The following is a 144,179-nucleotide window of genomic DNA, read 5'->3' on the forward strand; positions in this document are numbered from 1 at the left end:
CCAAACCATTTATTTTGCATAAGTATAATACATTTGCTCAATATTCCAATTTAAATGTTCTTAAATTATCTTATTTCTTATATTATCGACATTTTGTTGAAATGAAAAAAAAATATTTTTAAAGTGAATATTTTTAATGAATTTCAACTTCTTGAAGAATTAACAATAAATAAATTAATTCTAAAATAATTCCAAGGTTTTTATTTTTATGAAAGTTGTTCAAAGAATTTGTGTAAAAAATAGATGAAGTTTTATATTTAATGACATACTCAAAGCGAATAGGAGGATTTTACCCTAAATTCCACAAAATTATAATCTAAATATTTCATTAAAAATAGAGGCATGGAATTGAACAAAAATTTGAAACTAATCAGTAAAACATTTTTTAAATGTTAGAGAATTTTGCTATGATTTCTAGAAAAGTTTCGAAAATTCGAACTGTTATCAGTCAGTTTGAAGCATTGGTTTGGAGAAACTTAAAAGAATGATTGTTGTTACGAATAATAATCAACTTTATGTTTTTTCAATGGTAAACAATTCTCTGAGAATTATATTTACGATTCATTTATAATTGTGCTCAGTATTTCATCTAAATTTTGGCTAAGACTCTATGAGAATGTTATACAAGTTCCATGAGAACATCGTCCAGTAGGCAATACTAAAGCATCCTGTTTGATTTTTTTTATTAGGGTTATGGATTATTTGACATGACTTCCAATGGGAATTGCGTCTAAGATTGTGTGAAATTCAAGCCAAGACTTCTGTGGCGTCCGCTGTATTAGCTTCGATTTGCCTAATTTTTGACACAGGCACCATGCGTAAACTGATTCACAAATAATTGTCATGAAGAAATATTTTAGGCAATCTTTAACAAATTTGACATTATTCGAATATGCATTTTAATTAAAGAATCTTCCGCACCTTGTGGGATGCTTACAATATATTTTGTTATAATTGATTCAGAAATTTCAGAACTTGTAATGTTCATGTATTCAAACATTGAATTTAAAGATGCCGTTACTTTATATGTATTTCCAAAACATTGACCAAAGCGTCATGCATTTTGGCGCCCCCCCTGATCGCTTGCGCCCTTGGCGGGCGCCAACCTGGCCAACCGCACGCTACGGCACTGCTCAGAGTATGCGAGAATTCTACATGAACCATACCATCAACACTGTTTTTTGTTGTTGTAGGATTGTACCCCAACTATAGCTCCTATTCTAACGTAGTGCAATTGTTTACTAGATATGTTTCCGTTATATTTGTTGTTTCAAATTTGTATGAGAAAAAAAGAATTTTGAAATGGTAACCATTCTTAACAACCCATTGATTATATGGTCGAATCTTCGAAAACCATAGCTACTGCAGTCGAAACATTACCCAGCTATAGTAGGCATACGGTGGAATGTACCATTCTTGAAATGGTTGAATCTGAACCATACACCATATTCAGTGCAGTTCTGTTGTGGTTTGGAGCTATGCGGGATCTGTTGGCCTGTCGGCCAAACAAACCGATTTTAGCGTTGGGCGTACATGTACTCGTGACTATGATTTTGATCGAGATTTGTTCTAATTGTTACGTATGTTTGTCTGTGGATTAGGGTTCGATTTTTTATACTTACATATTTAGCTTAGAATGGGGGGAAAATAGAAAATAAACAACAACGGACTAGCCTCCTACAGTTCATGGGCCCTGGAACATGTTTTTAGGGCCCATTCACAAATTTCTAACGCTGAAGGGGGTGGGTGTGTGTCTAGAAGATATTACGGCTCATACGAAATTTGAAAAATGGTCATACAAAATGCGTTACGAGGGGGTGGGTGGGTGTCAAAAATGACCATTTTTAGCGTTATGGAATATATGAATAAACCCTTACTGTGCATTTGTTTTTATTTAATTTTTTTTTTGTATATTTTTATTGTATAAATTATTTTTACTATAGCGCATTGCGTACATCATAAGTGCGGTGAGATTGTGAATAAAAGTGCGGGATTACGTCGGATCGATCTGGTGTCTTCATCGCACTTATTCAGCATGAGATGACAAATAAGTGCGACGAAGACACCAAACCGATCCGACGTAATCCCGAACCTTCATTCTTGATTCCGCACTTGTAGACTTATCCACGGTCTTCTTTTATTGTCGATTTTCTTTTCCGCTCTAGATGACATAATTTATTTATTTATTTATTTGTTCATACCTCAACTGATCGATGTCCTAATGAGGATTAAGATGGGGAAAAGCCCTTTTGCATGAACTGTAGTCCAATAAAAAGGGCGTAAAAACCCTATATCTTTTCGAAAACAAAATACAATGGTTTACGTACAGATTAAAAATAATACATAAAACATATAAAATACAAATCGACATTTCTACGCAATAAATACTTATACAGAGCTATGAGAGAAATAATCATTTGTCAAGTTCATACGCAGCAGTATTCGTCATGCGTTGTATTGAAGAAAGATGACCGAGAACAAAAAAAAAAGAACACTCAACAAGAAGCATCATTTAAAACTTTTAAAATTATTGGACTGGGACTCACCTAATTGCGACACAATTTTGCACACTCAGATTCCGGATGTAGAGAGAAACGTCTAAGCCTGCTTTCGAATACTGAAGCTGAGATGGAATAATCGAATAGATGATAGACTTTGTTGAATTCCCGGCACAAAGCAGTGATGGGTTCGTTGTTTCCGTAATGCGTTCTACGAAAATCCGGTCTGAGAGGATCTCTGGAACGCAGAGACAGTCTTCCCAAACGAACACCGAACACGTTGGTTCAGGCGGTTTCGGTACTCTCCTTGTACTCTGCTTTCGTGTGCAAACCTAAACGCTCGAAACTGAACTTAAACCCAAACATGTGTAAAGTGAACATCGGTGCGAACGCCGGTTCGAAAACCGGTTCATTTGTACCTCGATTGCAACCGCGGTTCAAATTTTGGTGCAAATCTTCGGAAAATTGTTGATATCCACGCTTATCAATTTCTACTTATCGTGTCTTGTTGTTTGATATAAAGTGAGATTCCGTTTTTGGCATGCTCCGATTTTGGCAACAAAATGGATCCGTTTTTGGCAACATTTTTCAATACCATTAAAATTTGTAAATTTTTGTAAATATTATCGTGTCTGTTGCTTTAGTCATTTAAAAAGCATGTCAACTCCACACCGATTACATTCCAGAGCTCCATTTTCGTCAATATTTCCTCATATCTCACCAACTACTAAGGACTCGCGTACGCCACTTGAGTCTGCCAGTAGGTGCTAATATTAAAAACTCTGTTCTTCAGATTTGGAACAGCTTGTTTGAACAAAGCACCAGCACCGACATAAGAGAAACAAAAAATCTAAGACTCACGCAGAGTTACAATCATAAATTTTGTCTCATCTATTTGGCTTACTGTCTTTATTATTATGGTTTTACATACATTGCGCATGTAAAAACACACCGCAATAATAGATACAAATATGTACAGCAAAATGTCGTGTATCATAACTTTTAATAAATTTCATTAAATAACATGACAAATGCGAATACAGTCCAAACTACAATTTATTCTCAATAATATCATTGAATCGTGCGATAAATATGACTGAGAGTGTTTTAACTTTTTGTCTGTGGTATTGGTGTGTATATTGATCTTTCTGCGTCAACAATTTAAAGCTACGTTCCTTCTTTTCTATAGACTCTGTAAGGCGTTAGATTTGTTAAGAGACGATCCAGAATTCTGTACAAGATTGTTGATCAAGGATACGGGTCTCATTATCATCAAAATTTTCCTTACGAGCTGAGTCTATGAGTATCCTAACTGTAACCAGGAGAATCCTTATAGGATTCTTGGTTCTTGTGGGACTTTTCAGAAATTTTAACGAATTCATGAGGATATCTGCAGATTCCAAGTGGACACTAAGGGCTTGTTGAGGGATCCTTAGAGTGTATAATTGGTTATTGAGGATTATATCCAAAATCTGGTGATTCTTAATAAACTCTAGGGCGTCCTGAAAATTTTAAGCGGGATAATGAGGGGGCCCAGATAGCCGTAGCGTCATCATCATCATCATCATCATCATCATCATCATCATCATCATCATCATCATCATCATCATCATCATCATCATCATCATCATCATCATCATCATCGGGGACTTATTCTTCATAAATCAACACAAACACTTGAGTGGAGTAGTGTTGGATCCGTTGAAACTATTGCATGTTCCTTTGTGGACGAGCGACGGAATCCGGATCCATTGTGTCCGGTTCGCGTTGGGTGGAAGAAAAAACGAAGTGTGTCGGTGAAAAAAAAAACGCATCAGTAGAGTTTGATACGTTGAACCAGTTGCATGCTACTGTCGAGCGAGCAACGAAATCAGTATCGTGTCCGGTTTGCGTAGTAACCGGACTATCAGTGTCGGTCATTCGTGTATATGCTCACGTATTCATTTCGAATTATATATTTATCGTTTACCAAAACGAATCCTTTCCCATATCCAAACTCCCAGTGTTTTCTTGTGGAAGTGCAGAGAACTCCTCGGCTTCTGTAAAGCAAGTAACACGTCAACATTTCCCTCCCATTCCCAAATTGGCCTGCATTCGGACGCAGCCGGCGCCGGTATTGTTTATTATAATAATGAGAGCACCGGTACTTACACATTGAGGATGCTATTGATCCCGAGTAGTGTCTGTTGGTTCCCTGTGTAAGTACAGCTGTTCTTGCAATAACGGAGTAGCAACTGCGGGCGGTCAATCATGCTCATGCTCATGCTCATAAATCAACACAAACACTTGAAAACAAGAAGGTACGAACAATTTTATTCCATACGTTTTTATCGATTGAACAATTATGCTCACTCCCCAGTTCATTGGACTCGAACCCTAAAAGTGGTTCGCTTCCTCGGCGAGATATTTTGACACTTCTTTATTTACTTTTTGGCAGGCGCACAACCGGCGCGCAACTTGTTGGACAGTCTGCGGATACAATATCTAAGAAGTAATCACACATCCTTGTTATCTATCATATTTTAAGTAACTGCAGGCATCCATAATCATTTCAACTTATTTCACGTGAGAATTCTTAAGGGGGCAGGATCCGTCATTGATTTTGGAATTTTCAAAACCAGTTTTTTCGTTCAAAATCAAGAAAATTTTCAGGAAAATGTGTTCACTGTATTGTATTCTCACATTGAAACACAGTGAACACATTTTCATCGAATACTTTTCAGTTTTGAACAGAAAAACTGCTTTTGAAGTTTCGATGATGACAATGATCATGATGACGGAGCGTTGAGCGTTAACACAACGTATAGTAAAGCATAATAAGCGATGGTTATGTCACGCTAAATTTCAATTCCCCCACCTTTGTCACGTTTTTTGTATGAGTCCTCCGAAAATTTTGTAAGGCTTGGCTTGACCACCTCCCCTCCCCTGAAGCGTGACGTAATTTGTGCATGACCCCTAAAAAAACTATGGAAACGCAATAGAAAAACAAACAACTTTAGTGTTTTTCGTGAAAAATGTTTCGACCTAAATATATAAACTTTATTATTCTCTATGCAATTATTGCAAATAAAAGATCATTTAGTACTCATCTTTAGTATGGCGTACAAAAAACTAGTCATTTGTATAAAAATACAGAGCATATTAGGCACAAAAATAGGTATTTTTAAAATCTGTTAAGTTATCTTTTGTTTTAATATAAAAAAAAATATTTATATAAATAATCAATTTGCCTTGACAACTCTAGGAATGGCAAAACTCCATGCATACTCGATAATCTATTAATATCATTCATATAATTTAATATACTGATAGTGGATCAAGTGTCCTACCCCATGAAATAGCTTGATAAGATATTTCAAACAAATAACTCCCCAAGTACCCAAATGAAGCTTCAATTAGCCCTCCGTGCTAATATAATATTATTATAGAGCTGACGCGCCCCATATTAAGGAGTGTATCGAAAACTAGTCGCAAACATTCAAAACAGTCTCATAAATATTGGGTAAACATATTTTCCGATAGAATAAGCTTTTCATCCTATTGTGTTTGATATAAATTTTGTTCAATACAAATCATCGAATCTTCATAAGACACTTAAAAAAAGTAATTTTCTGCAAGATTTTATTTTCCTTGCTTTATAAACCTTGTTGTATTTATATTAATATTTATATTAAGACTGCATACAGTACTGACCCGATTTTGTCAGCCCCCGATTTTGTCTGCCCCCGATTTTGTCTACCCCCGATTTTGTCAGCTTTTTGACCCGATTTTGTCAGCCTATTTAAAATTTGTCAAAAAATTGTTATTGTCATGTTTTACCACGTTTCCATTCAAATTGACGATGATGTTTGATGTCATGCACGCATGGGCGTAGCCAGAGGGGACAATGAAAATGCCTTTTATTAAGTGTTAAAAATCGATATTACCAATATAAGGGAGGGGGAGCCCCTGATAAAAAAAAACTGGCTACGCCCATTTTCATCGCCCTCTTAAAAGTCAATGTAACCATGTTACACATAAAAAATTGAAAACAGGTACAAAATAAAATGACCCGATTTTGTCAGGTTCCCCATTTTGTCAGCCCAAAATTCACCGAGGGGCTGACAAAATCGGGTCCTTACTGTATTATTTAATATTTGTTTAGTTGCTTCAATACTTGATGACATGATAAAGATTTCCGTGAAAAAATCTCTCAGAAATATAAACTATGCTCTGAGATATACCGTTTTGAATGTTTGCGACTACTTTTCGATACACTCCTTAGCCGTATAATAAGCTCAAAAAGGTGAATTAGCGGGCTAGTGGTTTTTTTTTAATTGTTTTCATATTTTTAAGTGAGCTGATTTTTTTGCAGTTTAATGAATCATGTTTACACGACAATGAAGACAGCTTTTAGTTGCCGTCGAAATACGCGTACCTGTCAAAGGATACAAACTCTTGTGGAATTTAATGGTATAGTATTGAATTCGGTTTTCGTTTAATAAATTAATCGATTAGCAAATTTTCCTAATACCTAATAATTTTCAATTTAAGAGAATCATAATGAAGCATACTCTAAAGTAGCTCAATGTCTTTCAAGATACTCATGAAACTCTGTGCAGAACTGATAAGATACGAATTGGCGTGGTATCAACCATCACTATCATTGAAAATAATTTGATAGTGCGTGGCATATGTATGTCACACCGGTACGCTTGAATCTTCAGCGCACGTTAGTTATTGTTTATCAAACATACATGAATAACGAATGTTAGTGGTTTTCGTAATTTTCATAGGATTCTCTCAAGAGACAACTCGGTATCAATTTATTCTCTTCTTTTTAACACACACTCTGAAATTGATTCACACATTGCGTGTACTACATATCGATCTTCAAAGTGAAGAAGAAATTAGAGCTGATTCACAAATTTCATAACGCTGAAGGGGGTGGGTGGATGTCTTTGAGTTGTTACAGTTCATGCAAAATTTGAAAAATATTCATACAAAATGCATTACGAGGGGGTAGGTGGATGTCAAAAATGGACATTTTTGGTGTTATGACATTTGTGAAAAAACCCTTAGCATATAGACAAGTCCAATAGTAAATTAGGCTGTACAGAAGGCGAGATATTTTGAATCGTAGCGTGAATGTCGGTTTTCCGATTGTGATTTAACGTTCAAGAATCCTTCATCGCAATCATCGTCATCATCGAAACATCAAAAGCAGTTATTTCGGTTCCAACCTGAAACCCATTCGATGAAAATTGTTTTTTTTTGTATATCGGTTGAAGAATAGAAACAATGAACACATTTTTGTGCGAATTTTATTGTTTTTGAACGCGATAGCCTGCGCGATAATTACGACAACGGATTCTTGAACGTTAATCTTAGCGTGCACAAACATTCAAATCTCTTACTCCGGCTCTCACGCTACGCGAGCGCGAGATTAGCAACACGTGCGAATCGACCATGCGCGCGAGGCGCGAGTTTTAGCCATGCCATTGCAATCGTGCGCGGCCGTCTAATCCTTCTAGTACCGATTCAACTTTCAGCATGCGAATCCGATCAATGCATGCGCGAAACGAACTCTTCTGAACTCTCAGTTTCGGTGCAAACTTCGAGGCGTTCGGACGTGATTTTACGAGCGATTAGTGAGCGACAGTTTTGCGGTCTACTTCGATCAGTGTGATTGGGAAGGTTTTTTGTGAGTCCTTATCATTATTTAGGCAGTTCCTGGACAACAGTTTGTCTCGTTTCCGACCCAATACGACACCGAAACTAGATCGGTCAGTTAAGTCTGCGAGTTGCGTCGAAAGAAGTGGGATGATAAGCTAGGAGAGTGTCTATTGGTGGATGGAACAAATTCGAGTTTCTTTTTGTCGGCGCAGAAAAAGAATTCAAACCAATTTGGTTCAGCCCATGAATGGTGGAAGTGTTTCGCAACCAAGTGAACAGTTGCAGAAAGCAAGCTATTGTTATGTAAAACGTTTAGAGGGTGGTGCATGCGGTGATCTCTGATCCCAACGTGGTTCAAATTCAAAGGCGCAGATTTGGTGCTACTGGTTTCTTTTATATGAAATAAGAAAGATTAAGACTCGTTAACTAGATTGAAACCAATGTACTCCTACTAGATTCGCTTACTACATTCCATTCGCGTACTAGATTCCATTCACAAAAATACTAAGTTCAAAGTCAAAGTCAAGCCGTGCATAATACGGGTATCTAGATCGCGAAAGTGAATCTTCGAGCAATAAGTGAATACCCGGCAGTGTTTGTCACGCTGCCAAGTCAAGTGTCAAAATAAACGTTTACATTTTTGTTTTGCGTGTCAGGGAGAGTCTTCGATTTTAAATGCATATCATCGAAAGGTTTTCGTTTCTTCCATAACATGGTTTAAATATTGCATCAACTGCAGAGCACACGAGTTTAACCTTCTACATGGATAGCTAAGAGTTCAACAGCTCAGAATTGTAGTTGATGAATGACATCAATTTTATTAACGGTATCTTGATAGAATTTTGACGCAATCTAGGTACATTAGATATCGAATTTCGAAGCAAGAAGTTCGGCGAATAACATGAATGAATTCAGCAATTCATTTGCAATTTGCAAAGCTACGAAAAAATGGTATATCACCACTAAGTGGATCTTTCGTAGTTATTTGGTTGCACATCTCACACTTTGTGTGCGAGGTAGTAGGCGGTGGATGAACAGTAAGCTATTTGAACCGCACTGACCATGCCGTATCATATTACTAAGCCGGAGTCTTTGTGTTTACTTCCAATACAATTCACAGAACGAAAAAAAAGCCGGTCGGTGGTAATAAACATTGCAACGATTATGGCTAACTATCCTCGCTTGAAAACAGGTGTTGCCGAGTTTTCCATTTTCAAGAGCAAAGTGACGAAAGCATTTATTTGCACGGTTCCTAAGCTTGATGACCACGACTGTGGGCTTTGGGTTAGGGAAAACTGGGTAGATTCCGTTTAAAAAAAAAATGTTCAAAAGATATTTAAGAATGACGTGTTTCTTTTAATATTTTTTCGAAACATACAATTGAACCAAGACTAATGCTATCTTGGACAATGCAACCAATGTCAGATAAGTTTCAGAAATAACAGATAGCTTTTTTATATATATGATACCTAGTTCATTATAGCAATCTGGGAGGCTTATTTTATAAACATATACAGTACTGGACTGAATAAAGTACGCATTGTCCATTTTTCATACAAAATTATCAAGTTTGAGGTTTGGATCTCGGCTTCTAGTGGTCAGATGGATCTGAAATTTTCTTTTCATCGCAGTTCAGAAATAACATGAACTTTACTCAACTTAAAAATAACAGTATTTGAAACAAAAACTTTTGATTTATAAAAATTCTCAAAAAATCAGTTCTACTGAAAATTGTTATTCTACAAACTTGTGTGTCTTATCAAATTGAACATTTTTGCAGTAGGGTAGAATACCATAAATAAGTCAATTAAAGAATTATTTCTAATTCAAAGTTTTACTATTTTTGTCAAAATTGGAAATTTTTGATAACTTGGTTGGTTAAGAAAAATTCTGAATTTCCAGCTTAGTAACTTTCAAGTTGCTGTAAAAAAATCAGGTCAATCGGAGCAATAGAAGTCGAGACCTAAGCCAACAAACTTGACCATTTTGTATGACAAACGGCAGGTGCGACTTTATTCTGTCCAGTATTCTGCCTTACTCTGCACAAAAATCTCCCTTTCTCATTCACCCTTCCATAAAATGTTCATACATTCAACAAGGCTAATAATAGTTGAAATTTCATACAAAATCAAAACAGCGAAGAGCCCTACAGTAATCCAGTCACATCAATTTAAAACTGTTAAAAGTGGTCGACATTGACTTCAGTCGAGTCATTTTGACCGACTCGACTTATAAAATAGGCCCCTAAACAAGTACAGAAAATGTTTTATGTTGAACCCAAAATATCCATCAGATTCTAGCCTTTTTGAGTTAAAAATAGCAATGGTATGCTAAAAATTATTTTATTTTAATCAAAATTTGATTCAAACCGATCAACTACTGTAGATTCCCGTATTCAGACCATTCGTTACTAGCTTATATTTAGGAGTATTCAATTAACTATAATGTTTGCAATTCGTTCGTTTCCGTTCGTTCGGTTCCTACAATGATTTGGGGCGCATAATTGTGAAAATAATTCATTTTACAGATATTTAAAGACTACCAAAAAACCATCAAGTCAATAAAAAATCTAAAATATTTGCATTCCTGAAAATATTTACACATTTATGGGTTGTAATGATAAACTTGATCCTATTTATTTCACTAACTCAGTAAATGCAAGATTTTGTGGAGGTTATGACAATTGCATTTTGATGAAGGCCAAATGACCTATCAGTATCATATTCCAAGTACCATAATCTGGGGTAACATTGGTCAGTTTTATATGAAAACTTATTGAGTTTATGAATTGATTTGTAATTATGAATTGATTTGTAATCTTAAGTGTTAACTGTTGAACTAGTTTTTGAAATCATACAGCAAACCAAATCTCGAAAACAGACTCAAGTAAAAAAGTATACAAGCTTACTTTATCGATTCTATGTGTTTCGCAGACGAAATTCTACACATTTCGTTCTGAACCAACTCGATTTTCCACTTTTAGAACGTTTAATTTCCGGATTTAAAAAACGACGAATGTAAGATTTTCAACATTGGCAAACTAACCACTAGTTTCGCCGCTCCACTGTATGGAGACACAAAGTGACTTCTTCTGAATTATTTTTTTTTAAACCAAATGGAAGTTTCTTACGTTGATTTGAAAAAGTAATCGAGAAATATAGTTGTACAATCATAAAACCGTTTTTTCTCAGAAAGCGTGCTCATTCTAAGGGAAATTCCACACATTTAGGTGTTTTATACTGATTTTCATAGTTCAATATTGCAATTGGTTTATTGACCAACCTTTCAACCGACAAAACTTCTAAAGGACAAAAGGTCGAAAGACTAAAGGTCAAACATGATTTGCTTGGTGGGAAATTTTTACTTCTTTGAGAAAAGGTTTTCGACCTTATGTCCCTTATTTTTTCGTTCTTCGACCTGTTGTCTTTTGACCTTTTGTCACAGATTCATTGCAATTAAATGGTCAAATACACGAGTTGTTAGAATTTTGTCATTTTCTGAATCAGGGACTCAAATTTAGTAGATAAGATTTTTTTAATTCTTAAACTTGTTTTGTTATATGGTGATCCATTTCGCACCAGTGGGTCATTTTAAATTTTTAATATTTAAGCTAGTTTAATGATATGTTTAATGTTATTTCATAAAAAAATCAAATCCATACACTAATAGAGATCAACGAAGTACTGGTTTTGCCGAAAGTTAGTTAAGAATATTTCAATTACTAAAGATAATGTACCAAAAGGTTGTAAAATAGTGGCCAATTTGCCCGCGGTACTTATGGAAGTTTTGACAACGCAATCATTCTCGGAGATATCATTTCAAGTAACAATCGCATTTTCCTTGCTCATATAAGTTCATTCAGAAATTTCATAACGCTGAAAATTACCATTTTGAAATTCATCCCATCGTAAGGCCTTTTACATGAATATTTTACAAATTTTTCCCACCCCTTTTAGCGTTATGAAATTTGTGAATGGGCCCTATAGTTTTCAAAACTCATGTGAGACAATTCTTCGGTAGTGTCATCCATGACGATAGAAATCATTGCTTCGAAAATTTGGCAAATTTACTCATAAACTTAACTCAATTTTCGCAAAAATTTTTGTTTGTATTAACCTATGAATATAAGAAACAGAAGCATCCATTCTTCCATAAAAAAATGTGGATTCAATTTTTTACGATATGAATCATTCCGATCAATGGTACTCCGTATTACTGTGAGTACATTTATTCTACACTGTTCTGGAAGTTATTTTTGCATAAATAAAAAATTCTAAATAATAATATCGTCTATCCATTCCACATTGGGCCAGATCACAAAATTAGGTGGAAACAATTATTTTGACTATGAAGATGATTTTTTTGAACAAGAGTGTCTTCGGCGAAATTGTTACATATGATTAGGACTACATTTTGACATTGAGTGACAGTGGCGTGGTCCAACAAAGTACGAAAATATTTTTGCCAATTTTTTAGCTATTCAAGTGTTCTAGAAAGTTGTTCTTTGTTTAATTTTGAGCAACTTTGCCGAATACGCCAACCTTGTAAATTCAATGTAGCCCTTGCTATGGCGTTTTCAATTATGCAGGATAGGGCAGGTGGCCCATGTTAAACTGATTTTTTACCCATAACTTTTTTATTTAAAATTCTACTAAAATTACGTCCGCTACAAAGTTTTAGAACTCGTTACCGTGATGCATCATTACCCGCACACTTAAGCAATGCCGAAACTTTAAACACTGTTTTGAATATGTTTCTGCAACTTCTGGTATCACTGTTATTGTTATTCACATAGATGCACATTAAAACTTTGAATCTCGAACAAAAATTTTAGTGGAAAAGGCAATTATAACATGTAAAATGTTAAATTGATGAAGCATATCGTGTTTTTAAATCCGGACACATGCATCAAAATGCCGGACGCTTTTGAATCGAAATCCGGACAGGTGCGTTTGGGTTGAAAATACAAATGAAAAACTAATAAAAAGCACTTCACTTTAACTGAAAATCTCCAGTATAATAATATTAGATGCATGTATTTGCATACATGGATCAAAATATTGGGTAAAACTATTTTTGTTTTACCTTCGCCCTGTCAACATCCTGCACTTGAGGTTCACGGAAATGATCTTCAATATAAACACTTTTCTTCCGCAAATCCATTCACAAGAGATTAATAACACTTTTTGTAATGTTATTATCAAACTTTTTGTCAATTCATATTATGTTTGTTTCTCTAAACGCACTAAATATAAGGTTTCCATGAAACGTCCGGGTTAATGATAACTTGCCTATAAATCCGGACAGCATTTGAGGCAGCCTTTTTTCACACTAAAAATGCTTATTTACACAGAATTCCCCACTCTTTCGTGCGCACACTTGAAATATATTATACCATTCACTTCTTAGAGACGTACAGTACCAAATTAATGTAGTTTAGTAAACTAATCGTAAGTCAGAAGTGGCTGATTTTGTTGCCGAAGTTTTGACTGTAGAATTTGGTTCTTTGCAGGAATGACACCGAACTGGTGCACCCAATTTGTTTTTATTTTTAATATTTTATTGCAAAGGATTACTAGATGGAACAATGAATTAAAATGAACAGCAACATTGAAAGTTGAGAATATTAAATACAAACCAAAACTTATTGCTCGATTTCATATTTAATTTGTTAAATACAACCAGAGTGTCCGGATATTGGTACCTTCCGGATTTTGATTCACCACGGTAAAAGCGCATCTTGGTTAAGGCTAAGAAGCCTGTCAATCGTTCTGGAAGCCATGTTGACATTACAGCTTGCAATTTCAAAGTGTTAAAATTCAGTACTCATAGTTCATGATGATACGGAAAATTATCATTATATATGCTGAAAACATGCTGATACTTTTTCAGAAGCGTCAGTGCAAAACAAAATGATTTTCTTCAATTCAAAATTATGATATGATTTAGCAACAACCCAAGTAACAATGAAAGCTGAACAGCAAGAGTATTTGCTGAATATTGGCTGATAAATGGCGTACAAGGCTGAACACCGTGACAGCTGAACAATAATTTAAAGAAAAGCTTATTAAACACTATTATTCAGTAGTATACTCAAAGCTGAATATTGAGTTGAACAAACTATTTTTCATCTACAGTTTTAACTTTTGTTCAGCCAACCTGAATCATATTGATTAAAGGTTATTTAAAGCTTTAATCAAATCAACAGCCATTGTCGAAAAATTGTTCACCTGTATGTTGATAATAATATACATACCGAAATATATACCTACATTGTGTCGAACACTAAATTAATTATTGTAAAACTGTTTCATCGAACAACAAATTTTTCACATCCCGAAGCAGACATGCTATAAACACACACGGGCCTATTATTTGTCGAAAAAAATCCTGAATCCGGCATTGATGACCTTGTGTAACAACAAGATAGAACACTACACTCGATTACGCAGATTTCTTCGTTACATTTTTAATTAACTGTACGAAATCGAAATCATTACCAACGCAACAATTGAATAGCAGAAATTGAAAATTACCAAGGATTCTATTTCGAAACAAAAATCACAACACACTTTGACAGCTAACTCAAGTGTTTTTGCATAGCGCTGCTATCACTTCTTCAGCCTCAATGCAGCCTTTAAAATAGCCTTTATTCAGACAAAATAATATGTTAGTCCCTTGCTGTTGATGATGTTCACACAGTCTCATGTGGAGCAGATGTCAAGGTAAGTGGTTATTAATCAGCGAATCCCAGTTCAAATCTCAATGGCACATATTTACTAATCTTCATCTTTAAATTCCAGCACTTTTCTACACTATGTGTTTGAAATTGTTAGTTGCGTTGATAAAACCCAAAACTATAAACCTGTAAATACTTTTTAATTTTTTTTGGTTAATTGTTGAATAATGGATGAATAAGCGATTGTTAAGCTATCGAAGGTTGCCATCTGTTTTAAAAATAGAATTATGGTCATTCAAAGAGGCCTGAATAAGCGCATGCTAGACCTTTATTCAGCCTTCTATATAGCTTCAATTAAGTTTAAGGCTGAATAAAATCGCCAGAATTAGATGTTTAACAGCTGAACAACAGTGAATGCAGGCTATGAACAGCTTTTGTTCAAACAAAGGCTGAATTGAATTAGCTATAAAAGCGTTTGAGCAGCTTCAAATTGTTACCTGGGAATCATCAATGACGCGTACAAATTTCAATGGCGGCCTACTTCGCCTTAAAGGATGAAGGGATTCTGTTCATTCGTTTATGAAATATGACCATTTTTATTCAAAAAATAATATTTTTCGAAAGTCAATATGCATCTAAAAGAGGGGGAAACACGGGGATGCAATTTGCGCAGGATCTGAAAGGTACAATTAAGAGGTTTATATGAGATATTGTATCTCTGGAGGATTCCCCTTTTTGAGATATTGACGTTTGAAAAATATGATTTTTTTTTTGATAACAATGGTCATTTCTCATAAATGAATAGAATCACTAGAATTAGTAGAATTACAAATAAAAAAAATGAGCAAAATATCAGTTGTTCATGGACCATCCATCCTTGCATCATTGAAAAATCCATAACAACGGCTTCAGTAGACTTACAAGGTTGGTGTATTCGGCAAGGTTGATCAAAATTAAAATAAGAACAACTTCTTCGAACACTTCAGATCGCTAACTTGAACAGCTTAAAGGTTGGCAAAAATATTTCCGTATTTTGTTGGACCACCCTAATGTCATTTAATGGCAAATGTGGTTCGCATCATATGTAACAATTTTGCCGAAGATACTTTTTTACTAAAAATCATTTTCATAGTCAAAATATGTTTTTCCTCCTAATTTTGCGGTCTGGCCCAATGTGCAATGGTCAATTGGGTCCTAAAATGTTTAATGAAATCTTGTTTATATTCAATGACACGAAAGAGCATGTTTCTGCAAGTATTTTAGCAATTTTCCCCGCTCAAATAACGGCTACATCATATTTAAATTTTAATTTAAAAATTGGGTCCATAAATGAACCTTGCCACTTTTGATCATGTTTGACGTTCGCCTAATCGACAAAAACACCACAGGGCTTTTAGTTCAACACTGGGGTTGTTCCTATCTGACATTCTAGAAGTGACACGGAAAGCAAAATACACCCACAATTTGAGTTTAAGCCAAGGAGTGTGACAAAATCTAAAAACATGTTTTTTGGACTTAAACAAAAGAAAAACATTTAAAAATTGAGTAAACATGTGTTTTTAGTCTAAACTTAAGCGTTTGGCATTAAAATTGGGACAGGCCTTCAAGACCCTATTGCCAATGGATGGTCTTCCAAATATATTAAGTAAAGGCTCGTAAACCGGAATGTTAAAGAACCTTGCAAGAATCGTCACGATGTTTTTGTTTTCTCTAGTTCGTTGGCAAGAAACACCATTCTGAGGGTGACTGATATTATCGAGGATCTTTTTTGTTATATAAATATAGCAAAAGTGGTCAAAGAAACCTGTTAGTTACAGGTGCTCATAGAAGCAGTTTCTTATCCTAATTGGGACGTTAGGCCAGAAAGAAAAGTAAAAAAGACGGACATGAAAGGAATCAAAACCCATACACATCCCCGGTCGTTCAACTTTTATAATTTATCCAAGACCGAAAAAATAATCTTTGAAAACAAAATTATATAAGGTGCAGATCCACTTGTGATCCACAATATGAGCTCTATATCTTTCAAGGAAGCCCACTGCCGAAGTGAACCAAAGGTGCCAAGAATAGGATCCGGCTCCCTATTTCATATGGTCAGTGTTCATATATGATATTTTGGCGTTCTAAAGATGCGTTACGAACTCCATTGATTCTGATTATTTTTTCGCTATAATTTTGATACAGATGTATCATCAAATAGATAAGTTCCATTATTACAGCAAATAATGCAAATAATATGATGTTTCGAATGCCTGGAGTACATTTTCTCGAAACCATTGAAACACACTTGGTTCAACCTGTCTGAACATCGACCATATAGCCTCAAAATATTTATATCAATTTCACATGGAGCAACTTTTCGACCCTCGATCGAGAGGAAGTCTAAGCCTGATGTTTCCGGATTTGCTATCGATCTCCTTTGCTACTAGGCCAATTTTCTATCCTTGTAGTATATCATGCATTATAGGGGTGGTCAATAAAAACAAATATTCTTTTAGTCAATATATACTATCCAAATATACAGTAGCTATAGTTGAACAAACATCACCAGCTATAATTTGCACAACCAATAAATACACTTAAAGCTCCAGCTGTTTTCCACTTGTTGCATTTACCTACTGCAACTCTATGCACTTCTCCATATGCACCACGTGCTTCGCTTCGTCGTCGTCGCGCCTCTAAAACAAAACGCGAAACTGCTCGAATCGATTTTGCCTGACGGCGATTCCCAGGTGGAAGCCGCTACTCTGAGTCTGAGTAGTACCTAGCGTTTCGGTATGTGTTTTTAGTAGAAGAAGCATAAATGGAAAAGGTCAGTGCTAACATGTTTCAAGCAATACCCGCCAGCAGCTAATAGCAAAGCCGCGTTGCGCGAACCAATTATACCAATTGCGACAGAAAATCTACAGTTAACTGTAACACTTCCTATCGGCTTGACCGGTCGATGTTTAGCATTAGAATTGACATCACTTTAGATTCCGATTTCCGACTATGGGAACTGGATCTCACTGGTCGACTGATTGAATATGGATGGGGGGCGAAATTGGTACTTCGCCGAGATTTGGAGCCTTATTGATCAATTAGGCGCATGCAGCCTGACGGTTACCTAACAATTGGCGTGTAGTGAGCTGGGTGATTTTTTTCGAGGCCGAAAGCTAAACTGATTCGTGAAAGTTTTAAATGTCGTCGGCTACTAGCATGGTCGAGTACTTATGTACTGTGTACTGTGCTTTATACAGAAGCTGTCAATCTAACATATATATCTATAGACTTCGTGTCGCAATAAACTTGTTTGCTGGAATACCGCATGATTTGGACAATTAATTCGCAGCACGTTTGTTTACTCCTGAGCGCAACATAGATCAGACCGAAACAGATATCGAAGATCATAACAGAATGACTCATTTATTTCCTGTTTATTAACGAAAACCGTCTCGTCATCTCATCTCTTTTGAAGCGGCCCGAAATCAAGACTTCATTGACGAATTAGGTCCTCAATGGGATTTGCTCACGTGATAAGAAATCATCTGAGAGTAAATAGGTCAGTGATAAGAACATATCGACCAATAAGCATGACAGGCAAAAATATTGATAGCACATTTTTGAGCTTGTTTAGTTAAACACCTGTGACTATGCACAAAGAAATCAAAGAAAGTACTCTATCATTTCCGGTTGAAAATTCATATTTTGTGCTCAAAATATATCAAAATTTTAAAATCGATTTTCTCCAGAAACGCAGTTTCGATTTTTTTATTTTTGGATATGTTTTAGGGGACAACTTATGTGGTTTATTGCACAATGTTTCAAAATGGAAGAATTATGGACAAAAAAGTTATGATTTTTTAAAAAATTAAAGATTTTGAAAAATAGAAATAGAGGAAAACAATATTTTTTATGTGATTATTTGAAAGTACAGAAAAAATGCAATCGAAAAGTACTTAAGTAAATTTTTTCTAGGTTGCATCAATTTCGAGATATACTCATATTTATATAAAATTTTTAAATAAAAAAGAATAATAGGCCCTTTTCAAGCATATTTCGTGTTTCTCCATTCCAAAAAAAAATATTTTGATTGAGCGAATCGTAGCTAAATCGTTTATCGTTTGATCAAAAAATTTATGCTTAAGTATTGAAAAAAGCGTGCACGGTAAAAAATATAAACTATATTTTCAAATGAAAATTTGAAGCTAATAGTTCTTAAAAACCGCAAAATTGATGTTTTTAATTTTTGGATATATTTTGCGGTTGTTGTAGGTATTGTTTAGGACTATTTGGAAAACAATATGCACGGTAAAAAATAATGACAGATTTTTTTAATAAAAAAAAAAATGAAATCGATTTTCTATGAAAATGCATCTGTGATTTTTATTATTTTTGGACATGTTTTAGGGGACAACTTATGTGATTTATAGCACAATGTTTCATCATGGAAGAATTATGGACAAAAAAGTTATAATTTTATGAAATATTACAAATTTTGAAAAAAATCGAAATAAAGGAAAACAATATTTTTTTATGTGTTTATTTGATAGTACAGAATTGCACAAATTAAAGATAAATTTTCTAAAGACGGTATCACCAGGAACGAAAAACTTCAACTACTTTCAATATTGCCGAGGTCATGGACGGTTCAGAAAATAATGGATACATTTAATACATCCAGGTTTTTGGCAACACAAGCTAAACAGTCATTAGCAGGAACAAGTAAATCTCGTACATCTTTCGGGCTAAGTAATGTAGCAAAAGAAATTGTAGTAAACTTTTACGAAGATAATGAAACTAGCCGAGTGATGCCTGGCCAACGTGATTATGTTTCTGTAATGAGAGACTGAAAGTGGCAATTCCAAAAATGTTAATGATGACTATATTAAGAGAGTCGTTTAATCGATTTACTGAATTACATAGTGGTGTTCAAATAAGATTTTCATCTTTTGCAAAATGGCGACCGAAGAATTGTAAATTGTTAACTAGCTCTGGAACATATAATGTGTGCGTAAGTACTATTCACGAAAATGTTAATTTGATAATCCATAGTTTAAAGAAATATAAATTACTGCATGATTTAATTTTTTTTACTGATAGTTTATTATGTGAAACAAAAACAGTGGATTGCACCTGACGTTGTTGTGAAAAATGTTCAGATTCTACTGCCTTTGAACGAAGCTTGTTATCAGAAATCGAAGAGAATGGCATTGACGAATTACAATTTGAACAGTGGGTCACAACCGACAGGTGTGATATTGAAACTTTTTTAAAGCAGCCTGATGAATTTGTATCATATTTTACTCGTAAATTGGAGAAACTAATACCTCATGATTTTATCAAAATAGAGCAAGCTACATTTTTAAATAACACAAAAAAACAATTTGATAGAAGGTGAATTTGTGGTAATTTGTGATTTTTCGGAAAACTACACATTTTTTCTTCAATATGAAGTTCAAAGCCATCATTGGAATGCTCAGCAAGCTACTTTGCATCCGTTTGCAATATATTATCGTCAAGATGGCAAAGTCAATCATTTAAGTTTTGTTGTAATTTCAGAAGATTTGCGCCACGATTCTGTATCTGTCAACTTATTCATATCTAAAATGAAAGATTTTTTGCGATTGGATCACAAATTAACTGTCAACAAGATATATTTTATGTCTGACGGAGCTGCATCACAGTATAAAAATAGGAAGAACTTTTCAACTCTTTGGCAATTTAAAATCAAATATGATATAGAAGTTGAATGGCATTTTTTGCAACATCACATGGAAAAGGGCCATGCGATGCCATAGGAGGGACACTAAAACGTATGGCTACCAGAGCCAATTTTCGAGCTGTGACGATAACAAGAAAATAGTTGATATAATTAAGAAATAAAATTGCAGTATATATATATGAAAAAAAAAAATCAAAAAACAATGGTTGTACGATCTTAGCCCTGGGGACCAAAGGTACACCGTTGTAATAGAATCACATTTTTAATGCCACTTTTAGATTTACCGTGTATATTTCGGAAGTGATGCATCTCAGCTAAATTTTACTTGAGTATTTTTCGATAGAAATTTTTCATATTGTACAAGAAACTACAAACAATATGCTGCAAAACATATCCAAAAATTAAAAACATCAATTTTGCGGTTTTAAGAACAATGAACTTCAAATTGTCATTTGAAAATTTCGTTTATATTTTTTTACCGTGCATACTTTTTTAAATACTTTAGAATATAGGTTTTGATCAAACAATAAACAATTCAGCTACGATTCACTCAATCAAAATAAAATATTTCTGTAATGGAGAAACACGAAATATGTTTGAGAAGGGCCTATTTTACTTTTTTATTTGAAAATTTTATATAAATATGAGTATATCTCGAAATTGATGCAAACTAGAAAAAAATTACTTAAGTACTTTTCGATTGCAATTTTTTTGTACTCTCAAATAATCACAAAAAAAAATTGTTTTCCTCTATTTCGATTTTTTTTCAAAATCTGTAATTTTTTTAAAAATCATAACTTTTTTGTCCATAATTCTTCCATTTTGAATCATTGTGCAATAAATCACATAAGTTGTCCCCTAAAACATATCCAAAAATAAAAAAAATCAAAACTGCGTTTCTGGAGAAAATCGATTTGAAAATGTTGTTTTTGAAATAAAAAAAATCTGTAACTTTTTTTTACCGTGCATATTTTTCTCCATATAGTCCTAAGCAATACCTACAACTTTGTAGAAGATCTCAAATCGATCGGACAAACCGTTTTCAAGTTACAATTTTTTAAAGATTTGCTATGCATTTTCCGATACGCCCTTCTCAAAAATAAGGCGAGGTTCAAAATGGCGGTCTGAAGGTGCAAAATGGCATTTTTGGTCATAAAGAATCTGTATGCAAATTTTCAGGCGATTCAAAACATACAAAAATTAAATTTAAAAAAAAATTCGTCATGTTCGGTGGAATTGCTCATATGTGTTTGTAAATTACACGTTTAAAATGCGGAATATTGTCGCCGAATATCGCAACATCCTAGAAAAATTTCAGAATAGTAGTGTGAATGCATGTGGTTGTAAACTTTTTGCAATGCTACAGAACACTGCAGGATGAGCATTTCGAAAAAAATACAGTTGACACAATTTAAAACGTGTACGTTCCACATAATGAAGATTTGGCATAATGAGAAATATATACCTTCTTTAAAATGCTACTTGTTCTTATATGAAATTACTGAATGCTGAAAGTGTCTGGGTAGTCCCAGTCGGTCGAGGAACATTTCGTAATGGAAATTTCCTTGACTTCTCTGACTATAGAGTATCATCGTGCCCGCCATACGATAAACGAATGCTACAAATGGAAAATCTCGCAAATAAATCTCTCAGTTAAGAACTGTGAGTGCAGACTCTGTCCCAGTGAGGACGTAATAGTATTACGGTAATACAAAGAAGATGAAAAAAAAAGAACCAAAATTTATTCAAGGGGATATTTATAGATTTCTCTCGAAATTTCTGTTGAGGTTCTTTAAGAAATTCCTTCAAGTTTATCACCTGTACATAATATTAGAGACATATCGCCAAAATAATACTTGAAGGAATTGTACCATTATATACTTGTATAATTCACATTTTTCGTCTTGACACACACTGGGGCAGATCACTGATTTAAACGGTCATAAACTCAAGAACTCTGGGTATGCATCCTAGAGGTACGACTCCTTCGGATTTCGTCTAGATAAGTTATAACTGATCTGGTGTCCGGGTGTTTGGCCGAATGCCGTTTGGCCGAACGCCATTTGGCCGAATTACGAACAAAAAAAATCAAATTGCTTCAATGCCGATGAGTAGGATTCATAAATGTGACACAATAACTGATCAGTTAGTTAATTTGTGCTAGGGTTCAAAGTGATTTTCATCAGAAATTTTTCCTTCATATAAACATAGGCTATTCTTTCGATTTGTACTGGTTCCATAACTATTGGTAATATTTAACCTTTAGGAATTTTACCTTCTATAAATCATCGGTAGATCTTAGAGTTATACTGATATAATCATTATTTGCATTACACTTGCTTAAATTTTTATAAGTGGTTTTTCCTTCTTTTGATCATAGGCTTTCATTTTGAAAATTTTAAATAGTGTATTGGAATCATGGCTTATAATATGCTCATAAAGAGTCTTATCAAAAATACAAGGGTTAACTTAGGTGAGATGTCATTCTCCTCCAAGATTTACTCTGCACCGTTGCTTGCGTATATTAGTAATTTAAACGACTTACGTACTTACGGGGCCTAGATAGCCGTAGCGGTAAACGCGCAGCTATTCAGCAAGACCAAGTTGAGGGTCGTGGGTTCGAATTCCACCGGTCGAGGATCTTTTCGGGTTGGAAATTTTCTCGACTTCCCAGGGCATAGAGTATCTTCGTACCTGCCACACGATATACACATGCAAAAATTGTCATTGGCATAGTAAGCTCTCAGTTAATAACTGTGGAAGTGCTCATTAGAACACTAAGCTGAGAAGCAGGCTCAGTCCCAGTGGGGACGTAACGCCAGAAAAAGAAAGAAGAAGACTTACGTCAAAAAGGCTCACTGCATTGTGAAAAGAAGAAGCCAAAATTCGTGGTTGATGGAATTATAAATTAATTTACTTAGTAAGATTCGAAGCATGCTTAAGAAGCACGAATAAGTCGTAAACCGTATCAGTAACTGTCAAAAGCTCACTACAAACGCAATCTCTGCCTGATGCAATTACCGTTAGCAGAGAAGTGAATAATTGCTTTCATTTAGGATGTTCTTCTTTCAGCACTGAGTGTTCCTTGATCTAATACTAAAGGGCTGCATTCAGTGAATGGAATAAACCATTAATGTACAATATAACGTATTGGATACAATACAGCGTATTGTAATTGAATGTCGAAGCAATATTATTTATGTTTTGATATACAATTCAAAAACAATATAATATATTGTAACAGAACATTGTATTGTTTTTAATTGGTTTTATACCTTACAATTTTGGTCAAATTCCTATTTTCGCGTAAAACAACTGTTGCTTTTTTCTATGTAGCTTTGCTGAAAGAAATAAACAAAACAAGTTCAAAAAGCAAGAAATGTTGGGGGGAAAATATTTAAAAAATAAAAATAAGTAGTTTTTTAGAGGACACGTGACATTAGCTGTAACGACGAATGCAACCATGATACAGTTTGTTGAATTGTTTTTGTATTGTACAACAATAATCGAATTGCTTATCAAGACAATACATAAACAATATATCGTATTGTATTTTCAAAAAGTTTGTATGAGAAAATATCTATATTTGTATTGTTACGATACTTAACCACCCATACATTATATTGCAAAAATCTCATACACCATACAGTGAACTGTTCAAAACAATATATTGTACTGTAATTGTATTGTCATTTTCCAATATACTGTATTGTATTTCCAATATATTGAATGGTACTGTTTCAATACGTTATATTGTTTTTGTATTGTATTTTTTATCCGGGTGTCGCTGTATAACAAAAATGTTAAACAATATTTTGTCTTCAAGTAATTGTAATTGTAATTTATTGGCAAAACGAGAACATGTTAGTATTTAAACTTTAAATCATGTCAAGGAACAAAGTTTTTAATGCTTAGCTATAACATAGTAAATTGACATCATTTACTAACATAATTTTCGGATTTTATGATACTTTTAATAAGAACAGTCAAACAATGTTTTACAAAAAAAAACAATGTTTTACAAAATCCTGTATAACTCATGAAGCGGCAGCTCTTTTTTTGTTTAAGACTAGTCAAGAAGATTAGTTTCATTGTCGCGAAGAAGGAAAAGTGAAGCAAAGCGCCACGTGGGAAATATTTTGAAATAATTATATTCTATAAGATTTTCTTGAATTTATATAATTAAAATGTACAAAAAACATATTGAATGTTGATACAGTGTTTCCAGTGTTATTTAAATAAACATTTAAACGAATTTCAAGATAATGCATTCCATATGTGTATCCACACCCTTCGATTTTTATTAGAAGAATAATGTTGTGTTTAACAAAATTATATTATGCGATGAACATGAAGGCGGACTACACCTGAATTTTAAGAAGTTCATATAGCTTTTCACTGGACCTGGATTAAATGTGAAATCACCCATTTTAAATCACATATTGATTTATATTTTTTCGATCTAAAAATTGTTCTAGCAAAGAAGCCGCACGCAGCCCCACTTTTATTTTAACGACAATGAAGCTAATGTTCTTAACTACTCGTAGGGGGAGATCCCCCAGTACCGGACACTCAAGCCACTAAATTCATAATTCGAAAAATATTGGTTTTATGAGCTCGTGTTTCCCATTTATGATAAATATTATTATTTTTATAGTGTACAAAAATAAATTTGAAAATATAAATATGAATTTTGGCATTGCATTTTGATGATGTATTTTAGTACCAAATTGATCGATCTTAAAAGGTGGCACCCAATACCGGACACAATCTGGAAATGCCTCGAATTCTGTAAATTTGAACATCATTGAATATGTTTACTATAAGAATAGTATATAATTGCCAATTCAATGCATTTGCAACATTTACAAGAACAATTTGAGTTCATCTTAGTTTACAAGATGTCCATCAAAATCTTCTTTCATATATGATGAAAAATACCACATTTTACGATGTTGTTCTGAATGTTCATTCTTCTTAATTATATCGCATGTTTGATACCATGATCGACGGAATCCATGAAAAATTCATGTAAATTGAGACACTGGTACAATAATTGCAAAGATAACATATAACAAATAAAGCTGTCCGAAACTGGGGGACAGGAGGTGCTTAACCAAAATTGTAATTTGTCCGTATTTTGTTCAATTATGGTATAAAATACATTTATACTATCAAATAAGGATTATTTTCGAACATGCTTGCGTGATCCAAAGTATTTTTTCATATTCAAAATAATTACTAAACAGGCTCATTATTGATTTTTTTTAAGATTTTCAATTTTATTTTACTTTTTTAAAAAGGCATGCATATTTCAAGGATGTGTTATTCTACGCAAACATTAGTCTCCATAATAGCTTCCTTTCCTTCTAATATACCATCCTGATTGGACCATGATTTCCCAATTTTTTTACTTTGTCCGGTATTGGGTGCTGTCCGGCACTGGGGGATCTCCCCCTAAACAAAAATTAGCCGCCGGCATTGCCGCTTCATGAGTTTTCCAAGATTTTGTAAAACACTGTTTCTGGACTGGTTTTACTAAAAGTATGGTTGGATTTGAAGATCATGCTAGTAAATGACGTCTATTTACTTTGTTATTGTTAAGCTTCGAAAACTTGATGACAAAATATTCTTTACAATTTTTTTTTGTACGAAACAATAGTAGAAATCGTTTTTTTAGCTGTTTTTAATAAAGTGTCATACAGCGTTCTCCAAGTCAGCGATAGAGTAATAGTGTCTTCGGAAGAAGTGTAAAAAACGCCTTAATGAACAACTTTTAGAAGAAAATGATTTACTAACACGCTACTGTCAGAAAAGAAAACTGATCTAGATCAAATTCGAAGGAGCTAAAATGTCATACAAATTATTCCAAAACACTTTGTCGAAGACACCAAATCTCTAGGAAGCATACCAGAGTACTAGAGGGCGTCGAAAACTGCGATCTGCCCCAGCGATACATCTCCAGTAATTCATCAAAATATTTGTGAAAAAAATTATCCTGTGAACTAAATTAATTAACTCATTACGCTTGATGAAGATGAATAAATTATGGGTGAAATTATGAAAAAAAAAATCCACGTGCTCGGCTTGGATTCGAACCCAGGACTCTTGTTTGCTAGACGAGCGCTTTACTAACTAAGCTACTGAGTCACTTGGTGACTCAATAACTCAGAAGGTTACGAGTTTCGTATTCAAAACCCCACATATCACGCAAACCCTTCTCATAACCCATATCAATCCATCTAATATATACTGATGTTTCTTTTCATTTTGTCGTGGAAGTTAGATAAAAAAAAAATACAATTTTCGCATAAAAACCTACAAAAAGTCACAACTTTTGCAAATTTCAACCGATTTTAATCATTTTTGGAATGAAAGTCTCTTACTTGAATAGCATTTGAATGACCATGACATTTATAGAATTTGTTTTGAATTGAACTCTAAATCATTAAAAGAAACTTTTACCCCACCTTACTTTAACTCATTGAATATGGAGAATTATATCCACATCTGAATGAGCCGTTTAAAAAAATATATATGTTTGTGCTGATTTGTATAGAAAGTAATATAAGAATTCCTCATCAAATTACATCAAAGCATTGCAGGTTTTATGCGCACTAAGAATAAAATAAAATTTTCTCCAAGAATTCTTTTAAAAGTTTTCCCAAAGGCACAATCATGACATAGTAGTCGGGCTCAGAATGAATTCTAGTACTACATTTGTCCCATGTTACTACAAAAGGTAACCAAGTTCGATAGATCTAAGCTTACCAGATGGTATTCTTCAGAACATGTCCTCCTTTCGACAACACGTCCTTCCGTCCTCCTTTGGACTGAAAATGTCTTCCTTTATCAATTCGAGCCAAATTTCGGTTTTCATATATATTCATCCAACTTTACGTCTCTCACATAATTTTGGTTTAGGACAAATTGTGGTGGAAATGTATAACTTTAAATTATTGGGCAAATTGCACCACGTTTTATTGTTTCTAAACGTGTAAAAAGCTATCGAAATACTGTTTGAAGCGCTATTTTCCGTACGAAATCAAATTGCGGTGGAATTCTATTTCGTTCGTTTAATACAATCTAAAACGTGTAACGAACATAAGAAATTTCGTGATTGAGGACCGTTCATAAGCCTCGTGGTTTTAGGTAAAAAGGTCACAATCTATGTAATTTCCATAATTTTATACGAAGAAACCTACAAATTTCATCATAAACACTTCTTTGGTACAGGCTATGAGTTTTAAGGACATATCCCCATGAGTACCAAAATGGCCTCTAATATGGCACCTTACTTCCCCCTTCGCTTTCCGTTCCCTCCTCCCACACTTCTCACAGTGTTTTGGAGAGCGATCACAAAAAATGATTATTTGAAGTTACTAACCTTATTGTAGAGCGGTGGTTTCTTAACTGAAAGCATTCCATAATATGTTTTTCACAAATCACAAGTTTTTGAATGCAAATACGTAGTTATTGCTGTGATTTGTGTTGTAAAATACCATGCACTTTCGAATCACTTCTTCTTCACGCACCGAGATATTGTTTGCTGGCTTTTCGGTGCCCGTTCTAAAACTAACTTTTAATCGTTTTTTACTCACCGTAGCAATGCAAAAATTTAATGCGATACTTGAAACACTCTGATTTTCCACAGACAATACTTCTAGGAGCAATAAATTACGTATATTCGTCAATTTGTGCTCGAAAACAGCACCGGAACGCGAATTCACTGAACCAACATTGTTTATGAGTCGAATGCGCCGCTCTCACTGATTGGAAGTGATGTCAGTTTTTATGTTTGGAATTAAAATTGTTTGGATATTCATATACTTGCTACAACCACGTATTTTACAATTTCACAATACTCAAAAGGTTACAATGTCACAAGTGTTGTAAAACATCTTTATGCGTGAGAAAAAACAATGTACGACGCAATTTAATAGCAAAATTGAATATAAGATATTATACATTATACATATATAAGATATTCATACACTTGCTACAACCACGTATTTTACAATTTCACAATACTCAAAAGGTTACAATGTCACAAGTGTTGTAAAACATCTTTATGCGTGAGAAAAAACAATGTACGACGCAATTTAATAGCAAAATTGAATATAAGATATTATACATTATACATATATAAGATATTCATACACTTGCTACAACCACGTATTTTACAATTTCACAATACTCAAAAGGTTACAATGTCACAAGTGTTGTAAAACATCTTTATGCGTGAGAAAAAACAATGTACGACGCAATTTAATAGCAAAATTGAATATAAGATATTATACAGTTCAATTGACTGTAGAATTCAAATGCATACTGATGGCAACTTTCTCCGTCCGTGAGAAGCGGGAAAAGAGAGGAGAGAACTGCCAAAAAAAAAGTAAACAATACGCGCATGGTGTGAAAAATGCTTATAATTTTGGTCAAAAAACATGTTTTCACCAGCAAATAAAATAAATTGTGATTTTGAGCTTTTATGAAGTTGTTGATGAATTCATATCGACAATAATACCTTTGTATGAAACGTGTGCAAGTAACACTACCTACATAATTTTGTTGGTGGAGGTATACATGAAACATGATTATTTATTTTTGGCCGACGCACATAACATTGTGCTCCGCCTTGTTGGGTGGCTCGAGAGGGTGATTTAGCGGGTGGCTCGAGTGGGTGGCAACATTATGTTTACGTGCTGAATGAACCTTCACCTTAAATATTTAAAGCATGTTGCGTGCATAAAGATGTACTTCAACACAAGTTTGCGAATATTTTGATGTTTGTTTTCCTAGTAAATGTAAGAACTTTGGTCGAATCAAATTATTGTTGATTTTTGAAAAAGTATTTCAATTTGAAACTTTCTGATTTTTAATAAATAATAAAATTTATTTTGTAATAATATGAAAAAAAGGATTCATGAAAATTTCGCTAGGAATAATTTCAATAGAAAAGTATTAGTTCTCAAGCCGTTTTTGTAAAAAATACAAATAAGGGTACCAAAAGCAAAGGGGTGCCAGTGAGGTTTAGTTCAATTTCCTAGCTTTCTAGAGGTACATTGTCCGTTCGATTTTGGCACGGTTCGATTTAGGCAATATGAAAATGATTGTCATGTTGACAAAATCGTACGGGCACTGTATATAATAACAAATCTTATAGCTGTTTTGTGGAATACCTATAAGTAAATGAAAAAAAAACGAATTTAGTACTATACCATTTAGTACCACCTAGTACACGACACTGAAGATGGCCTTACAGTTGAGGTCGAAATACGCGTATCTGTCAAAGGATATAAACTCTAGTGGAATTAAATGGTATAGTACTAAATTCGTTTATTTTTCATTTACTGTATATAAGGTTTCGTCCATTTGAAAATTAGCTAATTTTCTGGCCCCCAGACTAATTGCGTGGAGTTCAGAATTACGAAAAAAAAATTAAGACCACTTTAGATATCTCTCTCTTAGTTTATACTAAAGAATCTATTGGTACATTATGAATCATTACATATTGTTTTCTTTTTAGTTACAATACATAATTTTGAAGATAAACTGGTTGTCGATTTCGTACTGAACATAAATTGTGGATAATTGGTTCTGGTTTATCTTAATCGCCCTGTTGCTATCAACGGTAATCCTCGGTTTAGTACAAGATTTTTTCTGAAACCGGAGACTGTACTGTGTTGTTCATCGGAGGATCAGAAGGTTCCAGGCTATGGAATGGCCTGTGGGAAATGAAGGTCTTGTAGGAAATTTTGGCTTGCAGTCTTCATCCTTAACTAAACAGTCTTTGTCTACTGTTTTAATCAAGGATTGAAGGCTGCAATCCAAAAATTCCTACAATATTCGAGTTGAAGTCGATCCTTAACTGAAATAAGGAACTTTACATGATTAACATGTCACTCTAGTTCAACCTAGTATTTAGTATTCAGTCTTTGGTTCATGTCCTGTATCAAGGTTCCTTAACGTAAGGTGGATTCCTTTTTTTCTTCACCACGATGTGAGGCTGAGAGGATTGAAAGTCGGAGTGAGCTTATTCTGTTTAACCACATTTTCAATCATTTCCAGCAAGTTATAACATGAATTACTGCAAGGATTACAATACGATTTATCTGAGAGACTACTCCAGCAATCACCCTTACAATTTAAATAACAAATACTCCGAATACTTCCTAACATGAAAGTAAAATTTCTCTATGGATGTCGTCATCAATCCATCAGAGATAAATCTAGGAATTCCAAGGATTTGTTTAAAAATGTCTCTAAAATGCTAACCATTATTTTTTTTAAGGAAATCCATTTGTTTTTCTTTTAACGTACCTTCCAAGATTCCAATCGAATAAAAAAATCATTCAAAGATACTTACATGATTTTCTCCAAGAGTTCCAATGTTTCTTCTGGAACTTGATTTAGAACTACTTCGAGGATTACTTCAGAAACGTTTCCAGGAATTTCTCAAGGAATCCAAACAAGGGTTCTAACTAGAATGGGTCTTATTAAAGAAAATAATCCAGTAGGATATTTTGAGAAAAACCTTCCGGAAATTACTGGAGGTTTCCTATAGGAGCTGTTTCGAATATTCGTTAAAATGTTGCTGGAACTCTTGTGGTAATTTCCGTTTCTAGATGATCTACCGAAAACACAACAGTAATTATACAATGATTAGTATAATTAAAAATAATAGCATCAATCACTTAACCAGAAGATAACGCTATGAATGAAGAAGCCTTTAATTTTTTTTTCCTTTTTATAACTTATAGCTTTAATGCAATGTTTGAACGCAGATAGTTCCCGTCAATTTAGACGAAACGTGCCTAAGCTTGATGCCTTACTTTATGACGGTATCATAAAATAAAAGTCATCCACCTAGTCTCATCGATTAGCAGCACGTGAAGTTAACGTCAACAAAACTCATCATGAATGCACAAATCCGGTGAATTTCTGAGAAATAAATCATTTCCATCCCGACTGCGACAGTTACCTACAGTTTTAAATTGCAATGACTTCGCAACAATTTATGTCGTGTCTAGAGTGTGTTTTCCGCACTGTTTTACGACTCTCTCTTGAGTCATCGCGCCACCATTAAGTGTTTTCTAATTTGTCTGTGCGACAGCAGAGATTATCTATCAAACCATACGGGTACTGATCTTACCCAATTCGAGTTTATATGGCCTATTCGTTTATTTATGGTACGAGCTTGATTCGACTGGCGATCTCCCATGGAAGAGTTAGAATGTATAAAACCAAAAAAAACTTCATGAAGGCATAACAGCATGAACAAGGGAGACGCGAAGACCTTGAGTTAGACTTATGCGCCAAATAGCTTCCATCGGCTGTAACAGCTTCCATTCAGAGAGGAACACGAGACGGCTTTTGAATAACAATCAGCTGACGGGTTCCAATCCATCCAATTGCGCTCAGCTGGTTGAGATTTTGATCGTAGGTACCTTCTTTCATGTAGCGTTCTGGCTTGTGCTCTCCTGCTGAAGACTCATGTAGACCTCTCGAGAACGGTGTCGTATTTTGTCGAAACAAGTTCCATTCAGAAAAAAAAATCCGATGAAATTTAAAACCCCATTTCATTATGCATGCAACAGGTTGGATGAGGTGAGACGTCGTCGCCAAGATGAAACCGTTGCTCAACCGAAACTGCTGGGCTGTGATATTGGGGCTGTTTGGCCTGGTGTGCGATCAGGCCTGGTCGTACAGAATTCTGGGACTATTCCCACATCCGGGCGCCAGCCATTTCCACTTCTTCGAACCGGTTCTGAAGGGGTTGGCCGCGGCTGGACACGAGGTGACTGTCGTTAGCCACTTCCCGAAAGACAACCCACCGCCGAACTATGTGGACATACCGCTGGAAGGAATGAAGTTGCTGTCGGACTCGGTTAGCTTTGAGGTGAGTATTGGGAAGTGTAATTTGATAGTTTGCAATAATTGGGAAATTTGATCCAATGGTCGTACAAATCAAGGAAATGAATTTCAATCGCTAGTTTTGTTATCGAGACCATGCTAACAAAGAAGCAGACAGCGTTCATTTTGCAAATTTGATCAATTACTGATGATTAGCAATATATTTTTAGCTGTTTAGATTTATGGTCGTGAACATTTGAGATGTGGTTTCGATTCATCTTTTACTTAACCTAAAACTACTTTGTACTGTGTACTGAGTACGGTGAGTCTGGTGAAAGTACGCTGATTTCACACAGCTCTAGCGTGGTAATGCTGGCTGTAGATCTCTTAGATGCGATTCCCTTCGAGTTAAACCAGTTTCGTTTTAAAATTCTTCGATTCCCAATAACTGTTTTTGATTTTGTGGAATCTTGTTGGGTATCCTGTGATAACCCTTCTCAAAATTTTAATGGATCTTGCTGAAGAAACTGTGCAACTTTTATCCGAACGTCGTTTTCCCGAACTCCAGCTTCCCCAATGCCCAGTTTCCCTGAAACTCCAGTTCCTCGAAAATATTTAGCTACCGTAATCCGGGGTATCATTGATCAGCGGGGTAACATTGATCGGAATGACTCATCTCGTAATAAGTTGGTATCAAAATTTATTGATGAAACATTTCCAAAGCATGAATGTTGCTTCTCTTTCTTATATTTATAAGCTATTAAAAATTAAAGTTTTTGCAAAAATTGCGTTAACTTTATGCGTATATTTGTCAAATTTGCGAAACAATGATTTCAATGGTTAAGGATGACACTACCGAAGATTCATGTCTCACATAAATTCTGCATGCGATATGAACAAGGAGAATGTGGTTCTCACTATAAATGGCATCACCAAAAGCGATTCCGTTGTCCAAACTTTTATAAGTATGTTCAATTAGGCAACATTAACGAATTACTGTTAAGAATGTAGAATTCCCTAAGGAAATTGCCTACCTTTAGGCGTATTCCGCTGTTCGAGGTGTTTTTAATTTTGAAATAACTCAAAAAGTAAATGAGATGTAAGCGTTTGGACGTCAAATTAGGCTTCAGGGGCCATGATTTAAGTAAGTAACGACATTTTCAATATTACCGAACGTTGTTTACATGGATGATCAATGTTACCCCATTTCAGCTAAATGAAAAAATCGCATAAAACATTTTTGTAAATATGTTTAAATCTCTCAAAAAACAAAATACAGTATATAGTCACGAGCTACTTGTTTTATAATATAAAACTCACAGCATTTGCATTTTTGAAAGAAATATTTAAAAAATACTCTAAAAACTGATCAATGTTACCCCGGATTACGGTACGTCATAACTTTATACTTTGAGGGAAAACAAAAACTGATTGCTTCTTTCTCAGCTTAGTGTTCTTCTGAACACTTCCACAGTTATTACCTGAAAGCTTTCTTTGTCAATTGATTATTTTTGTATTTGTATATCTTGTGGCAATCACGAACTCAGCTTGGCTTTCTGAAAAGCTGCGCGTTTACCGCTACGTCTATGTGGCTCCCTAGAAACTGATTGCACCCTTCTTAATACTAGGGATCCTTTTGTAAGAAAGATTAACGGAAGTTAAATGGAATGATTTGGCAACAGCCAGACAGTGCTGAGCTTGCTTAGCGTCGTAGTTAATGTTGTAACACGGACATGATTTCCTCATTGATAATAAATGTATTTTGTTTCGTTATAGAACTTTGACCTACATTTTAAAACTCAATAAACAACAGAAAAAAACGAAAACCTAATATCGCGTTAACAAAAATGTAAAAAGGCGATAACAAAAATGTAAAAGGCGAAAAAACTTTTACCGAAATAATTTCAATTGAATTACAAATCGGATGAATTTCTTGTAATACAGTGAAACCTCCATGAGTCGATATTGAAGGGACCATCGACTCATGGAAATATCGGATCATGGAACAGCAATCCTTTGGAAAGCTGTTTCTAGGGACCATCATAGTAACCATGGAATTGTGTTTTTAGTATGGTTCCATGAGTCGATATCGAGTCATGGAACATCGACTCATGGAGGTATCACTGTAATGCAAAGATAAAATCGACGAAGAGAAATCGATCACTGCAGATACGTCTGTATGATACTCAACGCGAGAAATGATTGCTACTTTCTACTATTAAAATACATTGAAAGCTTCTGTGGGTGTTATTAGTTTTTACACTCATGAGGTCTAGAATGAGAATGAGAATTTTATAAAAAATATATAAATGTTTGATCGGGATTTGAATCCATGTCTAGCGGGTGAGAGTCACGTCCGATACTTCTCGGTCATTTCACCACGCTGAGGGAAGTGAATTCAGTTTGCTACAAGTTTTATTTAACTACTCGAAATTGAATTGTTGGCATTTTCGTCGATCGAATCCGATCACGTTTTGAATGGAATATTATTTTGAGATAGATGTGATCGAATTCATTTACGTTCGATTCTTGATACAAAGTCACAATTTACATCGGCCGAATTTTTTTTTTTTTGTTGTGCGGGAAATCATCCTGAAGTTCCTTCAGCAAAATCTCTAATGATTACTTCAAATATACCTTCCGATATATCTCCAGAAATTTTCTGAGATTTCTTTAAGAATTCCTTCGAAAATTTCTTAAGGAATTTTACTAGAAATTCATCTGAGATAATCTACAGTAATCAATACAGTGATTTCTCCGGAGATTTCACAAGCGTGAATCCTCCAGGTATTCTTCCGAGAAGAGCTTTTGATCACTATGATTATTGAGACCAGCTCCGATTGGGTTCCAAGAATACCTTCAGGAATTCCTTCTGGAATTCCTGCAGGGATGCCTCCAAGGATTATTGGATGGATTTTGCAAGATAATCTCTATAGAATTTTTCCACAGCAATGCCTCCAGTGAATTTTTCATAGATTCCTCATTTTTTTTTACTGGGATTCCTCTAGGAATTTTTTAAGGATTCTTCCAGGATTCCTTCCAGATATTTTTCCAAAAATTCTTCAAGCTATTTATTTTGCTATTTTTTAGAGACTCCTTCAATGATTCATCCAGGAAAAACTCTATAGGGATCCTTGCAGAGATTTCTCCAAGTCTTTCTCCGGAGGTACACTAGAACAATCTCTTCAAGAATCACTCCAGATATTTCATCAAAAAATCCTCCAGGGATTCCTCCAAGGATACAAGTAGGGACATCTTCAGGTAGTCCTGTTCAGGGCTCCATGAATTCCTCAAGGGATTCAATCTGGCAATTCTCCAGGGGTTCCACTAGAAATTCCTCCGATCTTTTTGAGGGATTCCTCCAGGAATTCCTTGAGGAACATCTCCCGGAAAATCGTTACGTGAATGACTCCTAAATTCCTCTAAAAATTCCTTCAAAGATTATCCATGAAATCATTATCCAGGTATTTTATTAGAAAATACCGTTTTGACTCATATTCCAAGCACTTAAGGCCAACAATGACTTCAAATGCATCTGATAGGCATAAATTAGCTGATATTTGTGAAAATTTCAATTTTTCCGCAGAGCCTAACTGTTAGCTGTTGGGTGTGACGATAAAATTGTTGATTTAAACTTGTTTAGCATTGTTTTTACGTAAGAGTGTGAAACAACATTTTGATTCATAAGCCGAACACTGTGTTCATTCTGTCTCATATTCCGAACACCTTGATTCAAATTCCGAACAGCACGAATAAAGCGTATTCAAATGAATAATTTCGCAAATAGGTGTATCTAAGCTAGTTTTACTGGTCTCGAACTAGAAAATCATCACTACTCCCGAGGTATAAAATAGATTGGAAGACATTAAAATTGAATTGCAATTGACTGCCATTTCCTTGAAATTTGATGACATATTTCAGCGAAACATTTCAACCGAATCGCCATACCAAAACGGAGTGTTCGGAATATGAGTCTGTTCGGAATTTGAGACAAAACGGTACTCTAATAATTTCTCCAGGGATTAAGTACAATAAGGAAATATCTACCTAGATTCCTCTAGGAAAATCCCTTTACGGATTCATCCAGATATTTATCCAACGATTTCTCCAGAAAGTTCCCCATGGATTCCTCCAAGGATTATCCAGGGATTTCTCCAGAATGATCTCTGCAGGGATTTTTACAGGGAGTACTCCCACATAATCTTCACAGTGATTCTTCCATGGATTCCTCCAGGAATTTCTCCAGGGATTCCTCCTGAGATGCTTCCAATGAAACCTTCAGCAATTGACCAAGGTAAACCTTCAAAGTTCCTTTCGTCAATTAACTCAGGTATCCTTTCATTGATTCATTCAGCAATTTACCCAGGTACCATAATTCGGGGTGTAATTGATCAGTGGGGAGAAGTTGATCATTCCCGTTCCCGTTCATACTCCATGTATAAACTGTCAAGAGAGCTATGATTCGATTTAAATTATCACAATTTCTGTGATATCGCATTACCTGATAGTTGCTCTTGATGTTTTGAAATTCGTTTGGACATTGAATATAATGGTAATGGTTCCATGGTATAGAAAAAACGGATTTTTAGGAAATGTTTTATGAACTTTTGTAGGATTTTTCTCCAAACATTCGAATACTGCCAAGGCTATATAGACACCATTTAAATAAACTGTGTCATACATTCCAGATATGTGCTGATAATCCAGTTTTAAAATTGCATTGTAAATAAAAATTCTTTTTCAGAGGAATAACATGTTTTTTGTCAGTGAGATGCTTATTTAAAGAAAAAATGCATAACTTTAGGCGTTTAATGTGGTGTATTCTGTAGTTCACAACATTCAACTCTAAAATTGATTGATTTATTAACAGGTTGTAAGATTTTTGAGACTTAATTCGGATTCAGTGACCCCGAATTGAGTGAACTGCATATCGCTTTATTTTAGGAAACTTATTGCAGTAATTGATTAACTTCACCCCGGAATCAAAAACTCCGTTTTTTGATTTCTAAAAAATATTTTTGTAATTGTGATAACATTTCCCCAAAATTACGTTTGTATAATTCGATAAACATTCAACCAATACAGGTTTTGAAATTATTTGGATGGTAATACATGCATCCTACAAGGAATTATTGAACAGATTTGCTCAAAAGTGATCAACTTCACCCCAATTAACTTTCAGAGATTTCTACTGGAAACTCTCCAGAGACTCTTCCAGGGATTCTTCCAGGAAAATTTCTCCAATGATTCCTCCAGAGCCTCCAGATTCCTTTCAGGAATTTCTCCAAGAATTACTCTTCGGGATTTCTTCGGGTATTCATCCAGAGATTCCTGCAAGAATTTTTTAGAAGAATTTCCCTCCTCCTCTGGGATTCTGCCAGATATTCTAAAGATTCCTCCATGTGATACTATATAGATTTTGTCATATTTTTCTAGAGGGGACCAATTTTTTTTCTAGAGGGGATTTAGAGATTTTCCTGGGATCTCTAGAGACTATTCTAGGATTTCTTCATAAAATTTTGATATAAGTTTCTCCAGTATGGCTCAAAGAATTTCTCCAGCGATTCCTCCAGATATTCAGGCAAGGGCTTTTCAAAAACTTCTTCGGTAAAGAAGTTTCTCTAGCATTTCCTGGAGAAAATTCTTGAAGGAATCTCTGGAGACACTCTTAAGGTAATTTCTAAATAAATCCTTTGAGGAATTCATGAGGGAAGCTCAAGAGGAATTTGTACAGAAACTTTCGGAGGCCAATAACGAAACCTGATTTTTTTTTTCGGGGAACTCCTACCTAGGGAAATTTCTGTGCAAGTATGCTTAGAGGAATTTCTACAGATATTACTGGAGAAATAACAGGAGTAATTCTTTGAGATCCCTGGAGGAATTCCAGGGGCCTTTCTTAGCCTAATGGTTGGAGTCCGCGGCTACCTGGGTTTGATTCACGGTCGGTCCAGGATCTTTCCCAGTGAAAACGTAATGCCAAGAAAAATAAGTAGAAGAAGAAAAAGATTAAGAATTCAAGTCAACGTACAATTGGTACATCGAGCAAAAGCTTTGGATCACTTAAACTTATCTAAAACATGAATATCTTGGTAAAATTTAATGGCAATCGTGAAAGCACCCTTAATTACGTTTAAATAAGCCATAGATTATCTGAATTGCTTAACCCTCTAATACCCAACCCCGCCTTTAGACGGGGTACACTTTGGAATTTTGTGTATATTTTGGTGGCTCGGAAATCAAAATAATTTTATTTTTGGTTCAAACCTTGGCTCATAACAAGCATATAAGAGAAGTTTTTTACGACTTTTGAAACTTTGTTTTTTTTTATTGTATTTTTATATAACCTGAGTGTGACCGATTATCCAGAGACTCGACTTGATTTTCCGGGATTCGGTTATCCGGAATTTTAGACTCGATTATCCGGAGTATGTTTTTCGATATTCTTATTTTTTTGTTTTTATGCATATATTTGAGATAATTTAGTATTTTTTTCTCGCGATTCCGCTGGTGGTTCGGCTGGTCCTACGCCACCCGGATAGCTTCTCATTTTATGGGAAGTTCTTTAGTTCAAAGCTTTTTTTAGTGGTTTGTGTTACAAGTATTGAAAAGTATTACATGTATTGAAAGTGATAGTGAAAGAAATAGATGATTTAGTGAATTGGCATATGGAAGTAGTTTTGGTGTTGTAATTGTTATTTGGCTGGATTATGGCAGGCGTACGAGATCGGGAAGAAGCAGACAGCACATAATATCTAAGATTCAATCCAGTGAGTTTGTCCCATTACAAAAGAAACCAGATTACTCTTACTTAGCATGCGGAAGCTTGATTAGCTTGATATTTACGTTAGCATAGAGAAGAGAATAAGTTCTCTACTCTTTGCGGCTCATAGAACCGATTTTTTTTATGTGTTTAACGAGTAGTGTGTTCTTTGTTTTAAAGAATTCAGCAGATCCGTTGCCCCGTCGTGTGCTTTCGTTTTTTAAACGTTAATTGCGATTACAAAGTTCGATATTTTTGTTCGGTTCCGGTACCGGTCGGTCGGTTGCTACGAAGCGAGCAGTGCATCGTGGTTGTTTTGTTTTTTTTTTATATTTTTTTTATTTATTTTTTTTTTTCAAGTATTATGAGCGCAGCATAATTTCATGTATTGTTTCAAAAATCCGATGACCCTGTAGGGATCGGTTCTGCTTATTTTTTGTGAGCAGAAACTCAAATATAAATTATCACAATTCAGAAATGGTACATCGGTCAGTACAAAACGAAACATAATAATCAATATAAGTAATAAACAAATGAATTCACTTTTGATTGCCGGCATTCAAAATATTAAATTAAAAACATTGAAACAATAAATGCTCTGGGTCCATCGCTGGCTTTCCTGGCGAATCCTTGACCATATACCGCTCCTAACCTCCAACTCCGTAGCACTTATAAGGGTGTCGCTGAGTCGGTGGCCTCTCATTAAGTAAGTGCTTCCCCTATCCCAAGTTACGGTAAAGATGGGCGTGGCCGGGAATAGCAATATTCATGATTTTGGTAATATTGTCCAAGACTGGGCCAAGGCTTACTCCCCAGCCTTGTTCCTGAAAGCAGTCTAGATGAGGTTATCAAAGGAAACGTATCCAATCTACGAAGTAAACACGCAAAAAAATAGTGCGGTAAAAACTACCATTTTAGGGGGTTAACTTAAGCGCTCGCACCGGCAATTTTCAGCAGTCCAGAAATGCGCTTGATTTTACCATGTCTGTTGTCGAAACCAGATTGTTGTAAATTATTTCTGTCAAATGTACCCAGTAATGTGGTGGGATGTGCCGTAAACATAGTAAATTGGTCTGAAATTCCATGGTAGTTTCAAGAATGGGCGTAGTCAGCTAAAATAGTATTTTTTACCACCGAATTGTTTCCCGTGTACCGTAACTACGCTAACGCTAACGCTATATATTTGAGATAATTTAGTATTGCAATATACAATATGGAAGGTTAAGCAGTTTTGGACTTGGTAAGAAAAGGGGGGTTGAAAAAATGTTTTTTTGCGTATGCTGGTCAATTTTGTTTCTTCTCAAGACCCCTAATGTTCCTAGAAATAATTTCTGGCTACGCCACTGCATCATATAAATTAAGCAATAAAAAAAAGGTAATATTTAAGTTCTTTTATCGCAGATTTTCTTTTTCCTTTTAGTGATTCGATTATCCGGAGGATTTGATTATCCGGAGTGAAAAAAAAATCTATACTCCGGATAATCGAGTCCGACCTGTACATACTTCACATTCATTCTGATGAATATTTTGTTTTCGAAAATTAAGGTTTTTTTAAAGAAAAAAAAAATGTAAATATATTGCTGGTCTCTGAGAAAAGTGGAACATTTCCTAGACGCATAGTATAGCAAATAAATATTCTAATCAATGTTAAAATGCTACATGAATATTTTACTCAAGATTCTCAATTTTTTTTCTTTAATTAGCTAATTTTTTCCAAATTACACTGTTCTTCCACAAAATCGAGCACTCTGCATCAACCAACATGTGTGTAATTTTGACTCGTCCCAAAAAATCGATGATGTGCTATTTTCTGCTTAATTTTCTCGAAACTTTCTTTATGCAGAAAAGAAGAAGAACTATCCCAGGAGCAGGTTTTCAGCATCCGTTTAAATTTTATACCAGATGTGTTAGTCCAGAAGAGCTCGTTTTTGTGGGAATTGAACTCAATTCTGTGTAATTTTGTTGAACCGTGCAAAAATAAACTAAACTAAAATATAAACGAAATCAGATAAAAATTACGGGAAATATTATTAGATAGTAACTTTAAGATGCACACAATTTTATTTACATTGAAAGGGGTCAACCTGGAAATGACATTTTTATTTACAAGTTGAACTAGAAATGCTATATATACGGCAAGATTTAACATAATTCTTAAATTGATCAATCAATTTTAATTATACACATGCTAACCATCTCCTCATTCATAACTGTCTCCAGCTGTTCGAGTACCGACCCGCCTTTTCTCACTTCATGGAGTTTTTCATGCTGTACGACTGGGGCAAGCAAGCCTGTGATAATGCACTCAATTCGGCTGCCATCAAACAGGTGCTGGAATCCAAAGTCCAGTATGACCTGATATTGGTGGAACAATTCAACAATGATTGTATGCTCGGTGTGGCGCACCTGTTAAACGCTCCCTTCATTGGCCTCAGTAGCTGTCCGCTGATGCCATGGCATTACGACCGAGTTGGCAATCCCATTAACCCATCGTACATCCCAGCACTGTTCATGGGCTATTCGGAGAAGATGAGTTTCTCGCAGCGAACGGCTAACTTCATCACCGCGCAAACTTTCAAGGCCATGTACAGCTGGTTCAACGATAATGCCGCTAATGCCATGATCAAACAGCGATTCGGAGATGGAATGCCCGACATCAAGGACCTCCAGAAGCGGACCAGCATGATGTTCGTCAATCAGCATTACTCGCTAAGTGGGCCAAAACCGTTGACTCCGGCTGTGATCGAAATCGGAGGTGCTCACATTCAGGAGTTCAAGGAACTCGACCCCGAACTGAAGAAACTGCTGGATACGGCCGACCACGGTGTAATCTACATCAGCTGGGGCTCGATGATCCGAGCTGAAACCCTGCCGGAGGACAAGCGGAATGCGATTCTGAGCGCTCTGGGCTCGTTCAAGCAACGGGTCATCTGGAAGTGGGAAAACGAAACCCTACCGAATCAGCCCTCGAACGTGTATATTAGGAAGTGGCTACCACAGAAGGAAATCCTATGTAAGTATGGAAGCTTCTAAAGATTTATTCCTCTAATTAAATTATAGGGTTGTAAATTGCGTTCCGCAATTCCTCATCGTATTAGGCGGTTTTTCGTCACGCCAATCTGTTATGAAACGGCTTACTTTCCTGGCTCCTTCACTGAACTATGCAGTGTCAGAGCAATTATGCAACTGTTTTAAGTTGCGTAATGAATAATTACACAACAATTACACAAAATTTCACTAAAAGACCTAGAGAAGTGTGCGCTAACATAACACTATGGCACAATTTTGTCGCAAGAACCAAAATTCCACTATTATTTAAATTAAGGGTCTGAATTCTTTGATGATTTCAAAAACATCATATCACGTCTAGATTTTGAGATATCGGCTGTTTAAAATGCATTATTTAACTATTTAGGTCAAATTGCATTACAAGCTGGTAGCTTGTATGGCAATGTTAATTCCTAAATTACAACATAACTAAAACTTAATGTGTTAAAGAATACTTATCCTTCTATACCAAACTATATCCTACATGAAAGTTTAAGTTCTGTTCTGGGTGCTTGGTGGATTAGGTTACTCAAACGTTTGATAAATCTTAGTTTAAATTTTATGTGAACAACTTTAGGGGTCATGCACAAATTACGTCACGCTCCAAGGGGGGGGGGAGGTGGTCAAGCCAAGGACTCATACAAATAACGTGACAAAGGGGGGGGGAGGTGGTTTAAAAAGTCTAAATTTAGCGTGACATAATTTGTGTACCATCCCTAGCGGGGACCATAATTTGAAAACCGCTAAATATCTTCTTATTCTTTTTGACATTAACGTCTTCACTGGTATAGGACAGAGCCTGCTTCTCAGTTTAGTGTTCTTATGATCACTTCCACACTTATTAACTGAGAGATTTCTTAGCCAAAGTCGCCATTTTCGCATTCGTATATCTTGTGGCAGGTACGATTATACTCTATGCCCAGGGAAGTCACGGAAATTTCCATAACGAGAACATCCTGGACCAACCGGGAATCGAACCCAGACACCTTCAACATGGCTTTGCTTTGTAGCCGCGGACTCTAATCACTCGGCTAAGGAATATATTATAGTTCTAAACGTAGTTATGGTCACTACGAAGTAATTATCCGAGCATGACTTGCACATATCTCAACGGTCTCAAATCAGCTGTAATATAGTACCAACAAATCTGACCTACATATCCATATCAGCAAAGACACAACAAAACGAAAGACGCTTCCGTTGCAAACAGCATGTACCAAAATCGTATACCTATTTTTCCACTGTCAACGCCATCGGACAGGGAGCAGACATATATTTTTGCTTAATCATCATTGGTCCCAAAATTAGATCACACGGCTACCAAGCGTGGAACCTATTGGTGCAAATGAAACAAAAAGCTAGCCTGCCATATACACTACCGATTAGAAGTTTGCGGTTACAGAGATATGCAATGCAACAAAACTTTTCCCAGCTCAACGCTCTCAATTCTACAAAGCTCCTCTTGAAAAAAAAAAAAACCTTTTTTTTTATTTAATAATAGAATATTTTGTTTGTTTCAACATGTGCTCAAACATCTGATCGGAAATGTGGGTTCTCGATTCCAATGTTGGGTTAGGTCATCATCGATAACGTTCGAGACGTCCATTGAAAGAGAAAAAAATGCAGATAGCCGGGTACCTACCGACCAATGCGGTAGCATTAGTTGAAGAGCTGAGCGCCAGTAGATTATTTTTTTTTCTGCTCCACGATATATACATTTAGACCGAACAACGGACATTGCGCTGTATGGACATGTGGGAGAAGATTTATTGATATATTTTGGGGTAAATTATACCCATGTAGCTAGAGGGTCTATATAGTAGGTATACAGATAGAACACAGAATCTTAAATCTTACTGTTTGGCCTTCAGATCACGTTCGCAGCAATCAATTTGAATTCACGTCACTGGAGTGGTATAATTTTCTTTGTTTCACTTCAGTATTTATTTAGTAATTAATTTCTTTCAATTTAACCGATTAGCATTCTAGAGCTTTATGCATGGATAAATTGGAGCCCACGAAATACTAATTATTTGTTTTAATGAAGTTTGTTACTTAAATTCACCTTCTTCGTCTTTCTTCGTTACCTCCCAACTGGGACAGAGCCTGCTTCTCAGCTTGATGTTTTTATGAGCACTTCCACAATTATTAACTGAGAGCTTTCTTTGTCTATTGATCATTTTTGCATGTGTATATAATATACTCCTATGCCCTGGAAAGTCGAGAAAATTTCCTTTGCGAAAAGATCCTCGACTGGTGGGAATCGAATTCTCGACAGGACTCTCAGCTTGGTCTTGCTAAATAGCTGCGCGTAAAATCTCCATCTTAGTGCTAGGATTATACATAAATAAGGTTCTATTTTCATTCTACGAATATTTGTGCTGAAAATATTGGGAATGTTCCTGTGGTCGGAGTTATCCCAGTGAGTCACTGGATTAGGTCGGGTGAGAAGGGTGGTGTGCTTTTGTGCCTCCAGAAGTAGGCTAATTTCAAGTCACATATATTTTCCGGAATCGACTATAATGTGGTCATTATATCAAGGAATTTTAAGAAAAACGCATCAGCGTAAACCTTTTGAGAAACGGTTGAATTGGATAACCATATGTCCTACATTTGATAACTCCAACAAATGACAATGTTTGGGTCCCCGCAGTGTTTGGATTTCGATCAGAACAAGCCGATCGAACCATATTCGGAGAGTGTAACAGTTCGCGAACCATAACAATTCGTGGCACATCGCAATCGGAGAGCCCTATGAATGTAAACATTCACTCTCACGTTTGATACGTGGCACGAGAGCGTTCAAGAGCAGCAACTCTCACAGGCTGCAACAGTATAGAGCCATTCGAGTGATTTATGTTTTGCATAAAATTGGTAACAACTTTCATATTTTCTGATAATGCAGCCTTTAACAACTTAACTATAATCTATTGGACCATTGAACGCCCCTTTGGTTACACAGAAAATAAAAAATATTCGCCTCTGTTTCTCATTGGCGTAGCTAAGATTTTTTGCTGGAGGGGGCCTAGGGGGGGCCTGGCAAATATTAGTTTTATAGAAGTTATGTCAGTCGCAATAACAAGATTTTCACAAATTTCGTAGCTTTAACAGATTTGTATTGATTTTATTTATTTGTTATTTTGTCTCATTTCGCGGTGTATCAATAATATTTGTAAATTTATATTTTCGCTACGGAAAAGATTCATTCTTTTTGTAATCCAGTGAAAAATTATTGAAGAATTGTTGCAAAAAAACTCACAAGAAATGTCCAACAATTTTTTCTGGTAATCAACCATGTGGTTTGAAGAGATTCCTTTTAGAACTAGTACGGGAATTACTTCATGGCTTATTTTCGTACTTTTCAGTGATTTCTTCAAGAACTCCTTTTCACTGAGTTCGTCCTGGGATTCTCACAGAAAATCATTCCCAAACTTTTTGATCTCACCATAAAATTTCTCGAAAAATCGAATTGTTTAAAAATTCTCAAAGAATTCCACCAGAGAATGCTTTAGAAATTCTTTTGATGATTTCTCCTGGGAGGCCCTGTACGTAATTATCAAATATAAATTGCAATTGTAAGTTTAAAGTATCCTCCAGTTGTTTATAAATAATTTGTTAAGAATGTTCAGAAATTAGCGTTTCTACAAAAATTGGTACTAAAAATTCAAAGAGTCTCGCTAAAAAATGTCTTCAAGATCACCAAGCAAGGATTCATTTCACGAATTCTCCAGAGAGTTCACCAACAGCTGAAGCAAAAAAATCGAAGCAAAATAATTATTCAGACTTTCTGCAAAAAAAAAGATTCTTCCAGGTGTTGCTCTAGGGCTTCCTCGTAATATTCTACAAAAACATCATGAGCAATTAAGAAGAGTTCAATTGGGAAAATGTTATTCATGATTTCTCAAAGAAGTTTTCCGCAGATCTATCTGTATTTTTTCACAAATAATTATTTTTTTAGATTTCTCTAAAGACATCCACAGCAACATCCCACATGCCTTCAAAACTCTCACGAAAATATTTTTTTATGTTTTCAAAAATGCCTAACTAAAAGTGTTTAGAGCAGTGTTCCTCAGCCTAACAGGCTAAGCGGGCCAATCCAATACATTCAAATCATGACGCGGGCCGCAAGTTATGTGAGGATATATTTTAACGACTTTCTTGAGAATCCTTCTCTATAAACATAAAAATAATAGAAAATATTTCTGAATCTTCAAAGCTCTCCCCAAGATACTATCATGATCACAAAGTTTCAGGAAGCGTTTATTACATTAAACAATTGTAGTCTCATGAATTTCAATGATTCTTTAAACTGGGATTAATTCCTGATAAAAAATGAATTCGATTGTTGGACATGTAGAAAAGCAAATCAATTGGCGATGATTTTAATATTGATTTGCAAGATCGGACTCTTTTTAAACATGTTGCACAAAATCGAACTCTTCTGAACCAATACATATGTGAGAAATTTTCAAACGCGTTGAAAACTCAATTTTGTTCTGATTTATGCTTCATTTTCACAATTTACATGTCACATTGAGATGCCTCATATTGCGAATCATTTTCATGTGTCATATACTATGCAAAAAAGTAAAAGAAGTCAACAAAGGAGCATTTTTTTTCTGAACTTGTTGAAATGACACACGAATTAGAAAATGCGAATCGTACTCAATTTATTGTAACTTCGTTTAACCCAAGTAGCCAAATAGCACTCTAGATCGCCCTCCGTCCTAATATAGTGCTATTATAGAGCTGACATGCCCTATATTCGCCGTTTAATAGCCCTATAATCCCAAAAAGGCGAATTAGTGGGCTAGTGGTTACTTGGGAAGCGTGGAAGAATTAACATATTTTTATCAATAATTTACTACTTGCGGGCCACTTGACACTAACATTCAAAATCTGTTCGCGGGCCGCACAAAATGCTTTCAAAGGCCGCATGCGGCCCGCGGGCCGCTGTTTGGTGACCACTGGTTTAGAGAATTCTAACATTCCTTTGAAGTTACTAGCGAAATACGTTCAACTGTTCTTTCAAAAACTCTTCCGCGAAAAAACTCAAAGTTTTCCCGAGTAATTTGTGAAAGGATTTCTTAGAGAACCGTATTATGGTTTTCCTAGGATCCTCCCGAAAAATTTACCAAAAATTAATCTCAGTACTTTACAGAGATTTTTTTTTTCTTTAAACAGCTCTAACGATTAATTTGGGAATTCATTGAGGAAATTTTTCATCAGATTAACTAAGATTTTGCAATTTATTCTTGAAATTCTCGAAGAATTTCTTCAGAAAATTTATCAAGTATTTTTGCAGACTCTAGAAATAGCTCCATTTTTTTCGGAATGGTAATCACAGGATTCTTCCATAAATAACATTTAAAAATTAGCCCAAACTCAACTTTTTTTGGTTTAAAAACTTCTTCAGGAATATCTCAATATATTTAGCGATTGCTTTATAAATTCCTCTACGCATCACTCCATATCAGTTTTCTATACATACAAAAATGTTCGAAGGAACTTTGTTGGTAATTTTTAGAATAATTGCAGCTATAATTCGGAAAAAATAATAAATTCCTGTCGTAGATTCAAGAATTAAACCGTAGAGTTTCTGAAACTTGTTGACAATGTACCTCTGAGAAAAGCTTAAAAGGTCCTTGAAGGATTTACCATAGACATTTTAGTTTCTTTTTTCTTCGGATTTTTTAATAGAACACGATTGGTGTTAAAACGGATGGAATTTATACTGAATGTGTGTAATTAAAATCTTAGATAATTTTTTATATGAACATTAACATTAACATTACTACTGTGAACATATTGATGTAGACAGAATTAATTTTCCCTACCTTTAGAAATTCCAAACAAACTTTTTTATCGATTTTTTTTGTAGTACTGTAGAAGTTTAACGCGAAAATATTGCCGGTATTTTTAAGAACATAATCGAACATGTAGTGTAGTAAAACTCATAATGTAATATTTTAATGAATTTAAAACTTGAGGAAAACTTTTGCATTACTTAAAAAATTGTTGAGTAATTCCTTATGGACTTTCACAAACCACACGCATAATAATTCTGTATTTTTTTAACCTCTTCTATTTTACCTTTTTTAAGAATCTTCAAAATGTTTCTTTTTGAAGTATGGAAAGATTTTTGTACGAAGTTCCTCAAAGCTTCATGCGAAGAAGGAAAAACAACAAAATGGTGAAGCAGGTAGAACAATAGATGGGCAACGGTGCAATGAAAGATAATTTATAATCTAGAAACTATGTAATTTACAGGATAGTTAAAACCTCTCTAATAATTTTTCAAATAAAGCAATTTTTAAGAAGTTTTATCAAAATCTTCTTAAAAAATTATTCTTGAAATATATTCTTCCTTGACCTTCCAGAATTCTTCCAGAAAGCCTCTAGAAATTCTGCCCTTGTATCGCACAAAAATTCAAACCAAGAATATGGATTCTAACAATTCTAACACCGACCAATTGGTGTTTAGATAGACTGGAGCAAGTATTTCTGAATAATTTTTGGAAAACGAACTTCTTCTTCTTTTTTCTGGCATAACGTCCCCACTGGGACAGAGCCTGCTTCTCAGCTTAGCGTTCTTATGAGCGCTTCCACAGTTATTAACTGAGAGCTTACTGTGCCAATGATCATTTTTGCATGCGTATATCGTGTGGCAGGTACGAAGATACTCTATGCCCTGGGAAGTCGAGAAAATTTCCAACCCGAAAAGATCCTCGACCGTTGGGATTCGAACCCACGACCCTCAGCTTGGTCTTGCTGAATAGCTGCGCGTTTACCGCTACGGCTATCTGGGCCTTCAAAACGTACTTCAAGCATTTGGAATAACCAAATATTTGCCTTGTTTGCTGTAATGTTGAAGCTTATGAATTTCGTAACACATCTGTGTCAAAATTTTTAGTCCTCTACTTATCTTTAGAAGGCTAAAATATAATCTAATCCGGTCTGTTTGAACACCGACCAATTGGTGAAATTATTTGTAGAGAAGTGTTTCAAGGAAGATCAATAAAAATTTCTTTATGAATTTCTTAATAAATCTTTTTTTTTTCATGTGGGTTTTCAACAAATTTCCTCTAAAGATTCGAAGGCAAGAGAAATTTCAAAAACAATATTTTCTTTCCATTTCTGGAAGAAAAAAAAACATAGATGATTTTTTGACACAATTTGTGATGTATTTTGGACACATTTTTTAAGGACTTTTGATTAACTTTGAAAGATTTTTTTTTAGGAAAAATCCGGGAACATTCTCCGGAATCAATTTACCAATAAAAAGAAGACATGAGAGGAATGGAGCTTTGAATAAGTCCGACAACATTACTTGACTATTTTCCAAGAAATTTGCAAAAGTCCTAAAGCTACCCTTCAATATTCCTTGAGGAATTTGACTACACTAAAATTCTATGAAGAATATTGTAAAGTTTTCTGAAAAATGTTGTTGAAATCTGTAGAAAATTAGTCAAATTATTCAGTAAATTTATTCATGTGAAAATACCTAAACAGTTGAATCAAAATCAACCAAAGATTTTTTTGATGGATTTGTTTGGATTGGAAACCAGGTTAAATTTCTGGCATTCATCCGAAGAAAACTTGGCCATGCCGAAACTCCTTGAAAGTTCAGCCTTATTTTTCGACAAGAATTCCCGCTATGTATTGTTTGAGAAATTCCTCTAGTAATTTTGTCTATTTTTCCAATTATTTTTTCGAACATTATAGAGTCTCTTTAGTGAATTCTCATTAGGGAAATCATTATTACCTGACACCTCGAGTAGGGTATCCTAAAAACATGAAAAATCAGAAGGCAGTGAATATGCTGCTTTATGGTGAAACAGCATAATTTGGATTATTCATAAAATTATTCAGAAAAGAAACTAATTTTGGGAATAAATTTGACGCTTGTACAACGGTATTTTTTTTTACAATGAGATTTTGAAAAATTGCGCTAATCCCATACAACAAGAAGCTAGTTATAGCAGTAACCAATCGATCGACAGCCGGACGGTTAAGCTTTCATCGAAGTCAGAACCGTCACGCTGATGCTGTGTAAGACAAGCATGGTGTTCTCTAAAATAACGTAACTACTGAAGAGATTTTTGTCAAAAACAAGAGTCAGGTTATTGGTGTTTGATGAGGGGGACTTTAACCTGAAGGTCATTCGTCCCTTACAAGAGCCAAGTACATTGATTGAGAAGATTTTGCTTCGTTTTTATTTTTAATTTTAATTTTTACTATCATCAAAACATCTGGGGGGGGGGCCTGGATGATTCTGGAGGGGGCAGGCCCCCCCGGCCCCCCCTGTTCCTACGCCAATGCTGTTTCTTGATTAGAATGAGTGTGGGTCAGCGAATGCTACAAGTGTTGACACACAGTGATCGGCGCCAAACAGTGGCTGGTGTGTGTCTGTCTTGTTTTAGCTCATGGCACGTTATCTGCCACGAACGATAGATGTCATGCGTGTTGTATGAATGCAGGCGGATAAATGGGCTGAAATTATGGCTCGTGTGTCAATGATCGTTAAATTTTCCAAAGCCTGGGTCCCCGGGACGCCTCAAATTTACGATAAAATGATCAATTTGTATCTAAACATATCTACCAAGCTTATGGGAATGTATTTTAATGAAGTATTATGTTTGATCTCTAGTTATCGAGAATTGAAACGGTTCTTCAGGGTATTAAGTCCGAGTGGCCACATCCGGTACATTCTTAATTATTTATGCAAATTGAAATTAATGTCATTGCATATAACTGACTATAGCTAACTTGGCATGTCCTGCCTTTTTTATCCGACTTGGTCCAGTGATTCACTGGAATAACTTCGGTCACATAAATATTCCCAAGATCCTTTTGCCACTTTTAGTAAGTAAATGAAAAACCGAATTTAGTACTATACCATTTAATTTCTCTAGAGTTTGTATCCTTTTATAGATACCCGTATTTGAAGAGTAGTGTTTGATCTTGCGACCTTGAAGCTTGATCCTGCGGGGGCGAGCGATGAGGGCAAGATCGAGATGAGAGCGCGTAGGGAAATAAAAAAGCGCCGTGGATCTCTTTCGGGGGCGAGTGATGAACACTTGTTTGAAGTACACTTTCTTCTTCTTGGCATTACGTTCCCACTTGGACAGAGACTGCTTCTCAGCTTAGTGTTCGCATGAGCACTTCCACAGTTATTAACTGAGAGCTCTCTTTGCCAAAGTTGCCATTTTCGCATTAGTATATCGTGTGGCAGGTACGATGATACTCTATGCCCAGGGAAGTCAAGGAAATTTCCTTTACGAAAAGATCCTGGACCGACCGGGAATCGAACCCAGACACCTTCAGCATGGCTTTGCTTTGTAGCCGCGGACTCTAACTATTCGGCTAAGGAAGGCGTTGGCGTTTGATTGAATGATAAAATATATAGTATGAAACCCCTCATTGCATTATTTATGCGATTTATTCCAGTCACGTCTAATCGATTGATGATGATGATTTAATCTCTTTCCCATAAAATCGGTCGTGATACAATGGACTATTTATTACTTTTTTGTCATATCTCATATCTCTCTGTTCACAGGTCATCCAAAGGTTCGTGTCTTCATGAGCCACGGTGGACTGCTAGGAAGTTCTGAAACGGCTTACTGCGGCGTTCCGGTGGTCGCTACTCCCATGTACGGCGATCAGGTATGATTGATTAAATACTCTTTGGAAGTACCTGTGATTTCAAATGTATTATTTATTTACGCACAGTACAACAACGCTGCTGCACTGGAACACCGCGGAATGGGCGTGGTCTTGCCGTATGAACAAATCACCCGCGATACGGTCTACGATTCGCTGAAGAAAGCACTCGAACCGGCCACTATGGAGAAGGCCAAGCAAGTTTCGTACTCCTATCGTAACCGCCCGATGAATCCGGTCCAAACGGCGGTTTGGTGGTGCGAGCACGTGGTCGCCACCGGAGGACTCCCGCTGGCCAAATCCTACTCAACCGAACTGCCGTGGTACGTGTACCACCTGTTGGACGTAAACTTTGCCCTGCATGCGTTCAACTTTGTGTACCACCTGTGCTGGTTCTGGCTGGTCAAGCGCGTTTGCTGTCGAGGCGTTTCGGCGTTCAGCGAACCAAAAGTGAAAACCAACTAGTGGGTTGGGCGTCGGATTCGAAGCGTGATATAGACTGTAATAGCAAATATTCTGAAGGCGGTAGAATTATTCACTTAGCCTCTGTGAGTTAAAGCAGTGAAAACTGCAAGCGGAATGTTAAATTCATAGACAACATTTTAGATTATTGTTCCAGTGTATTGCAGAGGTTATGTTTTTCCAACTATTTGCTTTTAGCTATTTTCGAAAAATAGTTTAATAGTAAAAACAACTGCGAACCTTACAACTAGTAGGTAGGTACTTTTTGAAACTGATGGAAACGAGTAGTGTATGTTCTAGAGGAAGTTCGAATGGCCAGAAAAGAGAGTAGTTTTTAGTTAGTTGACTATCACCAGTGTAAATTTTATTTCTTGTAAAAATATCTGAACCTAATGTGTACAATAAATCACCACATTTTCTAAATGCCGCGACGGAACAAAGATAAAGATTATCTGCTTATTAAAACAGCTTTTTTTATACTTAAACTAGATTTGTAGTGTCGACCAAGTAGCTTGGTTTACAGTTTCGCCCGAAGCTCCTCGATGCGCGAATTTGCACTCTTCTGCAAATCCACCAGCTTCATTGCCAGTCCCATGTTGCCTTGCACTTTGACCTTGCCCTGGAAGAAGGCCTTCTGGGGGTTCAGCTTGCCGGAAATCAAATCCACCACGTCGATGTCGTTTATGATGAAGGTGACGTCGGGTTTTTCTAGAAAAAAATAAATAAATATAGATATTTAAAAGTGAAAAAATATTCAATCAAATTCGACCTAACAGTATGAATTTATCGAAAAGTCCAGCCAACGTTTTTGGATGATTTGGAAAAAGTCTGAAGGTATGATTTATGGCGGTGCCATTGACTGGCGATTTTGTTTTCTCCAGTGAGATATCCGAAATAAACCTAAAGAAATCTCTAACAGATATTTCTCCAGCGTTTCTTCCAGTAATCAGGCATCCTGTAGATTCTTCTTCGAAAAATAACCTTCAAAGAATCGTTCAAGAAAAGCCCATGATTTTGTTGATACATTTCTATAGAATCTCTACTACAATTAGGAATTCGAGATTATTTCAGATGTTTATCTAGAAAATAGAGTCTCTTCTAGGTAAAACATCTTTAAGGCATTGCATCACAGATATTTCTTTTGAAAGCACAAGTACTTATTCATAAGTTATTCCTCAAATTTTAGCGAAAGTTTCTCCTAAACTACATCTAGAATTTCTTCATGAATTTTCTGAAATTTCACAAAGTATTCGCCTAAGAATTCCACTAGTTTCTTAGAAGACATCTTCAAGTATTTCCTGCTGAATTGCTTACGGATTTAGACCTGGAATACCTAGAGATTTTATCAAGGATAGCGCCTAATTTCGCCAGAAATCAGTTTGAGGTTTATTTGAGAACGCCTTTCTTCAAACATTAATATAACTTCTGTCTTGATATATCCTCAAGGTACTTCATTGCACATTGCTCCTGATAATTATGTTGAAACTCAACCATTATTCGCTCTATGATTATCTCTCAGCCTCTTTCCTGAAGAATTTCTCAAAATATTATTTCAACAAATTACCCAAAAATCATCCAAAGATACCTCCAAGACCCTAGCACACGACATCGAAGACGGTCTTACACTTGAGGTCAAAATATGTGTATCTTTCAAATGATTTACGTCTTGGATTCTTCCGGAATCAACACTCGCAACTAATCCAGTAATCTATACTTCTCCCACATCACTTATAGTCCTCAAAAGATTCATCAACGAATGTCAATGACAACCTTAGAAACTCATTCAAGAGCACTATCAGTAATTTTTCTCAGAAACTCCTAATCTAAAAAGTTTATCCTATTCGCGATCAAAAGTGAGGTTAGATTGCGAAAGTTTTTCAAATTGAAATGAATATTTACGGTTTCCTGTGCCTTAAACTGCAAACAACTTGCCAGATAAATGAAAGTGGTGATTTTGCTTCTAAAATTATCAAAGTTATCACTATACATTTTGATTAAGATACACTAATCCCTATTCTAGAAGAACGCCATCTACGCATTTCAGCTTTGCGTTAGATCACCAATAGCATACCTAGGAATTACTATCGAAAACATCTCGAAAAAAATTGAAACAAAATGATTTTCTTAAATCTCTGCAAGAAATTCTTGATTAATTTCTTAAAAGTTCCTCAGGTTTAAGGGTTAAATATGATGTAAAATTTCTTGAACGACTTGTAATATACCGAAAAGTTGGAGTCAAAAGACATACCTATAAAATATACTTTGAACTTCCTAGAGTGAAGTTTCTGAAGCCATTCCAAAATATGCTAAAGGTGAATTCATAGAAAAATGCCTGTAGAAATTCCAGAAGAAATTTAATACGAAATACTTGGGAAAATCGCTGATGGTTTTTTGAAGACTCCCAGTCTAGAGAAATGCTTGGAGATGTCCACAGTGAAATAACCGATCTAATCCAGTGAAAGATTTGTTTGAGAATCATCAATCACCTTCGAAGGAATTCGAATTGAGAAGTTCTTTGATTTTTTGGTGTAAAATTTCTCGAAATACCTGGAGAACACGAAAAGGAGCGTCAATCTTCTTGGAGTGCGCTATGGTGACAACATCGGACAAGCCCAAAAACTGAATAGGCAAGCAGTATTGAATGGGTTGCGAACACGGCTATGGTTGCATCACCCAAGAAAGCTAAACTTGATTCAGAAAATTATTTTGCTTAACACCTACATTGATTCCAAAGTATGGTACATGGCGTCTAATATTCCACTCACTAAAGGATTCATCAATAAAATTAGAGCAGAAATCGGGAAATTTGTCTGGCACGGTCAAACGCTTCAACGGATAGCTTTCTCCAATCTGATGCTTCCCAAAAATCGAGGAGGATTAAATCTCCACTGCCCGGAAACTACATCGAAAGCCTTACTTCTTAATCGCATGATTAGTTTGATGCTCCAGCTTCCATTTTTGAGCAGTTTTCTGGATAACCCAAACGACCCGATTCCTCCCATGTTCAATCATATCATTCGATTAAGAGAAGAGTTGCCCAGACTACCGGATCAACTACAACCCGTCCTCTCAAGGCATTTACCATCATTTGCTTGCACAGAAACCGGATCCAGGATTTGTCTCAGCAATTCAACGAAATTTGAAAGCAATTTTCAAAATTCTTCATTGCAACACGTTAAATTCCTCTCAGCGTGCAAACTGGTACACAATAATGAACAAGAAGATTAAACATAGAGAATTGCTCTTTCAACGAGGTGCTGTAGACGATGAAGTTTGTGAAATTTGTCCAGGAGAACCAGAATCTGTTGTGCATAAGCTTTTCTGGTGTCAACGAGTTAGGGATATTTGGCGATACCAGCGAAGTCTTATTTTGAGATGTGAACCTAGCTTGCGTAGGCTAGAACCTGAAGACTTCATATAGCCGCAACAGTAGAGAATATATCATCAAATCCCTGGGAAATTACTTTAGCTATGTAATAAAAACACCTGAAAATAATTTAGGCTTGGATAGTTTTATGTTTCACAACACTGTAAATAACATCTAAACGACAATATAAAATTTTACAAAAAAAAAGAGACATATCTATAAACATATTTTCAACGTCCCAAACTGAAGTTTCCGGGGAAAAACTAAATATGCTTTAGGTGAATTCCTGGAAGAATGCCTGTGTAATTCCGGAAGGAAATAAATGCGTAATAGGGAGCAGGATCCACTTTTGATTCACTTCGCCAAGAGGCTTTTTGAGAACTACTGAGCTCATATTTGGCCACAATATGCGTCGTATTGAAATGCATCTAATTGCAAAGTTTCAGACAAGCCGACCGAGAAAAAAAACCATGCCAAAGTGAATCTTGGAAGTGCCCAAGTAGCTCTGCACAGGCTTGGGAACTGTGACCACTATTCACCACAGTTCATCGATTCTCAGGGCTGTTACAAAAATCTTAAAATCGTATCCGCGAAAATCGCGACTTCAGAAATTTGATCCGCGCCTAGGAACTTCAATCCGCACCTCAAAAAAATCTGTTTCATTGACATATTTATTACTCATTATAAAAAATGCGTAAGCGTGCTTGATCAAAAACTAGTATTTAATTGTTCTAAGTGATTTTTTTCGCCTTAAAGTATCTACAATTGAGCAAGACAAATTGGTATACGGATTTCTGTCAATACTAAGGGTAGAGTTAAATTATGAAATATGTTTAATTTACTTAAGTTGCGCCACTAGGCAGGAAAAAAGGTAAAAAGTGAAAAAATCCAATAATTCAAATTTTTCATGGAGAAAATCGTATTCAACAATATCACTCGAAATTTATTTGTCATCAACATTTCAATATATTTTTATAAAAAATCGTGTAATTTAATAAATGGTAGTGTCACTACAAGCAGAGAGGAAGCCTAGTTTGCAACTATACTTATCACAATTCGATGTGATCTTTGCATACAATAGGAGATGCAAAATATAGTTATTAATGATAACTTAAAAAGAAAAACACACACAGCAATTTTACATTGTCAATTAGAAGCATACCAAACCTTTAATTTCGATTTTTGTCTCATCTAACTTTACACTACATTTTAAGTGGTGATGTTATCGAGAGTGAAAAGATTGCCATTAATGAGATTAGATCGCCAATACTGTATTTTTTATTTTTAATGAAATACATGGATAGGCAAACACCATCATATTATTTAAAAAAAAAGTTGCATTTTTTTTATGAGATGGGTTTAGTTAAACAATAAGTTTGAAATGCATGCCATTTATTGTTTGAAAACTGATTTTATTTTTATAAAACTTCAAGTCTTAAATCGGTGCACCAAATTCCGCTCATTTAAGGGAAGTTATGTTCAAATGTTTATTATAAAATAACTATTGTGTCGATGTATACTATTATTATGTCACAATGTAGCTCCAAGTATTGCTAATCAGCGGCAAAATAAAATTAATTTGAAAAACTTTCATAAAAAATATTAAATTAAATTTGTTACTGCATCTAAGTGTTCCTATTTCCACTCACGGTAAACAACTTTCGTGACGAACTTACTAAAAAATGCATTATTTCGAATTTTGTAATTTATCCTGATATTTTTTATGGTCAAACCATAGCTACTACTGCAATAAAGAAGGCTGTATACTAAAATCGAAATCTCTTCAAAATTTTGTTTAGTATTTTGCATGAGCGGTTATTGGAATACACAAAAATACCTAGTGACGCAATAACCGCTCACGAGGTCTTGTGTTTTCAATATAAAGAATTATTTTAATAAATGAAAATAATGTCAGACGGCTTCATTTGAAGGTTGTTAATATTGCTAGAATATATCCGTGCGAAAAATGTTGTTTTTTTTTACATAAAAAATCAATTTTTACATTAGTGAGTGGAAATAGAGGCATGAGCGGATACTGGTGCACTGATGGTACTCAATCAATTTGAGGTAAAAATACAAGATTTTTGTGATAATTTAATATGTTTAACAAATTTCTGTTTTTATGAAAATTGTTACTTTTTTTTCAGTAATATTCATTAGTCATTGGCAATACATTAGACTATACATTTAAAACTCTCTCGATGTTTGATACAATATGTCCAACTTTACAGGGCAGATCTGAGCCACCTAGAAATCAATTTTGATGAAATGTATACAAGACCTTATTTATATATTAAAACAAATGAAATTCAAAATTTTAACAAAAAAAAAACGCAATAAAATTTTAATAAAATTGGTTTGAAAACTACTCAGTTTAATTATGCGGAGCTTACTATTTTACACAAAAGTATTGAAAATGTATTGTATATACAGTTGTGTTCAGAATAATAGTAGTGAAAGCCGATTTTCATACAAAATTCTCAACTTTGTCATGCTGTTACTTTGTTTTCCTATGAGCAAAACGCATGAAATTTTAACAGAGAACTCTAAATGTCTCTTCAATTTCATTATCCCAAAATTCGTCATAGTACTGCACACTTAGAAAACCCTAATATTACGTACGTAACGTAAATTTGATAGTATTAGAACTTAAAAATACGTCATTCTTGTAAAATTACGTCCAATGTGACTGAACATGTTTGTGATTCAAATAATATTCAGTCCATTGTGACGGAAAATTACGTCATTTGTGGCTTAGATTCACGTCATTTACTTGACATATTGAAGTGTCGGGAACATATGACGTAAATTTCAAAGGTTTTTTCTAAGTGTCTGGTTGAAAAGTTAAGCACCAGGTAAAATCGCTTAAAATAATAGTAGTTTTGATATCATCTGCATTACGCTTTTTTAAATTTTTCTTCACTCATCAGTGTTCAACAGTTTTCTCCAAAGTTACAAATTTATAAATGACCCATTTTTTATTACAAAATTGTAGCTGAACAAAAATTTACCAAGCAAAACTATTATTATTTTGAGCGATTTCACCAGGTACTAACATTTTAACCGGTTTGTTATGGTGGTGATTCAATCGTTGCACTGCTTTTTAACACCAAATATTACATTTATTATACATACAATTTTTAGTGCTGCTTTCCATTAACTTCAAGTAATTTGTATCTTCTAGATTTACAATACTTTTTCTTCACTGACAAAACTGCTAATTTGACTAAGGAGCTATCTATTGTTTTAAACTTTTCTATCGATCCTAAGATTTTATAAGGTAACCAACTATGACTGCAGCGCCAACACTCAGCCAGAGTGTCTGCATATTATCCGTACAAACTTTGAATGCATGTATTTATGTAATCAAGCTGAACAAATTTAGCATTCCTACACGGTTTAATATTTTGACATATTATATCCATGATCAGTAAATTTGACACATTTCTGATTTCAAATATTTTAAAGCCAAGCCAAATCTGCTGAGTGGTTTTAATGAGCGCCATTTTCTATGATTTTTAACGGAAGATAAATGTCCTTCAAACTCACAGGATTTGAACGGTATAATTTTCTATTTTCAGTTTATCTTAAAGTCAAGAACCTATAGATCGCCGTCAATAGAATAGAATTTTAGGTTAGTGTCATTAAGAATTTATGGAGGAGCTATCTCTTGATTGACTAGCTCCCCTCGAGAAAAATGACTCCAAATAAAATGAAAATGATTTACTTATAAAATGTTACTGCTTTTTATATTTCCCTGAACAGTATTTTCGATATACTGAGTGACTATACTAACTGAACTTTACTGCTCTCAAGGAAAAGACTTGGATTTTCTGTTTTAAATAGAAATTTCTTAATTATGAAATCACGATTGTATGTATAAAACTACAATTTTTGGGTAATCCGCGATTTTCGCGACAGAATTTTATCCATCCGCGATTTTCGCGCTTGGCTGGCCAAATCCGCTACAAATCCGCGAAAATCGCGAAATTCGCGTCTGTTGTAACAGCCCTGGATTCTGCCAGTCAACCAAAACACAAAGCAGCAGCAGCATCAATATCATCATGCGTTGCGCTGCCAAAAGTTCACACACTGCTTGACTATTTTTGTCTCTCCACTATGATCGTCTTCGGGCAGCCATGTCGTGTGCCATGTGAAACATGCTGCCTTTATCGAGCAAAAACGCAAAACCCCGAAAACCGGAAAAATCGTGTCACCACTGTGCTCGACTCATTTCGCATTCGGGTTTGAAAAAACGTTGGGAAGAAGAAGATTAAAGTTTTCAAGAGCCGTGACATTTTTTTGTTTTGAACGGTCATGGTTTGCTTTGGATTTTGATGGTCGTGTAGAAAAATGTGAATGTCGAGGTGGTAAATGTTTACTATAGTACATTTTCCATCCCTGGCTCTGCACCCTACGTGGGAAAATCCATGATAGTACTTTTTTAGAGACTCCTTGTCTACAGAAATGCTTGGAGATGTTCTCAGTGAAATAACTGATCGAATCCAGTGAAAGTTTCTTGTAAAAATAGTTCAAATATCTTCGAAGCAAATCCTGATGGAATTTCTAAACATATTTTCGTTAGAAAATTCTTCGATAAATTCGAGACTTGCCTCAAGAGGATACTGGTAAATTATTATAAACTTTATTATATGCAAATGTTTTCTGCCCTAATCAAATGGGAGAATTCTTTTCAGGAATCATTGTAAAATAGCCTAACGAAAGATTTCCAAAAGCAAAAATTAGTGGAATTTATGGAAGAATTTTTGGATTTCTTATAGATGTGTGTGGATTAACTTTTTGATGAGTGGCATATCATTGACAAATTTTCAAGTACGAACTCCAGAAGAATTTTCAAGAGCAATTTAAAAAATATTATTAGAGATTACTGAAGGCATTTTTAGAAAAAAAAATGTATAATTTTCAAAGAATTCCATACCTAAAAACCTCGCGGAATTTTCGAAAAAGAAATCATAAAAATCCCCATGGAAAGTTATGAAATGAAAAAAAATGTGTAAAAGAAAAAAGTTCGTCTAAACTTGCAGAAATCAAATAGTTATTGAACATACCTGTTCCCTTGTAAGTGACGGAACCCTTTCCAGTCTTGGCGTTGATGACCCAGTAGCCTTCAGCTCCGTTGGGTCCGTTGGTCACCTTGAATCCATAGATGCCTCGTACCTTTTCGATCAGATTGTCCTTATCATCTGCCATCGCTTCTTCCAGAAGTTTCATGTACGGTGCTACCAAAAATCCTTCAGGCGTATCCTTCAGTTTACCCGCCGACGTCAAGTTTAGGTTGATCGACTTCTTAGCATACGGGAACCCAAGTCGATACAGACCCACCACAGCCGCACCTCCCAAGCCGATGTTGTGCTGCAACGCCAATTTCGCGCCCTTAACCTGTCGCTTATCGGCTTCACCTCGCAGTTGCCAACACAACTCGCTACACTGGGCCAGCCCAGTAGCACCCAGGGGATGTCCCTTGGAGATCAAACCTCCACTCGGATTCACAACGACGCGACCCCCGTAGGTATTGTCGCCTCGGTCGATGAACTCGGCCGCCTTACCCGGCTGGCAAAGTCCCAGAGCTTCGTATGTGATCAGCTCGTTCGCCGAGAAGCAATCGTGCAGTTCAACCACATCGACGTCCAGGGGTTTGAAGTTCGTCTTGGCAAAGACCTTTTCGGCTGCGTTGCGGGTCATGTCGTAGCCGACGATTTTCATTGCACTGCCCTCCTAAAATTTGGGGAAATTTCGGTTAATTAGTGTTTAATTAAAAAATAACTAAACAGTATAGGGTGAGGATATGCAAGATAGGTCACTAAACGAAAAAATACACGTAACATTCACTTTATATAAAGTTAAATATCATAAAAAAATATAAAAAGTGCTTCGAAATGACACTGACTTATCTTGCCTCTTCTTACCCGATAATACTTACCCCAAACGATGATGGCAAATCGGTGGACATTTCCATGGCTAGAATCTCAACAGCTTGCCCCTCCAAGCCGTGACGCTTGACGAAACTTTCCGAAGCGAGAATACAGCATGCGGCACCGTCACTAGTGGGGCAGCACTGTAGCTTCGTCAGGTATTCGTGCACCTGTGTCGACTTTACGATTTGATCGAACGAATACTCATCTTGGAATTGCGAGTAGCTACGAGAAACGAAATGCGCCTAAATGTAGACAACGGAGCCAGTGGTTCTTCAACCTAATCTAACTAAAACTAGCAGAACTTACGGATTGTTGGTGGAATGTTTGTGATTTTTGTGGGCAATTTTGGCAAAGTGTTCCGGCTTGGTTCCATACTTTTGCATGTGTTCCAACCCGGCATTGCCGAACAGTTGCGCCGAGATGGGAGCACCCGTGATGTCGTGCTTCTCTGCCATGGCCGATACCAGCAACTCCACCGGATTGGTCCGGTCCATGTACTTCGAGGTCAGCGAACCTCGTTCCATCTTTTCGAATCCCAGCGCCAACACGCAGTCATTGTTTCCGGTTTCGATCAGCTGCTTGGCCAGCAGCAGGGCCGTAGACCCAGTTGAGCAATTATTGTTCACGTTGTAGATCGGAATGCCGGTGAACCCAACCTCGTATAGGGCACGCTGGCCACAGGTCGAGTCACCATACACGTATCCCACAGTAGCCTGCTGAACATCCTTGTACTGAATACGGGCATCGTTCAGCGCCTTTGTCACGGCTTCCTTGGCCATCTGTGGATAGTCAAAGTTCTCCCGCCGACCGGGTTTTTCGAACTTTGTTCAGGAATTAACATTGCGAGATCGATTAGTTATGGGTGTAGGGATTAAGAATGCATGCATTAGAAATAGAATGAAAGAGAGTGGATGCTTTCAATGGGTACGTGCTTGGCCGGGTGTTTGGTCAAAACAATCTATAGCAAGCTGATAACGACAAAAATAGCGAATCATCGTATAGATAAAGCCACCCAATGGATGAAAGTTCAAGCGCTTTATCTTGACAAATGGCTGTAAAGTGTGATTAAATTTATTGTGCGAGCAGAGATGAAATGCAGCCCCTAATGCTAGATATCTGAAGTTTGCACTGCTGGTGGTACCTTATTTTTTCTGAAAACATTTAAAATGATTACCGAAAGCAAAGGCCAAAAAATATAGAAATCTGTTAAGGTGACACGGGAGACCGTGTTATTATCCCTATATTTTGTCTCACTCTAACAATTATCATCGAAACTTTGCAGAAGCAAATCTCGAGCTTTAATGAACCGATGAAGCTGAAAATTTTATGAGTTGCGCTCTACATTAAAGAAAAATAGCGATACATTTTTCGCAACGATATATGGAGTAGTACTTGAGATTTGCTTCTTCAAATGGTATCCATCATTCAATCATCAGCAATCATCAAAAAAAAAAAAAAAAAAAAACATTGCAATCCAGATAGCAAGTGTAGCGCAATGATAGATTTTCTTGAACATTGTTTAAATTTTGAGCAAAACAACAGTACACTACACTGAAGACGGCCTTACAGTTGAAGTCGAATTACGCATACCTGTCAAAGGATACCAGGGTGTCGACTCAATTTTGAAAATAAAATTCCCTGACTTTCCCTGACCTTCCAGTCGTTTTCCAGAAAAATTCCAGGTCACTCAACTGGTTAATTTGAACCGAAATTAGTACGATATGTACAAGAAGATACTTATCCGATAATTTTCATGATGTAAAGTTCATGTTATAGGTCGTATGAATAAACTGAACAAAAGCTATTACTTTACTGAAATATATTTGAAAGATAACTTTCTTAGCGTTTATTCAAGTTGATATGATAAAAATGAGCAATTGAACAAAGATGTGCTCGGCTACTGAACTACCTCAAACATAATTTCACAAATTTCAGGCATAAACGACAATTCTGGACCCCTTCCTGATTATACCTGATTACAACTTTTTTTTATATAAGAAGCAACACTATTACGATCATCCACGATGCTTTTTAAGTGTAAGGAATTTATCCTGAAATTTGGCTATTACTTTTTCCAGGTAAAATTCCAGCCATTGCTGAAGAACTTTTTTGGAGTATGGCTTCAAGAAATTCCACACAGATTTCTCAGAAATTCCTCCTGAAATTCTTAAACATATTTTTACAGATATTCCTTCAATACTTCTCCATGACGATTTCCCCTAGAAGCTCCTTATCTCCAGGGTTTTGTAAAAATGGTTAGAGTATTTCTTTCAATCTTGAATTTCCCCAAGAACATAATTTGGATTTTTTAGGATTATTTGACTTCGTTTTATAATCACCTTAACGGAATTCATTCACTGATTGAATTATGCGCTAATAATAAGAATTCTCCTTTTGAACTTGTGTCAAGAGCTAATTGAATAGATTATTTCAAACAATATTTCTGAAATTTCTGCTTTTCAATATTGAAATAAATCGAGAAATTATGAAAGACATCATCAGAAATTCTGTAGAATGTCCTGGGTATATTCTAAGAAAAAAAACTGGCCATATCTATAAGAAAGCTTCTGATAAAAATCCTGAAGAAAGGCGGTATTATCTGAACAAACTTTTTTCAGAAACAATTTGAAGAAATATCCTGTCCATATCCTGATATCCGAAACATACGTATTTTCGACGAAATTTTACTTTTTTTTATTTATTTTCTCATGATGTAATTTTACATCAAATATAATAAAGGTGAAACTGTTCAGAACATTAAACCGAAAAATTGTACCATCATCAGGAGCACAAATCTAGAAAACCAAACAGTGTTAAAAGCTGAACAATTGATCGATTGATCACCACCAGCCAATAACCATTTTTTTAATAAATTATTGTTTGATTCATCAGATTTATGCTCTTGAAATTTTGAGATTATAGGCTTTTATTCATCATCACTTAAATACGAGAATCCTCATTAGTTTTTCTCTATACTTTATTCCATTTCACCAGTTCCACTTGGATATTTTGAGCAAACTTGTAAAGATTGACATAATTTGATGGAGTTGACTCCATTTTTCCAAGATTTTGAGCAAAATGCGAGATCTAGGAAACTTAACAACAAAATATTTTTAAGCAATCCACGTCAATTTGGAAGACGTTGTTCGGAGAGTACTAATGATGCTTTTTAATTTAAAAAATATTAATTCTGAGGATAAATACAAGCAGTAATGTACAGTTTATTATGCATAAGAGCATTTCCTCAATGGTTAACTGCTATTTCGAAAGATTGATTACCCTTTTTATTCCATATATCGTATTGCTGACTTGGCCTTAACAATAACTTTCCAGATAATCAACTTGTTTGATGTTGTAGTATTGATATTTTTTCCCTGACCTCAAGTGAAATTCCATGACTTTCCCTGACTTTCCAGGTCAAACATTAAATTCCCTGACATTCCCTGACTTTCCAGGTTTTTCCAGGTAGTCGACACCCTGGATACGAATTCTAGTGGAATTAAATGGTAGAGTACTTAGTTCAGTTTTCATTTACTTAAGGCTAAGTAGCCCGTCATTCGTTTTGGCAACAATGATGACTTTTCAGCTTGCATTTCAATGTGATAAAACTCAGTCTTTATAGTTTATATTGACTTGAAAAAGTATCATTGTACACGCTAACATGCATAAAGTATGCTGATACTTTTTCAGCTGTGTCAGTGCAAAACCAACTGATTTTCTTTGATTCTAAATCGTGAGATGAATTAGCAACAATCATCAACGACGCGTACAAATTTCAATGACGGCCTACTTCGCCTTAAATGAAGACATTTGGATCAATTTATTTACTTCGCTTAGCTTAGCTTAGACTGACTACACATATCAATGGTTGCTATTCCGTTATTGACCGAAGTCAGTGAAAATGCATAAAGAATCAACTAGAAGTTTAGCTGAGATTGGCCTTAAGGTGATTATAAAAGGAAGCCAAACTTCGAATTTTCAGGAGCACAAGACTGGAGAATCTGACAACAGTTCGCGTTGAAAACCAATCAAATTACTTGCTTGCTTGTGGTGACCAATGGGATAAATTTTCTACGCGAAGCGCTGTTTGGTTCTCAAGTCTTGTGCTCATGGAAATTTGAGGTGTGGCTTCGTTCTATAACCACCTTAATCTTCTTCGGTATCACGTCCTTGCAGTCAGGTGGGATTGGGGGAATGTTAGTATGTAACCACAGACAAACAGACGTAACACTCTAATTGTTTTCATCGTACAGCAGAATAGCGCCCAATGGGTTACATGCATGCCCTGATTCGCTACTCGCTACACCGTAACGCACATGCGCTAGTGTTTATCGCTAAAAGGTAACCCGAAAAATATTTGTATGGCGAAATGCATCTAACGAATTATTTCTCAAAATTGGGAACTATTTTCGAAAAAATATTTGGTACCGGTTGTGCGTGATGATGATGGTTATCACGACTACCAAATATCTTTTCGATTAAAGCTTTCATTCACAAGATATCGTCCCCTTAATGCTACAACTAGATAACTCGAAAATCAAAATTTTGAGATGTGCAACTTTGAAAGTATGACCGTTTAACAAGGTGATGGTTAATCGCAGAGATTATGATTGAAAAATAATCTTTAACTTGTGTATTTTGAATCACACGCTTATGACCTGTGGATATTTTGCAGATCTAATTAAGAAAAATGTTTTGACATATTGAAGTCAAAAATTTCAAATTTCGAGTTATCTAGTTGTAGCATCAAGGGGACGATATTTGAAGTTAGATGCCTTTCCCCATACAAAATAAAACGAAAAAAACTTCTGCTGATCAACTGTAGGCAAGAGCAAAGCAGGTAATCCATTCTAATATTTGGTAGTAGCGCTCACATCACTTTTGTTCGAGTTTGACGTTAGCCACCTAATTCACAGTTGGCCAAATGAAGTATTTTTAGCATTGGGCGTAATTGTTCACGTGACTGATTGATAATTGTTCTAGCTGTTACGGCTGTTTGTCTGTGGTGTAACATTTGTTATTTGGAGACCGTGTTTACCTCTGGATCTCCCCAAAGGCCACTGGGATGGATGTTTGTTAATGCGGAGGATCGTTGGGTCACAGGATTCACTTTGATAAGCGATTAGATCATGATAAACAATTGTTTGTGAGATATAAACATGCTTATAAATAAAATATTTTCAATCAATATGAAAAATTTCCAAGTAGAAGAAAATAATCTCGACACTTAAGCTGACGAACCATTCAAAGTTTGTTGTACAAATAGATAAATGCAACATTCCTACAGCTATCAGGACGAAAGTATTTGTTATCATATTTTACTCATATGAAAAGGAAAAAAACTCGATTGGCTAGACTTTCAAGGGCGAATCTTTCAAAGTTTGTTGAATAAAGTGAACTTTTTGCAAGTCTACACTTATAGTGTCGAACCATTCAAAGTTTTTTTTTTTTTTATTACATAAAAAAGTAAAAGGTAAAGGGGTGTTTTAAAAATATATATGTAAAATATAAAAAAATTATGAATAAGAGTTTATGCCGACACTCTCAGTGACAAACCATTCATAGTCAAATGTGCATTCATAATTTGTTGAAAAATCATACTAAATCCCACCGTTGTTACGATTAAATGTGCAGTCATACATATTTAACAGATTTGAAATGAAAGCATGAATCGAGCTCACCAACTGATCCTTCATCCCATCCCTGACTGAGCAGCCATAATCCACTTTCAGCTTCACTTACAGCTTACAGACTCCGCTCGGAAACGAACGAAGCGCAAACTGAGAAGAGAGAAAAAAAAAACAAAATCATTCCGGACGCGCGAAAGCAAACTCGAGCGCTTGGGCCTTCGTTTCGCATTCAATTTGGATCAATTAATTTTTCACGAAAAAGATAGACATAATGAGCACGTTTCAATCCTTGTTAAAGCTTATGTTTTGTACCTATCTGTTTGACGCTAGTAAACCGCGCGTTCAGGTTATAAATTCGTAATCCAAACATGGCTGTCACAATAACGATCGGTTCGCGCCTCTATTCACTATTTCAGGCACTAAGGCCGGAATTTTTTTTCTCATAGTGATATTGAAAACAATTTCACTAAAAATTGCCGTGTAACCTTTCAATATTTAAGAGATTTTCTATGAATCAAGTAATCCTCAAGCAAAATTCTATCGCAAAGGAACTATGTATCCAAATGTTTGTTATCTTGTATTCTTAATATTTCCTTTGTTGAAAAATGTTGATTCTATTTTTATTTGATGAAAAGAGTTTTATATGAGAAAAAAGTTCAACAAACATGACAATCTGTATTTTAGGAACAAACAAAAATCACTCTTTGAAGTTACTTCAAATTTTGTAGGTTCAGAGAAAACAAACTTAAACTTCATTTAACACCGGACTATTTCTTTTAACGGAACCTATAATACATAAATTAACCCGTATAGGCCTGAGTGAAAGCAAAAATACTAAAACCCTCACCGCTCTGCGAATACTAAACGGATTCAAATAATATTTTGTCAGTATACTGGCCCACATATCTAATTTCTAAAAGTGGCCAGAAGAACTCTGGAATATTCATGTTATTCCAGTGGGTTACTGGGTCAAGTCGGGTAAGAAAGTACGATTTTTTTTTGGGACATGCTAAGGTAGCTTCTTTTATTTGTAATGGCAATCATTTTAATTTGCATAAATCATCAAGATCTGTTATTCAACATTACATATGAAGAGTTTTTCACCGTTTAGAATGTACCGGTGTGGCTACTCGGACTTAATGCCCGGACGAATTGGCTATAGATTTGTTGGATATCAAACCGTTTCAATTATCTTAAATAGACTTAATCAGAAAGATTTTAACCGTATGTTAGTTAGACAATATTTTAGAACAGTTGTACAAAACGTATGCATAATTTGGACCATGCACAACTTTTCTTTAACCCGTATAGGCCTGAGCGAAAGCAACAAATTTAAAACCCTCATCGCTCAGCGAATTCTTAACACACCGAGGACGAAGCCTCAAAATCAGTTGGAACGCTAAATTCAACCCACTATATCTCAGCTGTCCTAAGTCCGATTTGTAAAATTTTGGCACCTACAGAAATGTATGGGCTTCTAGATTCATGTCAGGTCTTTGAAATATTTTTGGGAACTACGGTTTGATTTGTAGTACTTAAAACACCGGAGCAAGTCCTAAAAAAAATTCTAACCGGCAGTAATTTGTAGATAACTTAGAATTTATCGCGATAACCTATAGATTTTTTTATTGTATGATGATCGTATTAGTGTAATCGAACAATTGGCATTGAATTTTTCACTGATAGCCCTTCAAAGAACTACAATATATTCACAAAACTGCGTAGAATACAGAAAAAATGCATTTTCAACTATAACTTGAAATTTATCGCGATGACCCAAACATTTTATGATCTTAAAATATACTCATATTTAAGGCCATCAAATTTGCAGAACACTGATGATAAATTTCTGTTGGAAAAGCTACAATATTTTCACAAAATACTGAAAAATACAGGGAAATACAGGTTTTCTATAGTAATTTCTTATTTATCGCAATGACTCATCAGTTTTATAATTTTAAACACTTTGTATGTTCGTGAAAAACAAATTTGCTGAACATTGTTGATCGCTGTTTGTTCAAAGAACTACAATATATTCACAAAACTGCGTAGAATACAGAAAAAATGCATTTTCAACTATAACTTGAAATTTATCGCGATGGCCCAAACATTTTATGATCTTAAAATATACTCATATATAAGGTCATCAAATTTGCAGAACACTGATAATAAATTTCGGTACGGAAAACTACAATATTTTCACAAAATAGTGAAAAATACAGAAAAATATAGGTTTTCTACAGTAATTTCTTATTTATCGCAATGACTCATCAGTTTTATAATTTTAAACTCTTTGTGTGTTCATGAGAAACAAATTTGCTGAACATTGTTGATCGCTGTTTGTTCAAAGAACTACAATATATTCACCCCAAGGAATTTTGGAATATCTTCAAAATCAGATGACTTATGATCAATATCGACACAGATTCTAAAACTAGATGAATTTTTTGAGAGCTTGTGAAAAAATGGTGCAAAAATATTGAAAAACAAAAAAGTTATAACGATTTGAATTTGAATTTTGCGGTGAAAAATGAAGCTGCCGGTAGAGGAGTTAAATGTTTGGGTCACCGCGATAAATTTCAAGTTATAGTTGAAACTGTATTTTTTCTGTATTCTACGCAGTTTTGTGAAGATATTGTAGTTCTTTGAACAAACAATGATCAACGATGTTCAGCAAATTTGTTTCTCATGAACATACAAAGAGTTTAAAATTATAAAACTGATGAGTCATTGCGATAAATAAGAAATTACTGTAGAAAACCTATATTTTTCTGTGTTTTTCACTATTTTGTGAAAATATTGTATCTTTTCCAACAGAAATTTATTATCAGTGTTCTGTAAATTTGATGGCCTTAAATATGAGTATATTTTAAGATCATAAAATGTTTGGGTCATCGCGATAAACTTCAAGTTATAGTTGAAAATGTATTTTTTTCTGTATTCTACGCAGTTTTGTGAATATATTGTAGTTCTTTGAACAAACAGCGATCACAGATGTTCAGCAAATTTGTTTCTCATGAACATACAAAGAGTTTAAAATTATAAAACTGATGAGTTATTGCGATATATAAGAAATTACTGTAGAAACCCTGTATTTTCCTGTATTTTTCTGTAATTTGTGAAAATATTGTAGCTTTTCCAACAAAAATTTATTATCAGTGTTCTGCAAATTTGATGGCCTTAAATATGAGTATATTTTAAGATCATAAAATGTTTGGACCATCGCGATTAATTTTAAGTTATAGTTGAAAATGTATTTTTTCTGTGTTCTACGCAGTTTTGTGAATATATTGTAGTTCTTTGAACAAACAGCGATCAACAATGTTCAGCAAATTTGTTTCTCGTGAACATACAAAGAGTTCAAAATTATAAAACTGATGAGTCGATATATAAGAATTTACTGTAGAAAACCTGTATTTTCCTGTATTTTTCAGTATTTTGTGAAAATATTGTAGTTTTTCCAACAAAAATTCATTATCAGTGTTCTGCAAATTTGATGGCCTTAAATATGAGTATATTTTAAGATCATGAAATGTTTGGGTCATCGCGATTAATTTTAAGTTATAGTTGAAAATGTATTTTTTCTGTGTTCTACGCAGTTTTGTGAATATATTGTAGTTCGTTGAACAAACAGCGATCACAGATGTTCAGCAAATTTGTTTCTCATGAACATAAAAAGTGTTTAAAATTGTAAAACTGATGAGTCATTGCGATATATAAGAAATTACTGTAGAAAACCTATATTTTTCTGTATTTTTCAGTATTTTGTGAAAATATTGTAGTTTTCCGTACAGAAATTTATTATCAGTGTTCTGTAAATTTGATGGCCTTAAATATGAGTTTATTTTAAGATCATGAAATGTTTGGGTCATCGCGATAAATTTCAAGTTATAGTTGAAAATGCATTTTTTCTGTATTCTACGCAGTTTTGTGAATATATTGTAGTTCTTTGAAGGGCTATCAGTGAAAAATTCAATGCCAATTGTTCGATTACACTAATACGATCATCATACAATAAAAAAATCTATAGGTTATCGCGATAAATTTCAAGTTGTGTACAGGCATTGGCAAAATTTCGTTTTTTTTAGGGACTTGCTCCGATGTTTTAAGTACTACAAATCAAACAGTAGTTCCCAAAAATATTTCAAAAATCTATCATGAATCTAGAAGCCCATACATTTCTGTAGGTGCCAAAATTTTGTAAATCGGGCTTAGGACAGCCGAGATATAGTGGATGGAATTTAGCGTTCCAACTGATTTTGAGGCTTCGTCGTCCGTGTAAGTGAAGAATATCTTAGGCGGACAAGTGTTAATGGATTCAAATGATTTTTCGTCAATATACTGGCACACATATCTAGTTTCTAGAAGTGGACAGAAGAACGCGGAAATATTCCTGTGGTCGGAGTTATTTCGGTGGATCACTAGGTCAGGTCGGGTGAGAAGGGTACTGTGCATTTGTGCCCCTGGAGGTAGGCAAATTTAAGTCACAGATTTTTGCCAGAATCGGTTATAATGTGGCAACTACATGACGGAATTTAAAGAAAATTGCATCAGTGTAAACCTTTTGAGAAACGTTTGAATTGGATAACTATAAGTATTGCATTTGATTAATCCTACAAATGACCATTTTCGGGTCCCGGGATTTACGATCAAGTGGCCAATTTGTATCTGAACATCTGTGCCATGCTTATGGGAATGCATTTTAGTGCACAATTATGTTTGATTTCTACTTTTCGAGAATTGAAACGAATTAGTATCCAACAAATCTATAGCCGGTTCTTGCAAGCATTACGTCCGAATGGCCACAGCTGGTATATTTTTAACGGTGCAAAACTCGTCATTTATAATGTTGAATGTCAGATCTTAATGATTTATGCAAATTAAAACGATTGTCATTGCAAATAAATAAAAGTTACTTGGCATGTCCCAAAAAATAGCCCTTTTTTACTCGACTTGACCCAGTGACCCACCGGAAAAACTCCGGCCACAGGAATATTTCCGAGTTCCTTTGGCCACTTCTAGAAACTAGATATGTGGGCCAGTGAACTGACAAATAATCATTTGAATCCGTTGAGAATTCTCTGAGCGGTGAGGGTTTCCGAATTTTTGCTTTCACTCAGGCCTATACGGATTAAAAGTTGACAATTTGTGTGTTACATAAAATGCATAACAATTTGTAGCGTGACGAAATCATGGCCATACGTTTCTAAGCATTCTCAGATCATTTTTAAGAAAGTTTTAGTTTGACAGCAGCCTGGCTGCTTGTTCGTAGCTGGGAGGGGGGGGCACCGATACTACACACGAAATATGACACAAAGTTATTTCAAACTGCAAGAAAAATCCAGCTTGCCAATCAAGGCAGACTTGATGAAAATCGCTAGTTTACTTTTGTTGTGTACCTTCGATCGTTCTACACAAACATGGAAAAAGGGCCAAAGTTTTCTATGCATTTAATTTTCGTTTTTATTGGAAATAGCAAAATGATGCGTATTTGAATACTTTATACTCAATCAGAATAGAAGGTGCTATTGTGACATTTTTTTTGAATAAGCATGAATAGGTTTTTAATCCATTTTTGTCACATTTGATAAAATTCAAAAATGTGTTTTGATTTATTACGTGCTTTTACCATGTTTGTCCATTGTTCAAGATCTGGGCTCACAATGACAGTTCGTGACAGCAGAATTTCGGCTCACCTTGACGTACATAAATTTCGTATCGGTTTCTCCCTCCCAGGTTCGTAGTATTGGTCGTAGGTATCTACGAGGGAGGGATACTCTGACAAGGGTGTGCGTCGTCAAGGTACGCCTTGTGTACTGCCTTTCTTTCTTGTTGATGATAGCTTTTATCGTCCTTTACTTGTATCCATTGATCCTTGCCGCCTCGAAAATATATTCCAGTTCATAATCAAGCTTATTTTAGCTCGATAATTCTTAAATACTTAATTTATGAATTATTTAAAATCCTACCTTATTTTTAAAATTTCTAGATCATTTCGGGTAAAATAGTTCTACACATAAATCTTATTTAAGAAGATCGATCTGAGGTTCATTATGCAAGACACACACACAGGTTCATTATGAAAGAGACACAAAGTTTGTAAGTCGCAGACGAAATTTGTCTATCTGTATTTGTTCACTTTACTGATGATTTTTAGTGTTTTGCTTTTTGTTTTGTAAAGTTAAGTGAAGTGTTAAAAATTCAATTGTTTTTTTTTTTTTAATATTAAGAACAAGTTTATACGATTAACCTTGTTAGGATTACAACATTTTTTTTTACCATGCCCAGGTAAACAAATAATGCGCCCTGCCAGCTACCTATAAAAAAGACTACTTATCACAAATCTTGGACACTCAAAGAATTGTGGACACGACTTTCACAGATACCATGGTCAACATTTTCACAGAATCTTCAATATAATTCCATAGACTTTTAGTCACGATTTTTTTCGAATTCGATGCTTAATTTCTAAAATCCTGAAAAAGGTTACAAAATTACTAAGTAAGATTTGGATAGAGTCTTAGTTGAATTTATAATTCAGTTATGAGTAGCTTACTTTTGAAATGCTGGACAAAATTCTTTAACATTTCAAGGCAGGGTTTTGAAATTAATATCGGGTGAGATTCTGAAGGAATCCTAGATAAAATTCTTGAAAAATCCTGGACAGAACTCTCACTTAATTCTGATCAAGATTTTTGTATATGCTCAGGGCTGGTAGCAAGAATTGGTACCGAAAAAAGTTATTTTAGTGACCAAATTTGAGAAATAAGTGACTAAAAAGTGACTTTCTATTCTCGAAAAAGTGACTAAAAGTGACTTGAAAAGCAAGCCGTAATCAATTTTATTTCGATTCTAGTATACTGTTTTACGATCAATATCAATAATGATAGGGAATATTCCATATGATCTTCTGCAGGTAGTAGGTCTAGTTGAGTACCATATTTGGACATTTTTATTGTGCTTCCAAATTTACGAGATATCGCCTAGAATTTTTTCAAACAGGATAGTTTATATTTACGTAAATAATCCTTTTTTAGTAGATTTTCAATATTTTCAAAATTTTGTATCTTTTATATTACCAAAGTATTTTATATTGAACATTTTAATAAGAATTTGGAACATTTGTAAAATTAATTTTTTTATCATTTCACATTTCCATATAAACTCCAGCTCTTCAACCTAATAAGGTCAATATTTTTACGCATTAATCGATATTTCAAATAAAAAATAATGACAGAAGATCGCGTCCTTTAAACGCCGACTAAGGAAGAAATTTTCCATCAGTAAGTTTAATGGGAATACCTTCCATTAAACATTCTAAGACTTCCTCGTAAAATTACGACAAGTAACTTTTCGTTTTTCCGTAAATTATATACCTTCATGTATTCAATCTGTTTTTTTTTAAAGAAAAACCACGAACGAAAAAAACTCAAACTTAAAAAAAATTCATATTTTTTGTGAAAAATTTTGAAAAATCCACGAGGAATTTCTAAAAAAAATCCTAGTGTAATTTCTGATGAAACTTGTGTGAGTTATAATGATGAATACCTACAAGGATAACTGAAAGATCTCTCGAATTCTTGATGAATATATGTATTGATAAATTGCTATGATAATAAAAGCATATTAATCCATCAATGGTCGGAGCAATGACTGTAATAATTGCTGTAGTATTAACTAGTGTGGAACCTTGAATGAAATTTTAAAGCATCTATGCAGGTCTGGAAACTGTATTTGAAAAAATATCAGTGAAGTGTTTAAGCCGTAGTAATAAAATTTTAAAGAAATGCTAGAGAAATTTCTAGTGGAATCTAATGAGGAATCCCAGATGCAATTAATCGAGCAATTCTTGGAAAAGATTTTATCCAATAATAGCTTAAGTAAGTTTTGAGAAATTCCGGAGAGTAATTATGGATGAATTTTTGAGAGAATCCTTATAAAAATGCCTGGAATAAATGAAAAATGCGTAGGAATTATTGTAGGGTTTCTTGTAAAAATGTCGATTTTTCTCGAAAACTCTATAATAAACCTTTGGGGAAAAACTTCTGTAGGGCTTGCGGGAAGAATCATAGAAGTTGAAGTTGAAGAAATCTGTGAAAGAATCAGCCCAAGTAACCACAAGCATTATCAGGGTGTCTACTCATTTACAGAAATGAAATTCCCTAAGATTTCCAGGTTTTTAAAAACAATTCCAGGATGAGCAAATCCCTCAAAATATACAAATAGTACACTAAACACTTTTTTTCAAATGAAAGGTATCCTTGAAAATATTTTTTTAATAATAAATTTCAAAGTATTTTTCGCCTTCATAAAAGAAATTATCTAGGTAAAGTGTTAACATATAAAAAAATGATGTTTTTTATTTAACTGCCGCGAAAATCAAGAATGTTTATCAAATGATCTGGAAGTGCCTTAAATCATCAGTCAGATTTGAAAAAATAGACTATTCGATCTTAAAAAAAAATATCCTTTCCCTTAAAATGGGATCCAAGATTTCTGGAAAGTGTTTCGGTATTTTTTTTTCTTCGGGGAAATCAGGGCTGGTAGTTTGGAGAAAAAATAAAAATAAATCTGCGGTGAATTTTGAAAGAAAATCCTAGTGTAACCTCAGATGAAGCTTATGTAAGTTCTAAGTACTCCTTAAAGAGCTCCTAAATTAGAATCTTCAAATAATGTCCTACATGATGTTTTGAAGAAATTACTTGGACCAATTCGGACCGAATCCCTGAATTTTGAATAATCCATGGATATTTTATTTGAAAAATTATTAGAGAAGTGTTTGAACCGCAGCAACAATATTTTGATGATATATTGGATACATTCCAAGATAAGTTTCTGGAGCAACTTAATGAGGAATCCTATGTCAAATTTATCGAGGAATTCTTCGAGAATTCCATCGAATAAAGCCTGATGAACTTTTGGAGCAATTCCTGAGAGTAACAGTGGGTGAATATTTGAAAAAATCCTTATGAAAATGCCTGGAATAAATGAAAACATTGGCTTAGGGATTATTATAGGATTTTGTAGGAAAATGTCGAAACATTTTTTTTCCAAAATCTCTAGAATAAACTTTTGAGGAAGCGTTGGAATGCTTTAGGATTTTTGGACCAAATTCTGAAGAAATGCCTATAAGCATCCATTGAAATCGCTGTTAGTATCTGGGGAGACATTTCTGAAAGTATTCAAGAAGAAATTACTAGAATGACTAAAGCATTCCTCGCGAGATCTAAGAAATATCATCAAGAACTTGTGGAACAGTCGCCTAATAAGGTGGAATAGTCACCTCAAAGCCTAATAGTTATTGTTAGCAAAACTGTAATGTGTAGCGAAACCATAATTTACAAATAGACAGAGTTTTTACATGCCGTCATTGAACATCAATAGGAAGTTTTCGTTTTGACGCACCGCAGGATAATAGGCTTTATGGCAAAGGAGCTTTTTTGTGTAGAATGTTTGCGCGCCTAGATCGAAAGTTTGTTCGCTCGTATGGAGAGGAAAAGGTACAGTCCAGTAAAAAACAAAGAGGAAAGTTATCGAAAGACATGAATGAACAGGCAACAGTCCATTGATAGATTTTGAAGAGTAGTGTTCTCGCGGAAATTACAGTGAAATGAAGTTTGAAGTTATTCGGAAAATTAATCCCATGCGTTGTCAGTGAAATTTAGACCAATCCGGAGAAAACCCCAATCCCCTGAGCTGTCGTCGGAACAGTTATAGTATAATTTTGTATCAGAATTCACTGCAAGCAGATTCAAAAAGGGACTTTAGAGATAATTTTCATTAAACTAGACTTTAGGGACCATAACCAAAAATAGAGACTTGCATTAAAATAGTGATCAAGTATCTTGAAGAAAATTTGCTAACTTGAAAAATATACTATTTTTCGTGTCTGTTGTAATTTTTGCTCTTTTCTTACAAAGTTTATTATTTTGATATAATAGATGAAAAAACATTTCTGTAATTTTTTTTAATGTTTTCAACTTATCAGCTGCTTATGAACGACACCTAATTGGAGCTGTACTTGCCTTTACCAATTTGGTAATCTTAAGTGTCTTTGTCTAAACATGTTTTATGCTGAATTATTAAAAATCGTTGTCAACTAGCGTTTTGATAGCGGCGCAGCCGAAATTTTTTTATATTGAGGAGATTTGTTGTCACAAAAAACGACATATTATACCATCTATTACTGTTTCAAAATAATTTCCCTGAGTGGAGCCGAAATTCCCTCAGAATTCCAGGTTTTTCCAGGTTGAATAAAATTCCCTGATAATTCCAGGTTTTTCCAGGTAGTCGACACCCTGATTATAACAGTGCACGTATTCTACTGCATTTCAACAACATTGATGTAACATTGCCTTTTTTATTTTTTTTTATTTTTTTTATTTTTTTAGTATCATTCTAAACATTACATTCATTATTTCTTATATCTAGGTGTTCTGTGTTATTAGGCAACACTATCATCCTAATTTAATAAAACAGAGCTTGAGCTTGAGCTTGAGCTTGATTGGCCGCCCGTGGATGCTACTCCAGTATCGCCAGATCAGCTGCACTTACACAAGGAACCAACCGAATGACTGCTTGGGACTAACAGGCATCCTCAGTGTATAAGTGCTGGTGATCGTCTATTTTTAGGCAACAATGGCACCTGCCACGTCAGAATGCAGACCAATGAGGGGAAGGGGGAGGAATTGATGATGCATTGAACTGACTCCCACGTAGACCGTATATTCCACTGCATCCACGTCAGTTCATGCGGGAGTGTATGGATTGGGGGAAAGGCATGGCAGAGAGGTTTGCTTTTGTGGTTAGCAGACTGCCTATGTATCAGGCGTAAGAAAGGCGTGCGCGTGGAAGTAGGAAGCGTTAGGGAAACGGTTTCTTGTCCGTCTCTGGTTCTAGCGTTTGCTATGAACGAATAGTATGAGTGGGATATATTTAGAATGGAAGATAGAACACGGAGAAAAAAATATGGTAAACACAACCAAATGCTAGCTGTTTTCAAACTAAAGTTTAGGTTGATTTTTGCACAAACAAAATTTTAGTTTGATTCAGCCTTGTGCGGTGGTTAAAACAAACAAACATTTTAGTTGTTTTTATCTCAGTTTCACACTCAAATTCAACCAAAGTTTGTTCAAAACAAACAAAATATTGGTTATTCAGTTTGACATTTGTTGAAACAACCAACGCTTTAGGTTATTTTAAACAAAGAAAATAAGTTTGAAGTTACCAATCTTGAGTTTGTTGCAAACAAATTTCTTGTTTGAAATAAACATATCGTTGGTTGCTTGTAGGTTTACTGTTTTTCGATTCATATTGACTTATCATTTTTGAAGATAACTAAATTAATTAATACTGCATTTGAACAAAGCATGTATTTCTTCTTAAGATTACTGATTTTTACATATATCTAATGAAGTTGATCCACATTTTGCATCTGCATTCTGCGTTGAATTTTCTTTTATTCAATATGGCCAAATTTCTTGATTTGCTCGCAAAGATCTTGCTTTTTAACGATGGTGAGGCAATGTCGATGTATTTCTGTAAACAACACATGAGTTTTAATGTCTTGCTATTGAAATTTTAATACCTGATGGATAAATACCTTTCTCTATCAAGGGTGAAGCTTAGGAATCTTTTCAATGGATCTGAACTCATGTTGATTGTTGATTCTGGAATCAAAATTTAAAGTATAATTTATCTATGCGACAATAGACTACTGTATTACAGATTTACATTACCTGGTTTCACCTCTTAACTGAAAATAGTTGATAAAATTTGCTCAATCATCAACTACATAATGAATCAAACTCCGTGGATATGAAGCAAACAAACTAATACAGATCGTTGGTGGCAGTGATATATAACAACCCACATTTTGTTAAAAATAAAATGAACTTTTGTTAAAAACATATAAATTATCAGTTTGAAACAAACAAAATTTTATTGAGAACAACCTAATTTCTTAGGTTGACACCAACCATGAATCTATTTTGTTTCAATAAAAATCAGGGGTTTGCATCAACAAAACTACAGTTGAAAACAACCAAAACTCTACATTGAATTTCAACCAACAAAATGGTTGTTTCAAACTAAGATCATTTTTCTCCGTGAACCAAGTGAGAGATATACAACTACAAAGTACGAGGAAAGGGACGGGCCTGGGATTGAACCCATGACCTTCTGCATATGAAGCAGAAGCGGTAGCCATCAGACCACCAACCCCGTCATATCATCCTAATTTAATAAAACAAATCTAAAAGTACCATTGCCTTTATTCGACATATTTCAAGAGCTGTCAAGCAATATAGCATTAATTCTACATTACAAATGTATCAATGCACTAATATCACATTATAAATTGCACTGCTGCACTAATGTTACTTTATAAATTGCTTTATTACTTTATCGTCGTTTTTGCATTAGTGCAACTGTAAAAGGGCCCTTTCCCACTTTTAAACTACTTTAATGGTAGGCTTACGGCAATGCAGCTACATTATATATACAATGATATAATGCTCCATGGTTACTTGGGAGTAATCTGGAAGAAATTCTGAGATTTTTTCTTCAGAGTAATCTCTGTGAAAATTGCGTAGGAATGCTCTAAAATTTTTAGTATAAAATTGAGAAGAAATTCCTCTGAGCTTCTATTGAAAAAATGCTGGTGGCATTCCTGGTGGAGTTCTTGAAAGTATTCCAGAAGGAATCTCTGGATAAATAGTTACGTAATAGTCTCTGGAGGTTTCTCTGCAGCCTCTAGAATGTTGCACCAGAATTCATTGCAAGCAGATCAACCATCTATGTCCGACGACTTTAATCGACAGTTTCTTTATAAAAAAGGGTTTTGGAAAAAGTAATTCAAAAAACAATATTTCAAAGGGTCTATTTTTTTCAAAATCAGTTTAAAATTTGTTGGTTGTTTTACAATAGTAAACTGATTGCTCACCAATAGTTTTACTATTCAAAAAGTTAGTTGACTTTTGGATTAATCTGATAAGTATAGAATCATAATCTACTATCGAGTAAGGGAGAGTACTCGATATTTCGTATCTCGATATCGAGTTAGAGAACCACAGTAAAAGTTGGTTTTCATGGCTACTGCGATGGTCCCTCGGATCGCATTTGCACTGATTTTGTGTTCCATAATTCGATACCTCCCTTACTCGATGGCCCCTTCAATATCGAGTTACGGAGAGTTGACTGTAGAAACTAATGCATAGTATTCCTCTGGTTCGGTTTGCCTCAAGTTCGTCAAAAATAATTGAGCTCTGGAGCTACCATGGGAAAGAGTGGGCCATGGCAAAAAAGTGACTTTAGACATCATATTGATTATAATGTCTTTAGAGACCTTAACTAAAAATAAACACTGCACACAGATCTGCTTACCTGAAAATATACTATTTTTACTTGCTTTAATCTTTTCCTACAAATATTATTTGTTTCATATGCTCATGAAAGATACCCAACTAGAACTGGGAATCGTATTTGCCTTTCCCATTTTAGCAATCCTAAGTCCTACTTCCTTATTTAAACAAGTTTTTCGGAATAAATATTAAAAATAATTTAAAGTGAATTGACTGAATACCTCAAGATGTAACAGCGGCGCAGCCGAATTTTTTTTTTTGATTGAAAAAATGTTGTGTTATAAAAAGGACATATTCTGCCATAATAATTAGGCGGCATCCACAAATTAAGTAACGCTCTAGGGGGAGGGGAGGAGTAGGCTCAAGCGTTACGGTTCATACAAAAATTCAAAATTTCCCATACAAAAAGCGTTACGGAGGGGGGGGGGGGGTAAGGGGGTCAAAAGTTTTTAATTTTAGCGTTACGTAATAAATGGACGCTGCCTTAGTGGTTCGAGGTTTTTTTCTTGCGTATAGCCGAATTTTAATGTTAATTCCAGGTTTTTCAGGTTGAATAAAATTCCCTGATAATTCCAGGTTTCCCAGGATTTTTCAGTTAGTAGACACCCTGCTAACTTAAAACTTAGCCTAAATTAAGAAGGCCGATTCAAAATTTTCTCCCGAAAAATTAGCTCAAAATAGTTGAAAAAAGTGACTTTTTGACGAAAAAAGTGACTTTAGTTGAAATGGCTTCAAAAAAGAGACTTTAAAGTGACTGGCCTCAAAAAAGTGACCAAGTCACTAAAAAGTGACTCGCTATCAGCCTTGTATATGCTTGATCAAAATATTGACACATTCCGGGTCATATTTCTCAAAATAACGAATGCAGTATTTCAAACAATACTAGGTGGGATTTTGGAATTATTTTCACAGGATCTAAAAATGGGATAGATTGTTCAAAATATCCTTGGCAACATTATTGCATGATTTCGAAATCTAGCAGCTAAATCTAGCAGATGTTCTTTCTTTCAATTTCACCTTGAGAAATTTGCTGACTTTTGTCAATTTCATGTAAATGCATTTATGTTTTGTTTTGGCCCCCTACAAAAAAAAAACATTTCTGCGATTTGGTCCGTGGATCAAAAGTCATAGAGTGTCTAGAAGTACATATTAAAAGTGAACCCCGATCTGCATGAGGTATCGTTCAGATTAGCAAGAGCAGTCTATCCACGTTATAGGTCACTTGCATTTTTATCTAGCCCCACCCGTTTCAGCTTGCCCCGGTGTACCTTATTACGTCTTTGATAACGGAGGCGGTCTGAGCAGATATTATGAAAATATACCACCAGGCACAATACACATATACAAGTAGTATAATAAGTTCACTAAACATTGAAACGGATATTGTTTTAGCACTTGCTATAGAATTTTTTTCTGAACTGAAGGCAGAAAAAAAAAACAATCAATTTAGACAATTTATCTTAAATTTTTTTTATTATTAGTGCAGCAATTCTTACACCTGAAAATTGACTAGGAATCCCATTAAGGTGAAGCGGCGTGTAACTCAAAGAATCATTAGAATCATCATTGATGTAACAGTAGTAGTGTCGCCTTTCCATGTATATTTTCAAAACAAACAAACAAAAAATATAACATTTGTGTTAAGCATATTTTTATGTAAACACATGGGAAATTTAGTAGATTGACGAGTATTGGAAATCAAAATCAACTGTTCAATCGTACATATCAAAAGAAAACATTACAATTTAATGAAGGGCAACGGAATTTCTCTGTTTTTTATTGGATTCATCGCATATTTTTGATACGCATCGGTACGGTTTATGTTTGCAAGGGATGACGGTGTTGCCAGGTGATTGGTGACAGATTTTTCTAGCAATTGTGATATGCTTGTTTTCGGAACATTTGCTGCATATTATAAAAACTTATCATTTTGCAAATAGTTTTCCATCATAAGATCACTGATTTAATTAAATTTTAATGATTTTTGTGATCAATCCACATTAAATGCTATGATTTTACAGAAAGCAACTCTGACATCACTGTGCTCAACGATCGCGATGATTGTGCACACACGATAGACGCGTCCCGACGCATCGCACTGTGGAGCTTTTCAATTATTTTGGGTGGTCCAAATCGATAAACACTTGGTATGATTTTATGCTTCGTAGAGATGGTTTCTGTAATTTGAGTGAATCGAAAAACAAACAACGTATGAGTTTCAAGTTTCTATGCTTTGCCCAACCTTTCCGCACTGAAAATTAATACAACAGAAAAAAAGTTCGATATTTTAGACTATAAACACAGGCATGTCTCAGTGTGCGATGGCGGCGTCGATTCGCAACAAGTGAAAACCATCGCCATAATAGTTTTGAGTGATGCGGTTGATAAAACTTTATAAATATTGAAATCCCGGTGGAAATGTGTTCCTTTAAGGAAAGTGAATAAAAGATTTGTTTAGTGGAAGTGTAGTGAACGCAATATGGGATCCAAAATACAAATGCTTGCCGCTGAATTACAATCGAAAACGTAAGCACCTTCTATTTACAAGTGTAGTTGTGTGAGGCAATGAAATGCGGCATGAAATCGGAGATTTTTTTGGAGAATATAAATCTCATGAATATTGTCGCTTAATTGATAATGCTGTATCTGAAAGTGTTGATTAAACATTGAAATACCACCTGAAGCATTTATCTTCGCATAAATTATACATTAAATCAGGTGATAAGCAGTTATATTTCATCGATGTTGCAAATACCAATACTATCATAACAATATATAAATGATTTTGGAAGAAGCCATTTTGTGATGACGCACCAAAAGGCCTTAAAAGTTAAACATAACGATAATTGTCGAAGAATATCTAGTGAAGAATTCTTCCCAAAAGCACCGGTACTTCCTCTACAAATTTCACAAACATCAAACCCATTAAAATAATTTATGTTATTTTAATTATGTTTAAAAATTTTCTGGATTATTTTTAAACATAATTTTCTAAGAATTCATTTTGAGAAAAAAAAGCTTCATTGTAATTCCAGCAGCCGTTTCTCAAATAGTTCCTAAAAAATCTCGAGAAGATCAGAAATGCCTAATTTAGCACCATACACATTCATCTTCTATACTTTTTTATCTCTATTGATGCACGCAATGTGAAGTGGTCAATGATACGCGACATCACCCATATTCCATACTAGTTTACCGATTTGTTTAGGTTCAAAACATTCTAATCAATATTTCTATTGAGACCATAATATGTACTACTAAGCCTACCATGAGGGAGGAAATTCTTTGCGAGTCATTTTGATAATCGCGTTCATAGCTTTAATAGAAACAGCATATCATTTGAGAACTGATCACCATTTACGTCACATCAACAAGCCCAAGGACAAGGGCTTTTTTTCACCCTAAGAGACAGATTTAATCCCCAAGTCACCATCATTAAAAGGTGGCAAAGTATCTCTCATTGGCGCACATGATTTTTCCATCCAAGCAGTTCCTTTCCCCGTTACATAATTTCACCGGTATACATTTTAGCGGGCTTTTGCCGTTTATTCCATACACTAAACAAATGTAAATTAAGTAGCGACTAAGTAGACAGAAGTAGACTAGTCATCCTCCAAGGCGTTAGGAACGCAATTGTGCGAATGGACTCAATGACCGCGCTCCACTGTTTAAGTGTAACTTATGCATTTTTTTACTGACTAATATAGGTTATCGGTATGTGCTATAGGTATGTATGGCGATGCCAATCTGGAGACTTCCTTGAGTAATGGATTCATATTTGCAATTTTTAAGTATCTACTTAGCCAAATATCTCCGAATTGTTCAATAAAATGAAATCTTAAGTAAAATATCGAGCATTGATCCGTGCAAATACAATGCATTCAAATTCTAATCTTTAAAGATTGCATTACACGCGAGATTTGAGATTGGAGTCAGAGTTCAAAGGTTGACGATCATTCTTAAGTATACATATACGGTGTTAATGTAGGTACAGACATACAAGTGTGTAAACGATTAGCTTTTTCTGAGCTAATGACAAAGAAGATTCATTAAGAAAAATCTAAGACTTTATCAAATTATCTAGAAGATACAAGACTGATTTCCATTGGAAATAGTGACTAGTACATCTAGTCTCCCACTCCTTTTGCGACCTTCGCTCTTTGTGCATTACATGCACAAAGAGTTCCATCATTACACAATATGTAATTACGGTACGGTGAATACCTGCTGCTTAGCACTCTCAATAACCTACTCTTCAAGTACGTACAACCTGCCGTTTGTTGCGCGAGAAAATGGTATGAAGCAGAACTGGATAAGCAAGAAAACCATCAACGACTTACCTTGGTCATTCCGACTCCGACGACGTAGACCTTTGGAACACCCATTTTGCTGCTGCTTCCTTTGCTTCACACGGATTGATTGAGAGCTCACTTTCGTTATCACTCTGCGTTCTGGCACTGGTATAAAACCTTCGGGAACTAGGCCGCACAATCACAACACCGATCTTTCTCGGTTCTGTTCTTCTGCGCGATAGATTTGCGTGTGGCGATGGAATCTATATAATTGCACCAATAATGACGATTGCAGCCAGCCGAGTTGTGCGAAACCACGTACGAGTGGCCAAGTCGAGATCGAAACACGAAATGAATTAAAATCGCCACCAGTTCTGGCGTAAAAGAGGAACGAAACGAAAGGCACTTGAATCAACACACGTAGAAAGACTGATTACGCAGCGCAACGAGCGCAACGGCACAACACAAACACCGTCGTCCCGACGGATGACAGTGCGATGAGTTTGACAGACACCAAACAGAATCTGTCAAGAAGTCATCGCATCTGGCAATCCCAGCGGGCTTAAACTTAAGGGATTGAATATCGAAGGGGCGAGACAAACCAATTCGATAATCACTGAGATAAAAACTCAATTATGTTTTATGTGCAGCACACATAGATTTTCACATTCAAGCCTGATTTGCTGCTGAACAGGAATCGCTTAAGAAATTTCTCGCCGATTCCTTGCAGAAATTTTCTACAGAGACTCCCGTTTGAACTGACATCTCTTTTCAATTGTGTACTGCGATCAGAAAAAAGCGCTTCCGTGATCGATTCCTTGCAGGAATTTGCCATGCATCAAGATAGGCCAAGAAATTACTTGTCAGTAGCGAAACAGGCTTCAAGCTTTGCACATGAATTCTAATAATGATGCAGATAGAACCAGGAATTTTGTAGCCCTTCATTTACGTGCGGCGCACGCAGATATCAAGCGTGTGCTAGAATAAGGGCGTGAGTCGCATGATCGTATTATCTTCATCGATGCGCGAGATAACTAGCTGCGCTTCAAATAATAAAATCAGTAAAATTCTAACAGTCTGTCGAGACCCATTCGATGTCGATACCAAAGACGAGAAGATGAAATGAAAAGCAAACTCCGATAAACAGGATCACATTTACATAACGCAATTGGGTTGTTTAGTTATGAAAAAAATATCATTTTTTGTAGCTTGATCAAAAGAGCACATTTTTCTAAGTGTAACACGATTTTATTGCGCTTTAATATCTTCAATTTGATACAATAATTGATTAAAAAAGTTTTCATTCCGTCGGCTTAATGACATTTCAATTTACATAATGACAGCTCGTCCCGAAGTAAAATTCGCCGAGGGGTGATTCAAACGCGATTTCCATACTAAATTCAAACGTGTTTTAAAAACAGTTCCAGGGCACGGAAAATTATGAGATTTTGGATTCTGGCTCAGTTTTTAACGTAGAATCAGAATATGTGAAAAACCGGATACCCCTAAACAAGCCAATTGCATCATCTGTCTAGGAACGAATAGGCATTTAGGACTGCGCTCGAGATAAGAAACACGACCACGCGTGAGACGAATGCGCATAAGAAAGCATAGGTTAATATTTTATCTCTGTTTATCCTTCAGAAAGTATACGATTAGATCCTTTAAGCGTTACAAATGTTGCGCAATTTTATCACTTGTCTTATTTGAATAGGCTCTTCGGATCTGGCGGAGAAAAACGATGAAAACAACGATAATTTAGGAGTTCTACCAGGTTCGAAAGGGACATAGTATATAAGCATAAAACAAATAAAATTTAGCCTTTCCAGGGACGAATATGTGGGCAGAACCACTGCACGCGAAGCGAACTAAACGGAAAAAGGAACCGAAAGGGATTTCACTGAGAATAACGAACACGAGACACGTTCGATTTAGGAAAATATTTAATTCGCGTGTTTACTTTACAAAGTACAGGTTGATAATGAAAAACGGAAGTTCACCGCGCTACTTCAGTGCGCTTTATTTTGTTTCTGTTAGGTTGGCAATAGCCCACTGCTAAAAGTATGGATGATCAGCAGCAAGGTAGTTAGATGAAAGGGAGGTAGACGTGTTGCCAACTCCCACACTCCTCCTCAACACGTATATCGAAGCTCCTTAGTTCGACACTCCGAGTTGTTCCAGCAGTTGCCAGAATCGTGTGGCGCCCAACGGTTTTGTGAGCGCATCTGCTGTCATTTGCTCCAACGGACAGTACAATAGCTTCACTTCACCTCGTTCGCTCAAATCCTTGATAAAGTGACGCCTTGTATCGATGTGTTTGGAGCGTTTCGTTGCCCGCTCCGCATGGACAAAACTCAGACAACTTTGATTGTCCTCGAAGACCGTTGTTGCTCCACGCTGTTGTTCACCAAGATCCGCCATTAATCTCCGTAGCCAGGTCAGTTCTTGACAGGCATCGCTCAGTGATATGTATTCTGCCTCCATAGAGGACAGGCTTACGCAGGATTGCCGACGGCTGACCCAGGCTATAGGTCCACAACCTAAGAAGAAAACAAATCCCGTGGTAGAACGTCGGCTTGACGGATCGCCGGCCCAATTGGCGTCCGAGTAGCCAACAAGGTTCCATCCGCCATCACCAGGTCCAAACTTCAACTTCATCTCTTTGGTCCCCTTAAGGTACCTTACGACTCTTTTGGCAGCTTTCCAGTCCTGATCCGTTGGAGAGCTTGCTTTCCGCCCAAGAAGTGATACGCTGACTGCCACGTCGGGTCTGGCATTGACAGCGACGTATAAGAGTGCACCGACAAGACTACGGTACAAAGTTATATCTGCAAACAGTTTACTGTCACCTTCGGATCTTATGTAACCCGCATCCATCGGTGTCTTCGATGCCTTGCAGTCTTCAAGATTGAAGCGCTTCACCAGTGCCTCAATGTAACTCTTCAGCCGCAAGCTGTACACTCCTTCCTCGAACTGAATGTCATAGCCAAGGAAATGCTTTACCGCTCCAAGGTTGACTATGTCCAGCTCTTTCTTCAGTGTTTCGTAGACCTCGTCGATCTTCGCTCGATCAACGCATCCAACCAAAAGATCATCGACGTAAACAAGCAAGAATATTGTGGTCTGCCCATCACGTCGAGTATACAAGCAACTGTCGGACTGACATTGCCGGAATCCAAGCTTGACTAGTACCGCATGAAGAGCCCGATGCCAACACCGAGCCGCTTGCTTGAGTCCATATATGCTCTTGATGAGGCGGCAAACGAGGTGCTGCTTTCCTGCCACTGCGTACCCGGGAGGCTGGCGCATGAAAATTTCCTCCTCCACCTTCCCGTGCAAATAAGCCGTTCGGACATCAAAATGTTGAAGGCTCATTTTGTTCTTTCCCGCTACGGCCAGAAGTGCTAACAATGTCTCATGACGCGTAACCGGCGCGAAAACATCCAGGTAGTCAACCCCGTAACGCTGGGTGAAACCCTGCGCTACCAATCTTGCCTTGTGCTTGATGACGTTCCCGTTTTCGTCCCGCTTAAGCGAGAATACCCACCGTGAACCTATTGCCTTCTTTCCATTTGGCAGCGACACAAGTTCCCATGTATTGTTCTCCTCGTGCGACCGCATCTCGGAATCCATGGCGTCCTTCCATTCCTTCACTTCCACTGCTTCGCGGTAATCTGCCGGCTCGTCCGCGGCGCACTTAGCAACACTCACTACAAAATCATTCAGACGTTGTGGCAGCACACCCCTGGTTCGCCTATCCTGTCTTCGCAATTCCTGCTCCTCCTGAGCGTGACCGTTGTCGCCTTCTGCAGCATCTTCTTCTGAACTATCATCAGCACTGACGAAACCTTCGAATTCGGAACCGCTAACATCACCGTTATATTGCACCTCAAAGGTCGGCCGGTGTGGCCTTACTTCTGCTATCTCCTTCTTCGATGAGCTCAGCGGAATTTCGATTTCACTATCCAAATCCGCAACCGTGGAAGACTTATCAGGCTTCTTCTGCATCTCCGAACCATCATTCAGCTCCAGAAACTTCGCGTCCCGACTAATAGTGATGCGGTTCGTCGAGGGGTCGAGGAAACGGTACCCCTTATGCTCCTCCGAATACCCAACGAATATGAGTTGAATAGCCTTGGGATCCAATTTAGAGCGCCGCGCATCTGGTACCCGCACATACGCCGAGCAACCAAACACTTTCAGGTGCTCTACGTCCGGCTTACGATCCATCCATAGCTCGTACGGCGTTTTGCCAATCACCCGCGAAGGAACGCGATTTTGGATATACGAGGCCGTCATCACGGCTTCGCCCCAATACTGCTTGCCCATGTTGGCATCTGCCAGCATGCAAATCGCCATCTCCTGGAGTGACCGATTCTTACGCTCGTCTACCCCATTCTGCTGCGAAGTATACGGTGTAGTGTATTCCGCTTTGATTCCCTCTTGCTGATAAAACCTTCGCAGCTCCCGGCCGATGTACTCGCCACCTCCGTCCGATCGGATGGCAACCGGCTTCCTTCCAAAGAGATTCTCACAGCGACGCACGAACTCCTTAATCTTCCCGATGGCTTCATCCTTGGTCTTGAGCAGGTAGACGGTGGTGAAACGGCTGAAGTCGTCTATCAAGGTCATGATGTACCGGTTTCCCGATGGAGTAGGAGTTTCCATAGGTCCACATAAATCCGTATGGATTAACTCTAGTGGTCGTTTCGCTTTCCGTTCGGTCACAGGGGGAAAAGGTTTCCTTGCTAGTTTCCCCTTCAAACAACATTCGCACGTAGTGCGAACACCACAATCGGATAATTTAAAGCCACTTACCAGATCATCTCCTTCCATCCGGCGTAAGACATCTGGGTCACGATGCCCCACACGACGATGCCATGTGTGCTGGCACCGGTCGCTATGCTCACCTTCAGCCTTCAGCGATCTCTGCTGAACACGCAGCCGATAGAGACTGCCGACCTTGTCGCCGACCACCACCGTCTCACCAGCGGCGTTCCGTATGGTACATTCCGACGCACCAAACACCACTATGAAACCTTTCGCTGCTAGCACGTTTTTCAGCGTAATTTCAACTCGGTCGCCACGTCCGTCTTCACCAAAAACAACACCATCGCCAATTCCGTTCACTTTTGTCTTATTTCCATCGGCTAGAGTCACTTTCGATTCAACACTTGTGCGCAGCGAGTGGAAAAACGCACGATCACTTGTCATGTGCGCCGTAGCGCCACTGTCAATTACCCAGCTGGCCGACATCGAATCACCAGCCATGAAACACACCGCACTGTTTACCCCCTGCGCTTGCTTCGCTTTCGGATTGTCTTCCTTCGGCCCTCGCTTTTTACCGAAACCACCACTACTGGCACTGTTGCTCTTCGCGAGCCACTTTTTGCACTGCGCCTTCACATGACCGGGTTGTTTACAGAAAAAGCACCGCCGCTCTTCTTTACTGCTTTCCACGGCCATCTTCATCGCCTTCATACTCTCCGAAAGCGACGTACCCTGCTGCTGCCGCTGCCGGAATTCATCCAACAGCCGAGTTTTGACGGAAACTACCGTCCAATCAGCATCAGCCCGGCACTGAAGGGTTTGCACCAAAACACGATACGATTGCGGAACACTTTTGAAAATCATCGCGATTTTCAGAGACTCTTCCAAATTCTGGCCCGCGGCGGCCAATTTATCGAACAAATCTTCCATTGCTGACAAATGTTTGTCCATATCATCACTTTCCGCCATGTTCGCACCACACAATTGTGTCAGGTAAAACACTACCGTCGACATAGTGGCTTTTTCGTGGTGCTCCTTGAGAGCAGCCCACATGCCACGCGCACTTTCCGCAACTTGCACAATCTTGAATTGGCTCTCTTCCAAGAAAAGCCCAATGTTTGCACGAGCCTTTCGATCGCGAGCTAACCAATCCGCGTCGGCTTCTTCTGGCTTTTCCTGCCGGATCACGTCCCACAGGTCTTCTTTCTCGAGCAACCACTCCATTCGCTGTTTCCACGAACCCCAGTTGCTCGAGCTCAACTTCGGGAATGAAACTTTGGCACTATCCGCCATTTTGCCACTCGCGCGAAAAATCACTTCACCGGATTTTCACTCGCGACGAGCACACGCCAAATCAAACGCATAATTCTCAATCCTTTCCGGGTTTTCCGCACGCTGGGCCCATTACCTGTGGGCAGAACCACTGCACGCGAAGCGAACTAAACGGAAAAAGGAACCGAAAGGGATTTCACTGAGAATAACGAACACGAGACACCCCGCATAGAAAAATACAATTTGCCTTAGTTTCCAAACAATAAGCTGCATGTAATTGATACGGTTAAAATATCACAAACTGTTGCATTTATGTCGAACATTTTGACACCTCAAACTCTAAACAATAAATAACGTTTTATCAAAGCCATTGCAAATTGTTACAATTTAGTATTTTGTTCTTATATTGTTGAATGATATGAAGTTCAAAGTCGTGAGAAACAGTAACAACATAAATCTACCTTCTGGGGGAATGGTTTTTGTTTCTTTTTGTGCAACACAAACACATGAATATTTAACTATAAACTACTTTTAAGCAACAGTTTGGCAAACAGTTGAAGCGACACACGCTAGAAAATTTACACCGTGATAAAATTCACAGTATATTTTATAGAAGTTCCATATTTTGAAGAAAAAAATTAGATTTCTCCTCACCCTTGATAGCAATACTAAAAAAAGCGCTGCTATTTTGTTTTTTTTTTTTTTTTAAAGATGTAAAATCCTTAAAAAAACATAAAAATAAGTACTGTGTAAATTTTTTATCATACACTCTGTTGAATTTTCCATGCGTGTTTGTTTTCACGCTGTCTGAAAAATAGAAAAATAAAAAACGTCGCGAGTTCGTTATTTCTGCTCCTGCTAGTTTATAGTCGTTTTTTCATTGAAATGAAAAACTTACCATGTTATTAGAACCGGATCCGGAAGTGCTGCATGGTAAGTAATCTGATCCCAAGTTTGATCCCATGAATCATCATGTAATGTGCATCTGTTTGTTTCTCTCCAGAAAACAGCTGCCGTTTTTGCTTCGGTCGGAACGGTGATAAGCGGAAGAACCGGGACGGAATGATGATGATGCCGCGCAGCTTAGATTGCAACTTATCAAACCAGTGTCCCGAGTGATAACAAGTTATTCGTGATCAATCGTAATTCCATAGGTTTTAATTAAAACAAAGTTTTTCCACACTTATTTACTTGTTTCATTGCCTCTTCTAAGAAATATCCCCGTTCTTTTTTAAATGGTATAAATGTAATAGAACAGTTCAGCATACGTTTAAAATACCATAAAGTACCATAAGCCAACAATTACTCATACATTATTTGATTTCAATAAATAAATATGGTTTAACAATTTCTCAACTGTTTGCCCAACATTAGATTTGGCAAAAAATGGATGGTTTACCCACCCTTTGGCAAACCATCCACGACAAATTTTGTTCGAGAAAATCGTCGTTTTTGAATGGTTACATAACTTAACCGCCTATTCCTCACATTGTTATTTGCCCATTTACCATTTACCGAACTGTAAAAGTCGTTTGCGGTAGTGTCGGTTTATTGTTATTTTGGATGTTACAGGAAACAGGTTAGATATTGTCTTTAGTGGTTATGGATAGTTTGGTAAATTGTACCAGTACGGTTCTGGTTTATGCGGGACGTTCGATTTAGGAAAATATTTAATTCGCGTGTTTACTTTACAAAGTACAGGTTGATAATGAAAAACGGAAGTTCACCGCGCTACTTCAGTGCACTTTATTTTGTTTCTGTTAGGTTGGCAATAGCCTACTGCTAAAAGTATGGATGATCAGCAGCAAGGTAGTTAGATGAAAGGGAGGTAGACGTGTTGCCAACTCCCACAGAATACACTACCAACAAATTTGCAAGTAAAATCAATAAAACGTTTGTAAATCCCTGGACTTAAGGTGAAGATAAATCGAAGCCATAGTTCAAATTTGGCACGGATCTTGAGAACCAAACATCAGTTTGAGCTGAAAACTTAATCGATTGGTCACCACCAGCTAGTGACCAATCGATTGAGTTTTCAGCTTAAATGGATATTTGGTTTTCCAGATCCGTGCTCTTGAAAATTTGAGCTTTGGCTTCGATTCATCTTCACCTTAAAAAGGATATGGAAATTTCCACTCAACATCATTTCAGTTTACATAAATATTCATCAATAGAGTAACATGTAGAGTTCAGATGACTTTTGTACATTTGACACGAAATAAACTAAGTTCAAAGCTCACTCCAGGGCTCATATTTATCCGAAACCACGGACTCTAAGTACAAGGTAATTATAAATCCAGCAGCCAAGTGAAAAGTTCTCTCCTTCACTGGAGAAGAAAGTAGCTTGGTAAACCTGGAAAGGAAGTTCAGATACAGAAGCGAAAAAGGATCTCCAAGTGGAGAATCAAAAAGCTTCTGAAACTGACAGGTTTGTTAGCGTTTTTTAACTTCAGACCGCTTGACAGTGATGCAATCTTTCTTCCTGAGCTGAACAAATGCTGGCAAACTTGCGCCTTGTCACCTTTATTCGTAGAAGAGAGGATCGATGAAGAGAAATCGATTATGCGACTTACGCCCTTATTCTAGCACACGCTTGATATGTAAATTTAAAATTTGAACTGTTAAGAGTAATTTACGGCTTCGGCACCATTCGACTATTATCGACAACCAAATTTCAAACGTCAAATACACAGTATTATTCTATCAAAACACACCAATGAAACCATTAAAATGATTATTTGTTCTATCAGCTTCCCGCTGACGATATTTTCGAGACTGAACAAGCAATTGTGTCAAAGATGTCATCAAATCAAATGAATACGGATCGATAGGCCTTACGCAGCTTTCGACGGCGCCTTGATGTGGACTAATGCCACAGAAAAACAGGCACAACAGTTAGAACAGTGGATTACCTGCTTTGCCCATGTCTGAAATGTCATGCGAAAAGTGCATGGGAAGAAATAACAATGGGTTACATGCATGGCATGATTCGCTACTAGCCACATAGTAACGCACATGCACTAGTGTCTGTGCACGAAAAATTGCTAAAAGGTAACGCGTAAAATATTTGTATGGTGAAATGCATCCAACGAATTATTTCTCAAAATTTGAAACTATTTTCGAAAAAAATATTTGCTACCTTTTCGAGCGTAATGATATTGGCTATCACGCCTTCCAAATATTTTTTCGATTAAAAGTTTTATTCACAAGACAGTTGATCAGCAAAAGTTTTCTCATTTTATTCTGTATAACAACTGTTAACACCGCGCGTTGTCCAGTGTAGCTGACCAATACACTGAGGCAAAAATACTTGGATTTTCCATAAATCATGACTTATGAATCAACTAAATTATGGTTTCATTGAACGCTTAACCATTTCGAAAATGGGATCATAAGTTTCATAAGTAAGAGCTTTGAAATATTTAAGGACCAATACTTGAAATAATTTTCATAGTAATCGCTAGAAAAACTGCTCCGCTTTCGATGTTGGGTACAAGTTAATCGAAAACGGATCACATGTTATAAAAACATGTCAATTTTTGAGCTCGCCTGATATAAAAGGCAATTGTAGTTGGTGATTGATAATTTTAAGTAAGCAATTATCATTGCGCTTATCACTGTTTTTAATTGATTGACTTATGAAATTTAGTTATGAAAATCTTCACCAAAATCATAAGTAAAACTTAAAAATTTCACAATAATCATTGTGGCGCCAAATCATAATTGTTCCTTAAGAAATTATTAAGTTTTTTTTGCCTCAGTGTACCACAAAGAGCAGAATGGCGATTTGGGCGAACCTTGCTGTTATTGGCTAATTGGATTGTTTGTCTTCTAATGCCGAATGGTGAAGGAGAGATAGTAGTAATGATAAAAAACATAAAAACACGGACTGAAGAAACATTGTAAATAATAGTAGTACAAACGTGGCAAAATACCCGTTGAAATTGGTGGCTTCAGCTAGTTCAAGTTTGGGTTACATGCATGGCCTAGTCGCTATGCACGAAAAATCGCTGAAAGGTAACGCGGAAAATATTTGTATGGCGAAATACATCTAATGAATGGGTTACATGCAAGGCACAAGATATTTTAGTTAGATGCCTTTCCCTTTACAAAATAAAATGAGAATACTTCTGCTGATCAACTGTACACTCAGGCAAATGGACTATCGATAAACATAGGAACCCCTTATGGAAATTCGCCACAAGAAATCGGATTGAAATTCATAAATTTGCCTTATGAAATCAGAATTTGAAAACAAAAAACGTTTTCGCGGCAACCTGGAATCGAACCAAGAACCTTGCGATCGATAGGCCCGAGCGTATATCACGCGTCTATCGACGCCTTGATGTGGAGTGATGCTAAAACGATACATAAAGCGTTCGTATTGCGATAATCGTTCCATCTTTCATAAGGCAAAATGTATGAATTCGATAGTCCAGTTCGCAGCGTGTAGATAAGAACGAAGGAGGTAATCTGTTGATATTGGCTTTCAAGGTGCTCAAAGAGAAAGCTATTCCAATAGTTTTCAGCGTGTTCTGCTGTTCAATATGTAGATAATATGTGTACTACTTCTCATGGCTTAAAATAAATGGCATCAATAAAATACAATGTCGTAAAATCCTTTTCATGATACTGTCTTGATTACGCCTACATCAGAGATAAACATTACATTTTATTCGTCATTTTCAATTTCTAACTTCACGCGTACCGGGCTGAGCTGCTGCGAACTGCCATCTGCTGTTTGTTCTTGGCTTACGTTTGAGCTTGCTGAAGAAGAAGACGCCTTTCGCTTTGCGTTTACGCAAATAGTTGACGGCGGAACGTTGAAGGCTAACGCCGCTTTTGCGTAACTCATTCCATTCTCGACTGCCTTCAAAGCGCAGTCCATCTGCTCTTTCGTGTAACCATTCTTAAGACTGCGAATTGTGTCTTTCGAGCGGTTTATACCGTTAACCTTCGCATGGTGGTAGATTGTACCGTGGGGAATGTTGAATACAGCTTCCGCTTTCCGAAAACTCATGCCTTCCTGAACTGCTTTAAGAGCTTCATTCAACTGTTCTTGGGACGCATGTTTGGGTTCGGGGCAAGATAATCCGCATCTTTTTCCTCGCTTCATGAGAGTAGCATAAGGAATGTTGTATTTAGTGGCCGCACTTTTCCAATTCATGCCCCCTCGTATCAATGCCAAGGCTTCCTGCATTTGTTCCTCAGTCCAGGTTGGCTCCGGACTTTGTATTTTTATTCCATGCTGCCCGATGTGTCGTCGTAGAGTCGAAGGTGAAATGTTGAACTGCAAGGATGCTTTCGTTACGCTTAGACCAGCCTTGATCGCTTCCAATGCGGTGGTCATGTGATGTTCTTTGTAACTCTTGTTGAACTCTGGTTGTTGGCTCTTTATACCTTGGCGCTGGGCGGTCCAATAAAGCGTTGCTATCGGAATTTTGAACGTATTTGACGCCTTATAGAAACTCATTCCATCTTTGATCAATTTCAAGGCGTCATTCATTTGATGTGTGTTCCATGTTTTGGTCGGTTCTGTTTCATTTGGCTGTTCTTGTTCACCTGTACCAGACAGTTTCTGCCAATGGATACGAATAAGCACAGATACATTTCAAAATCGATACGGTAATTTAAAGCACTGTACTAACCTGGCGTTTGAAGCTTTGTCCGAAGCTGTTTGGATCAGGCACTTTGTTCTGAACATCATTTTGCTCGAGATCTGCCCATTTACCCATATCCATTGGTTGTAGCATACTGTTGCCGTCGTTGTCGTTTGCATTGCTGGCAAACCTTTCGTTATTCGCTTCATTGTAGAAATGTTCACCGATGTTATGCACTACGGTCATTGGCCCTTCACCAATCGGATGTGGATTCTGCGTCACCCATTGGCTGCCGTGAGAAGATGGATTGCTGTACTCATCGTAGTCATTGAGGTCTACTTCCTCTTTGATTATGGCGAATGACCCCTCATTCAGCGTTGGAGATGGCTGATTCTGTTTCTCTGCTGTCTGCAGCGATGATAATTTTCCATTCTCGTTGCGAAATTTGGCATCAGCGTGATGGCACTGTTTTCGAAAGGAATAAGCCAAGCTAAGAGCTATCAAACAATCCGGGCAGATTTGCTGTGGCAGACCATCTTCCGTTGTGACCTAAAATTAAATTTTTGAATGTGTTAGATGCAACGCTGGATTAGCTACACCATGTGACGTAACGCATAGCGCTAGTATCTAAATATCTAAAGATAACACGAAAAATATTTGTATGGCAAAATGTATATAAGGAACTATACTCGAGACAAATAATTCATTGAAAAAATATTTGGTACCGAATTTAGACTCACACCATATAATTCTACTAGAGTTAGTATCCCTTAACAGATACACGTATTGCGACTTCACTTGTAAGGCTGTTTTTGTGAAGTGGAGTCTAGTACACGACACTGAAGACTGCCAAACAGTTGAGATCTAAATACCCATATCTGTCAGTCAAAGGATACAAGCTCTAATGGAAATCAATGATGTAGTACTAAATCTTCATTTACTTATAGGTATTCCACTAAACAGCTCGAAGATATATTATCATAGTCGTGCATAATAAAGTTGGCTATCACGTCTAGAGTTTGTTCACAAATATCATACAAGCCACCTAAATAATAATAACCTACCCACCTTCTTGTAATAATTTGTGATGAATGTTTTGTAAATTTTGTATGAGCTGTGACATTTTGACGATGCCTTCAGCATTATGAAATTTGTGAACAAAGCCCTACCATACATTATTTGGATTGAAGCATTAATTTGCGACATTTGAAGTTACATGCCTTTCCCCATACAAAATTATATGATTTAACTTATTCCAATGAACTATGCTGCCCATACTCGCATAACAGTCCCATATGAATTTTATCGGGGGGACGCCATTTGGCATAAAGTCATTTGGCATAAAGCGGTTTGGCATAAAATAATTTGGCATAACGGTCATTTGGCATAATAGTCATTTGGCATAATAGACGTTTGGCATAATCATTGAAAACTGAGTTGCTATGTTTTTGGCATAACCATTGCTAACATTCTCATATGTGATTTTCCCTTCTTTTGGTCATAGGCTGTTCTTTCTCATTACGTTGTTAATCTAGTGGTTTGCATTGTGACTACTAACATTTTCATTGACAATTTTGCCTCCTTTCCTACGTTGGCATTATAACTACTAACATTTTCATCGACGATTTTCCCTTCTTTTGATCACCAGATCTTCTTTTAAGTAGCACTATTTAAATTTCTAATTTCTTTTCTTTTATGCCAAACGTCCATTATGCCAAATGACCATTATGCGAAATGACCATTATGCCAAACGACGTTATGCCAAATGGCTTTATGCCAAATGACTTTACGCCAAACGGGGTAGCCCCAATTTTATCTATTTTTGAGTTAGCTCCGGGAATGGTGTTTATTTTCAGTGTACTTCTCAAAATCATGCTTAAAATTGAATCTTTGTATGGACAAAATGTGGAAAAAATACCAAACCATGTGCGTCCCATATTGAAAATACCTGCATAACAGTCCCATCAGTTGATCATGACGAAATTGAAACAAACTCATTTTGATAATAATTTTTGTAATCTTGCATCGTGGTTTTCATTTCATTAAAAGAAGGAATAATACAAACTATACTGATTAAAATCATGTTTATTCACGAAAAATACTTATTCTAGCTTGACATGAAAGTTTTCTTGAGTGACTTCTGTTGCGTTAAGTGGTAGAACCACAACTAAAAGTATATATTCTTGCGAGGCTAACAAACAAGTAGAATAGATTCTCTTTAAAACAAGGTTTGGCCAATTGTCAACTTATTTGAATAATTATCAACGAAATCTCCGGCAGGCTCAACTTTCATCGGTATGAAAGGGGAGGCTTTTCGCGCACATCGCCATTGGTATCATCGACAGGATTTTCATAGTCGTACGGAGTATATATAACATCTAATGCCGAAAAAGGATGGTTCTGGGCACACAACAGTATTATCCACACTTGGGAAATCGCATGATTGAAGCGATTGTCGTCATAAAGATCCAAAACTTGCTCTATTAGTTATATTCCTACGTATGGTTCAAATCCAACGTTCCTGTGCTGTGGGGGGATTCAACCAAGCGGCCGACAGAAACAAACAAGTCAAATTTTCAACAATATCACTGTATAATGTATAGTACCTACCACCGAATAGTAAATTTGTAATTAAAACATACGAGTACTAAAAATTTCAGAAGGAAAAATGTCTTGTGATCAATTGTAAACTTCAACGTTAATGTGTCAACGTGCGCGATAACAAAGTAAGCGAGTCCCAAGGAATGGGACTGGTATGCGGGTATATTTGCGGTTAGCTAGAGAAGTACTCGGATAACGAGTCCCATTGGCTTGTGTCCCAGATTTGGACTTCAAAAACAACCATTTTAACCATATTACATTTGTTGACGATTTTATAATATTGTAATGATAGTGTGTAGAGTAATGCTACCACGGTTTATTGCTATCAGCAGCGGTGGTACGAACACATTTGCAAATAGGTTTAGAAGCAGGCATTGCAATCTCATCTGAGCGTAGAGATCATCTTTGCATGTTGAAAAGATATTATCCCTAATTCAAGAGCACATTGAAATGATTCAATCTTTCCATCTTGATCATAAAATGATTACAATTGACATTTCATAAACGTACTTTCGTAAAACCAAGTGTATGATGTCCCACATCTGTGGAATTTGTTGCTAAAAAACACATTTTGCTCGCTTAGTAAGGAGCTGCACCGGTCCTTGAACTTCCGTCAGTGATTTTCTCATATTCAAAAAATGATAGTAGACAAAGATGGTCAGACGAGTTCGGCTTCAGCCAAGATTCTTTTGAACAGCTGACGGTAATCATTGCTATTTCTCAGTTGTTTTTTGGCATATGGTATTGATTTTTCGCCCATTTCTACCAAGCTTTTGCGCTCAATAAAACAATTTACTTGGCTGGGAATTGATTGTAGTGAAACAAACACTTTTATATTTTACACCTATGGATTCATACTGTGCTTCCTCCTAATTGATTGTTAACGTGAAAAACTATATAATTTGTTTGATAATCAGATGATTGTATTAAACATATTAAAGGGCTTGTTTTATTTATGTACTCATGGCTAAAAAAAAAAAATGTTAAAGGGGGCAAGATCCGTCATTGGTTGAAGAATTTTCAGAAGCAGCTTAATCGTTCAAAATCAAAAAAATTACACGATAATGTGTTCACTGTATTCTATTCTCCAACAAAAACACGGTGAACAAATTTTCTTCGAAGATTTTTTAGTTTTGAATAGAAAAACTGTTCTTGAAGATCCGTAATCATCGTACGATGACGGATCCTTGAACGAAAGCCTCAAAATCAAGATCATCTCAAGATCAAACGCGGTTTGTAGAGGAACTGAACTGCCCATACTCGCATAACAGTCCCATATTATATGGGATTTCATATATAAATGGGACTGTTATGCGAGTATGGGCAGTGAATGGGTTGAAGTTCAAAAAAAAAATACATTTATAACGAATGCAAAGCATGGTTATCTTTATTTGACGTCTTGTTAATCCCACAAATATCATGCAGCAATAATATTTAATAATATTGTGAAATCTAGATTGTGGGAAGGTTTTCCTCATATTCTTCGTTCTTCGTTCAATCCTTTGAGACGAAAATGTTGACGTTAAGGTATTTATGATATATCCTGGTGCAACATGGGAGGAGACCGAATTGGGCAGGATAAACACGGTAATTTTCACTGAAGCAGAGGGCTGCGTTACCTATAGATAAAGGGAAATAATGTGTTGATCTATTTCAATATGAAAAACTAGCTTACACTTCCACTAAAATCACAAATCATAATAACTCTTGACCCTGTCTTCTATTTGCATGAGTGTCACTTTCTGAACATTTGTTCCGTACAGTTTGCTGAGATTAAAATATTCTGTTGATGATCAAAAGAGTCAGAGATCTAGGTGAAAAATCGATCAAAGAGCTCAAAGATAATATCTTGTTATTCGATCCATATCCCACTCAGATGATCAAAAGATGAGATGAAATGTAATGCCTTTTTAGAAGCGTTTTTCTCGACATGACGATTTTCCTAATGGGACTGTATTGCGAGTATGGGCAGTATGGGCATGAACAAATAAAGTAATCCATTGCCTTCTTCCTTCTTTATATATACTACTTTCCTATTATAACTAGCATCTACTTCAGAGCTTGTTGTTGGGTCTAAAAATGGTACATGCCTGTATGTTGCTGATATCCAGTATCATGTTGGCGATAACTTCTTGGGTCGTTTCAGCCACAGCATACAACGAAAACGGCCGGAAACTATCTTTACGTGAGCACACACGACAGCACCCATCCATTGTGCCCGACTGCACTGTATAAAACTTTGTTCAAGCAAATGAAATCGAGGAAAATTCGAAAAAAAAAAGTCTCGAGACGACTTTTGATTGCAACGCGATGTTGTTGGCGACTGTCAATGGGAGTTTTTGTTTACAAGCCGAAGTTTGTGTGTTGACAAACAGATTCAGGTTCGGGTGGTTCGGGGCATCAAAAGAAGGTATTCCAGGTTTTTATATCAGGTAGGAATATTTTTTATGGAAAGCTTGCACTCGTACAGCATTCTTCGCAGCCTGAGAAAGCTTTAACACAGGGTTTCTCAACCGGTGGTCCGCGGACCCCTAGGGGGCCGTGACGAGCTCTCAGAGGGTCCGTGAAGCCATTGAGATAGATTAGCATCGCTTAACCTTCGTGCTATTTCTTCCAAAAGACGGATATGGTCCTCGAAGTTGTCGCTGGCCACAATGATGTCGTCTAGATAGACAAACACCCACGGCTCCAGCTCTCCAGCTCCGAGGATCTTATCCATCAGTCTGGACAAAGTTGCAGGGCTATTGGTGAGGCCGAACGGGAGGCGCGTGTATTGAAACATTCCGCGACCTTGTATACAGAACGCTGTTAACGGCTTCGATTCTTCGCTCAAAGCAATTTGAAGAAATGCATCCTTCAAGTCGATTGTACTCAGATATCGAGTTTTGCCCAATCGTCCTAAAATACGACCGACGTGCGCTAACGGATAACTGTCTCGTTTGGTCCGAGCATTAAGCTTTCGCGCGTCCAGACATAAACGTACAGTACCATTAGGTTTTTTAATCGGAACTGCATTGAGAGCCCATTCCGAAGACGACTCTTCAATAATTCCGAGGCGAAGTAGACGGTCTATCTCCTCGTTCAAAGCCTTGTGTATAGCGGGTGAATACGGGAATGGAGATACCCGTATTGGTGGAGAATCTTTATATTCATCCGTCAGTTGTATAGAATGTTGGACTAGTGAGGTAACCTCGAGCTGGTCTGACATAGCTGGCTTGAATTTCTGCTTAACAATTTCCAGTGCCGCTTCCTGCTCGGAGCTGAGCTCAACGAAGTCAGGTGGGTTACTGTCTGAGTTTTCCTCATAATCTACGAGGAACAGAATATCTGTGCCTTGTGAGATGTGGAGGTTGAAAGCAGAGAAGAAATCCATCCCGGCAATGCAATCAACGGGAAGGTCTTCAACAATGGTAGTCTCTAAAACTTTAATTTGATCCCTGAAATCGAAAGGAAGGTAAATGCATCCTACCACATTCAGTGCATCACCAGAGGCACTGGTTAGTGTAAGATTGCTTGGGAAAATCTTGGTTTTAGGACCTGTCCAAAGAGGAGCAACTTTAGCAGAAACCAAAGTTTTCTGACTACCGCAATCCAGAAGAGTGCGAACTGGAATTCCAAAAATTTTGGGTTTAATATACGGTCTATTGTCGTGAAGGACTGAAAGAACTGTCGACGGTGGGACGTCCGACGCCGGTACGCCCCGATCAATTGCTAACTCTTCATATCCGAGTTCGCCAAGCGACTCATCAATGGAGAGGTTTGCCAATTGATCTGAATTCGTGGAATTGACTATTTGGAAGGACCGTTGTCCTTCCGACGTTGTCCGTTTTTTGAACAAAATGGGCAGCGGTGGGTAGGAAACCCTTGAAACCCGCACACTTGACAATGAACTTTGTACGGTTGTGAGCACTGGTCGGTCAGGTGTTGCTGACTCCGGCAATTGAAACAGATGAACTTGTCGTTCAATGGAATGTGGGTGCGAATCTGGGTTTCCACTCCCTTACTGACGTCTTTAGAGGGTGGGCTGTCCGGTGACTCCGAATCGCTGGATCCGTTCTTCTCCGATCTTGGATTGGACTGCGATTTTCCATCCTGTTGGAAACGCTGGTCTTTCCGGACCGGAGGTTTACCTGGTGGATTGTTCGCGCTGGATCCTGAATTGGATTTATTAGTTTGGTTCCAAGGTTGGTTTTTTCCTTGGTTGGAACCTTTTTGGAATGGTTGAGAAGACTGTCCTCCCTTACGGTTTTGATTATATGGAAGCTTTCCGGTTGCTTCAATAGCATTGGTTTGTACCTGAGGTTTCGAGAAAAGGTACGTATTTGTCGCATCGACTTCCTGTCCGGCCATTTGTAAAGAAAACAAATCATGGAATTCTCTCCCGATTAGAGCTCGTTTGTATTCAGCGCGCATGTTTCGGCGCACCGCTTGTACAACTTCAACTTCCGAAACTGGAGTCGATAAGCTCTTAAACTTTTTCTCCACATCTAAGAAAAACTCCAAAAACGATTCGTTTTTCTGCTGTCGCCTTTGGTGAATTTCCATCAGCAGGTAATGATCCAGATCTGGATGCCGGAATGTTGCTTTCAAACTATCGATCAACTCCGAATAGGTTGTGAATCGATGTTTGTTGCTCGTGAACCACATCTTCGCCTTGCCAGTTAAAAGGTTACCGAAGGATCTCAGTAACTCTGGCTCTGAAATCTGCTCTGATTTGGTCCAATCATTTACCTCCCAAAGGAAGCTATTTAGTCCGGTACCTCGGTCATCACCAGCGTACTTCATCGGCCATTTTACTACCGGTATAGTTTTGGCACGATTGGCTACCGGGTTGAAGTCGAAGTCTTGGTAAGGATTCAGAGGAGGTGTTGGAGCGGGAGTATATGGTCTACCGCTCTGAAAAGAAGCGTTATTTGGGATTGAACTGCGGAAGTCGCTAGTTCGGTTGTTGGTAGGGTTCGGGTTCGAAGTTTGAACAGGTGTCCTACGCAAATCTAAACCAAGCAGATCGGCTACCGGTGGTTCAGATCTTGGAGGACGGACATCTGTTGGACGATACATAGATTGGGTTTGTGTTGGGAAATTCGATCCTGAAAAAGGATTGAATGATTGACCCTGTGGTGGAGCAAAAGTCTGAGTTGTGCTCATGGTAAAAGGACAATCCTGTACGAATTGTGGAACTTGATAAGGATTGTATCGAGGAATGGAAGGTGTCGAACGAGGAAAGTCATAAGGATCTGACCATTGAGATGACACGGGAATTTCATACGCTTCGGAGTACACTGGTAGTCGTCGCATGGTTTCAGATACCGGAGGTCCCGATGTAGCCCTCGCCTGACCAGGTATTACATTATTCTCCCCCTGCCAGGTACTGACGCTTGATTGCACTGAGCCACTCACAATACTTATTGAACTTTGCACACTACACTGTTCACCCGCGCTCGAAATCACTTCACTCAAATGACCATATGCATTTATCGGAAAATCGCGCCCTGTATCAAAACGAACCTGTCTTGCTCTTTGCACTCGCGATGCCACTTGATAGCTTGGTGTTGCCCAAGTGAGCTGAACTCCACCCGAAAATGAACACGTGACGACCGGTGCGCTAATTGACACTGGGGTTCTAGCTACTGATACAGACGCTGGTGCAATTTGATTCGAAACAATCGGATCTAGTTCCACTGTAGACATTGAGGTTGTGTTAGGAAAGGACGGAGTAGAATGTGAAACAGTATTCTTCGGAATTGCTCCCGTTGAGATCGTCAATGAAGCCACCGATTGACCCAAAATTATCAAATCATGAGCTGAAGCTTCAGCTTGGGCCTCGAGGCTCGCAGCCCCTTGCAAATCAACAGGTACTGATGGTGCCTGCGACGGCATTGTAGCTGGTACAATTAACGCATTTTCATCGAAATAGTCAATGTAGGTTTGAATAACATTCGAAAATAACCAATTGGCTTCATTTGCTAGACTGCCAACGCCATAAGTTTTTCGAAAAAGCTTCAAGCGATGGTAGAGATGTAACAGTCCCGTCTTTGACATCAATTTGTCTAACGAGTCATCTACTAAATTTTGCATCACCCTAACAAACCTCTCCTTACATACTTTCATCTCCACAGCAGAATCTCTGGTGTACGTAAAAATACGCACTTTGCCATCCAATTCCTCTCGCAGAGCATTTTTCAACTTTCTGCGGTTGACGCTCAGGCTTCGATCCCTATCTTTCAACAGGTTTCGAATTTCGAGCTCAAAAATTAATTCCTCCTCGGTCAGGTATGTGACGCACAACCCAACGAGGTATTCTCTGTCCAGTGTCATTGTAGAATGAAACTGAAACAGGGTACAAAAAATAACAAATAGAAAATACTCAAATACGGATCGATTTATGATCCGGCTCAGCAGCGCTATACCGTATACGCTCAACCAAAAACAATAGAAACACAAAAAGTATAGGCATGCAGATAGAAGCGAAAATATCTGATTTTTAGGCTTTGCCAATTTTTTTAACAAAGCGAAACCGATCGTGTGTGTTGTTTGTTCAATCAGCACCGTGCTATCTTACCACACAAAACTCCTACCTAGCACGTGCTGTATCTAACCTATCTGAGCGATCACCCTATCGTTCGCATGGAATAGAAATGATCGAACGATGCTATATAGAACGAAACAGTGCAATTATAATTTCGAGAGAGGTAATTTTTTAATGCAGTTTTTCGATCCAACATGCGTGAAATTTCCCCCCTTCTCCAACGAAAAATTAGCTCTCGAATGGATCCAATAGTTACTTTTTCGTTAGGGCGCCAAATATAACAAATTAGAGGTTCATGCAACTCACCTTTAACCTCAGGGGCTGCCTACTCTGCCACTCGTGAGCACATTTAGGTTGGGCCCTCGCCGCCGCTCCGCTCACAGCGATGTCGCTTCCGCCGGTGGGGAGGGAATGGGCGTCGGATGAAAGCTCTGGGGACGTTGCTTCGGCTTCACAGCACTTTTAAGGGGCACTCGCGTCGAGACGGTCTTGGCGGGAAACCGACGTCGGTTTCCGGATTTCTCACTCGCGAAGCGGTAAAATGAGTGCACGCTTTTAGGGTATCGGCACGTATTATCTTCTCCCACACCAAAGGTTCCGTAGTTGTTTTCGGACACACTTTCAATATTCGCCAGTTACCAAGGCTCACACCCGGTTTCTTCACTCCGGCACAAAACTTCGCGGGCACAATTAGGACTACTACGCTCGATCCGTACTCTTTGCGAGCTCAAACTTAACAGCCCGTGCTGAAACTCTATCGCTCTAACAAGCCACAACTATCTGCCCTCTCTCTCTCTCGTTCTCTCCCGTGGTAGCCAACGGTTTCCTGGTACCACGCTTACCAACCGTATGGTGGTCATGGTAACTGGTAGCGGTATTGGTAGCGGACGGCGTGTTGATGGGCGGGTGAAAATGGAATATTCTAATATAAAGACAAAATCCTATCTCCTAACCATGCAATGCAAATACAATATTTATTTTAATTAATTTAATTTATTTAATGGGACATGGACTCATGTTACACGACTCATGGAACCATACTAAAAATCAAATTTCTCGCATAATTTGAGATAACGCCCTAAAAGCTATTGGTAACCACGTGTGTAGCTCATTGTTTCTGAGCAAAGGAATGAGTAAACATCCAAACCAACACCACTGGCAGGTAGCGAATGATCCTTTCTTCACCATAGCGTTGTTAAATAACGTGTAACTCCATTCAAATGCTCAGAAACAACGAACTACACACATGGTTACCAATGACTTTTAGGGCGAGATCATAAGTTATGCGAGATTTCATGGTTGCTATGATGGTCCTTCGAAACGACTTTCTATAGCAATGCTGTTCCATGGCTCGATATTTCCATGAGTCGATGGTCCCTTCAATATCGACTCATGGAGGGTTGACTGTACTTACATTTGATTACTTTGGTAAGGCTTGTGCAAGAAGTCATACAACAATTTTTAAATCTCCTGTAAAGGAGAATTGTTTAAATAACCAGAGGTTCTTGAAGATTTTTGAAGAATTGTAAATAAAATTGATGTTTATATGACCAGAGACGAAAGAAACTAATGGATTCATTGGACAGAACTTGGCGTCACGTCTTTTATGTGCCTCTATTAAAGTTTCAATGAAATGTATACCCCTGAAAAGATTGTTGTAGATATTGCTGATTTATTTATTTCTCCATAAATTTTTAATACATTTGTCCAATATTTCAAAGAAAACGTCCAATAAATTTCGTTGTTGTAATTTTTGATCATATTTTGATGCCTTTAAAAGGAGAGTTAGTTGGAGAATATATTCAAAAAAGTGCTTCTTTAAAATTCAAGAATTTGTCGAATTTGCATTGAATCATTCAAGAATAGTTTCTAAGCATTCACGTCAAAGAAACGTAATGAATTTATATGTAGAAGTTTTAAATTTACGCAATGATTTTGAGTAAAATGTTTGACATTTCATTCTCAGGAATTACTCAAAGAGACCAAAAGAAGATCTTCTATAGAAGTTTGATTAAAAATAGTATAAGAAAATTAAATGCCAAACGTTGTAAATCAATGAAATGGATATTACGAAAAATTATGTACGAATTCAAACATTTATCAGTCAGTTCGGAGCAGTGTTTGGGGGAAACGAAAAAAAACTGGTTTTATACAAATATTATATTACATTGATTTCAATGGTCTGAGTCATTTGGCATAAAGCCATTTAGCAGAAGGTCATTCGGCATAACGCCATTTGGCACGAAGGACATTTGGCATAACGGTCATTTGAAATAATAGTCATTTGGTTTTTAAAGTTGAAAGTCATAAAGTTTTTCATGCCAAATGGCCCGCTCTTGTTTTTTCACTTATGTTCACTTATATCAAAGTTCTATAATTATCTGATAATCCTTTTCGGGATTCTATGATAATTTTGCTCAGGATTGATTCAAATTTTTCTCTAAAATTCTATGCAAATCTGGATTGAGGTTTTGTGGAAACATTATTAACTAATATCAAATAAATTTTGTGTGGGAGCCGCCTAGTATTTTATAATATTGGTTATGAGTTATTTATAATTAATTATTTGTGAACATTATATGCCGAGTTGTTAAGAATTATCCAGATATTCTGTGAAATTTTTACTTCCAGTTGGTTGAATTGTCATATTCGTGTTGTGATACCTAATAACTATTTTTAAAATAGGCACCGTGCATAAGCTGATTTATCATTGTGGAGAAATATTTTTGAAAATATTGGATGTATTTTTTATTAACAAGGCCGCATCTCAGGAATTTTCTATTGACGAAACATTCAACATCTTCTGAGATGCTTCCAAAATATTTTGTTAAAATCGTTATTGAAAAAGTTTTAATCTACCATGTTTATGAATAGAGCTAATATTTTTTAATAGATATATGATGAAACTTTGTCTGTGACGCAACATTAGCCCTGTATCGCTATTTGTGTAGTTTCTATGATTGTTTTTCTAGATATTGTGACTCCAGAAACGCGCTTACTAAATATGTATCTCTATTAGAGATTCTCTAAGGTGCGTCAGGCAGCCTGGCGCCCTTGGCGGGTGCCAACCTGGCCAACCGCACGCTACGGCACTGGTGGTGAGTAGCGAACCAGGGCATGCATGTAACCCATTTCTCAGAACTTTTTTTGATGATTAGAAGTAGTGAACAACGCAAGTTTTTAACAGCTTTTACAAAAAAATATTCGCGGAAGTCTTGTGAATCTTTCACAAGTTTTCAAGTTTTCAAGTAAAATTTTTGATCGATTTTTGTCACAGTGATCTTTGGTAGATTTCAGCCAAGATTCCTCACGGATATCTGACAAAGCTTTAGAAGATTTCCTAGCGAAACTTTTGACAAATTCTCCCCACAGCAGAATATAGCAGAGCATAGAAGACCATTAGCAAGTCTCTTAAAATATTGCAGAGCATCCAGAGCTGACGATTTCTGATGAAATCTTCAAATGGGTCCTACATTTTTCGATAAAAACTTTTTTGTTATTGAATTAGACGGTAGGGCAATTTTGGAAAATTTTTCCGCGCAAATAACAGTTTTTATTTAAAAATGGGTTCAAATGAGTTCAGTTTAATTTAAAAAAATGGGTTCAAATTTGAATCTAGACACTTTTGATCATGTTTGACGTTCACTTAGTCGACAAAAACACCACTGGGGCTCAAGTTTTCAACTCTGGGGTTGTTCCTAACTGGGGCCCAGATAGCCGTAGCGGTAAACGCGCAGCTATTCAGCAAGACCAAGCTGAGGGTCGTGGGTTCGAATCCCACCGGTCGAGGATCTTTTCGGGTTGGAAATTTTCTCGACTTCCCAGGGCATAGAGTATCTTCGTACCTGCCACACGATATACGCATGCAAAAATGGTCATTGGCATAGTAAGCTCTCAGTTAATAACTGTGGAAGTGCTCATAAGAACACTAAGCTGAGAAGCAGGCTCTGTCCCAGTGGGGACGTAGCGCCAGAAAAGAAGAAGAAGAAGTTGTTCCTAACTGACATTTCAGGAGGGACAGGGAACACAAAATACTCCCGAAATTTAAGTATAAACCAAGGGATGTGATAAAATTAAGACATTATTTTAGGACTCTATTGACTCCTGTGAATATTTTAGTTGAGCAGCTTGTGGGATTGTATATTATTCTTTGCACTTTTGTTTCACGTCGGCAGGATATTTTGAAAGCTACTGAGCTCATATTTGGGCTAAAATGCGTTGTTTAGAAAAAAAAACGTTTTAATGGATTACCTGCTTTGCTCTTGCCCACAGTTGATCAGCAGAAGTTTTCTCGTTTCATTTTGTATGGGGAAAGGCATCTAACTTCAAATATCTTGTGAATGAAAGCATTAATCGAAAAAAATATTTGGTAGGCGTGATAGCCATCATCATCATGCAAAACCGGTACCAAATTTTTTTTTCGAAAATAGTTCCCAATTTTGAGAAATAATTCGTTAGATGCATTTCGACATACAAATATTTTTCGCGTAACCTTTTAGCGATTTTTCGTGCATAGACACTAGTGCAAGTGCGTTACTATGTGGCGAGTAGCGAATCAGGGCATGCATGTAACCCATTGCAAAGTTTCGGGTGAGAAAAATTCACCATTTTAAAGTGAATCGTTGTTGCCCAAGTTCTTCTTTACTCCTATTCTAAAGCCGGACATAAATGTGATTTACTGCAGAGTTTCAGACCTTCGGATGGAGAAAAATCCACAATGTTAAAGTGAAAAAAGAAGGTGCCCAAGAGGTTTATCCAATGCAGGGCAAGAACTGCATTATTTTTTGTTGGATTTTATCAACATTGTTTATGGAGGTTCCTCGTCATACTTTTGAAAATATGCTAGTAGACAGAAATCTAAATTCCAAGTTCAATTATTAGTAAACTCCTTCAAAGGATCATAGCAGGATTCTTGCATTTCGTTGATTGTATTTGATTTCAAGAACATTCACCTTTGAGGGTCCGCGAGACGTTTATAAAGCTTCAAAGGGGGTCGCAGCACTGGAAAGGTTGAGAACCACTGCTTCAACAGGAGATTGATTTTCGAAAATGTTTTCATTGAAAGTGTTTTGGGGTGTCTCAAATAAAACATGAGGCAGCCATAAAATTTCATATGGATTTTTCAAATCTTTCACTATGCTCAAGAATAATACCATCTCAGCCTCTGACTGGAAATCTTTATGAGTACATACCTATAATATGCAAGTTTGATGGCCACATAACTGTGGATAGCTGATGAGCTTTTTTCGGATAAAGCTGTGCACGCTAATAAATTGTCCATGGAGTACTAACATTGTCTAATGAGGTCCTTATATCGTCTGATTCACTACCCACTGATGCATGATTAGTGATTATGATTAACCCTTACGTATCTGATGTTAAATTTGATCAACATTCTCAAATCCCATGTTTTTGATTCGTTTTTTAACCAAATTCCGTCATTTTTCAGGTTCAATGGATTACCTGCTTTGCTCTTGTTTACAGTTGATCAGCTAAAGTTTTCTCGTATCATTTTGTATGGGGAAAGGCATCTAACTTCGAATTTCTCGTAAATGAAAGCAATAATAATAAAAAAAATTGGTAGGCATCATTATCATCACGTACAAACGGTACCAAATATTTTTTCGAAAATTTGATTTTGAGAAACAATTCGTTAGATGTTTTTCGCCATACAAATATTTTTCGCTTTACCTTTTAGCGATTTTTCGCGCATAGACACTAGCGCATGTGCGTTACTATGTGGCGAGTAGCGAATAGGGGCATACATGTAACCCATTCATTGGAAACTGTTTTCAAAAAAAAAAATTTGGTACAGGTTGTACATTAATGATAATGACTATCACTCCTACCAAATATTTTTTCGATTAAAGCTTCCATCAACAAGATATTAGACAAGATAAGTTAGATGCCTTTCCCCATACAAAATAAAATGAGAAATCTTCTGCTGATCAACTGTGAACAAGAGCAAAGCAGGTAATCCATTGAACAATATTGAATAAATGGGTAACCTGAAAAATATTTGTATGGCGAAAAGCATCTAACGAATTATTTCTCAAATTTGGAAACTATTTTCGAAAAAATATTTGGTACCGAATTTAGTACTATACCATTTAATTCCACTAGAGTTTGTATCCTTTGACAGATACGCGTATTTCGACCTCAACTGTAAGGCCGTCTTCAGTGTCATGTACTAGACTCGACTCTACTAGACAGCTCGAAGATTTATTATCATTTGGTACCGGTTGTGCGTGATGATGATGGCTATCACGCCTACCAAATATTTTTTCGATTAAAGCTCCCATCCACAAGATATTCGAAGTTAGATGCCTTTCCCCATACAAAACGAAACGAGAAAACTTCTTCTGATCAACTGTGGACAAGAGCAAAGCAGGTAATCCATTACGTAACATTTATATGGCATTACAGACCTCTAGGCGTTTAACGTCATATGGAAATTTCGGACTTATGGCCGATTTCTTCACCCCCGCTTAGGCCTTAAACCTAGTTTAATCATATGGGTAAACGTGGTTTACGGCTCAAGCGAAGGTGAAGGAATCGACCCTTAGATTGCAAAAATGGTCCCAGTTTGTGAAAATGCTTTTCGTTAAGAGATTTGAGACCATATTCAAGTTCTATGATAATTAGGCTTTCAAAGGTAAGTGACCAACTATTCAAAACTTTATCAAATAGTGATCGTAGAACAGATTGTTTGTAAGCGTTTCGAAAATGCTAAAATCGTATAAATTTTTAATATTCGTATATAAAGCATCAAATGTTCTCAATTCAAATGAAAACAGCTTTTACATGAAGTGTCATACTAATATTCTTTAGTTTTACATTCGTTTTGCTTAACCGATTATTAGAAATTATGATATTTCGTTCAGTATGTGTCGAGTATGTGTTTGTCTTATGAACAATCCACACAGCAGTGATATTACCTTGTTAGTAGTTTAGCAATACAGCAACTATTAACCTATTAAATGTTAAGGTCATTTTTGAGTGAAATTACAGCTTTCCAATGCAGCTCACGATCCCTGATAATAGATACATATAAAACATAACCAACGAGCTCATCCCACACTTCTCGACGAGACCACCACGTGATTAAATCGCAAATAATGTAAACCAGACTCACATAGATATTGGCGTGTTCGTTGTTTATCTGCGCAACCTATTGGGAATCGGCAATCGATATTTCATTCGTGCCCCGGTTCAGCGAACCGAGTTTTCCTCGCGATGCGGTGGACGATATGCTGATGATGGCCAACGACGAAAGCTAACTGGTATGGTATCAGTAATGGCGTTGAAATGCTACATTGTGCCTACCAGGCACAAGGTTCCGGAGCATACTAAGCAGAAGAAGCACCTCCCTCCCGTAGGCTGTGGAACCAGTAGCAGTTTAATTACTGTTAATTAGAGGCAGCATTTTTTTCTGCTGAAAAGGAAAATGGCGCTGCACGTATATGCATAGGTTTCTTAAACTGGAACAAAGAATACGAAGAAAGAAATCGTGATGCTATTCGCGAATCGGATGCAGATTCAAATTAACGGAGATTTACTTAGGGATCTACCAATGAATCGCCTCGGAAGCACTCATCAATGACAAGGAAACATTATCTTCGTCTTACACATATAGGGTAGAAACACCGGTTTTGGCAATAGCATGAGTTTTCACAATATAGGATTGTACATCTACAGGTAACCATTAAGCACTTAAAAGCATTTATTTAGTAGGTACTGGGGATTTTTTTTATTTCCGTACAAAGGAATAAAAAAAAATATATTAACTGGAAACAGTTTTCCACAAAATTTTCCACCGTTGGGAAAATTCGTAAAGAAAAGCCGGAAAAACTATGTTCCAAATAGTGGAAAACTTTGAAAAATATATTTTTGAGAAGGTAATTTCATAAGCTTTAACGCTGAAATATTTGAAATGTACTTTTTTTCGTTTTTGAGTTATGGCCAATTTTGTGGAAAATGACCATAATATTATAAGCCTTTTCTTCGAAAACCCATATTTCAATCGAAGCATCGGAACAACAAAGATTTTTTTATCAAAGCAATTGGCTTGTTTAGGGGTATCCTGTTTTTTTTATATATTCTGATTCTACGTTAGAAACTGAGCTAGAATCCAAAGTTTCATAATTTTCCATGCCCTGGAACTATTTTTAAAACACATTTGAATTTAGTATGGAAATCGCGTTTGAATCACCCCTCGGCAAATTTTACTTTGAGACGAGCTGTCATTATGTAAATTGAAATGTCATTGAGTCGATGGAACGAAATCTATGTTAGTCATTTACTCTATCGAAATTAATATATTTAAGCGCAATAAAATCGTATTACACTTCGAAAAATGTGCTCTTTTGATCAAGCTACAAATAACTGCGAATTTTTCATCGCTAAACAACCCAATTGCAAATTTTCTAAAACATCTGAAAAAAAGATATGGGATTGGTTTTAATGAAGTATAAGTCGGAATGGATGATATTTTTCATGAAAAATTACACCGCTAAGAAAAACTGAAAAAAAAACTGTTTCTGCCTCAATTTTTCATTACACTGAAAAGGGATTCTTTCTTTTCTATGGAACAAATAAGATTATTATTATTTTTTATTTTATTTATTTAATTATTCAGTATATAACTTACATTTTCATCTTAATACTATCTATTTTTTCAACCGGGAAGATTGTATTTGGTTGCTAACACCAGAAGATTTTCGTTTCTTGTTAATCATAATCATGCACTTCATGCAGATTTTCATCTTTTCCGTAATCCACCGAACTCCATTCAAATGAAACTTGGTCATGAGACCATGGCTAATCGAGCGTAAATTTGTCCTTACTGATTTGTGGTCGTCCAGTCCGAAGGGGTTACAGCATAGCGAATAGTATTCGTAAAATTGAACTTTGTCCATTTCAACAGCTTCGGTAATAACGAGTAATATACAGCTGACAACACTTGCACTTTCTCACTGCTCTTTGTTAGTTTTTTGGTAAACTTATGATTCTCAAGTCATTTCAACGCTTCAAACCAGAATTGGTAAATACCTAATTGCCATATTGTCTACCCATTGATTTAACTGTCAATTTTGTAGTTACCTAACAGGTAGCTGGAAAAAATGCCTACATTATGATTGAAGAAATCTTTGTTTCTATGCTGTTTCGTTCTTAAGCAGTTTTTTTATAAACTTATAAATTTGAAAATAAGCTTTATAAACTTATAAATGTATAAATTAGGAAACAGCTCATCTTGGCAATATTTGATAATGTTTTAGGAACGAAAAATGAGTGTATTTAAAAAATGTTTAGGATTGGATCTTATTGATCGCTCTTTTCAAATATACTTTGTTTGTAAGCTGAAATAGCTAATCGAGTATCATTATTTATTTTCCTTAACGGTGAAAACGTCCTGGGAAACTGATTCCATTTCAAAAAATCTCAAAGTTTTGAGAAAATTTGATTCCGATTTGACAAAAAAAATGTTTCTGTGACGCTTTTATCTTCAGTTATGATTTTCGACGAAAAGACTTGTACGAGAAATCTGGGCATGTTTCACAAAACTATGACCAAACGCAGGAATTAAAAAGTAGTACATCTTAAAAATTTCAGTGATTGAAATTTATAAAATTCTGTTCTCATAAATATTTCTTTGAAAATCTTACACGAGTTGGAACATAGTTTTCCCGGCTTTTCTTTGCGAATTTTCTCAACGGTGGAAAATTTTGTGGAAAACTTTTTCCAGTTATTTTTTTTCTATTCCTTAGAAAATTTGCTTTCATTTTCATAAAAAAAACTTTGTTTCTACGATGCTTCTTTCTTGAGCTATGATTTTTCAAAGAAAAGGCTCAAAATGGCACATTCGCACATTTTTTACAAAATTAGCCATAACTCAAAAACGAAAAACCTATGTGAGACATGAATCTTCGATAGTGTCATCCTTAACCATTGAAATCGTTGTTTCGCAAACTTGACAAATTTACGCATAAAGTTAACACAATGTTTGCAAAAATCTTAATTTTTAATAGCTCATAAATATAAGAAAGAGAAGCAACATTCATGCTTCGGAAATGTTTCATCAATAAATGATGATACTAACTTATTACGAGATGAGTCATTCCGATCAATGTTACCCCGCTGATCAATGATATCCCGGATTACGGTACTCCGAAACATGTTGTATCGTGTTACGTATTTTGTACAAATGATTTAGAGAAGTAGTCAAGACGGAAGTTGATTATGACTCCTGGCTGTTCTCTGCGCTAAAAGGGTAAGTTTAGCGAAGGAATCAAAGTTATAGTGGAACAATTCGAATCTTTCGAAAAAGTGAATAGTGACGAGCGAGTATTTTTTGATGCTAGATGTCAGAAAATTAAACAGTGTTCATTGCTAGAAGAGCAACGGATTGCAGAGGAGTTCTGATAAGCAGCGCATGATCACAATGCGTAAATGTTAGGGTAAAATATGTATTTTGGGCTAGCAAATACTTGTTTTCGTATCGTATTCGAATGTTATTTTCCGAACAGATCGTATTCGTATTGATTTTATATGATTATACCACGTTTGACATAAAGTCGTTTGGCATAATGCCGTTTGGCATAATGAGTGACTCAGAATGAATATCGGCATTTTATAGCAAACAAACTTGTTAGGTTCTCAACAAGCGTGGTGATCGTTCAGAGATTTTCCAAGCTATGGATGTCAAACATTGTTGTGACATTAGTTGTGATATACGCATTCGAAAATAGTAAATTGTCAAAGGAAGTTCGCAGTTAACCCTCTAATACCCAACCCCGCCTTTAGACGGGGTACACTTAGGAATTTTGTGTATTTTTTCGTAGCTCGGAAATCAAAATGATTTTATTTTTGGCTTATACCTTGACTCATAACACGCATATAAGAAAAGTTTTTTATAACCTTTGAAACTGTTTTGTATTTTTAGAAATTGTTTGAAAAATTGCATTCTTATATAACCTACAAATGCCTGTGCTTCATTTAACGTGTAATATAAAAAATCGTACCTTTTATATTTTTCTACGATTAACCTATCACAAACGAAGAGCCTGGTGGTATTAATATCATTTCTCGATTACTTTTTCAAATCGACGTAAGTAACTTTCATATGGTTTTGAGAAAATTAATTCAGAAGAATCACAACCTGTCTTTTAAAACTGTTTTAAAATTAATCAACTTTTTAATTTTTTTTCGCCGTGTACATCGCTTAAATTTTGCATACATTAAGCTCGCGTTCAAAAACTAGGGAGTTCCTGTTATTTCCCACAAAAAAAATATTACAAAATGATAAGCCGATTTAATTTTTTCAGTTACTTTCGACGTTTTTCTACCATTGTAAAATCGGCTCAAGTAGTGTTTTGTTTTGATTCGTGGTTAAGTCACTTTGTCTCTCCATACAGCGGGGCGGCGAAAGTAGTGGTTAGGTTGCGAAAGTTGAGAATCTTACTTTCGTCGTTTTGTAAATCCGGAAATTAAACGTTTTAAAAGTGAAAAATCGAGTTGGTTCAGAGCGCAACGTGTAGAATTTCGTCTGCGAAACACGTAGAATCGATAAAGTAAGTTTGTATACTTTTTTGACTTGAGTCTGTTAGAATAAGTCTTCGAGATTTCAAACCTGTTTTTCCGTAAGTTACACGGAAAATAAAATACGCTCCGAAAAAAAATTAAAAATTTAATATTTTTAAAAATTCCGTTACAATTTAAATTTTTATAATTGCCAAAAATCAACAACTAGAAAAGGCTTTAAGAAAAAATGAAAAAGGTAGGGATGTTCAAAAATAAAAATTATAAAAATCAAAAACCAAAATTTAATAATTTGTGAATAAAAATAAATAAATGTCCAAAACGTGTTTAGAACGATTTTAGATCTCGAAAAATAATACTTAAATCGAAAATAAAAATTTGGGTATTAGAGGGTTAATAATAAAGGGGACGCTCATAGAACATTTTTGCTTGATTGCAAGCTCAGTCCCAGTTGGGACGTAACACTTGATGGGAATTACTTGGGAAAAAGGAAGGGAAAATTTATTTGCAAAATATTGAAAGCTATAATTCAAAGTTCAATTATTGCAGATTAATGCAAAAATAGCCTATATACGAGAGCAGATTATTTTTCGTTTAAAATGTGTGAGGTCTAAACGCAAAAAAAACTTCGCACAGCATAACTCAAATAAACAACTTTCGAACGATTCGATAATAATTGTAATTTTGGAAATGTACGTCAAATCGAAGGAAAGAAAAATTTGTGATTGAAATGATGTTCTCCAGCATATCTCGAAATCATCAAAATCATGTGTTTACTTTTATAATATTTAGAAATATAAGCAGGTTCTAAAGTTATGATAATTCTGACAGCACGGCTAGCAAGAATTGATAAAACAGCAAAATATAAAAATGGGTAACAGTTAGCTTTACTAGACTTTATCTTATAACAGTATAAATATGAAGAACAGCCTAACATTAAAAGAAGGCATAATTTATTATTAAAACTATTTAAAAAAATATTGCGGCGTACTAAAACGAAAAGATATCAAAAATTGCGTTCAGAATTATCGAAGTAACTATAGTAATCGATTTCCCTTTTCACTGATAACTTGAGCAGATCAATATTATCGATGGCCACCCTTGGAATCAAAAAAATATCTAAAAATATAGCTCCAAAGAACAGCCTATGTATAAAAGCAGGTGAAATTTATTTAAATTTTAAATCAACAGTTTTTAAACCTATTATTATGATTACCTCATATTTAGAAAAAAAACATCCAATATTTGAAAGAAAGGCAAATTTGTGCTAAATATATCAAAATGTTCTGTGCAAAAATCTATTCCAATAGCGAAACTCAAAAGAAGATTTAATATTTGGAAAAAGGGTAATTTCCAGATAAATGATAAAATACTATAGGCAATAACTTTCCTAATATTCTTTAGTTTTTTCAATAGCATATGTTTGTTGAATAAAGTGTCATTTTGTATCAATTGACTCCAAAATAAGCCTGATGTCGTCAGAGGGATTCAATAGAAACGTAAAAACGAGTGTCATCTTAAGAAATCCCTGGTTTCAGACTTATTATACCAAACGACTTAATGCCAACCTTTCATATATTTCTTATTTCAAAAATCTTTCAAGAATTCTAACAAAAAATAACTCACAAGGATTGTCCTTTGTATTTCTTCCTAGATCTTTTCAGGTATTCAATCATGTGCTTTGAAAAGATTCCTGTGAGAATTCCTACGGGAATTTCTTCATTAATTATTTTCGTACTTTTCAGTACTTTCTCCAAGAACTCCTTTATTAGTATGCACTGAGATCGTTCTAAGATTCCCATAGAAAATCATTCTCAGAATTTCTGAAAATTTCTCGAACAATCTCTATTGAATTGCTTAAAAATCTCGTGTAGAACTTCGCCAGAGAACACATTAGAAATTTTTTTAAATTATTTCTCCTGGAAGGTCCTCTAGGTCTTATTGCATATAAACTCCAATTGTTAGTTTAAAGTATCCTCCTTTGTTCATTACTAATTTGTTTAGGATTTTCAGGAATTTCTAAGGATTTCCCCAAAAAAAATCTAGGAGTCTCACCAAAAACATCTTCGAAATCACCAAGCAAGGATTCATTCCATGAATTCTTTAGAGAGTTCGCCTACAGTTTTTTGAAATTTACTTTTGAAGTTCTTTCTTCTCTACAGGATTGTTTGAAAAAATCGCAGCAAAAAAATTAAATGACTGTTCCAGGGGTGTCACTTTAAAGATTCCTCGTAATATTCCACAAGAATTATATTAGCAATTAAGAAGAACTCAATTGGGAAAATATTATTTATGATTTCTCAGAGTCTCCGCCAATCTATCTGTATTTTTTCATAGATAATTAATTTTAGATTTATCTTAAATCAAGAAGCATCATCTCGCATTCCTTCAAAACTCTCTCTAAGATTCTTCCGAACAAATTACCAAAGATTCATTTAAGTATTAACTAGAATTTTTTTGTTTGCTTTAAACCGCATTAACGATTTTTTGAAGAAATTTTTCACCAGATTTACTAAGATTTTGCAATTTATTCTCGAACTTCTAAAAAAGAAATCTCCAGAAGTTCCATCAAGTATTACCCGTATACTTAGTGTATAGTGCATGTCGCATTACTCCATTTCCATTGATAGGTAATGAAGCATCGATTTCTGTACAGTTCTTGTTTTGATTCCTCAGAGATGGATAAAAATCGAATGTGATGAAAAGGTCCCGCTATTTACATAGAAATTTACATCACAGCGAAGGCGCGCCCCTTAGCAAATTATTAAATTTCTGAGGAATCAAATCGGTACTACCGTAATCCGGGGTATCATTGATCAGCGGAGTAACATTGATCGAAATGACTCATCTCGTAATAAGTTGGTATCATCATTTATTGATGAAATATTTCCAAAGTATGAATGTTGCTTCTCTTTCTTATATTTATAAGCTATTAAAAATTAGGATTTTTGCAAGAATTGCGTTAACTTTATGCGTGAATTTGTCATGTTTGCGAAACAATGATTTCAATGGTTAAGGATGACACTATCGAAGATTCATGTCTCACATATGTTCTGCAAGCGATATGACCAAGGAGAATGCGGCTCTCGCTGAAAATAGCATCGCTAAAAACGATTCCGCTGTCAATTTTTTTTATAATTATGTTCAAATAGGCAACATTAACTAATAACTGTTAAGAATGTAGAATTCCTTTAGGAAATTGCCTACCTTTAGGCGTATTCCGCTGTTCGAGGTGTTTTTAATTTTAAAATAACTCAAAAAGTAAATGAGATGAAAGCGTTTGGACATCATATTCGGCTTCAGGGGCCATGATTTAAGTGAGTAACGACATTTTCAATAATACCGAACGTTGTTTACATGGATGATCAATGTTACCCCATATCAGCTATATGAAAAAATCACATAAAACATTTTTGTAAACATGCTTAAATCTTTCAAAACACAAAATACAGTATATAGTCACGAGCTATGGATGGCAGTACTTGTTTTAAAAATATAAAACTCAGAACATTTGCATTTTTGAATTAAATATTTTTAAAATATCCTAAAAACTGATCAATGTTACCCCGGATTACGGTAATGATATTTGACCATGCAACGGAACTCTAGTCGCATCCTTGTTTCGCTCTTAGTTTAGTCTCAGAAAATACTAGGAAAAAGGGGCTTTGTGCTAGCAGCAAAACCGTATCAAGCTAGAAAATTTGTTTAGTAATTAGCATTCACGTGAGTCCTTGAATTACCAGTACTTAACAGTCCTTGTAGAGTTAATACTCATGATTGTTATCCTTCAAGTGTAGTCTTGGGACTGACCAACTCCGAGGCTTTAACTATCAAGGTTAAATAGATTAAATTTTAGAAAATGTTGCCAGTAACGAGGACTTTGTACCGCGAATCCTTGAATTACCAGAACATATTACCCTAGCCCGACAAACAAGATGAGACTTGATCTTACCCCGTAACGCACCTCAAAAAGGTGATCTACCCGAGTTACGGGTAAATGAAGTAGTCCTTGAAGGATTTACTACAAAAATTCTTGCTCTTTTTTTTCTTCGTCTTTCATAATAGAAAATGATTGGTGTTAAAACGGATGGAATTTTTACTGAAAGCATTAGTAATTAAAATCTTACATAATATTTTGTATGAACTCCGAAGTTTTCTGATACAATGGTGAATATATTGATATACACAGTTAGAAAAAATCACCGACGTCGGTAGTTCGTTTACCGAAATCTCAACAGCTGAACGGTCGGTAATCCGTTCGGTAAACGAAAAAATTACCGAAAGGACTGTAATTTGATCCCGACGGATCATCTGTCAAAATTACCGGTAGATCGGTAGTGGTTACCGAAGTTCCGCTTCTACCCTGTAATGGTATTTACCGAATCATCGGTTATTTTGGATTGAGGAAGCGAAATTGCAGATATTTTTAATTGTAATAAATCAATGCATACGCTTATTTTTAAAACAAACATTTATTTACATGGCACACATAATCTCCTGTATGGCACAAATCTTCCAATTGGTGGGGCAAGTTCCCTCTCTCGACATTTTCTGTACCATCACGAAATGCTGCTGACTCCAGGTGCATCATTGAAGGGTTCATATAAGTCGTGCTCCTTTACATCCTATAACAACAAGTATATATGTACAGATCCTTTACAGATCATGCTCAGATGTGAGCCAAAAAACTAATAAATAACTAACCTGTAAAGTCACCTCCGAATCACTTCTTCCAAGCAGAGATTGAAGAACACTTCCCAAAAACAAACGGAATGGAACGGGTCTACATATTATATCGCAGTTTATGTACAAGAGTCGATTGAAAATACCATTATGGCGGATTTGACGTTTCTTGTTCCAAGTTACCGACTACGGTATTCATTACCGACAGTTCAGCAAGCTTGTTTAACGATTTATCGGTAAATATTTTCACCGATATCGTTGATCTTGAATCAATTCACCGAAATTCCGTAATTTTTTTCGCAGATTTCAGTAAACAAGCCGGAATGTACCGAAACGTCTGTATTTTTTTTGATCACCGATCTTTTTCGGTAATTTCATTTACCGAACTCATAGAGTCTGTTTAAGTGTGTAGAACCCATGTTTTCCTACCTCTGGAAATTCTAAACAAACTTTTTTTTGAAGGGTTTATTATCGAATATTTTGTAGTACTGTAGAAGTTTAACGTGAAAATGTAAGATTTTTATTTATTTAAATCTTAGTGGAAACATTTGTATGGACAATAGATGGGTAATGGCAAAATGAAAGATAATTTATAATCTTTTCTCTAGAGGTAAATTACAAGATAGTTAAAACCTCTCTAATGAATTTAAAAAGAAAACTAAATTTTTCAAAAAGGTCCATCAGAATCTTCTTTATAAATTTATTATTTTGGAAATACTTCTTAAGGACTTTTGAATTGTGAGGGAAAACTGAACTTTTGAAAGATAAAGTAAGATTTTTCAGGTAAATTCGTGAATATTTTCCGGAATCAATTTGCTAATAAAAAGTATACATAGAAGGAATGGATGTCCACCAGGAATTCGCTTTGAAAGTATGAACAAGTCCCACAATATTATTTGACTAATTTCGAAAAGATTTGCAAAATTTCTGAAGCCACCCTTGAATATTTCTTGAAGAATTTTATTTAACTATAAAAAATATCGTTCCTACGCCAATGCCAACGCAACAGTCGGCGATGCTCTGTTTTCTCGCAATCCTAATTTCCTAAATCCTATATATAAATTTCAAAAAGCTGTTGACTTTCCTATCTAGCTAAATATGTCACTTTTGTCTTCAACAGTGAATTACTATTACATGCGACTTGGGTAATTGACGGATGTCTTGAGCCACATATCAAAGCGATTCCGTTTCCTCAAATTTTACTCAAGCCACTGTTTCGAAATGCACGACGTCCAATAATACCACTAAGCTGATCATCACCATCTCATCTGAGCAACTGGCGAACCGGTTCCGTTTTCCGTTCCGCTATCATTGCGTTTGGGCCTTTAATGGTAAGAGCCTAAATAAAAATAGGTTTGAGGGTTTTATGCCTATAGAAGAAGAGATTTTTTTCACTCCTACAGGCTTTCCCTAATTAAAAAAAGGGTTTTAGATGACCTTAGCTTGAATTTTTAGACACATTTTATCAAACTAACACTTTAAAACTTTTTGTTAATGCTAATTTTGAAATATGTATGTACACTCCCGTGCATAAGTTTGGGTTCACCCCTTAAAAAACATACAAAAGTGTTCTGTCCATATCTCTGTGATTACAAGTCCAATTAAAACTCTTTAAGCCGCATTCGAAAAGCAAAAAGTTATTCTTACTTTGTATGTATTTTTCCAAAAACATTTTTTGAATTTTGCATACTAAATTTTTACTTAAAGTTGTTACATTTTTAAAAAAACACACTGAAAAATCATATCTAATTTCCTCAGCATTGGATCGACCAAAATGTTGAATCAAAGTGTCATTAGAATCGTAATCTCATATTCTTTAAAGAGACCCTATGAAATTTTGACGGAAAAATCTGGAAAGTATTCAAAATCAATTAAACAGTCATTCAAGTCATCGTGCAAAAGTTTGGGTTCACCCATCAGTATGGTGTATCGTGCAAAAGTTTGGGTACACCTGAACTTACTGAAATCTGTGAAATTTCAAACCAATCATGTACGCACCATTATTTGCGCTCGAAAAAGCTTTAAACTATTAAAATCGGTTGAAAAATGGCACACCCAAACTTTTGCACGATGACTTGAATGACTGTTTAATTGATTTTGAACACTTTCCAGATTTTTCTGCCAAAATTTCGTGGGGTCTCTTTAAAGAATATGAGATTACGATTCTAATGACACTTTGATTCAACATTTTGGTCGATCCAATGCTGAGGAAATTAGATATGATTTTTCAGTGTGTTTTTTTTTAAAATGTAACAACTTTAAGTAAAAATTTAGTATGCAAAATTCAAAAAATGTTTTTGGAAAAATACATACAAAGTAAGAATAACTTTTTGCTTTTCGAATGCGGCTTAAAGAGTTTTAATTGGACTTGTAATCACAGAGATATGGACAGAACACTTGTGTATGTTTTTTAAGGGGTGAACCCAAACTTTTGCATGGGAGTGTATGTTCTTGAAATGAACGTCCTCTAGCATTCGTAAGTTTCACAGATGTTCTGTTGATACAATTTACATGCATGCCCTTATTCGCTACTCGCCACATAGTAACGCGAAAAATATTTGTATGGCGAAATGCATCTAACGAATTATTTCTCATTCGGAAAAATATTTGGTACCGGTTGTACGTAATGATAATGACTATCACGCCTACCAAATATTTTTTCGATCAATGCTTTCATTTACGAGGTATTTAAAGTAAGATGCCTTTCCCCATACAAAATGAAACGAAAAAACTTCTGCTGATCAACTGTGGGCAAGAGCAAAGCAAGTAATCCATTGTGATAGTTTTGAAGTCAATTTGTAATTGTTATGAAAATGGTCATCATTATTAAGTAGAATAGTGTATTAATAATGCAATACATGATTTCCCGTACATATATTCCTCACCATCTCATTGGAAATAAGCATAGAACGACTAGCCTGTCTAAATTATATGCATGTCAAAGTCACATACGTTACCCTAAACATTTGTCGGTCAACACGTCTAACGAACGTATCCTATGGCACTACCGTTTCCATCACCATTCCTTTTCCATTCCCCAGCTTCCGCAAGGACGTGGCCAGGACAGCTCCCGGCTATCGGAGAATGCGTCAATCTGGTCTAACGGACGGGAAGGAGGTAACCCTCATAGAATGGTCTAGGACTGTACCACCTACGAATTTGAACGAAATGCTTAATGCTAATGCTAACCTGGAATCGAAAGATAAGTGAAAATATTACGATCATTCAGTATACAGTCAGGTCTCTTATAAGACACTGCCACCAACTTTCCTCCCACGGCAATTTGTCAGTAGTTGCTCCAGGGATGAAACTGATTTTTTGTATATAACTGAAGCATAGTATGAACTTATAACCTACCAAATTTAATCAGAATATATAGGACAGTAGCTGAGAAATTACGGTGGGCGTAAAGTGGGTGGCCGCGTCTAATAGAAGACTTGACTGTATTCAATTCAACGTAAACCATGTGTGTGCACAAAACTCTTTGTTTTTCTTAAAAACTCGAACTTTGGCGTACTGTATCAATGAAAATGACCTAGGCTTGGGGTTCAATTCCTTTCTCTTATGAAGATGAAAATAAGTTATAACTAACTAATTGTGAAAAATCTCAAAAACTTGCTATGCAATTTGGACTCAATCTAGAGAACGTTTTCGAAAATTCCTGCGAATTTGATTTGGAGGAAGTGCGAACAACTATTAAAAAAATAAAAACATATGAAAGCCCCTGGCAATTATGGAAATATTCACATCCTCATCAAGAAACATCCCGAGAGTTGCTTATTATTCTTGGTTGATATGTTTTACAAATGTATTCAGTTGGCATGTTTTCCTGACAAATAATGGAAAAATACCAATATTGCACCAATTTCAAAACTGGAGAAAAGTCCTGCTGAAGCTTCTAGCTAACGTCCAATCAGTTTGCTTTCCTCCGTCAGTAAACTATTTGAAAAGGTCATTTTGAACAGAATGATGGTCGACATCAACGAAATTTCAATTTTTGCCAAACAGTTCCTATATGGGCCTTCGACCACTTATCAAATTTTAGGTGTGACAAGTTTGATTTGTTCCAACAAATTTGAACTCTATTCTACTGGTCTTGTACTTCTAGACATATAAAAGAAATTCGACAGTGTTTGGCATGAAGGCTTGATTGTACAATTAAAACATAAATCAACGTACATTGTTAGACTAACCTAAAGTTATATGTCTAATTGTACACTTCAGATTAATTATCAGAGCTCTAAGTCTGAAACACTTACAGTAAGAGCTGGTGTTCCTCAAGACAGCATTTTGGGACCAATTTTATACAATATTTTCACATATGACTTTCCTGAGTTACCTCAGGTATCTTTGTTAGCGGGTGACAAAGGCCTTTTCGACGAAGCCTGGTCGAAAGTTTGGATATTTTTTCTTCATACTTGTACAAATGAACGATTTCTTCTAATGCTTCAAAAACTATAACACTCTAGAAGACATGTTGTCACGATGGAAGAGGTTCCAATAAATTGGTCAGGTGAAGTTAAGTGTCTTGGATTCATCCTAGATGTAAATTTAACTTTAAAAAAAATCTCATTGAGGGCTTTCAAATTAAATATAACAAATAATATTTGTAAATCATTTTTAACTAAAATTTAGACGTATTATTCTAAGGTGATGGTAAATATCTGTTACCGTGGTTAAGATTTGTAACTAGACAGCATTCTATGTTGCAACTGACAATGGACCTTCCAGAGTAAATAAATATTGATTCGATTATGCAGAAAAGCTTACGACACACCTGCAGCACATTGAAAAATAAATCTAGAACGAATTTTCACAGTTCAATTATCACAGCTTGCGTTCCGGGATCGATCGGTGGCGGTAGCTACTTTTATCATTGCACTTGATTACATAAAAATTAATAACGAATTTTCCCGTTCGCCGAGTGTCCTGGATTGGTTGCAGCAACCTTTTCGACAAGCGGTGGTAGGTAAATGTTTCCACACGTAAAAATATAGCAATCCTCGCATGAATGAAATGCTGCAGCACAGGCCATCGATGGGGGCGCAAAATAATATGTACAAAGAAACGAAGACTCATTTACAAGTTTCGAGCACTGGTCGGCGCTTCTTGCTGGCGCCAAGAACGTGCATGTGTATGAAAAATGTATTCCTAGATAAAGGAATTTCGAAAAGAAATTAAATTCACTGTATACGGTCGCTTGTGGAGTGTGGTACATAAAATATGGTGCACCGGGTCCTGGCAGCTACCGTTCCGCAAAGTGCGCGAAAAACCATTTACCCGAATGACATTTGCCCGAACGACAAATACCCGAACGTCATAGCTGATTGGACGATAGCTAGAAGCTTCAACAGGATTTTGTCCGGTTTTAAATCTGGTAGAACCTTAGCATTTTTCCATTTGTTAGGAAAACATGTTATCTGAAAACATTTGTTAAATATATCAACCAAGAATGGAATCATTATTAAGTAGCATAGTGTATTAATAATGCAATACATGATTTCCCGTACATATATTCCTCATCATCTCATTGGTCTTGTTCTTCTAAACATATAAAAGGCATTCGACAGTGTTTGGCATGAAGGCTTGATTGTAAAATAAAAAAAAATACCTTACATTGTTAGACTTACCCAAAGTTAATTGTCTAATTGTACACTTCAGATTAATTATCAGAACTCTGAGTCTGAAACACTTCCAGTAAGAGCTGGTGTTCCCCAAGACAGCATTTTGGGACCAATATTATACAATATTTTCACATCTGACTATCCTGAGTTACCTCTTTGTTAGCGGGTGACAAAGGCCTTTTCGACGAAGCCTTCGTGTCATCTGTAGTTGATGTAAAAAAGTTTGGATTTATTTTCTTCATAGTTGTACAAATGAACGATTTCTTCTAATGCTTTAAAAACTATAATACTTCCCTCCCACATAAACCAAAAGCTCTTAATTTGAAACCTTCTAGAAGACATGTTGTCATGATGGAAGGGGTTCCAATAAATTGGTCAGATGAAGTTAAGTGTCTTGGATGCATCCTAGATGAAAATTTTACTTTCAAAAATCACATTGAAGACATTCAAACTAAATGTAACAAATAATATTTGCATATCATTTTAAACTAAAACGTGGACGCATTATTCTAAGGTGATGGTAAATATCTGTTACTGTGGTTACCGTGTAACTAGACAGTATTGTAGGTTGCAACTGACGATGGACCTTCCAGAGTAAATAAATATTGATTCGATTATGCAGAAAAGCTTACGACACATCTGCAGCACATTGAAAAATAAATCTAGAATGAATTTTCACAGTTCAATTATCACAGCTTGCGTTCCGGGATCGATCGGTGGCGGTAGCTACTTTTATCATTGCACTTGATTACATAAAAATTAATAACGAATTTTCCCGTTCGCCGAGTGTCCTGTATCGGTTGCAGCAACCTTTTCGACGAGCGGAGGAAAATGTTTCCACACGTAAAAATATAGCAATCCTCGCATGAATGAAACGCCGCAGCCCAGGCCATCGATGGGGGCGCAAAATAATATGTAGGTACAAAGAAAAGAAGACTCATTTACAAGTTTCGAGCACTCGTTGGCGCTTCTTGCTGGCGCCAAGAACGTGCATGTGTATGAAAAATGTATTCCTAGATAAAGGAATTTCGAAAAGAAATTAAATTCACTGTATACGGTCGCTTGTGGAGTGTGGTACATAAAATATGGTGCACCGGGTCCTGGAAGCTACCGTTCCGCAAAGTGCGCGAAAAACCATTTACCCGAATGACATTTGCCCGAACGACAAATACCCGAACGTCATAGCTGATTGGACGATAGCTAGAAGCTTCAACAGGATTTTGTCCGGTTTTAAATCTGGTAGAACCTTAGCATTTTTCCATTTGTTAGGAAAACATGTTAACTGAAAACATTTGTTAAATATATCAACCAAGAATGGAATATAAGCTACTTTCTGGAAGTTTCTTGATGGGTATGCAGAAAATCCATCATCGTCATTCATCATCATTGTTTTGATTTTTTTAAAGGATAGTTCTCACTTCTTATAAATCAGTCCTTCAGGAGTTTTCGTTAACGTTCTCTTGATTCAGAATGCTTTCGAAATCCTGAGTAATTTGACAATTAGACTAGTGAGTCCTAAACTAAAGATGTGTACGCTTTCAAACTTCAAAGCAAATTTTTAAAGCTTTTCCGTACTTAGCTAGTAATAGTTTGTTTTCCTGTTTTTTCTGATGTTCTTTTTTATGAATTTTAGATAATTTCCATAAGGCCTTAGAGCAACGGTTCATTTGAGAAATTCTGTTTTCTAAATTTTCGTTCCTATATTGGAAAACACGTTTTTAGCTGATAGTATTGAGAGTCGTTTCAAAAGATATTTGAAATGTAACAGGGACTTGATCAGAATCAAATTGGCGTGAATTATCAGTTGGCAACGAAGGAGACAATAGTCGATTAAGACCAGAGGTGCGTCCACTTTCGAAACCATGGGTACGACAAACGTTGGAAAATATTTCATGCACAGTGAAGCTAAGAAAAAAAAATAACCCTGTGGATTCCTAAACTTGAAATTGAGTAACTTTTAAAATTTAAGGGCCGCAAACGTAAAGGATACCAGTCGTTACCACAAGACTACGATAGCTATATGTCTTAACAATGCTGATAGCAACTGAGTTCCTTAGAAATAGGATATTAAAGACCTGTTGTTTGAAAAAAAGAGACCTAAAAGGAAACCAAAAGAGGCCGAAAAGATACCAAACAGAAAGTAAGAAAATAAAACCTTATAGGAGCCAAGAACTCTTTATGCCATCAGAGCAGAGATTTTTCTAAGATCTAAGACTTTTTTTTATTAGAATTCCTCGTGAAATTACGACAAGTATTACTGCTCGTATGTGTTTTTTCATGACTTGCTATAGGAATTTCATCAGAAATTATTTCAGGTATGCTCATATATTACTTCGGAAATTTCTAAAGGTGTGCATTTAGCTAATATTTCCCAAGGAATTTCTCCACGAATATTCCAAGGGAATTCCTAGGAAATTGTCCAAGAATTTTGTTGTAAATTGTAAATCTCAAGAATTCAGTCTGGATTTTCCCAAGGAGTATCACAGAAATGGAATTTATTCAAAGATTATTTTGGAAATCATAAAAAATTCCTCCAAAAATTATGTGAGAATTTTTTCAAGAGAGTTCTTATTTCTCCAAGATCTAGTGATTCTTCCATAGACTTTCCTGGGACATCCTCCAAGTTTCCTGGTTAAACATCTACTAAAATTCAAACAATAATTTCTTCTGAAATGCCTCTATGAATTTCTAGGGATTTATTTTAAAATTGTCTTCCAGGATTTATATAAGATTTCAACTAGAAATTTATCTGAAGATACCTTTAGCAATTGCTCCAGAGATTCCTTCTAAGATTTCTACAAAAATTCTGCACTAATTCTATGATTTTTCTAAAGTAAGTCTTGAAAGTTTTTTTTTGCGATTTCTGAACAAGGACATCTGAAAGAACTCTTGGACTTTCGAGGAAGTTGTAGAAGATTTCGTATATAATTTGCCGAGATAATATTTCGCAAGATTTTGTAAAGGAATTTCTCGAAAAACATTCTAATCTAAGCGCTTGCACAGCCAATATTGAAAAGCATCCTGGAAATACCTAATCAAAAAATCAGGTATTTTCTTGTCAGCATTAATATTTGCAAAGGAATTTCTCGAAAAACATTGAACAGAAACTCGAAACAATTTTGTTCAGGAATGATTGGAGGAATTATTGGGAAAATTGCTGTAGTATTAAGTGGTGTAAAAACTTAAATAGACTTTTGAAGATTGTATGGGAATGTTTTGAGGAACATTTGAAGAAATATTTGGAAAATTTGCAGCGGTGATATTTAGATTGAAGGCAGGAAAAATTTCTAGAAAAAAAAAATTGTTCTAAGAACACTTTAAGCAATTCCTGGGTTCCTGGGAGGAAACGTGGGTGAATTCTTGAAGAAATCCACATGCACAGACGGATGAATTCTCGCAGTGTTTCTTGAACCCTGCGCAGTGTTTCTTGAACAACCCCTTAAGGCCGCACGGGACGTCATCATAATCACCCTATCCACTTCAAGAAGCAAATCCCAAGAACCACTCCATATATCGATGCAAAAATGTATCACTATGATTCTATATATGTAGTGCACAACCCGATAAATTTTCAGCTTCATCGGTTCACTAAAACTCGAGATTTGCTTCCACAAAGTTTTGATGATTATTGTTAGAGTGAGACGAAAGATAGGGAAAATAACACGGTCTCCCGTGTCCCCTTAAGTTATTTTTTCAAAAACTCTTAAGTAAACATTTGTGGAATTGTTTGGGAGAAATTCTGTGGAAATCTTTAAATATCTCCTACAGTAACAACTGGAGAATTCGGTTGAAGGATTAGTGAAGAATTATCTGGAGTAAATGCTAGGATAGTCTTGAAAAAAAAAAGAACAAAATATAAATATAAATACCTGAGGAAATTACTGGAGGCAGTAGCTTTGGTTCTCGTGGATTTCCTGGAGCAAATTCTAAAGAAATTCTTCTTAGCATGCTTTGAAAAACCACTAAGAAAAATTCTGGAAAATTGACAGACAAATCTCTTGAAGAATTTCAGAAGAGTTTCCTCTCAGAAACCCTGAAAGTATTCTTAATTAAATCACTATGATAATTTCGAAAGCTTTTCCTCGGGAAGTCTGGGACGAAATTCTTGAAGAGCCTGTTGAACCAACAAATTTGCATCAGGATTCAGTGCAAGCAGAATAAAGAAAAAAAAACTTTAGATACCATTTTGATTAACACAGAGACTTTAGACACCTTCTTAGAGACTTGCATTGAGGCGAAGTAGGCCTTCATTGAAAAAAGTATGCGTCATGATTGCTGCTCATTCATCTCACGGTTTCGAATAATTGAGAATTAGTTGGTTTTGCATTCACATACCTAGCACACAAGATTCAGCATACTTTCAAAATGTATGTACAATGCACATTAAGTGATACTTTTTCGAATCGATATGAACTATGAGTACCGTAAAACGGGGGTACCGTCAAACGGGGCTTCTTTTGACATTATTTCCACATTCTTTAACTTTGAGGATTTGTAGCTCTTAGAATTATTGATAGATATTGATAATTCTTGTCTATATTTAAGTTGTATATGTACGTAACAAATGTGCAAAATATGAGGTAAATCCATCACGGAATAACAAAAATGCTTGAATAGCGAAAAAAGTGTCTCCTTAAAGACAAAAAAAGGGCTACTTTGGACATTTTCACAATTTGATAATAAAATATTTTTTCCTTATAACTTTCAAACTGATTCTATAGATTATCATCCACTGTGATGTTATTGAACGTTTTCCATTGATAATCATAATTTAGAAAATTGCAAAGCTAGAAACAATTACACATATATAACAAATTTCAACGAAACATGCCATTCACTATTCTCAGTTTGCAGTATGAAACTTTAACTTGCAACTTCCTCTTAGAAGGAACTATCAATTAGGAATGCTTGATTTTCAAGTTGACATAAACGAACGATGTACTACTAGGTACTGCAATGATTAATGTGTTATTTACAAAAACTTTTTCTATTCTTACTGTTATAAGAACGATATGGATCACATTAATACCAGTAAAACTAATTTAATACCAGTAAGTAATTTTCAATAAAAGCGCAATCTATGAAGTAAAGCTTTGCAAGATCGTAAAGAAGTAAGTTTGCTTTTGTAATATGCTTTTAGCTTCTTAGCAGTTTAGAGCTGGCTTAAGAGCAGTTTATTTTAAGCATTTGAAGGATGCAATTGTTTAGTACTGCAAATTCATGTAAAATATGACGGAAAATATTTTTTTAGAGATTTTGTTGTGAACTTGTCATTAATACGTATTGAAATATGTGTTTTTTATGTCTGTTCTTTTTTACAAACATTTATTTCATTTTTTTATGTTGTAAAATATACAAACCAAAACATTATAATAAAATAAAAGTCGTAAAAATAAGACCTTTGATCAGTAATTAAAAAAAAACAACAATTTTAAGCAAAACAATTCACAAGATTTTCATGAAACATGATGATTTGATAGTTTTGTGATGCTCCCTACAAGTTTCCACGACATGGGTAAAATTCAAACAATGTTTGCATGGCCAATGTTTTATACCTTGTGAATATTTATTCGGACTTTTTTGAAATGTTTTCTTGTTTATCCTGTTATTGCTAATGTTGTTCCAAAAAATAATCATGCCTAGTGGTAGAGTATACATTGGTTAATAAAAGTGCTGAAGACACAAAATTGCTCAGATTAATATTCACGCTGCAAATAAATACGAAAGGTGAGTGTCTAAAGTAGCCCCTGGAATCAAAAGTAGCCCCGTCCGACGGTATCTTTGATAATGCGGGTAACTTTGATAGTGCGTTACCCACCACATACTAAACGAAATATCATAATTTCTGTTAATTGGTTAAGCAAAACGAATGCAAAACTAAATAATATTAGTATGGCACTTCATGTAAGAGCTGTTTCCATTGGAACTGAGAACATTTGAGGCTTTTTATACGAATATTAAAAATTGATACGATATTAGCATTTTCGAAACGCTTACAAACAAACCATTCTACGATCACTATTTGATGTAATTTTGAATAGTTGGTCACTTATCTTGGTCAGCCTAGTTATCATAGAACTTGAATAAGATCTCAAATCTCTTAGCGAAATGCTTTTTCACATTTTGGGACCATTTTTGTAATCGAAGTCAGAAATTTCCATATAACGTTAGACGTCTAGAGGTATGCAATGCCCTATAAATGTTACGTAATTCATTCAATTTTGTTCTGTTTATGCTCCATTATCAAAGTTACCCCAAAACAGGAAACCGACTTTCGATAATATGAAAAATTATATATCCATTCAAAATAAATCTTCTGGCAAACTATCAAATGCAATCGATAGCTAGGATGCCAGTACTTGTTTTAAAAATATAAATTATAATACTTTGAAACAGTATGCATACATATTCAAGTTTTCTTCGAATCTGGAGACGAACCAGCCACCGGCTGAAAGTCTCGATAATAAAGATAATAATAATAAGTTTTCTTCGAAAAAACTATCAAAGTTACCCCGTTCTACGGTACTAACATTTATTACTTTGAAATTGGGAGCTACAATTCCATCATGGCTGCTAAACCGAACGACTAGCTATTTTGCCTTAAAATAGAGACCAGAAAATATCAGTGGGAATTTTGATGAAATCGTTTTTCAAAGGATTAACTAAGAACTACTTCAAGAAATTTTTACAGTAAAGCCTGATTTGCTACTGAAAAGGAATCGCTAAAGAAATTTTTCGCCGATTCCTTGCAGAAATTTTCTACAGCGACTCCCATTTGAACTGACATTTCTTTTCAACTGCGTACTGCGATCAGAAAAAAGCGCATTTTTTTATAATGATTAAATAAAATTCTTGTATTGCTGTTTGCATTTGACGTGCAAATCAATCATAACTGGGCTTCAAATGCGGTAACACAAAGTAACCCAAGGATACTTAGCAACCATAGTCCATATCACCGCCAACCTAGCAATCAAAATTAATCTTTGACTTCGCCTTCCTTGTTGAAAATCTTACCGCGTTTGGTGTTCCCGCATTTGATATTTGCATTTCAAATGCACACAGCAATAATAGTCCTAACAGTTAATTTTCCAATATTTTCACTATAGGTATTCCCAATCGTTCTTCACACGAGACAGATTTTTCTATTTTCAAGCTTTCTACTGATCTTGTTTTGATTTTGTTTTTGTTGAATCGTGGGCAGGATAATCCTTTGACTGTCATACCCAGATTTTTTTGTGCGTAGTACATGTCCTACCTGTCCCACTTCCCGCGCCACTGATTAAGAGTATTTATTAATAGTCGATTAGGAATCCAAATCAATCAATATCTTGGAGAGGACTCATCAAATAAAAATTCTGCCGTTGGATTTGTTTTGCGAGCTATTCCATGAGCGTCGCATTAAAGTTAACAATGATAGGTATTTGATTTTTTTTGACTTCTTGCGAGTTAATTTCCGCAAGTAAGTTTGAAGAAAATTAACTTGCTGCCCAGTGCATTGAAAATGCAATTGGGCAGCTATGAAAGTATATTTACCAAGCTGTTTTTCTTAAAAACACTCAAAGTTTCAAAAACGTTGGTTTCAAAACACGAAAAAAGTTGATGTTTTATACGCCTATAAATTATGATGCAACTTAACCACATGCTCCAACCTGCCAATCATTACGATAAACAACAAAGTTTGGATCTCTTTTGAGTTTGGATTAAGGTTTCAAATAAATTTGAGTAATAATTACCAAATGTATATTATTAGCTGTTAGAAAATTAAACAGCTTGTCCTAGCAGCAGACGAATTTGAAAATAAATTTCTATATATTTTGGAGATCGTAGTTGATTATTGTACTGTATATACTATTGTACTGTATATAGATAGCCGTAGCTATTAAGAAGACCTAGCCGAGAGCCTTGGAATCGCATTCCACCGGATAGATATACACATGAAAAATGATCAATTTCCAATAAAGCTCTCAGGTAATAAGTGTGGAAGTGCTCATGAGACATTAAGCTGAACAATAGGTTCTGTCCCAGTAGGGACGTAGTGCTAGTTAGAAGAAGACATACCATTAGGTTAAATGTCTTTCGGGAAAACGATTTTCGGGTATTTGTTATAGAATCTCCTATACCTAGTGCCAATGCAAGGAAAGAAAAAAAAAACTCAATCAAGACGGGGGCGGCGATGAGGCTGGGGATGGGTCATGAAAAAGTTTTATCTCGAAATTTTATAAGAAAACGAGCAATGTATACCTACCCAAAAAAGTATGCGCATTTTGCATGCACACTTTTATTTGCGATGAAAATTGGAAACGAACAGTGCTTTTCTTCCGTTGTCGTCCCGCCCGGTTGTCTTGTTCTGATGAAAAACGACGGAAACTATTTCCATTTCCACGAGTCATTTTTTCCTCCTGATTGCTAGGTAGGTAGAATCATTTCTTCAGACTTCGGGTTGCGGTTGAGTGTTTTGGAGGCGGATGGGGGGAATAAGTACAAGAGGTAGGAGAAAAAACACTCAGATCTCAGGGTGTAGATATTCGATTGCTCCGCCTCCGCTTCGGCTGTGGGTGCTTACTGGCGCATGACTTGGCACTCGGGTATGGATGCGAGAAATGATGGGGCTCTGTGTGGATCCAATGCTAGTAGAGTAGCTCTGAGCTGGAGCCGAAGTTACCCATCATACAGACGCAGTCTAGCCCACAAATACATGGCCTCCGGAACGTTTCGCGAGCGGGAGAAGTGATTTACAAAGCACACCGGAAAGAGAGCCAGTGAGCACAGAGAGCTTTTTTGGTAAGTCATCAACGTGATTCTACGACTGATGGGAAATGCTTTACAATGTTGAGTGGAATGGAAGGGCACTTTATGACTACTGAACTGACTGGAGTGTGATTTTACATTGCCAAAGCATTGCGCATCGGAAGGAGGTAAGATCGTGGCTGAAGCATTTTTGTGGCAATGTACTTTGCAGATGATATGAGGAAGATATACATACCTCTTGGTGCAGTGTTGCAAGATTCAAATGAAATTTCCTAAAGGTGTCCGATGAGCAGATGTTCCATTGATATTTTCTGTACATTTGTTTCAACGGTTGATAAAGTTTGATTGGCTCCACAGAAATTAAGTATTTCTTCAGTCTGAAGGAATACTTACTACTGCTCTGTAATATATTTTAGATTTATTTTGGCGAGTGGTTAGAGTCCGTGGTTACATAGCAAAGCCTTGCTGAAGGCGATTTTTTCGTAATGGAAATTTCCTTGACTTTCTTGGGCATAGAGTATCATCGTACCTGCCACACGACATACGAATGCGAAAATGGCAACTTTGACAAAGAAAGATCTCGGCTAACAATTGTGGAAATACCCCGAGAAGCAGGCTCGGTCACAGTGAGGACATAATGCCAAGAAGAAGAAGGTTATTGTTCAACCTTCATGGTATTGCGGCGCTCATTTTAAATGTACATTCAGCGGCGGCGGTAACGCGCAGATAATATGTGCGCAATTCAAACGTAACATCAAAATTCAAGTAGGCTAGGATTTTTTCGTTCTTCAAGGACGCGAATGTTCCAAACTTGCTAAAACTGAAACATTTGGTGATTTTTATTATTACTGAGACGGTATATCGATATTTTCAGATTATCGCATTCCGTGGATTTGTCTTGCAGAGCACAATAAATACTAGAGCAGAAGAGTTAGACATTACGCTCTACTCGAACAGAATCAGTCTTATCTGACCACTGCTACGTTCACTTTGAATTGGATACTTGAATGTAACTTAAATTTTGCGATTGAGAAATCGTAAATGGATAAATTATTTGGCTGCTATAATGAATAATCATCCTCCTTCGATACTCCAAGTGACATTGATGATTTTAATACAATTCTGCATAAAAATCTTACAAGTATTGTATCATTGTATCATCATAAATACAAGAATAATTGAAAGGTTCTAATACTGTTTTTGTATTTAAGCCTTACATTATCTGTATATGTAAGGATCTAAACATATTTTGTATTAGGTCTTGGTTTAAGTGTACATTCCAGCTTTTGAAGCTTGTCCTCAGTGGTCTATGGAGACTAAAAGAGAGACCCTATTCCGATCAGGTTCCACTCAAGACACAATGTATAAGGAGTTGGAACGTATGGTTGATATTAAAAAAAATCCTTACGATATCGGCGGATTTCCAAATGAACAAATTAAGCAGTGAACTAACATGATCACTCTTGGTATCGCAACAACTCTCCCTTTCCCGTAACGTAGGTAGATCACCTTTACGAGGTGCGTTACCAAGTAAGATCTGTGGAACTGAACCGTAGTATCATCTCAAGACCACTTTTTCAATTGGACGTAAGTAACAATGTCAACAAAAATCATTTGTTTCCATATAGTGATAGATCGTGCACTGCTTTGTATGGTTTTTAAATGAAAAATTCAAATTATTATTAATCAACTCATAAAATTAATTTTTCAAAATTGGCTTAAGTCACAATCAGAGTGTAAATATGTTTTTTCCAGTGTCGTCTTTTCGTTGGTATTATGACTTATGTAACACTCGTAACGCCATACGGTTTTGTCAAATAACTGACCAAACGTCATAATCAACATTATTTAACGAATCGGTTTCGACGTCGTGTGAGCCAAACTGTAAACACAGTTTTTTGTGTTTGCTGTGGTGATAAATATAGTAACTGTGCTCTACTAAACTTAAATTTATCAGGTTTAACATCAAAATTGATCATAATCGGCGACAACATCAGGCGACAAAAAAGAAAAACCCGTTGTACAGAAATGTAAGTACATTTTTCTCCTGTAATATGCACCTTTTTCAAACATTTTGTATGTGTCCACAGCGCGGTCATTTGGAGCGGAGTTCAGAAAATTAATTTCGAGCCCCCAGTGCTCAGCTTCGGATATATCAGCATCGACCAAGCAAGTGCGAACCTTGCAAGGATTAGGAGTAAACTGTCATGTGAAACTCAGAACGGTAAGTTAAGGTGTTTTTTTCGGAAATTTGCGCACTAAGAGATATATTTTGACTTTCAGCATCCGAGAACGATTTTGCTGTGCCAAAACAGAACCAGCTATACCGTGCAGTACTCCGAAACATTACCAACTCTCCAAAAACCAAACCAAAGGGAACATCATTCGATGAAAATTCCCACCGAGGATTCCAGGATGCTAAAAGCAAAGATGTACCGGCGCTGGCACTTTTGCAAAATATCTCCGTGACGAAAACAGGCCGTAGGATTGGATTTTCCTAGTGGCTCCTTGCACAACCGGCCAAGTAAGCATTCGAATAGATTCAACGTACTGATCGGAAAATTCAAGATGGTAAATGTTTTTACATTTTAGTTATTTTGCTGCTATAATTCAACTTTTATACTTTTTCAGCGTCACCAAACATATCAGCGGAAGTGGCTGTTGGGTCACGCCGTCTGCAGCGCAAGATACTGTCGACTACACAACCGGAAGCTGTTAACATACTGGTGGAAGTACCTACAAAAACTTCATATCAACTGCTACACAAAAAATCAACTGCTGAATACACAGATGGAAGGTTGTGATATGAAGTGTTGCTTGAATAGTTCAAAGGCAAGCATCAATTCGGATTCGAGCACCAGAGTTCAGGATGGCTGGACCGTTAATGTGTCAACGCAGGGACGTTATTCTTTCGGAGATCGAAAACTAAATGCACGATCCAATCGATCAGGCCACAACGAATCCAAGCGCAGAGCAATGTTATCAGATGACCAACATGCCGAGCGTAGATCTGTCGTAGGTGTCAACAAAGATCCAAAGATGCCAAAGAATCTCAAAACTCAAGCTACGACCTACCTTATACGTCATTCCATTTATATTCGACCTAGTCTTGATGAATCAAGGATGCTGAAGACTATTCAGGTTAAGTTAATTGAAAGCGTTTTTTTCTCTTATAGGCAGGTGAAATCAACTAACCTGTAAAAAATCCTAACTGCCTACGGTAAATGAAATGTAATATGTTAACAAAATGTTAATAAAAGCTAAATTTTGTTATACCAAATAAGGTTGATAATGTTCATTAACACAGAACACTTAGATATGAGAAATCTCGCATACTCTGAGATAACGCCCTAAAAGCCATTGGTAGCCACATGTGTAGCTCGTTGTTTCTGAGCAAATGAAAGAATAAGCATCCAAACCAACATCACGGGCAGGTAGATAATGATCCTTTCTTCCCCATAGCGTTGTGAAATAACAGGTAGATAGATCCTTTCTTCCCCATAGATAATGATCCTTTCTTCCCCATAGCGTTGTGAAATAACATGAAAATCCATTCAAATGCTCAGAAACAATGAGCTACACACATGGTTACCAATGGCTTTTAGGGCGAAATCAGAAGTTATGCGAGAAATGAATGTAATGTTTGGAATTAACCTAATAAAGAAAATTAAAAAAAGGGTGCTGAGGACTATTGGAGCACATTCTTATCCTACTCGTCGATATGACAATTCCATTCATCATGGTTTCATGACACAGAACTTCGTAAAACATCCGTATTTGTAATCTTTGTCATCATTATTCCACCTGTCCTATCTGTTGTTCTATGCTTATTCTGACGTATGCATCCTGACGTAAGCAACAAATCGGTTATCCAAACGTCGTATCAAACTTGACGAAAGCAACATAACTTTTGGTAACACGTCGTAAAGCACCCGACGAAAATGACAAGATAGTTTTCAGAACGATTTATCAATAGGTCGTATAGTCGTTTGTAAACGGAAAAACAACTCAAAATCGTTTTTCTTTCAAAAACACAATTTAAAGCTAAGAGTATGCATATTTAATATGCTACAATGATAAATGTTGCTGTTTTGTATTGACTAAATGTATCCACTTAACATTTAATGGCTTAGTTGGTATATAGGAATTAAAACTACATCTCGAAACTTCAGCATCGATTTTCTCGTTGAGAGCATAATGTTACATTCGCCATATTGAAAAAGTGGTCTTGAATCTATTTTTCAGTCATATCCAGCTTTTTATGCGCGCCATAAAAACAATATGCTATAAAAAAATTGACAGGAGCTGACTATCACCACTGAACTGAAACTTTGAAATAATATCTCAGCATGCCTTGACAAAGTCAATTTTTATTGTTTTTTTTTCTGTCAAACAAATGGAAAATTGTTCGGATTTGCCGATATAATCGTAATTTTTTATTGTTATATTTAATAATGAAGAACTCTTTATTTAATTTTAGGCATAAATAAGTTCGTACCTCACAACAACTTGAAGGAGGAATATTCAAAAGACCCGGCTTAGCATTTTTAATTGCGCAAAACCGACGCTTACAAATTTGCGAAAAAAGAATTAAATAGATCAAACATATCCTTAACAAATCAGGATGGAGTCTCACAAAATCATGTTATAAGTTTTGTCAGATTTACACAATCCTTGAAGGATTTTACGCAACATGTCGTCGAGCCGTAATTAACACAAACTTTAAGGCATGGTTTTCACCTATTCCTATGTGTGATAATGATAAAATCCTGAATAACATCATTAGATTACATAAGAAGATTGTAGTTTGGAATTTTGGACAAGGTTCTGAGGAAACTCTTTGCACGTTTATTTAAGCACACGTTTCTCGCTTAATTTAATGAAAAAATGTTAAATTTCTCGCAAAATCCTTAATAGGATTCTTACAACATTCGAAACTATATTATAACAAGCTATTTTGCGAGATCTTCATAATATCAGGTGAGATTCTCACCAAAGACAATGTTTGAAGATTTCTCACAGAACTCTGAAGAAGATATTTGCAAAATCCTGCACATCATTCTCATAGATTTCATTGCAACAATTTTCTTAGAATACAGAGCAAGAGTCTGGCGTCATATTGGTTTTAAGCCAAGATAATATAATTCCAAAATCCTGGGAGATGCTCTCACAAAATCTGGAAATTGCATAGAGGTCTCAACTTTCTAGACACATTTCTTTCAATTTTCCAGACAACAATTCCTTGACTGAATTTCATTCGATTTACGGAAGTTTTGTACAGTACTATTAGTTTCAACGATATTGCCCGCAGCTTAAAAATATATTGCTAGCTTGCTTTAAATGAAACCTAAAAAAAGAAAGGGAATTATTATTAAGCGATTAAAGATAACGCAAATGCAAAAGCAAATCGGAATTAGATTTTAATTTGATAAAAAAGCAATGAAAATTATTTCAGTGAGTGATGGGTTACTAAGGATTTATTTTCGAGTTTCAGTTCAGTGGGGGTAGCGAGCTTCTGTCAAATCTTTTATAGCATAACCAGCGTAAAAAGCTGGATAGTAAAGAAAAAAAAAACGCAGCAGGCCGCGCCGCGAGTGGTTGTGTTTTCAACTGCCTGTCACGTTTTTTGCGCGATTCCGCTAGTGGTTCGGCTGGTGCAACGCCACCCGGATAGTTTTCGTTTGTGATAAGTGTGGTTCTGATGAGAAATAACATTAGTTATATACAGTGGGATTCCGTTTTTGGCATGCTCCGTTTTTGGCATGCTCCATTTTTGGCACCCCCCGATTTTGGCAACAAAATGGATCCGTTTTTGGCAACATTTTTGATTACTTTTGAAATTTGTATTTTTTTGTAAATATCATCGTATCTTTTGATCTAGTCTTTCCAAAAACCAAGTCAGCTTCAAGCTTAACAGTTCCAGAGTTGAATTGTTGTCGATATTCTCTTGAATCGCACCAACCGCTAGGAGTACTACGGTGCTGTTATTTAGTTCTAGATGGTCGTGTGCTAACAACGTTCTATGAAGCCATTAATCTCTATGAGTAGATACTCTTAGATACAACTAGAGTTCCAAGATCTTTGCTTAGGCATTCACGTTGTATATCCAGCCCACTTGAGTATGCCGGTAGATGATACAGATAATAAAAAATATTTTTCTTCATATTTGGAACAGCTCGTTTGAACAAAGTACAAGAATTGACACAAAAGCAGCAAACCAAGCAAAAAGTCGTGTCTCTTAACTCCCTATGAAATTTAATGAAGTAAATAACGTATTTCAAGTAAATTCAAATGAATTTCAGGAGTGTCAACACAATACCTAGAGAAATAAATGACGCACTAACTTCTTATATAGACTCCCGTGCATAAGTTTGGGTTCACCCCCAAAAAAACATATAAAAGTGTTCAGTCCATATCTCTGGGATGGAAAAAAAACAGCTCTAACGACAAACAACACGGTATATGAAAGGTCCAAGAGGGCCGTCGCTCTTGCAACAACATGATTTCAACACCTCGCCACACGCGCTGATCATAGATATATCGAGCATCCGATGAACTGTTTGTCGTAGGACAAAGGGTTTGTCGGAAATTGTAACATGTTGCGATTTATGCGAATAAATTTAAAATTCGCGGATAAACTCTCTCACATACCATGTACGATTGATTTTCAGATTGAAGACGACAAGCTAGGAGACAAATCATGGAGTGCAATCAGAAATATTCTCCAAAACAATGACTTTGATTGGCGAACAATTGATCGTCAGCTCACAGGCCAAGCGATTCATTTTTCGCGGACTGGAGTCTGTTGTGATGTCTTGACGACTAAGGGTTTATCGTTGTTATCGAGAAACAAAAAATTATCAAGGTTTGAATATTTTTATTGCGGTAAAAAAATAAGCTGCCGGTAAAGGGGTTAATCAAGGATGTGAGCCTCATGAATAAATCAAAATGTTTCTTACGAGATCCTCGTTTCAGCGGAATTTGGAGATTGTTAGTGGTACTCTAGGAAGTCCTTATGAACTTTAGAGAATTTCCGCGATATCACAGCGGAATCTTGAAATTCCAAGCGATATTCGCAAAATTCCTAGCAAGTTATTGGATAGCCTAGCGAGCCACTTCAGAGTTCTAGCGGGTTCCTGTGGAATCTTAACGGACACATGAAGATTCATATCGGCTCTCGAGGATCCTGTAAATTTCTGTTAAATTCATATGATTGATTCATAACGTATAAGCTCAACTTCTAATAGAATTAAATATCATTTCAAATTGAAGTGATAAGAAACTAATTTGTGTATTCTACGAAATAATGGTCTTCAATTAAGGGGTGCTCTTGCGGCTTGCGGGCCACATTTTGAGCATCACGGTTCTGTTCTTTTTTGTAAGTAATTCTAGAAGAATCCATATTTCTGTGGAAAATCCTTTTGAAGGTTTAGTCAATATTCTGTTTCGAAAATTATCATAGTCTTAGTGTACAGCAACTGATATTAAGCTGTTTCTGAGATGCCTTAGTATGCAAAAAATATAATCTTTGAGAGCCACTGACGCTTGAGCTTAAAATATGAACTGATTTGTTATGTTCAATGAATTAGAATTATCATCCAGTTCTGTAACACCTAGAACTGTTTTTGTAAATACATTTCTAAAGAAATATATTGCATTTCTGTATTCTTATATTATTAAAGGAATTTTTCAGTTCTTGAATAAACGCCACTTATGCGATTATTGTTTTTACATTGCATGTGTAAACACATAGTTAAAATAATGCTTACAAAACGTCATTGAAGATATTTCAGCAATAAATAGTATATGGAACGTCTGTCACAATTTATATGACGGGTTTATAGATAAATAGAATAGTCCTATCCCACGGAAATCTGCTTCGAAATGGATTGTTCGCAAA

General features: G+C 36.1%; 3 protein-coding genes and 3 long non-coding RNA genes across 6 annotated transcripts; 3 read left to right on the forward strand and 3 right to left on the reverse strand.

Moving 5' to 3' along the window:
• Positions 1–7,998: 7,998 nt before the first annotated feature.
• LOC5575669 (UDP-glucuronosyltransferase 2B37) lies at positions 7,999–52,787 on the forward strand. The gene is made up of 5 exons (XM_001662078.2): positions 7,999–8,181; positions 32,137–32,438; positions 41,373–42,165; positions 51,763–51,869; positions 51,936–52,787. Exons 2-5 carry the CDS (start codon positions 32,166–32,168, stop codon positions 52,329–52,331), a joined length of 1,569 nt encoding a protein of 522 aa, XP_001662128.2. The 5' UTR covers positions 7,999–8,181; positions 32,137–32,165; the 3' UTR covers positions 52,332–52,787.
• On the reverse strand, positions 52,667–85,357 carry LOC5575668 (non-specific lipid-transfer protein). Its single transcript, XM_001662077.2, has 5 exons — positions 84,963–85,357; positions 61,938–62,452; positions 61,637–61,853; positions 60,765–61,431; positions 52,667–53,036 (listed from the first exon to the last, which is right to left on the reverse strand). The coding sequence occupies exons 1-5, from the start codon at positions 85,005–85,007 to the stop codon at positions 52,846–52,848; spliced, it is 1,635 nt and encodes a 544-aa protein (XP_001662127.2). The 5' UTR covers positions 85,008–85,357; the 3' UTR covers positions 52,667–52,845.
• LOC110677223 lies at positions 78,371–79,430 on the reverse strand. The gene is made up of 3 exons (XR_002501036.1): positions 79,000–79,430; positions 78,864–78,930; positions 78,371–78,799 (listed from the first exon to the last, which is right to left on the reverse strand). It is a non-coding gene; the product is annotated as an uncharacterized LOC110677223 (long non-coding RNA).
• Positions 85,358–91,705: 6,348 nt separating the features above from the next.
• Positions 91,706–92,211, forward strand: LOC110676119. Its single transcript, XR_002500087.1, has 2 exons — positions 91,706–91,889; positions 91,960–92,211. It is a non-coding gene; the product is annotated as an uncharacterized LOC110676119 (long non-coding RNA).
• Positions 92,212–95,559: 3,348 nt separating this feature from the next.
• LOC110677224 lies at positions 95,560–101,498 on the reverse strand. Its single transcript, XM_021848255.1, has 3 exons — positions 101,248–101,498; positions 96,605–97,105; positions 95,560–96,534 (listed from the first exon to the last, which is right to left on the reverse strand). Exons 1-3 carry the CDS (start codon positions 101,368–101,370, stop codon positions 95,629–95,631), a joined length of 1,530 nt encoding a protein of 509 aa, XP_021703947.1. The 5' UTR covers positions 101,371–101,498; the 3' UTR covers positions 95,560–95,628.
• A 36,612-nt stretch (positions 101,499–138,110) lies between these two features.
• Positions 138,111–138,688, forward strand: LOC110677225. The gene is made up of 3 exons (XR_002501037.1): positions 138,111–138,309; positions 138,370–138,503; positions 138,563–138,688. It is a non-coding gene; the product is annotated as an uncharacterized LOC110677225 (long non-coding RNA).
• Positions 138,689–144,179: the final 5,491 nt, after the last annotated feature.

This window comes from Aedes aegypti, chromosome 2 (genome assembly GCF_002204515.2).
Source record: "Aedes aegypti strain LVP_AGWG chromosome 2, AaegL5.0 Primary Assembly, whole genome shotgun sequence".
NCBI lineage: Eukaryota > Metazoa > Arthropoda > Insecta > Diptera > Culicidae > Aedes > Aedes aegypti.

Bases quoted from the DNA above. Each gene is read 5' to 3' on its own strand.
- LOC110677224 (XM_021848255.1), bottom strand. From the start codon at position 101,370: ATGGATGGGTGCTGTCGTGTGTGCTCACGTAAAGATAGTTTCCGGCCG. The intron at 97,106-101,247 runs GCATGTACCATT...ATTTAATTTTAG, and splicing joins TGGATATCAGCAACATACAG to GTCACAACGGAAGATGGTCT. The intron at 96,535-96,604 runs GTTAGTACAGTG...ATCCATTGGCAG, and splicing joins GACAAAGCTTCAAACGCCAG to AAACTGTCTGGTACAGGTGA.
- LOC5575668 (XM_001662077.2), bottom strand. From the start codon at position 85,007: ATGGGTGTTCCAAAGGTCTACGTCGTCGGAGTCGGAATGACCAAG. The intron at 62,453-84,962 runs GTAAGTCGTTGA...TCCTGAACAAAG, and splicing joins TCGGAGTCGGAATGACCAAG to TTCGAAAAACCCGGTCGGCG. The intron at 53,037-60,764 runs GTATGTTCAATA...ATTTTTTTCTAG, and splicing joins CGTCACTTACAAGGGAACAG to AAAAACCCGACGTCACCTTC.
- LOC5575669 (XM_001662078.2), top strand. From the start codon at position 32,166: ATGAAACCGTTGCTCAACCGAAACTGCTGGGCTGTGATATTGGGGCTG. The intron at 42,166-51,762 runs GTAAGTATGGAA...CTCTGTTCACAG, and splicing joins ACCACAGAAGGAAATCCTAT to GTCATCCAAAGGTTCGTGTC. The intron at 51,870-51,935 runs GTATGATTGATT...ATTTACGCACAG, and splicing joins CTCCCATGTACGGCGATCAG to TACAACAACGCTGCTGCACT.